We start from the raw sequence: 127,443 nt of genomic DNA on the forward strand, positions 1-127,443 counted from the left end.
ATCCGGGTAAATTAATGACTTTTTTTAATCCCAATGCAGGGCGCGCCTGATGAGTCTTGATACTTAGTGAGGCTTTCTTGGCTTAGAGAGAGAGAGACTGGGCCCTGCCATGGGGATGTAGAATGTCCACCACTGGCTCAGGGCCACCTGACACTCGTCGTTGAAGAAGGGGAGACACTGTCACTGGGACTCGGCCACGATGATTGACTTTCATAGCGAGGCCATGGGTTTGAAAATCCACTGCGCAGCCTTTAATTTTTGCAGTTTGGCAGGGAACGTCAGACATTTACCCAAAATTCAAACGAGAGAGACGGATATTGATGATGGACATAGAGTGCATGTGAATGAATGTACGAGATGTGTACATGTTTGAATATAAGTCCAGTACGTGTCTCCATGTGCCTGTGCATATATGCAATGGGGAGCGGTGTCGCAGTGGTTAGCGCTCTGCACTACTAACCCGGCGACGCGAGTTCGATTCCCGCTCAGGGCCAACACCAGTGACGATAATTATCGGAACCGGCACTGGGCGTCCCCTAGGTCGACTCAGCCTCAAATGAGTACTTGGTGCGATGTGTAAACATCGCCATTGGGGAGACAAAGGCGGCCGGGCGTGTTGCTGGCCACCCACCCCGTCGTGTACCGTGCCGGCCTTCATAAGTGCTCGCAAACAGCACTTGCCCTAAAAAGTATGTTAAGGCTATACGGGAGATCTTTGTTTTTGTGTGTCTCTGTGTGCTTTGTTCAAAGGTGCTGGAGTGTTGATGTCACGCGCAGCCCTGACAACGGAGGGGAAACACAGCAGCTCGGTGATTTTAATCATCAAGGGGAGGGCCAATCTTCATCACCGCATTGGCAGGGTTCACGTTCACTCACACGCGCGCCGTGTGTGACAACATCGCAACAGCTACAACGAACACACACACAGCTAGCCCAGAAATGACGAGGCCCTCATCCATCAGTGGACTGACATTGGGCCGTAATAAAAAAAAAGTATTGTATTTGTCCTGACAAAAAAAACCTTTGCTATGTTTGGTTATACTGTACAGTGTGCTGTATGCTGCAGGAGTGGTTGCTTGCTTTGCCGCTCTGGAAGGTATTTGTCATTTATTTTAATACTTGATTTGCCTCGCGTAAGATTGATTCGGAATACACAGTGGCAGAAGCCAACCTTACTGCCTCGCATGTAACGGATGTGTTTCACGCACTATCCAACCAGACACGCACAGACAGTTTTGAACACAAACAAGTTCAATCTTGATTTGAAGCTTTCGTGACTGCAATGTAACTGCTGCCGCAACCACAACTCAGTTTGTAGACACCAGGTAATTGCATGTCAGGAATCACATCCTTTACAGAGGGGATTAAATCTCTCACATGAGCATATCCACTTCCGTGCCCTCGTCGATGAGGCAGCTTCCTATCTTAAAGTTGCATGCTAATTTCTCACATTAACATCACCAGCCCCGGCCACTTCTTTATAACCCTTGAGCTACACCCATTTCACACATTTTAAAACAGTCTGCCTCAAACAGCAGACCGTGCTTTCCCACCTGATGACGGACGCTTGTGTTGCGCCCGAAACGTCGTGATTTATTTGATTTTATACCTACGTGACTTTACCGAAAGAACCAAAGAGTATACAAACAAGTTCCTTATTAATTAACAGTCAGAGCGCCAGTCATCGAATATGCAACTGACACTGGGGCCAAATTATACTCGACACTCGTTATACACATGAAAACAGCTTGCACTCTGCTTTTTTGGAATTGTTGACGTTACATTGTCTTCTTATTTTAAAGATACAAACATATACCTCCACGTTTAGAGTGGCTGCGTGGCGAGTGTTGGTGATGGCAATGAATCTGAACGCGGCTCGGACCACGATGCTTTTCTAAAAACTTATTTTTGAATTAAGGAGGAGTCCTGCATTGGGATGTTTGTTTGCAATTCCCCCTTTTGGTGTAGTGGTGTCGCTTGCGTAAGGAACACCAGGAGAAAACCCCACCACGTATCAAGCGATAACTCGAAAACTATTCGCCGCAGACAGGCTAGGAGGCCGCTTGCCTGTACCCACCATCTCCTGGCCACCTGACAATCCAGTGGGGGTTGTAGTCTCGCAGAACCCTCATCATCATCATGGCCACCCTCGTTATCTTTCCCAGGAAGGTTCTGCACTGCGGTAGTTTGGCCGGCAGCATTCGTAACAGGAGATTTGTCGGTGCGAGGAAAGCAGAGTCCCTGTTGAGCCTATTGGGGGGGGAGGGGGGTGACGCTCAAATCACACACAGGTAGATTTAAGAATACACTGCTGTACTGCCATCTCTTGGTCATTCACAGCCCCACGTGGTAATCCCAGGCAGCCACCCATCTGAGTACTAACCGGGCAACAAAATGAATTCGCTTCCGAAATCTGTCAAGATCGGGTGACAGCATCGTTGGCAACAGGCAGTGATCCCGGCGAGATCCACCAACCCCCGCCACAACGAGCATCCTGCTTCACCCGTCGCAGCGCTGCACCCGCAGTGTTTCAGTGCCTGCGGCTGTGGGTCCACTCGCCGAGCTACGCAGGGACTGCTCGGAATTTCCCTCACCCCGCAAATGCCAAACGCCTGCGCCACCGCACCGCGCGCATCCTCATGCATCATGCACGAAGTCTCCCTGCAAGTTTCATGAGCCTTACGAGCCGGGGGGTGGGGGGGGGGGTGTTGGCTTGTGTGCGTTTAATGTCTATTGTCGCTCTGCGTGGTTTTAATATTAACAACTGGAAACTGCTACCACTCGTGGTTGGGAGTGGTGGGTAGGTCCTGCAAAAATCACCAGACCAGAGCACCCCCTGCGGATGAACAGGGCTCATTTGTGAATGCCCAGAGTTAGGCGAGGTCAGGTAAGCCAGCTAGTGCAGGTCAAGATCACGTGGGCCATCAGGGCCCACATCTTATCATTGCTTCGTTTCTTCAATCCTGAGCTGTTACGCAGTTGACATTGTCAATGTCTGCGATTACAGTTTCATCACCGCCATCATCATCATCTGGTTTGAGGTTGTTCCCTTGATGCGCAGGATACACATTCTCCAAGGACCACTCTTCACGATCTCATCGCCACCACCACCATCTGACCTTAAGGTCTTTTCCCTTGGTTGGCGACCTCTGGGTGCCACTCCCATGGTTGTCTCGCGTTACCCTGCTCCACCCTGCACACCACGTGTACCGCCCATCACACGAGCTCATGTCTTTTCACATTCGATTCCGGACAACAAAAGTGTCCTACCCTATCGTGCCGCGCACATCCTGGCGTCTTCCGCAAGCGCCTGAACTCAAGCACAATAAACCTATTTTCCAGTTGCGTTGTCAAGATATCTTCAGAGCAGGCATGATACAACAGCTGGTTTATTTTTCCTGAATACGGGCGGTATGTGTAAGATTGTAATTCACAGTAATTCACAACACTTGTGGACGATGGTCCCTCCACGCCGGGCGGGCCACGGGGCCTATTTGACCATCCTTCACCACGCTGGTCATGAAGGGAAGGGGCCAATCATAGACGTGGGAAGTGCAGTACAACAATGGATGCTGCTGCGCTGCAGTAGCCTACAATAACGAGCTGTCAATGAACGGCGCTCAGCAATCCAAGCGCTATCCAGGCTGATCTCTGCTCAGCTTGCGAGATCGGGTACATTCAGGTCGATTGTTATCGTAGGATATTCATAGTGCTCGAGTTATCAGACCTTTCCTTAACGGCAGTCGTTTTAATGCATCTCGCTCAACCCATCCACGGCCCCTGCACAAGTGGCAGCAATCGACCCCGCAAAGGGTTGATATTGGAGAGTATGCAGTACAAGGATACATGAGCGAAGTCGCACAGCGGCTCGGGTGTTTTTTTTGCAGCGATCGAGGCTTGCCCGGTGATTTTGCGACATCGCCATCACGTCGCTCACTCAGCTCGCTCGCTCGCTCACCTGCAGCACGACCGCCGCTGTGGAGGAGGAGGGAAGCTGGCCCCGCCCCTCCACCTGTAGGGACCCACCCCCCGGCCCCATGAATATGTTAATGAGTGGCCTTAAAAGGTTAAATAAAACCTTCAATCTATGTCTCACATAGCTGTCAAATCATACAGTTTAACCCGTATTCTTGTAAGAAGAAATTTAGTTTTTCAGGTCCATACGGCGTACAGCCGTTTCAATAAGCGCAAAAAAATGTGTTTTGTCTATTTGTGTTTCTCCCTTGTGATGGAACTTTGTAGGGTGAATGTGGAGATGTATAAGGGCACGGGGTGACCAATAAGGTCTGAATTGGTCTGTAATAAGGTAGGCACTGAGAAGAGGATGACAGGTATGGTCTCAAAAACTTCTACAATGTAAAAAATATCCGTAATTTTACATTAGAAAATACTGTATTTGCTCACGGAAAATTACTGTAATTAAAATGTATTGGCAACTTTCTGCCAGAAAGTTACTGTAAATTTACGGATTTATTTTGTACAGTGTATGGTACTTGCCGACAAGATAGAAAGTTGAAATTTGGTACAGAAAAAATCAGAAAATCCGAGATTTCTTCATTTGAAGACCCTCAAATCTCTATTTCAAGTGCCCCATAAACATTCAGAAACCGTTCCAAATATAAGATTGCCGGTTTTTTTGGTCTGATAGAACGTTAAACGGTAAATCAAATTAAAGCAAGAACCATTGTTCTATCTTTAAATGTTTTTTCAGATACTTCAGATTCAAGCTGTTTTGAACGCAAAAATCCGCATTTTATGACGTTCAAATCCGAATAATTCGGAAACGGTAAAAGATAGGAGCTTCCCCTCATAGAGTATGTTAATTCATTTTTGTTATTTCTAATTAAAAGAACGGAATCTTTAAATCGAGCGGTTTCCGATGGGTACGCCTGGAAATAAAATAAGTTGAATCAAGCCGTCAACTATTTTTTTTAGGAAATGTACTAATTTTTGGAGTAGTTGTTACTTGTTAGTTGTCTGATCGTAGATGAAAATTGTAAAAAATAATATCAATTTGATGATTATATTAATTGAAAACCTTTGCCTGCCGAAAACACGGCTTTATGAACTAGTACATATACTAATTTCATTTTATATAGCGTCATTCATGCAATTGCATGCCACAACGACGTTTCGGGCAATGGTCCGTCTCCGTATCGCATGAATAGATAGGCCAGAGAGACAGAGCGGATAGTACGAGTTGGAGACTACACTTTAGCCCAAGGAGCCTGATGAGAATGAAAAGTTGAAAGTGTGAATTTCCAGTTGCTTTTCAAGTTGACGGAGGAATAGTTACCCAATATGAGTTGATGAGATGTCAAATCCTTCCATCATGAAGTAGTATCACAAAATAAACTAATTTATAGCAAAGTCAAATGTTAACATGCTTCTTATTACTTAGCGATTACTGAAGGGTGCTACTAACGAGATGCTATTTCGCACCTCCGATTAGCACAGTTGGCTACACATGGTGCGAAAGAAGTTAGAAAATAGTACTTACATTAGCAAACTATTCATATGCCTATTTAAAAACTGGTCGTGAGAAAACATCTTTAACGTGTATTTATCATCAGGCCTCATGGTGTAATCAAATAGTCTCCAACTCTCCCTGGCCTCTCTATTTATGTGCTTTACAGGGCTCGAAACGGGAATAAATTATTGCGGAACTCATCAAGGATTCCAAGCAACCCCCTATTAGATGATGACCGTTCACTCGATCTGAGGGGCTTCGCTCTGTTTGTGGATCTCTGTGCGTGTCTGTAGGTCTCTGAGCATGTTTGAGTGCATCTGTGGGGTTCTGTGGGTCTGTGAGCGTGTATGTGGGTCTGTGAGCGTGTATGTGGGTCTCTGAGTGTATCTGTGGGTCTGTGAGCGTGTATGTGGGTCTGTGAGCGTGTATGTGGGTCTCTGAGTGTATCTGTGGGTCTGTGAGCGTGTATGTGGGTCTGTGAGCGTGTATGTGGGTCTCTAAGTGTGTCTGTGGGTCTGTGAGCGTGTATGTGGGTCTGTGAGCGTGTCTGTGGGTCTCTGAGTGTATCTGTGGGTCTGTGAGCGTGTATGTGGGTCTCTGAGTGTATCTGTGGGTCTGTGAGCGTGTATGTGGGTCTGTGAGCGTGTATGTGGGTCTCTGAGTGTATCTGTGGGTCACTGAGTGTGTCTGTGGGTTTTTGTGGGTCTGTGAGCGTGTATGTGGGTCTGTGAGCGTGTCTGTGGGTCTCTGAGTGTGTCTGTGGGTCTGTGAGCGTGTATGTGGGTCTGTGAGCGTGTATGTGGGTCTCTGAGTGTATCTGTGGGTCTGTGAGCGTGTATGTGGGTCTCTGAGTGTATCTGTGGGTCTCTGAGTGTGTCTGTGGGTTTTTGTGGGTCTGTGAGCGTGTATGTGGGTCTGTGAGCGTGTCTGTGGGTCTCTGAGTGTATCTGTGGGTCTGTGAGCGTGTATGTGGGTCTGTGAGCGTGTATGTGGGTCTCTGAGTGTATCTGTGGGTCTGTGAGCGTGTATGTGGGTCTGTGAGCGTGTATGTGGGTCTCTGAGTGTATCTGTGGGTCTGTAAGCGTGTATGTGGGTCTGTGAGCGTGTATGTGGGTCTCTAAGTGTGTCTGTGGGTCTGTGAGCGTGTATGTGGGTCTGTGAGCGTGTCTGTGGGTCTCTGAGTGTATCTGTGGGTCTGTGAGCGTGTATGTGGGTCTCTGAGTGTATCTGTGGGTCTGTGAGCGTGTATGTGGGTCTGTGAGCGTGTATGTGGGTCTCTGAGTGTATCTGTGGGTCACTGAGTGTGTCTGTGGGTTTTTGTGGGTCTGTGAGCGTGTATGTGGGTCTGTGAGCGTGTCTGTGGGTCTCTGAGTGTGTCTGTGGGTCTGTGAGCGTGTATGTGGGTCTGTGAGCGTGTATGTGGGTCTCTGAGTGTATCTGTGGGTCTGTGAGCGTGTATGTGGGTCTCTGAGTGTATCTGTGGGTCTCTGAGTGTGTCTGTGGGTTTTTGTGGGTCTGTGAGCGTGTATGTGGGTCTGTGAGCGTGTCTGTGGGTCTCTGAGTGTATCTGTGGGTCTGTGAGCGTGTATGTGGGTCTGTGAGCGTGTATGTGGGTCTCTGAGTGTATCTGTGGGTCTGTGAGCGTGTATGTGGGTCTGCGAGCGTGTATGTGGGTCTCTGAGTGTATCTGTGGGTCTGTGAGCGTGTATGTGGGTCTGTGAGCGTGTATGTGGGTCTCTAAGTGTGTCTGTGGGTCTGTGAGCGTGTATGTGGGTCTGTGAGCGTGTCTGTGGGTCTCTGAGTGTATCTGTGGGTCTGTGAGCGTGTATGTGGGTCTGTGAGCGTGTATGTGGGTCTCTGAGTGTATCTGTGGGTCTGTGAGCGTGTATGTGGGTCTCTGAGTGTATCTGTGGGTCTCTGAGTGTGTCTGTGGGTTTTTGTGGGTCTGTGAGCGTGTATGTGGGTCTGTGAGCGTGTCTGTGGGTCTCTGAGTGTGTCTGTGGGTCTGTGAGCGTGTATGTGGGTCTGTGAGCGTGTATGTGGGTCTCTGAGTGTATCTGTGGGTCTGTGAGCGTGTATGTGGGTCTCTGAGTGTATCTGTGGGTCTCTGAGTGTGTCTGTGGGTTTTTGTGGGTCTGTGAGCGTGTATGTGGGTCTGTGAGCGTGTCTGTGGGTCTCTGAGTGTATCTGTGGGTCTGTGAGCGTGTATGTGGGTCTGTGAGCGTGTATGTGGGTCTCTGAGTGTATCTGTGGGTCTGTGAGCGTGTATGTGGGTCTCTGAGTGTATATGTGGGTCTCTGAGTGTGTCTGTGGGTTTTTGTGGGTCTGTGAGCGTGTATGTGGGTCTGTGAGCGTGTCTGTGGGTCTCTGAGTGTGTCTGTGGATTGGTGTGGGTCTGTGGGTTTGTGGGTCTATGAGCGTGTCTGTGGGTCTCTGAGCGTGTTTGTGGGTATCGGTGCGTGTCTGTGGTTGTTCGTCTAGGGGTCTCTTTGTGAGTCAAATAAATAAATAAAAGATGAATCCGTAATTTCTTCCGGCATGCAGTCACCTGGTTCAAATGTTCACTCCCACCACTGCGTTCCAGGGCTTTTTTTTAATCCTAACTCTTTGGTTCTTTCGGTAAAGTCACGTAGGTATAAAAGAAAAATAAATTACATTTCGGGCGCAGCACAAGCATCCGTTGGAGGTCGCTCAGTGTCATTGACGAATGTGTCAACTGTGCTTGTGCACCACTGCCGAGCCAGCATCACCAACACATGTTAACTGCACATCGAGTTGCTGGTGCAGGAAAGCCTTGTGGATTCACGACCCTCTGGGAAAGAGCCTTCCACCAAGCCAGTGGTTCTGAGCCTGAGGCGCACGCACCCCCTGCGGGTGCGAGATGCCCTTTCTGAGAACCAAAGGGGGTGCAGGCTGCAGTAAAGGTTCAGAACCACTGCACTAAGGGGTGGCGATTAATGTGTTTATTCCGACTGAGTATGTTTTTATTATATATCTCTCTCTCTCAAATTTGGATATAACGAGAACTGGGACATAAAAAGCCACATTTATAGTGCACGGGCCAGAGCAGCGCTCGGTTCCAGCCGAGATATCAAACCTTCAGCCGTATCAATTTACAGCATTTTATATTGCTGTGAATTACCTGATAACCCCACTCGTTTGGAATCGCAATCACATAACTCAACTGTTGCTGGCCACAAATGAAGCAGAACCACTTATATTCTTGCGCATGACAATATAATAATGTACATTCATTTGTGAGGCACGTTCCACTAATGTCTCAAGGCGCGGATATTCAGGAGCCAATAAACCAAATGCGAGGTGGTTTGAGCAGTGCGTACAGCTTTGCCAATCCTCCATCGTAGCGGCGCTGTAGTTTATTGTACGGTTCCATAGTTTGGGTTGCATGGCCACAAGTCTGTAATCTTAGATTTAGGATGCGCGCATCTCCTGCCCTTTGATGAGTAACGCCCAGTGTTTTCGAGGAATGCCACAAAGCCAGGTGGTGCGATATTTGGGTCTGGAACGAGCCGTTTATTGCGGACGTCCGCGTCGTTTCACTTTATTGGGAAGCACGTGAGCGATGTCACCTCGGCTGGTCTGGGCTCAATGACTATTAGTAGCCTCAACGTGGTGCAATGTACGAGCCCATCACTGGTTCCATCGTTGAAGACTGAACCGAGCTCCACACACAAGTGCATCACTCGGGGGTCACATAATTTCTAACAGCGACGGCACCATCACGTGTCTCGACCTCATGATGGGTGCCACGGTGGCGAGATGTTATCTCCCTCGCCTTGTACGCAGGAGGTCGTGGGCTCGATCCCGACCCGGACGCTTCTATATTTGGAGCTTGCATGTTCTCCCCGTGGTGGTGTTGATTTTTCTCCAGGTCCTCGGGTTTTTCCCTTCATTCAGAAACGTGCGTTTAGTGTTTGGCTGCTATACATTTCTACGTGATAAGCCACTTTGTTCAGCTATCATGTGGCCAGGTCAGTTCTGAAAAAGAGCTACGTAGCTCAGTGGTAAAATATATTTTTAAAAGTTTAAAACAGGGACTCCTCTACTTACGATGTTCCATGAGTCTGATCGTAAGTCCAACTTTGCCCCTATTGATTCCAAACAAGTTGTACGGCATGGACACTAAACACGGGGAATGGCTTCAAAAGTTGTATAATCTCCTATAGACGCCATTGGTTCATGTTCTGCAGATGTAGATGCCACTGGACCTTCATGTGCCATCTACATGTGTAATGTATCTCTCATAGACACCGTAGTCTTTCTGTATATTTGGAATAAAGTCTACTGACAACTCAACGAGTCACCACGCATGACTATATACACTTGGGTTGACTATTCTGAGACACATAGCTTCGAGTCTCAAGACATCTCGAAGATGGAGACGACCCGTTCCAAGATGGCGACGACGATTTCCCAGCAACGGCCCCAAGGTCCGGTTCGCGCTGGCTCGTATCCCTCGCCCGATCCAGCCACGCCCCTATTCTCGAATTCTCCTCGCCGCCTCTGGCTCCACCCATCTCCGCCCTTTCCTGCCATTGGATCCCGTGCTCCCCCTCACGTGACTGTCAACGCTTGTCCCATCAATCATCATTAGCACGCCCATTAGTAACCATGGTCCCAGGGAACCCGACTGTCCCCACTATTGCTCCGTACTGTCTTTACACATTTATGGACAGGTTTGTATTTCGGGAAGTTCGTAAGTCGAATGTTCGTAAGTAGAGGAGTCCCTGTACTAAGTGGTGAGAGGGGGCAGCCTCGCCATAGCCCAGCAGCGAGTGGCGATGCAGTGCGAGTTTGCAAGACGGCGCTGCCTGAATTATTTAGTTAACGGATCCGTGCCAAGCATAGTGGACAGAGTCCAGGTGGAAGCATGTTGACCTCACATAGTGCAAGCAGACAGCTGTCTCTTGACACAATTTACACTCCGAAAATGCTTAAGCGCTGGTTTCCATAGCAGTAGCAACGAGAGCAAGGAGTCGACACCAAATAGGGTCTTGAATATTCACTCTTTCAGACAAACACAGAATAATTAATGTGGTACTCCATATTTATTTTTATAACATACAAAACATTTTACAATATAATCTTTAATAAATAACATTTTGCAACCTATACAACACGTACAACCGGCAAAAAGGGTTAGTGTTCCATTGTCGGCAGGGTGCAACATTTTTATTCATCGGCCGACGAGTACCCATACATTTGTTCCTTGGTGGCAAATAATTCACACGGCAACTTCCGACTTTGTTTCAACCCCAGCGAGCTTCATCAGCCAGCCACGTCCTCCTCAAACAATGCTTCCCAGGAACAACGAGGGAGCCCAAAATGCATCCAACGCCAACACTGAAGCGTTGGGATTTACAGACGCCTCGGCAACCTCTATCATTGCCCCAAAGCACGTCAGTAGTTGTACTGCCACGTCTTGGGAACCTTCCACTTGGGGACATTGCAGTACCTGCCCGCATTCTTGTGCTGTTTACCAAGCAGCTTCACCCTCACCTCGGCCACAACGAGGTTGTGGTCCGAGCCGATGTCCGCGGACCTGTACGGCCGGACGTTCAGAACGGACGTCGCGTGTTGCTCCCTGGTGATAACAAAATCAACGATCTCCTCTCAGTCTGGTCCTCTGGCGACACCCACGTGAACTTGCGCGAGTTCTTCTGCTGGAACTGCGTGTTGCAGACGACGAGCTTGTTGCCGCTGCAGAACTTGAGCAGACGCATTCCGTTGGCATCCTTGGGCCCCATCCTGTGCAGGCCCAGGGACGTGCCCCCAGTTATCATAGTTGGTGCCCACCTGCGCAGGAGGACGTCGTGCTTGGGCACAGACTCCAAGATCTCCTGCAGCTTGTTGTAGAACCGCTTCCTGGAGTCCTCTTCCGCAGGCTCGCTCGGCGCGTAGGCCTCGATGACCGTCACACGTTGGCACACCTTGAATTTCAACCTCAGCAAGACGATCCGCTCGTCCACCGGCTCGAACTTGCTTACGTGCTTCTCCATCCGATTGCTGACGGCAATGCCGACCCCGAGCTGGAGCCGTCCATCCTTGGACCCGAGTCGGCCAGTTTTGTGTCGCAGACCCCGCAGACCATGACGTTGTAGCGCCTCAACTGGCCGACCAGTGTCGGCCGCCTTCCCTTCCTCGTCGAGCGCTCGCACGTTCCAGTGAGCCGCCCGCGTCCGGGACTTGGCATCGATCTGAGAAACTCCGCCCAAGGACCGTCGGCTCGCGCTGCCCCCGTCGGCGCCTTCGCTGCTGCTGCCGCAGCCTGGCGGCCCGACGGCCCCGGCCGACACGCTTTCCGTGGTCATCGCTTTGCCCGACGCGTCGTCTGCGGCAACCTTGTTTGTCGGAGCGGCATCCGAGCCGGCTTGAGGCAGTCCGGTCGAACGCGAGTCGTGGGGTGACGCTCGGTGGGCCGCGTCGCTGGTGGGAAGCGGGGCGGCGCCATCTCCTGCGTCCGCGTGGTGCGATGCCATTGGCCTTGTTACCCAAACTCTGGCTACTGCCTGGACTTAGCCGATGTGGTCAGGCAATGAACTGTGGGAGATTCACAGGCGGAAAAACAATGGGAAACAATCACACCAGTTAAACTGCTTGTGATTTTATTAAAATAACTGTTGCAACATTTCAACCAAAAATTAAGATAAGTTTTAGCATTTATCTGTTAAAAACAAATCATGATTGATATATTTAAGCATCCAGTCCCCCTTTCTAAACCTAATATCAAATGACTATTTATTGTCATGACCATAAACCATAAAACTCCGGTCTTCCCCACAGCATATTTTGGCTAACCATCGAACAAAGACGGTCGCCGCTTTGCGCACTTTCAGGTGCGCTTCTGCGGCCGTCTGGAATGCTCTTCCCTCCGATATTAGGAATCCACTGGAGCTATGCACTTTTAAATCTAGATTAAAAACTAATTTCTTTAGAAATGCTTTTGTTTCATCTATTGTCCTTCCCCCACACCTTTGATTAGCACAGTTGGCTACATATGGTGCAAAAGAAGTTAAACATACATAGTTACAGATACCTGACAGTGGCACTTATTTGTCGGTTTCCAGTCTCTGATAGAGTTACCCGCGATACGGCTCATCAGGGGGTAAAGCGGCAAATCCCAGTGCAGGTCAACTCCAAATCAACATCAGCACTTCAGGGGTCAGTAAACCATGTGGTGAGGCTGCACCACTTGGTGCAGGCTGCTTGTTGCTGAACCGAGGCCAAACCTTGCCACAGTAACATGGAATTTCCACCACCGAACAAGAACAGGGAGGGGTAGCTGCAACTCAGGAATCGTTTAGCTTCGGAATATTGATGATGAATGCACACAGTGGCACTGGGACCTCAGTTCAAGTAAAGCGGTTTCACGGCCACTGCACAATCACAACGGCCTTCAATTGGGTAAACGGCGTAAGAGTCATCATCGTCGTCCCAGTGGTGCTCAGCACTCCGCAGCGCTCACTCCGACTCGCCCGTACTCACCTTGCCATGTCCACCTGGCTTCAGAGGATCCCCGTCCTCAAGACCCCCCGTCCTCAAGACCCCATGCCAGGTTCAGCCGGTACAAATTCACCAAGCTGGCAAGAAATTAAAAATAATGCAAAAGTTAATCACCTCATGAGGAATAACAACTTTCATCAGACAAATTATATAATGGGGACCTCAGTTGGTTATGAATGCTGTTTTCACAGCAGCTGTTATTCCAGCCACATTCAATTGGGTAAACGGCTTAAGAGATCATCATCGTCCCGACAGTGAGTCTGTGTTGCCTTCTCAACAATCCCAGTGTCCCCACCTCGTGCCTCTGAACAGCGCTCACCGGCTCATGGGAACTCCTTCGCTGTGCGGAGTTCCTTCAAATCCTCCGGTCGCTCTCCTTCATCCTAATGGACAACACAAAATCAATTAACTCATTATAATATTACGCGTAATATTCTCCTACTCCTATGAGCGATATCTCAATCAAGTCTGTAAAGAGAATCATTATGGTTGGTTTTAATGCCACACGAGCAGCATCTCATCACTTCTGCTGTACAAAAAGCTAATTATTTGTTCAGTGCCTTGGGCAAGGCAATATAATAAATTAAAATAAGATGAATAATATCTTCCACATATACCCCAACTGAAACCGTCTGTTAAGGCACATTACAGTTCCAACACCAAGAAGGGTTTTAATACCTCACATTATCCAAACACAGTTGCAGTGATTAGATGACTTGTCACGCGTTTTAGAAACAGGCGACTGGAAGAATCAAAGTACTCTGGCTCCGTACTCTGATACTGTCATCGTGAGCCTCCTCCCGGATCAATTTGCCACCTCACAGATAAATGAAATTCTCTGTACTCATCTCCAGAGAAGAATATGATCACACACAAATTTCCAATCATAAAATGTGGCTATGTGTGCTGATGTATGCTACCACCTCATACGGTAGACTCTCAAATATCCGGGTGCGGATTATTTGATTTGCGGATTAACCGTGCACCTGAGATTTTGAAATAAATGAAATCTATAAACAGTTATGTATTGTTATTCTTGGAAATGTGTATTACAAGTCGCGTGCTTACACCGAATAAATATTTTGCTCCGGTTAATTCGAAATACACGTGATCACCTCTACAGTACAGTAGTTGCAATATCTTTACAACAGTGGGCGGAGTTTGATTGATGTTGATTGGCATAGCTCTGCTATCATCCACTTTGTGGGCCGAGTCTTCTGCGCCGGAGCAATAAAGTGTGTTTTCTTAAGTTAAACATAATTTATACCCCTATATTAATGGTTTTTGGCAGAGATCAACGAAAATGTTATATTTTTGGATGATCCGCAATTTTTTAATTATCCGCGGCCGTCCTCACCGTCATTAGCACAGCTAATCGAGAGGCTACTGTATTTGCAAGAAGTTCTGTATTAGCAAAGTTTGTCTGAGGTATAGCCTGCCTCCACTATGGAAAAGTAGAACTTTCACCACTGGTAAAAGGCCACAGAAATGAGTGTCACTTAATGCTCATGTGGGCAAGGGCAGACATTTAACCGAGTGAAACGATGACAAGATTTTAACGAAACGTCGACACTCGGCCTTGCACACTGTGACCTCAGTTCAAGTAAAGCGGTTTCACGGCCACCAATTGGGTAAACGGCTTAAGAGTCACCATCGTCGTCCCAGTGGTGCTCAGCTTTCCGCAGTGCTCACTCCGACATGCCCGTGCTCACCTTGCAAGGTTTCAGAGGACTGAAGATCACATGCCAGGTTCAGCCGGTACAAATTCACCAAGCTGGCAAGAGATAAAAAAAAAAACGCAAACGTTAATGACTTATTCAGTCATAACATTCAATGAATCAGATACATTCTGTTAAATGGGACCTCAGTTAGTTATGAATGCTGTTTTCACAGCAGCTGTTATTCCAGCTACATTCAATTGGGTAAACGGCTTAGAGATCATCATCGTCCCGACAGCGAGTCTGTGTCACCGTCTCAACAATCCCATCATCCCCGCCTCATGTCTCTGAATGGTGCTCACCGGCTCATGGGAACTCCTCGCTCTGTGTGGAGCTCCTTCAAATCATCTGGTCACTCTCCTACATCCTGATGGGCAATACACAATCAATCAACCCTGTACTCGTCATTATGTTCGATAACCATATTCTCCTACTGATAAATATCGTCATCAAGGTAATCCTTATGGAGGTTGGTTTCGATGACAAATGTGAAAAATTATGGCATGTGTCCCAACCACCTGTTAAGTTTCATATTTTTAATTGTGAAATCTCTGTAAAGTACAAAACGAACCAAGGCAGATTACCCTACATTATCCAAACATATCAGCAAGTACTGGAAGGCCTCCCCCCACTGTCACCATCTATGTAACAATGTTAAACTTATTTCGCACCGTACGTAGCGAACCGTGATAATTGGAGGTGCGTGAAAATCTTTCAGGGTCCAATGCTGCTACCATGCATCTAACTCTTGCACAGGAACTCATCACTAAATGTCCACCCCCTGCATTAGAAATGTGGAACTTCCACCACTGGCATGTGGCAATTAACAACACATGAGAACCACCCAATGGCATTTTGAACAAGGGCATAGAGGTGATGGAAGTGATGACAAAAGGATTTTTGGAAAAACGTCGACACTCGGGCTCGCACACTGGGACCTCAGTTCAAGTAAAGCGGTTTCACGGCCACTTCAACGGCCTTCAATTGGGTAAACGGCTTAAGAGTCATCATCGTCGTCCCAGTGGTGCTCAACGCTCTGCAGTGCTCACTCCAAATCGCCCGTACCTCACATTGCAGCAAGCTCCACCTGGCTTCAGAGGACTCAAGACCACATGCCAGGTTCAGCCGGTACAAATTCACTCAGCTGGCAAGAAATTAAAAATAACGCAAACATTAATAACCTCTTAAGGAATAACATCACTTGGTCATCAGACAAATTCTATAATGAGGAACTCAGTTGGTTATGAATGCTGTTTTCACAGCAGCTGTTATTCCAGCCGCATTCAATTGGGTAAAAGGCTTAGAGATCATCATCGTCCCGACAACGAGTCTGTGTCGCCGGCTCAACAATCCCAGCGTCCCCGCCTCGTGTCTTTGAACGGCACTCACCAGCCCGTGGGAACTCTTCGCTCTGTGTGGAGCCCCTTCAAATCCTCCGGTCCCTCTCCATCCTGAAGACACACGCCCATTAAGAAAATTAATAAAACATTTTCCCTGCAGTCACGAAAGCTTTAAATCGAAATTTTCATGCTCGTATGACCATCATCTTAAAAAAGGGAATTACTATCAAGGTTGGCTTTCATGCCACATGGACCATTATCTGTCACGTGTCCCAAACTAATACCCCACCTCTGTTAAGACACAATACAGTTCAACACCAATACTGGCATATTATCCTACTGATTCACTCCTGCAGTGATTCGATGACTACACAGATGATTTAATCCCGGGTGGCAGGAACCAGGATTTATACCAAGCTATTGTGGCTCTGTGCTCTGACAGGGTTATCATGACGCGTCGACACTTGGGCTCGCACACTGGGACCTCAGTTCATGTAAAGCGGTTTCACGGCCACTTCAACAGCCTTCAATTGGGTAAACGGCTTAAGAGTCATCATCGTCGTCCCAGTGTTGCTCAGCTTTCCGCAGTGCTCACTCCGACACGTCCGTGCTCACCTTGCAAGGTTTCAGAGGACTGAAGATCACATGCCAGGTTCAGCCGGTACAAATTCACCAAGCTGGCAAGAGATAAAAAAAGAATGCAAACGTTAATGACTTATTCAGTAATAACATTCAATTAATCAGATATATTCTGTCATGGGGACCTCAGTTGGTTATGAATGCTGTTTTCACAGCAGCTGTTATTCCAGCCACATTCAATTGGGTAAACGGCTTAAAGATCATCATCGTCCCGACAGCGAGTCTGTGTCCCCGCCTCGTGTGTCTGAACGGTGCTCACCGGCTCATGGGAACTCCTCGCTGTGTGGAGCTCCTTCAAATCATCCGGTCACTCTCCTTCATCCTGTTGGGCAACACACAATCAATCAATCCTGTACTCGTCATTATGTTCGATAACCATATTCTCCTACTGATAAATAGCGTCATCAAGGTAATCATTATGGAGGTTGGTTTCGATGACAAATGTGAAGAATTATGTCATGTGTCCCAACCACCTCTGTTAAGTTTAATATTTTTAATTGTTAAATCACTGGAAAGTTCAACATGAACCAAGGCAGATTACCCTACGTTATCCAAACATATCAGCAAGTGCTGGAAGGCCTCCCCCCACTGTCGCCATCTATGTATGTTAAACTTATTTCGCACCGTACGTAGCCAACCGTGCTAATTGGAGGTGCGTGAAATCTTTCAGGGTCCAATGGTGCCACCATGCATCTAGCTCCTGCATGTGAACTTATCACTAAATGTCCACCTCCCGCATAGAAATGTGGAACTTCCACCACTGGCATGTGGCAATTAACAACACATGAGAACCACCCAATGGTATTTTGAACAAGGGCATAGAGGTGATGGAAGTGATGACAAAAGGATTTTTGGAAAAAACGTCAACACTCAGGCTCGCACACTGGGACCTCAGTTCAAGTAAAGCGGTTTCACGGCCACTTCAACGGCCTTCAATTGGGTAAACGGCTTAAGAGTCATCATCGTCATCCCAGTGGCGCTCAACGCTTTGCAGTGCTCATTCCAAATCGCCCGTACCTCACCTTGCAGCAAGCTCCACCTAGCTTCAGAGGACTCAAGACCCCATGCCAGGTTCAGCCGGTACAAATTCACCAAGCTGGCAAGAGATTAAAATAACGCAAACGTTAATAACCTCTTAAGGAATAACATCACTTGGTCATCAGACAAATTCCATAATGGGGAACTCAGTTGGTTATGAATGCTGTTTTCACAGCAGCTATTTTTCCAGCCGCATTCAATTGGGTAAACGGCTTAGAGATCATCATCGTCCCGACAACGAGTCTGTGTCGCCGGCTCAACAATCCCAGCATCCCCGCCTTGTGTCTTTGAATGGCACTCACCGGCCCATGGGAACTCTTCGCTCTGTGTGGAGCTCCTTAAAATCCTCCGGTCTCTCTCTTTCATCCTGATGACACACGCCCATTAAGAACGTTAATAAAACATTTTCATGCTCGTATGACCATCATCTTAAACAAGGGAATTACTATCAAGGTTGGCTTCCATGCCACATGAACCATTATCTGTCACGTGTCCCAAACTAATACCCCACCTCTGTTAAGACACAATACAGTTCAACAACAATACTGGCATATTATCCTACTGATTCACTCCTGCAGTGATTCGATGACTACACAGATTATTTAATCCCAGGTGGCAGGAACCAGGATTTATACCAAGCTATTGTGGCTCTGTGCTCTGACAGGGTTATCATGACGCGTCGACACTCGGGCTCGCACACTGGGACCTCAGTTCAAGTAAAGCGGTTTCACGGCCACTTCAACGGCCTTCAATTGGGTAAACGGCTTAAGAGTCATCATCGTCATCCCAGTGGCGCTCAACGCTTTGCAGTGCTCACTCCAAATCGCCCGTACCTCACCTTGCAGCAAGCTCCACCTAGCTTCAGAGGACTCAAGACCCCATGCCAGGTTCAGCCGGTACAAATTCATCAAGCTGGCAAGAGATTAAAAAAACGCAAACGTTAATAACCTCTTAAGGAATAACATCACTTGGTCATCAGACAAATTCCATAATGGGGAACTCGGTTGGTTATGAATGCTGTTTTCACAGCAGCTATTTTTCCAGCCGCATTCAATTGGGTAAACGGTTTAGAGATCATCATCGTCCCGACAGCGAGTCTGTGTCACCGTCTCAAAAATCGCAGCGTCCCCGCCTCGTGAATCTGAACAGCAATCACCGGCTCGTGGAAAAACCACCTTTCTCTGTGTGGAGCTCCTTCACATCCTCCAGCCGCTCTCCTTCGTCCTGATGGGCAACACGCAATCAATCGACCATGTACTCATCATTATGTTACATAACACATATTCTTACTGCTAAATAGCGTCATCAAGGTAATCATTATGGAGGTCGGTTTTGATGCCAAATGTGAAGGATTATCTGTCATGCGTCCCAACCACCTCTGGTAAGTTTAATATTTTTAATTGTTAAATCACTGTAAAGTTCAACACGAACAAAGGCAGATTACCCAACGCTATCCAAACATATCAACAAGTGCTGGAAGGCCTCCCAACACTGTCGCCATCTTTGTGTCTATGTAAAAACTTATTTCGCACTGTATGTAGCCAACTGTGCTAATCAGAGGTGCGTGAAAATCTGTCAGGGTTTAATGCTGCTACCATGCATCTAACTCCTGCACGTGAACTCGTAACTTAATGTACACCCCCCCGCATGGAAATGTGGAACTTCCACCACTGGCACACGGCAATTAACAAGAGATGAGAACCACCCAATGCTCTTTTGAACGAGTGCAGAGAGAAGGTGATGGAGGTAATGGAAGTGATGATGAAGGGATTTTAGCAAAACGTTGATACTCGAGTTCGCACACTGGGACCTCAGTTCAAGTAAAGCGGTTTCACGGCCGCTGCAATCACAACGGCCTTCAATTGGGTAAACGGCTTGAGAGTCATCATCGTCATCCCAGGGGTGCTCAGCGCTCCGCAGCGCTCACTCCAAATCGCCCGTGCCTCACCTGGCAAGGTCCACCTGGCTTCAGAGGACTCAAGATCAGGTGCCCAGGTTCAACCGGTACAAATTCACCTACCTGGCAAGAGATAAAAAATAACGCAAAGTCAATAACCTCTCAAGGAATAACATCACTTTTATCATACAAATCCTATAATGGGGAACTCAGTTGGTTATGAATGCTGTTTTCACAGCAGCTGTTATTCCAGCTGCATTCAATTGGGTAAACGGCTTAGAGATCATCATTGTTCCGACAGCGAGTCTGTGTCACCGTCTCAACAATCCCAGCGTCCCCGCCTCGGGTCTAAACGGCACTCACCAGCTCATGGGAACTCTGCGCTCTGTGTGGAGCTCCTTCAAATCCTCCGGTCGCTCTCCTTCATCCTGATGACACATGTCCATTAAGAATGTTAATTAAAAAAAGTATGCCCATTTAAAACTTGCGCGTTCACAGGATTTACACCAACACAGCCACTTCGCACGCCGACTAGCCCTCGGTTGCGTGCTTTACGATTTACCATTAACATGCTAATCTCATTAACATGCTAATTTTCACCTAGCAGCCATTTGATTGGTGGAAAACCAACCACGGTCGGGTTGGCTGTCCACCACTTGCAATTAACATTGGCTGCTGATATTTGGGCTACGCCCATTTCAAACCCTTATAAATAGTTTGACTTTGGAAGCTAACCCCCCTTTTCCTGAAGACGACCGCTCGTGTTGCGATCAAAACGTCGTAGTTTTTGTTTATTTTCTTTTAACCGATCTACGTGACTTCACGGAAAGACCCAAAGAATATGACCATCATCTTAAACAAGGGAATTACTATCAAGGTTGGTTTCCATGCCACATGAACCATTATCCTTCATGTGTCCCAAACTAATACCCCACCCTCTGTTAAGACACAAAACAGTTCAACAACAATACTGGCATATTATCCCGATTCCGTCCTGCAGTGATTCGATGACTAGACAGATGATTTAACCGTGGGTGGCAGGAACCAGGATTTGAACCAAGCTATTCTGCCTCTGTACTCTGACAGGGTTATCATGACACGTCGACACTCGGGCTCGCACACTGGGACCTCAGTTCAATTAAAGCGGTTTCATGGCCACTTCAACGGCCTTCAATTGGGTAAACGGCTTAAGAGTCATCATCGTCGTCCCAGTGGCGCTCAGCCGCTAGGCAGCGCTCACTTCAACTCGCTCATGCCTCACCTTGCAAGCTACACCCGGCTTCAGAGGACTCAAGACCACATGCCAGGTTCAGCCGGTACAAATTCACCCAGCTGGCAAGAGATTAAAAATAACGCAAAAGTTAATGACCTCTTAAAGAAAGCATCACTTTCACACAAATTATATGATGGGGACCTCAGTTGGTTATGAATGCTGTTTTCACAGCAGCTGTTATTCCAGCCGCATTCAATTGGGTAAACGGCTTTACAGATCATCATTGTCCCGACAGCGAGTTTGTGTCACCGTCTCAACAATCCTAGCGTCCCCGCCTCGTGTCCCTGAACGGCACTCACCGGCTCATGGGAACTCCTCTCCCTGTGTAGAGCTCCTTCAAATTATCCAGTCGCTCTCCTTCATACTGATGGGAAACACGCAATCAACCATGTACTCGTCATTATGTTTGTGACTAACATATTTTCCTGCTTGCCTAAGGAACACCTGAGTGAATGTCTGCAAGGGCTGACATTCGCTTCAGTGATGATGAAAATATTTTAACGAAACGTCGACACACAGGCTCGTACAGTGGGACTTCAGTTCAAGTAAAGCGGTTTCACGGCCACTAAAATCACAGCGGCCTTCAATTGGGTAAACGGCTTAGAGATCATCATCGTCCCGACAGCGAGTCTGTGTCATTGTTTCAACGCACCCAGCGTCCCCGCATGGTCTCCGAACGGATTCGAGTAATGCAGACGTCTGTGCAAGCGAGAAGGCAATTCAAAATAAACAAACTAAGTTACTGTGTACGCCAGTGGTTTCCAATATAGAGGTCGCGCACACCTGGGGGTATGAGTGATATATCTGAGGAATACGCGAGATAATGAAAGTTTTGTTAATTGTGAAGTGTTAACTAAACTCCCGAGGTGTCAGTTGACGTAAAATTGAATTTAAAAATTATTTCATTACTTCTAATATCATGCCTATACCATGGTAGGGATACACAGACAATATTTGAAACTGCCGGTGTAGGCTACATGGAAGATCCCTGTGTATTTGTTTTGCAGAACATGTTTGTTTTTTCACGTGCATGCAGGCTAATGTCGATCTGCGAAACCCCTCAGGCTGTGCTGTACCCATCTGCACTCACATTTAGCTTTGCATTCTTCCACTCTGGGCTGCCAAGGCCACGATGATCTTGTGGTGGGCAAAAGGCAAACCCAACACACAACCGTCACAGGCTACATCACAGCAGGCGTATTCAGCAACGCGGAATTCCCTGCAACGAGACATCGTCACACAGTACGCCATCATCACCAGAAACCACAATACCACCGGTTTTCAGATCACTCAACACCGTGGCATCTCAACGCTAGCCAATGATAATTACTGGGGCCAAACTAAATATTCTGCGCCTGTTAGGCCATAGGCAGCCCACAGATCCACAAATACAGCCATTTGTTATGTCAATCCACTCTTGGATGAAGGACTCCCCCAGGCCATGCAGGTGACTAGAATGATGAAGTGTAGACTCAAAGGGCAGTATTAATTTGTTGTGTCCAGCACGGGGTCCTAGCCGGGAGTTGACCCAGCCTATCAACCTGCCATGCGAATGGAAAACTCCCAACACAGTCTTAGGGCTGCAAATGGAGACGGGTACTACTCCAAGTAATTTCAGCTGGGACGGATATAAGACTTTGATATTATTCAACCCAAAAGGCAGCCCCGGTCAAATACTTCGTTTGCTAGTTGTGCAATATTTGTAAAGGACCCTGTACAGGCAGACCTAGTTTAGCACGACCCCATAAAACTCTGATCCTTTCTCACGCTCTTTGTCCTGGAGAACATATTTACCAATTTGTTTTACTCATCATAAAGGTTTTTGGGTGAAATCGCGTAAGTATAAATGTGTCGTAACCCTCCACCACCAGACACATCCATTAAGTTGTCACCTAAACAAACCGTGCCAATTCGTTTACTACTTCAGCCCACCGTTGTTGGAGAGTAAATCCACAACATTTACAATTTGAATACACACTTACGAGAACACACAATGGTATAACCCCCTTTTAGCGCCGATTCGATAGCGCTCCCTTCTCCAGGAACGCATCTTGGAGCTCTAAACGAGGTCTGCCAGCAGTGACGTTTTTGCCGTTGTCTGTGCTAACAGAACTCCCGTGTAAAACAGCCAGGCAACTGGCTGAACGGGATAATTCCGCATAACAAAATAAAATAGGATTTAAACCAGACCATATAACCTCCTATAATCACCCAGAAATGTCTGTCCGTCCCACGCGTGACGTCACTCCACGAGGCTCACCCCCCCCCCCCCCCCCTTATTAACATTCATTAGTGGGTGCATTTTTACACTAACGCAGGTCGAGCTGAAGTAAATAATGTATTACGCAAAGTCGCTTAAAATGACGTTTATTTACAAAGTGACGGTAAAAAATAAATCTACGCAAAAGAGCACCCCCACCCCTTCATTAATATTCATGCCCGCGTGGAAATTTACACTTAACGCAAAAGGTCGCGCACTCCACATGCCGCACCACTCACCTCGTTAATAATCATGAGCGGGTGACGTCACTCCACATGCCGCACCCCTCCCCAATAACCATTAGCGGGTGACGTCACTCCACATGGGGCAACACCCTCCTCATTAATAATCATGAGCTGAACAATTTTTCTATTGAAAATTTCATATTTACTGCAATATACACGCCCCGTCCTTGGACGGCAAAGTATTCTCTGACCGTTCTTTCGGTAAAGTCACGTAGTTAGAAATAAAACAAATGACGTTTCTCTTTGACCTACCTAGAGGAGGATATAGACAAGATCCCGCCAGTATAGCCTTAAGTGTTGTTAGCAAGCACCGAATGAACACCGGCACGGCACACGAGGGGGTGGCGTGGCCAGCACCACGCCCGGCCGCCTTTGTCTCTCCAGCGGCGATGTTTACTACACACCGCACCAGTTACTCATTTGAGGCCGGGTCGACCTAGAGGGGAAGCCCCGGGACCGGTCTAGACAATCGTCACCGATGTTGTCCGTGAGCGGTAATCGAACTCGGGTGGGCCGGGATCGTAGCGCTCACTGCTTACCCCACCGCTCCACCCCCTCGAGGATCTTTACTCATCATACTGGAGGAATGATCCGATTAACTATGAAGCTATTTTTATAATAGCGAGGTTTTTGTTGGGGGGGGGGGTGTGAAACCGCATGGTTGAAGCGTGGCGACGTTACTAACCCACCCCCCCCTCCCATAAGCGAGGCGCTATGTAGGAAGCTCCTCCGTCCACCGGTAGCATTCGAATGGCTTCGAATTTAATAAATCGTCATTTACCGTAACTGCTCAAGGAGCTGCCCCCCGCCCGTTCGGGACGCGACTTCTTCGCCGAGGAGACGCATCGACGGGATCAGCTGCGTGTGCAGGCGGCATAGCAGGAGTGAGAAGGGAGTGGGGGAGAAGGGAGTGGGGGGGGAGACCTCCATCCAGCAGTTGAGTGACCACCGCGCACGAGGAATGCCACGTGCGCCGCTCTGCGGGAGGGTTAATAATGATGATTATTAAACAAGCGACGGCTGTGCGCGAGCGATAGCCGTACTAGCGAAGCGCGCTCCTTCGTTTGTTTGTCGGACGTGATGATAGAGGATTGTTGTCAAAGTAAAACTCTCTGCGTCTGTGTCTCTCTGTGTAAGCGGAGTGCTCGGATAGCGCCAAGCCCCATTGCTCACCGTGCCGCCGCCGCCGGCTCCACCGGAAAAAGAGGGCTCCACCGGAAGTGACGTCAGTTGTGGATATGCTAATTGAGCCCCGGCTCTGGCCACACACAAAGAGGCAGAAAGGGGCTGTCCATAAATGACGTCACGCGATTTTACACCCCCCCCTCTCCTTATCACACGGCGTCACAAAAAGTCAGACCCCCCCCCCTCAAATATGATGTCACAAAGCTCTGCCCACCCACCCCCCCCCAAAAAAAAACATGCTTCAAATCGCTTTAAACTATTGTCATTGTAGTGCGTATTTAATGTGGCGCTGCACTCTGATGTTGTAGGAGAAAACATTTATTAAAAAGTTTATTTAATTAAGGGGAACGTATTGTCTATATTTATTTAAAGTTGCGAATTTTGATGTGACGTCACATTTCTCCCCCCCCCCCCCCTTCGTCACACATCGTCACAAATATCTGACCCCCCCCCAGGTGCGTGACGTCATTTATGGACGGTCCCAAAGACAGAGAGAGACAGAGAGAGACAGACAGAGTGAGAGACAGAGAGAGACATAGAGTGAGAGGCCAGAGAGAGACAGAGGGACACACAGAGGGAGAGAGACACATAGAGACACACAGAGGGAGTGAGACAGAGAGACACAGAGAGAGAGAGACACACAGAGTGAGACACAGAGAGAAAGACACCGATGCTCGTTTCTCAATACGATTTTCCTGGTGAGGGTCGCGGTGGTGGCAGCAGCGTGTTGAGTAGTGGCAGTCCACACCTCGCTTTCCTTGGCGACATACTCCAGCACCACGACACTATACACTACTATATACTACACTATACACACCTATATACTATACACTACTATATACTACACTATAGACAACTACACTATAGACTACTATATACGACACTATACAGTCTGAGAAGTAAAATTCAACATGTTAAAGAAACGCTGCAAATGAACGAGTTACAATGATGCACAAATCAACAGGGCATTGAATACCAAAACCAAATCAAATAACACGAGCATTGAAATTGCCCAAGTAATTAAAACGATCAAAATACCGTATATTGCGGGAGCAACTGATAAACGAGCCAGATGTTTGGAAAAACAAAACATCCGAGTCAGATTTGGCATGGTACATAAAATACAGAAATTAATATCTGGTACAAACGATGTTTTACCGAAGTTATCAACAGAAGGTATCTACAGGATTAAATGCACGTGTGGTAAATGTTATGTTGGGCAAACAGGACGAATGATCAGCACGAGACTAAAAGAATATCAGAGAAATATAAAATGATCCCATATATAACTGTCAGCAGTAGCAGAACACGCGTGCCAACAAGGACACAATTGATTTTGATAATATTGAAGTTTTGTGCAAAACTAGCTACTACTGGCCAAGACTAATTAGAGAATCTATCGAAATTGAAATAAATCAAAATGAATTTCGATTTAAAGCTTTCGTGACTGCAGGGATTCATCTTCTTGGTTCTTTCGGTAAAGTCACATAGAAGGGAAATAATAAAATAATAAAAATACTACTTTTTTTTTACATATTTGTATTTTTTTTATTTCATTTTTTCCCTTCCACGTGACTTTACCGAAAGAACCAAGAAAATCAAAATAACTTTAACCGTTCGGATAGCTACCGCCTTAGTGCTACGTGGAAGCGAATAATCAAATAATACATTATTTAAATCCATGCTTTTCTTCAATAGGGATTACCGTTAGTAGGGCTATTTTAATAAACACAACAGAGAGGAAGGACAAGTTTAAAGGGCTCGCACAATGTGAGTTGCCTCAGTAATCCCCCCCCCCCCACATTGTGCAAGAGCGCAGAAGCGTGGTCAAACACATCTACGCCTCTATATAAGGAACGAAACAGTAAGACTTCTCCAAAAATCTGGCTGTCGTCTGATGAAGCTAGTTGTAATTACTGGCGAAACGTCGTACTCAGATTGTAAATAAATGTTGTGGCTTGGCTCTCCAACACACCGGTGTGTTGTACTAGGGACGAATTGGCCACGTTCTGTTTACGTGACAACCCTTACTAGTTAGCTGTGTGTTTTAACGGCGGACTACTATACACTACTATATTCTACACTATACACAACTATACACTATACACGACTATACTACACTATACACAATTATACGCTTTAACATGTCGGCACGTATACACTACACTACTACACTATACACTACACTAATCGACTATACACTACTGCACTGTAATGCACTATACACTAGTAACACTACTATATACTACCGCATACTACTACACTATTATACATTACTATACAGAACCGGCCCTAGACCTTTGGGGGCCCTAAGCAAAATTTGGTTGGAGGCCCCTTTGATGTATGATTTTTTTCACCCACTAGCTAGCAGTGACTCTAGAGGGCCCTCTGCTGGCCGCGGGGCCCTTTGCAATTGCATGGGTCGCTTAGTGGCTGGGCCGGCTCTGTTACTATACACTACACACTGCTATACATCACTATACACTACTACATTACTATGCACAGACTCTAGCTCTTCCTGGGGAATTCCCACGCCAGCTGAGCGACATCGTCCCGCCAGCGTGTCCTGAGCCGGCCCCGGGGTCTTCGCCCAGAGCCGCTGATGTTAATAAGGAATCCTACTTCCACGTCGGGAGAATACGCTAATTACGAGACGTAATTTGAATACAGTTAATAGCTACTACATATGGAGGTATTCTTATACCAATTCAAAACTGATAATCAATACAGTGGATTCTCGATTATCCGTGTGCGGTTTATCCGATTTGCGGATTAACAGTGCACCTGAGATTGGCATAAATGTAAAACTCGTGGATTTTCCATTAAGCACAAATTAATAATCTAGAAACAGTAATCCATTGTTAATCTTGGAAATGCTTATTACAAGTCACATGCTTCAACCGAACAAATATGTTGCTCCGGTTAATCTTAAATCCACTCAATCACCACTACAGTACAGTAGTTGCAATATCTTTACAACAGTGGGCGGAGTTTGATTGATGTTTATTGGCGTGGCTCTGCTACAGTGAGGGGAAAAAGTATTTGATCCCCTGGTGATTTTGTACGTTTGCCCACTGACAAAGAAATGATCAGTCTATTATTTTAATGGTAGATGTATTTGAACAGTGAGAGACAGAATAACAACAACAAAATCCAGAAAAAGGCATGTCAAAATGTTATCAATTGATTTGCATTTTAATGAGGGGAACAAGTATTTGACCCCTCTGCAAAACATGACTTAGTACTTGGTGGCAAAACCCTTGTTGGCAATCACAGAGGTCAGACGTTTCTTGTAGTTGGCCACCAGGTTTGCACACATCTCAGGAGGGATTTTGTCCCACTCCTCTTTGCAGATCTTCTCCAAGACATTAAGGTTTCGAGGCTGACGTTTGGCAACTCGAACCTTCAGCTCCTTCCACAGATTGTCTATGGGATTAAGGTCTGGACACTGGCTAGGCCACTCCAGGACCTTAATGTGCTTCTTCTTGAGCCACTCCTTTGTTGCCTTGGCCGTGTGTTTTGGGTCATTGTCATGCTGGAATACCCTTCCACGACCCATTTTCAATGCCCTGGCTGAGGGAAGGAGGTTCTCACCCAAGAGTTGACGGTACATGGCCCCGTCCATCGTCCCTTTGATGCGGTGAAGTCCCCTTAGCAGAAAAACACCCCCAAAGCATAATGTTTCCACCTCCATGTTTGACGGTGGGGATGGTGTTCTTGGGGTCATCGGCAGCATTCCTCCTCCACCAAACACGGCGAGTTGAGTTGATGCCAAAGAGCTCTATTTTGGTCTCATCTGACCACAACACTTTCACCCAGTTGTCCTCTGAATCATTGAGATGTCCATTGCCAAACTTCAGACGGGCATGTATATGTGCTTTCTTGAGCAGGGGGACATTGCGGGCGCTGCAGGATTTCAGTCCTTCATGGCGTAGTGTGTTACCAACTGTTTTCTTGGTGACTATGGTCCCAGCTGCCTTGAGATCATTGACAAGATCCTCCCGTGTAGTTCTGGGCTTATTCCTCACCGTTCTCATGATCATTGCAACTCCACGAGGTGAGATCTTGCATGGAGCCCCAGGCCGAGGGAGATAGACAGTTCTTTTGTGTTTCTTCCATTTGCGAATAATCGCACCAACTGTTGTCACCTTCTCACCAAGCTGCTTGGCGATGGTCTTGTAGCCCATTCCAGCCTTGTGTAGGTCTACAATCTTGTCCCTGACATCCTTGGAGAGCTCTTTGGTCTTGGCCATGGTGGAGAGTTTGGAATCTGATTGATTGATTGCTTCTGTGAACAGGTGTCTTTTATATAGGTAACAAGCTGAGATTAGGAGCACTCCGTTTAAGAGTGTGCTCCTAATCTCAGCTCGTTACCTGTATAAAAGACACCTGGTAGCCAGAAATCTTTTTGATTGAGAGGGGGTCAAATACGTATTTCCCTCATTAAAATGCAAATCAATTTATAACATTTTTGACATGCGTTTTTCTGGATTTTTTGTTGTTATTCTGTCTCTCACTGTTCAAATACACCCACCATTAAAATTATAGACTGATAATTTCTTTGTCAGTGGGCTAACGTACAAAATCAGCAGGGGATCAAATACTTTTTTCCCTCACTGTATCATCCAATTAGTGGGCCGAGTGTTCTGCGCGGAAGCAGCAAAGTGTTATTATCACTGAGCAAGCGCATCGATCGTTCTAAATCGCAAAAGTAACAATACAAATCGTTAGGTGTGCTTCATTTTGAGCGATTTCATGATTCTTTCAAACCTGTTCAAGCGAGTGTGTATGTATGGACTGTTGTAATAAAGCAAGATTAATACATTCTTTACTACAAATTGTTGTTTTGTTCAGAGACGAGGCTCTAAAGAAAGCTGTCTCTGGTGTGGACCAATCAGTTTCAAAGACAATGCATACACTGTCAGAGCATGATTCCTTGCAAAAGGTTACAGTTTGGTGTTTTAACATCTTAACACCTGTTTTGTTGCCAGAAAAAAGGGGAAACCTATTTTTATATTTTGACATTGGCAAAGAAGGTCTCATGATGTTTTGTTGATTAACAAACTCACTTTGTTCACTCAAACACAATTTATACCTCGACTTAAAGCTTTTGTGACTGCAGGAATTCATATTCTTTGGGTCTTTCGATAAAGTCACGTCGATAGGTGATTTTCTTTGAACCTATCTACATGACTTGACCGAAAGAACAAAATAATACAATTTGTACCGATATTAGTGGTTTTTGGCATGGAGAGTCGCGGAAAATAGTGACATTCTTGGATTATCCGCGATATTAAATTATCTGTAGTGACATAAATGGTGTCACTACTGTAGTGAGTACCGAGTGAAGAGTGGTACTGTATGCGTGGTGCCGCTCTCTGGCACCAGTGTGAGCATGGCACGGAATGGCTCACTAGAGGGCAGGGTCTGGGTGTCACTGAGGTCGGGTCAGGACATGATATCCTGGGTGAACCCGAGAGGGCACGTGACTGCACGAGGGGGCAAGGGGACCCCCAAATGGGATTGTGAGGGTCACGTGATGTGGACCCCCAGGGTCCCGCCCGAAGGATCTGGAAGGGGGCGTGGGCAGAGCCGGCCACGCCAGAGCGGCTATAAGCCAAATCCCGAGAGGGAGCGCGGCTGTTCTGGTGGGACAACTTTGAGAATGAAGCCGCCATCTACGATGTTCGGTCTCCGCTCGTGGACCAGGCAGCCTGTTAGCTATCCCCTCGAGTGTTAGTTAGTTATGAGCGGTGGTCACCACCCTATGTCGTTATCCTGTTACAGTTAAAAGTTACCTGTTGTGTTAGTTCAAGTGTGCACCTCAATAGAACCCACTAAATATCCACGCCCATATTTGCCGTCATTACCGCGGATAATCGAGAGTCTACTGCATATACAATTTTCATCCGACCCCATGGTGTAAAAGTGCACTCTTCAAACTCTTAACAAATACAACGAGTCCTCGTTTAACGCGATATATGCGCTCCTGAAAAGGCCTTTTTGAAACGAAAACAATGTCCCTATAAATAATGCTGCAAATTTAGGCAAGATACGATGTACGCACACACAGTAAGATGGTGGACAAATAATAGCCGAGGGTAAGCGGCCGGGTTTCTGTATCATTCCGCGAAACTGTATCATACCACTCGGTCACACAGCGCCAACGTCGTCCTTCGTCAACCTCTCAGAAACCACGTGATAACGGTGCACGTTCCGCATTGTGTGAAAAGGGTTCCCGAATGGAAGAACCGCGTTATAGCGAAAACGCGTTGTGTGAACACCGTGCATTAAGCGAGGTATTGCCGTATAGGAATTGGGGTTTATAAGGAAACTGACTATTTTACTTGACATATTTTATCCATGTGTAAGAAAAAAAAATTGAATTTTCCTTCAATTATATCCCAGTTATGCTATCAGTTTATTGTCATGGGACAAAACAATTATGAGAGAAAGCTTCATAGTTCACCCGGTTCCTCCTGCCAGTATAAAATATCTATGGCGAAGTGACCATGACCCAGGCCACTCTTGCAACCTGAGACTATTCTGGTCTCTTGAGTTGAACGCCTGGTTAAACAAATACACTTGACATGACATTCTAATATCCCGTGCAGGAATACAAATCTTAATGTTCGACAATGGCCCACGGAAGTGGATATCACAGAGATACCGCACCTCCGAGAGCAGTTGGCTACATACGGTGCGAAAAAGTTCTACATATCCCTGAAAGTGACCTCTGGTTTATAGAGTAAAGGGGCAGCACTCACCCTGCCCCTTTGCCATATCAGAGCAATGTTCATCGTATGCCAGTCAAACAAACACAATACGGTAGAACCTTGCCCCAACGCGGCTTTATCGAATGCGTGTTTCAGCTATGCCAGTACAATACACGCTTTACCCAATAAGTTATGTTTTCCCGAACATGGGGGTGATGTTTTAGCTGCATGCGGTTTGTATGTTGAACTTCTTTTGTACTGTGCATAGCCAACCGTGCTACTCGGAGGTGCGGAGGAAGGACAACAAACTAAACACAAAATCAGTTATAAATAAATGAGTTATCAAACTAGATTATTTCAAAGTGCAGAGCTCCAGTGGCTTCCTAATATCGTAATGAAGCGCGTTCCATACAGCCGCAGAAGCACATTTGAAAGCTCACGATGCAGGGACCGTCTTTGTGAGATGGTTCCTGCGAGGACGATCGGACTTTGCATGATAGTTTATGCTCTTTGAAGAGATCAGCCAAGTATTGTGGTCCATTTACTAAGATTCTCAGCTGCGCTTCAAAAGGTAGTGTCACGAGAGTGCTGCATCCGTTGGAATGTGGGAATCAATCGATCAAAAACGCTTAATTTACCATGTATGCTTTTGCGTGTGTTTTAAGTATGTTTTCGTGTGATAATGTGAGAAACTCGCACTTGCGCATAACGGCACAACGAAAATGTTCACACGTTGCCGCATGCCATTCAGTCGTCGAGAACGTTAGTCATACGGACGCCTAGATGGCAAATCGTTAACGTTCAAGGAACCGCGACGTGCACAGACAGACAACACCAAGTACGCCAAACTCGGGCAATGATTGGTTCATGAAGATGTGGACGAATGGAGAGCGAGGTTCGGAGATTCAGTGTTAGGGGCGAGCGCTGGACGGGGGTTTTGTGTCGAGGTGAAATTGAAAAATAAAGTGTGTACACACAACACATGGAGAACGACCCAGCATATCCTTTAGTACAAGGGCATACATCATGTAGAATTAATTAAACAAAAGAGGGAGTGATAATTTTGGACCCAGGAACGTAACCGTTTTCCCATAAGGTCTTTTGGTTTTGCCCAACGCATTTTCCAGGAACCTAACCCCTTATATGTGTAGTGACTGGGAATGTCAGTGTGGTGCCGGGCCTGCGAGGCCACGGCGGGATGGACACTGTTGTGTGTACACCCCGAACATGGGGTGTAGTAACAGCCCTAGTGGGGGCTTTGGTGTGCACTGGTTAAGCGCGGTGGCACCACGCACAGCGTGCGGTGCGGGCTCCCGTTGAGAGATCGAGAGTGTGTCAGCCAGCTAGAGTTACGTTGGGGGCATGATATACTCTGGCTGACCTGGGGACATGTGACCGGATGATACTGGAGCGGGACCACCGGTGGAGGGGGCCAATGGGTGGTCACATGGTCCGGGAAGAACTCTCGAGAGCCTTTGGGCAAGGGCGAGAGATCGAGGTGGGCGGGGCGAGAGGCGGAGCCAGCCCGGGCCGATATAAGGCCATGTGAGGGGCTCGGGGTTCTTACTGTTGGGAGAGGCAGGAGATCCACGTCAAGCTTGAGGAAGCCTCCAGCCACGCGGTCCAGGACCCAGCTTGTGGTCCGGACCGGGATAGTTGAACCGTGTATAGTTCCGCCGTAGCGTGGTTAGTTGGTTAGTCACCACGCGAGAGTGTGTTGTGCGAATAGTTAATACACGTGTTGCTCCTAAGACAACGTCTGCGACTCAGTTGGACTCACTACATATGTATTCCTTCCCAGAGATATAAAATTGCACAGATTAAGTGCAGAATATGCAACTGTAGTGTAATGCTGAGTATACTGAACTTGATTCAATCTCCTGGCACAGCAGTTGAATAGGCAAATTTATTTAGACTAGAGCCAGATCGTAGGCGGACAGTGTCCGTGAGAGACAACGTGATTGCATGTCACTGCTAACGTGGCGCTCATCATCATCAGCCAGTCAATTAACTTCTGGCTGAAGGCCTCACGACGCCACCAGCTCTCACGAACCTGGAATGCAACAATCCACCTGCAAACAAGCAGATTTCATTGCTTAATCTCCTCTCGGAAATAAAATAAAATATTATCTCCAGAAAAAATGAAACAACAAGCCAGTACATCCACAGAATATAACATCTTTAATACAAATTAGACATTTTTTAATCCTCAGAAATAGGCTGATACATTAGAGCAAAGTGCAAGTAAGAAATATTTTTCTCATGTTTAAAGTTTCATAAATGAACAGTGAAAACATCCCAGTAAGGTGTTGAGTAATGCAAACCTACCCTTTCATCATCACCGAACCGAACCTACATCAACCGAATGCAATTGAGAAAAGCCGCAAAAGCCGACAGAGTCCACCAAAATACAAACGGCTGGTGTAGCCACACACACAGACCGAGCCGGGCTGTCTTACACAAGTTTGAATCTCTCAAATGAAGAATATTATATAATTGAGTGTCTTTCAGAAGCACCACCGTAGCACGTAAGTGACATCACTTAAGTGTCAGCTAAAGGCATTTCACAACACATTAATGTCACGAGTGTGTGAAGACGGTACTCCTGAAAGTCAATTAAAAGTCATTATTAATAAAGCAATGAACTGTGATATTTAAAAATGTGGCTTCCTTTAAACAAATTTAATTTCATCCATTCCATGGTTTTGCAAACGGTGTTTGTTGCCTACAAGATTACACAAGTGTTCACATCTACGAGAAGTCCCTTTTACTCCCATTTAAATAATGTTCATAATAAAACGTAGCTGTGCCAACGCTGCACGGCAGCAGCCTTGCAACCTTAACTTCACAGAGCAGCGTAGCAGACCGCAGCTTTAATTCTGATACAACAGTAGCTGTCCTATGGAGAAACTGGCCACCACCATTAGGAATTTATATTGCTGGCTCACAGCTGCTAAGTACAGAACGGGTTTAGAGCTTTTGAACGGTTAGTGACCTCGAGTCAGAGGGTGCAAATTCCATTCATAATGACAGGGAACTGGTATCTCTATATGGCCATAGTTATCTGGCAATTGCATCTCCATCAAACAAAATAAATGGGATCAATTATCAAAGCGGCATGGGACGATTCACAATGGATGCAAAAAGTAAACTGGATTAACTGTTGTAGTGCTCTTATATCATGAATTTAACATTGCACCGTGGGTTCTGCTCGTGACGTGAAGGCTGCAAAGACTGCTCCTGCACACAGCCTGGGGTCCCACAAGCGATAGCGACCACGTGTTGACAACTACAGCCTCCGTTACATTCAAGACACTTTGAACGTGTGTGTATATATATAAACCTAACCATCAAGCTGCTGAATTCACAGTGGAAACGTGTACGATTAATTCGATTAAATTCCCCCGCCCCACCCATACAAAGTGTCCTCTGCTGGACGAATTTGAGTATTGCAGCACTCGCGACTTGGAATTTGCAGAACATTGGGAGGTAAGTCGTCTCCACGACTTTGCAGCCGGAATTGTGTTGCAGTGCTGTATACCGTTAAAATAAACAGTTTTATTTATTTATTTTATTTACCAGGTAAGGCCCACTGAGCTGTATAGCCCGAGCTGCAAAAAGTTCTTTATTTTTCAAGTTCTTTATTTGGGAATGTGGCCTCCATAAAGTGATGCTATATTGGACATATAATTGGCTGCGAGTTTTTAAAAAAAATCGCATAAGTCGACAGCCCATCACCCATTATCCCGCTGGGCTGGATAGAACAAGTATCACTGTGGAGAGTCAACCATTTTGCCACCTACAAGAGGCCGCCCCTCAATATGAATGTGACATTTTTCCATGACTGGTTGAGGGTTGCCAAAGGAAATGAGCAACACCCCACACTCATTCTAACAGGGAGAGACTTAGTTCTTCCTACGTTGCGATTTTAAATAGGCATTGGATGTAGCATTTAATTCCTGGTTAAATACATCATTAGAGACCTCTTGGAAGTTTTTAGCCTTGCAATTTGATTTCCTACATTAATAATCCCAAGCACTTTGGGGGGGGGTCACTGTATTAGAAATGACGGAATTGTCGTGCCAATGAGTTTGAAGTCCACCATCTAGAGTCGATACTCATCGCCACAATCCCACCACGACCCTGCAATTTTATTCCTTGAAGTGCAGTGGGGGGGGGGGGGGGGGAAGAGGCTTCAAGATAAAAGTAAACCATTTTTTATTCTATTTACCAGGTAAGGCTCACTAAGCTACATACCTCTTTTTCAGAAGCAACCTGGCCACAAATGATAGCCCAATTGAGTGGCTTATCATTGTGGAAATTTATAGCAGCCAAAAAGAATTATGTTCTGCAAACTCGGTGGACGCTGCAAGTAAAAATGTAAAGATGCAACCTAAAAAGACACTTTCTGTGATAACTAAACACCGAACCTGTCCAATTCGATGTTTTGAAGCCCCTATTTTAACAACCCTAATGGCTGTAATCCTCCCTGTAGCTGGTAGTCCAGATGAGAGAGAACACTGGCATTAGTCTGTTTACAAAAAACATTTTAACTGCCGCACTGCGATGAATTGACAATTGTTCCGGCGAGGAGATGAGAGTAATTTTTTGGGTTGCATCTCCTTTTGAAGAAACGTTTTGCATTTTTAATCATACCGAGACAATAAAGTCATAGAATTCCCTCACCTGCACAATGGAGCCAATAACGAGCCATCTATTGAATGCAACTTTAACGACACGTAGCCCCAGGACCGCATTACACCCACAATGGCAGCATGGCCTGAAAATGAGGTTCACATTGCATTACAAATCAATAAAAAACTCAAAACATCAGCAAGTGCGGAGACCACAACTTATTTCACTAAACGCCTTCACATCTTCGTGAAGAGAATTAAGATAAACACTTGGCATGTACAAGCCTGTGCTTTTCACACATTACGCAAAGCGGGAGGACGGTTTCCAAACCCCATCTTTAAAAACAAACTTGGCAATGACAACTGGTGTAGCCTTGAGTTCGGAAAATATGTAACGTATGTTCATGATGGGCACAATTCCTACACAGCCATGCTGGAATCGTAAGACACTATGATGGACTCATTATGTCACTAATCAGTGGTCAAAACGGAGACTAAAAAAGTGCCGTTATGACACCCATTTGTCATGCAGCCCATGTTCACTGCCGTTTCCTCTAAGAAAACAATGTAGCGTAGGAATAGGAACTCTTCTGGAAAGAGCCCGTGTACGTGTCTGGCGTTGTGAGAAGCACCACTGGCATTCGGCCATATACCCAGCCCATTTTAACCACGGTCTCCAATTAATAAAGTCTTTACGATCTGACGAGTATTCAAATGAACAAAAAGCACCTCACAACAGAGGTACGAGGACACCCCACAAGTTACGCCTTCGTGATTTGATGGCAATAAAAAAATGTGGAGAGATATATAAACCAAACTGTGGCCCGAGTAGGAAATGTGGAAACCGGATTTCAACGTTGTGGGGCTCGGTGTCGCGAAATTAAGACAGGCGGCGTGAATCGGGCATTAATGCCACAGGGCAGCCAGAAGTGATGTTAAGAAGGGGCGCAATTGTTAGCAGACTGCACTATAAACCCAGCGACCCAAGTTCGAATCCTGGCCACAGCAAACAACAGTGGTGAGAGTTATCCGAAATCGATCCTGGCCCCCTTGACTTCTACACAAAGCCGCACCAACCACAAACCCGCACGGAGCAGTGTGGCAAGGTAAAGTCAAGCGACCCCCATAACGCAGGGGCAGGAGTTGTGGAGGGGTGCTCTTCGCGCCGCACAAGGAAGTGGTTGCCCGTTTGAGGATCCACACAGGCCGAGGCCATGTGGTCTGCATCGCACAACGTTTACTCTAAACGAGAAGAGGCAGCAGTACGTTCGGAGTAATCCTGATGCGAGCGATTCTTTCAAAGTTCCTGGATAACTGAGCAGCAAACACGTGCCATCTGCTGCAGCACAAGTGACCGCCACACAGCGCCACGGCCATGATAAGCCCTCACATGACAACTTCTCAATCATGTCACCGTTCAGTGGGGACATATCCCGGTTGTTCATTCATGCCACATGGGACGTTGCATCCATCACACAGGTCTGCCGATGAACGAACCGCGAGTCGTGTTTGCTGACGAAATGGGTTACACTTACACTGAAGTGGCAGGGTAGAGGGGTGTCTATTTACATAAAGTGTATTATAGCAAAAACGATTTGTCAATTGTTAGTGGCAACCAAACAAAAAGTATTAACATGCATCGGATTTGTGAAGTTAAGATTGTGGGAAAAACAGTTTCCAAGTACAGGGCATAGCAATCCATCCAAAATTTTAACCCTCATCCAATGCAGAACCTCAGTCTTGCATCTAACAGAGTCCCTGTGTTCATCACCACCGAGCTCTCGTCTCCGCAAACACAGAACCTTCATTTGTTCCAATAAACTTCGCTCAGCACTGAATCCCCACACCTGAAACAAACCCAATGACTCGTGCAACGCAGAACTTTCCACATCCAATACAGAACCTGAACAAACACACCACACTGAATGCCCATGTCACGACACACACGACCGACTGTTGCCTAATGACGGCGTCTTTGTTTGGTTCGTAAAGAGTTGACGAATTTTTGCCCGATCACAAACGTTAAGAAAACACGCACTATTTAAATTACCACAAAAAATATCATCAACCACTGCCAGCGAGTAGTGGATTCGCTTGCGTTCAAACAAATCGGTCTTTAAACCGAGCATCAAGAGTAAATCTTTATACGGGCAAATAAAAGACCAAGCGGGTTCTCTGCATCAGAGTGTAGGGCCAATTTGTTCTGTTCCTTCCTGTTTGGTGCACGTGGGAGGAACCAGAGTTGCCTTGGGGAAGACCCAAGCGTTCCTGTCGGAAACACTTAACCACTCCCCCCGCACCGCCTTCACAAATCGGTCGACATCCTACTTGGCCTCTCCTCTCATCTCCCGTTCACTTCCCACACCTGGGTCGGCTGAGAGCAACGCGCGCGAGATGGCCTCTATGCGGGTGTATCCTCCATGGTGAGCGCGAGCCGACCACGTCCACCCCAAGTGGACGAGAAGCGCAAGTTGTGCTTATAGGGTGGCGGAGCTTTACCGACGATACCTCCAACAATACAAAAATAACTAAATTGGTAAAGGGTCAGCTTGTAAAAAAAAATTAACAACAACCGATGTCTTAAGTCTACTAATCAGGCTGTGCATACACACAGCATACGCTATAGTGAGTGCTTCAAAAGTCTTGTGGGTCGTGTCCCACAACACACTGCAGTACTGTATGCACATGCTGCATCTTAGCGTGTGTGACAGTGTTCGACATGCATATACATGTGCACGTGTGACCATGGGTTAGCGCAGTGCGCTACATTTCTTGACACCCGGTTCAATTTCTAGCCATGACAGGCAACACGAGCACTGTCCGAATCTGTCCTGCGTCTCTCCTAGGTCGCCTCCGCCTAACGCTCGCTAACAGCACGTACCCAAAGAGTATCATGCGGCGATTGGGGTTAGGGAGCACGCTGCGCAAGAATCCACGCGACACAGGTTCGATTGCTGGCTGTGACGGAGGCAATTGGTGCGACGTCTACCTTGACAAAGGGCCTTCTCAAGGTAGACAAAGAAAAAAGCTCCTGGTGTCATCTGACATCATTAATCAGCTGCACAACGGTCAGCTCAAAAACTTACAAGAAAATAAATATGCAAGAACTTACTTTGTAACTAGGTTTCTGCATTGGAATGTTGGACAAATTCCTTTCGAATGCAGGGGGTGAAACTGGAGAACACATATGCGTGCAAGCGGAGGGCATGGCCGCAATGACATCTGAGCACATTGTAGCCAAGTAGATTGGGACTCTTAACCGCACTGGGATTGCCACACGTTCTCCACCAACTCCTGACCTCAACGCACTGGTTTAGAAGTATGCCACCAACTCAAGTTTTGTTTGTCTTCCAAAGTCAAGTCGCTTACATCAAAGCATCTCCCCCTGTTCCAACGATCGTGATGAAACAGCTGTAGTAGGAACAGAGGCATCAGGTCTGGCTCAACGGCGAACGATCCGAACACCGCACCCACACCCAGTCTCCTAACAAGGCCCTTTGCTTTACTCCTACATAAAGCACACCGAATTAAATTTAAAACACAACACTACGTACTTTATATGATGCCAAAAAAAGTCAAGTCAAAGAGTCCCTGCTCAAATCGAGCATTCGGTAATGGTGTTTCATCTCCGTAAGCGGTCCTGAGCCAGTGTTGAGAATTCCGATCCTATGGCGTGGACCAACTGGTCGCTCCGTTTAGACCACCCCCGTGACCCCCGCGCTGCTGCTGCAGCGGGTGGGAGGCTGCTAGAGCAGAGACGGACGGTGCCCGCGGCTCTCAGGAGGAGGGCGCGTTGGCGTCGGTGCCACGGCGCTTGCGGAGGCAGCGGGGCCGGCAACGCGCGCACAGCACGCACGGCGCCGCCAGCAGCAGGAAGGGAGAGGCGGCGATAAGTAGCACGCCCAGCCCCGCGAAGATGCACACCACCTGGGCAGGCAGAGGGGGGGGGGGCGGTACAGAGACGGAGTGTGGCATTGGTACCACTCCCGACTGAGCCGTTGGCATTGCCTCAAGAGGCCGAGTGGCCATTCACGTCTTCTCGCCGAGCGGTGCGACCCTTTGTGTTGGAGCATGACCTCTGCTCCACACGGGAGGAGGGCAGCACTTTCCAACCTGCTCTGCATATGGGAGCAATGTTTGGTCGCCGGAAACAGTCAGATTGATATTTTAATTCTCACAGCTGAAATCTAGGCAAATAAATTAGGAAAACAAATTAATTGCCATGTTGCTTTGATGCAATAATTTTAATCGTAAGGGTTGAATAAGCAGAATTAATTGGTGGACCAAATGAGAGCTATGCTTGATAACACTATGTAACACAATTTTTGTTCCTGGGTAGTAAGTGTTATTTTGTAATTGCTTATGCCTAAAAAGTATAGAAAATGGATATTATTCCTCCACAAATTTTGCTTTTGTGACCAGGACAGTGATATTTTGAAATGTACTTATTTTCAATGAGAAAACGTTCAAATTTTGTCTTTTCGTTCACATAAAGTCATAAAAAAACATATGAATAAAAATTTACATGTATGTATCCTAAAGTAATACAAAAATGATGACAAAATATTTAAAAGTGAGTAGTTTTTCGAGATTTTAGATTATACTGTAAATCACTTCCACGAATCAGCCCCCAAATGTAGGCTCCCATCATGTTCTCGTTATACTGTCCTTGGTAGCGGCGTTCAAAGTCCAGTACGTATATCCTGGTGGAGGCGCTCGCCTTGATCCTCCGAGTACACTCCCATGTTCTCCTTGAATTTATCAAGGTGTGCATCAAGGATATGGACTTTGAGGGACATCCTACAGCCCATTGTGCCGTAGTTCTTCACCAGAGTCTCAACCAGCTCCACATAGTTTTCGACCTTCTGATTGCCCAGGAAGGCACGAACCACTGCGACAAAGCTGTTCCAAGCCGCTTTCTCCTTACTCGTGAGCTTCTTGGGGAATTCATTGCACTCCAGGATCTTCTTTATCCGTGGCCCGACGAAAACACCGGCTTTGACCTTTGCCTCAGACAGCTTAGGGAAGAAATCTTGAAGTACTTGAAGGCTGCCGACTCCTTACCTACAGCTCTGACAAATTGTTTCATAAGGCCCAATTTGATGTGCAGTGGTTGCATCAGCACCTTCCAGGGGTCCACAAGTGGCGCCCACTTGACGTTGTTCCTCCCCAGAGAACTCGGTCCGCTGTGGCCAGTCCCGCCTGTGGTAGTGCGCGCCTTGGTGTCTAAATCTTTTGTAGTCATTTTTGTATTACTTCAGTATAAATACATGCTAATTAACTGCTGCTGCCACTGCTAATAACACTGTGTAACATTTTTTTTTGTTCCTCGGTAGTAAGTGTTACTTCCTAATTGCTTATGGCTATTTCCCACAAACTTTGCTTTTGTGACCATTTTCAATGAGAAAACGGGTGAATTTGTCTCTTGATTCATGTTATTTTTTTCTGACTTTATGTGAACGAAAAGACACAAATTCGCCCGTTTTCTCATTAAAAATAGGTAAATTTAAAAATATCACTTTCCTGGTCACAAAAGCAAAGTTTGTGGGGAATAATAGCCATTTTCTGTACTTTTGAGGCATAAGCAATTAGCAAATAACACTTAGTACCCAGGAACAAAAAAAAAATTGTTACAGTGTAATAACAATGGGTTCATGATCTCTTGCGAGTGACAAAGACAGCAACAAATACCTGGGTTCGATGCCAGAGCACAGAGGCGCGTGTGTGGCCCAGCTTGTTTCTGCAAGGTCCGCGGTCATAGTGCCTCAACAAGAAGTCTCCCTGCAACAGCAGCATTGGTACCCACACCAGGATTATAGAATTAGCACCAACAGTAACAGCACATCATCAGCATCAACGAGATCAACAACGTCAGAAACCGCAGCAGCACCTGCATCATCTTCAGTAGAATGCGTATCATGAACAGTAGCAACATCAGAAGCAGCAGAGGCAGCATAAGCACCAGTGATAGCAAAAACATATAAAAATGGGACCTTTTTTGCCAGTAACAAAGTATGAAAAAATAAGAATAGTTTTTTACCCTTTCTGGCAATCAAACAGGTGCTAAGATGTTCAAACACCAAATATAAACCTATTGCAAGGAATAATGTCTGCAATCACTACATGTACTTGTGAACATGCAATATTCTTGTTTTTTCATACTTTGATACTGGCAAAAAAGGTCCCATGTTGTAGCTGCTCACCGAGCTCTAAATGCCCCAATGCATTGTCTTTGTGCTGTTCGTCTTTTGGCATTCTCTGGTCTGACATCGGTGAGACTAGGCCCGAAAGAAGGCTTCCTCTGGAAGAGGCCAATCAGTTTCAAAGACAATGCATATATTATCAGAGCATGTTATATTTTCATGTTCACCACAAGTACATGTGGTTAATGCAGACATTATTCCTTGCAAAAAGTTTCTATTTGGTGTTTGAATATCTTAACACAACTCCTGTTTTATTGTCAGAAAGGATAAAACATGTACTTATTTTTTCAAAACAATATTAGTAACAGCCAGAAGAAGCAACAGCAGCAACAGTAAGAAAAGTGGCACCTAAGGGCATGTGAATATGCACACGCATGTGTTTATATGCAAGCATCCCTACGACTGTGTGTGTGTGCATGGCCCTCATTAGCTGCTCGCTAACAGCACTTGTCCCTACAAGTCTGTTATGGAAAAAAGGGCGATCTTTGTTTGTGAATAGTGGGGAGCGGTGACATGGTGGGGGCCCGCGTTCGATTGCCTCTCACGGCCAACGCCAGTGACGATTATCTGAACCGGTCCCGGGCCTACCCTAGGTCGACTCAGCTTCAAATGACTACCTGGTACAGTGCAGTAAGCATCGCCACTCGAAGACACAAAGGCGGTCGGGCGTGGTGATGGCCACCCACCCCCTCGTGTACCGTCCTGGCCTTCATAGGCGCTCTGTAACAGCACTTGCATGAAATGTCTGTCAAGGATGTAAGGGGGATCGTCGTCTTTGTGCGTGCGTGCATGCATGTGAATGTGTGCGTGCGCGCAAGAGAGAACGCATGTCTGCGCGTGCACTCACGTCGAGCGACTGCAGGCAGTACCAGCAGAACGCGTGGCGACACTTGCCGCACATCATCTGGGCACAGCCCTCGTTGCGCTCGATGAGGACCCCGCACGCCGGGCAGCGCTTGATGGGTGCCTCCGACAGCTCCCCCAGCAGAGCGCTTCAACGGAAAATAATTTGTTTGTCGAGTCGCACATTCATTCGTCCGTCATCAACACATTCATTTGATATTTAATACTCCGTGCATTGACCATGATGTCCACGAATTCATTCGTTCAATCACGCGTCCGTCCGTTAAATAATTTATTGATTTATTCATTGTTTATCCGTTGGTGGTATTCATGAAAGTATTCGTTTATAGACTTGTTTATGCATTGTTCATGCATCAATTCATTCAGCTGCATGCTGATTCATTTGTTCGTATATCCGGCACCACGCAGCAACCAGGCAGTACGAGCACAACAAAGACACGCGTTCACCACGAGTTTGTGCAGAACCTACAACCCCCTGCCCCCCCCCCCCCCAACAGTAAAAAGGGAATTAAAATACTTACCACTTAAATTCATGTTAGAATTCCAAACATGCCTGAAATAATGTCGAAATCGCTAATAACTGAATTCTGTTATTCTACCCGTTTATCAGTTTAGCTGTCCAGATCTCTTTATCCGTTCCACCCCTCCCCGCTTCAGCCTCTCTGTGTGATTTGTAACTTTAAGATCGTGCGTCTACACAATCATGCACCAGCAGTCTCCCGCCTGCATGGATGTAACTTCTTTCGCACCATAGGTAGCCAACCGTGCTACGAACGGGAGCTTTTGCTGCTTACATGTAGATTAAACGTCTCATTGTTTAACTACGAAGTCTGTGTCTATGTCCGTGTTGTCCACCCTTCCGAAACGTTATCTACATGTGCCTACGTGTTTGTGCGTTTGTCCGCACTGCGCTACGATCCCGGCGACCAGAGTTCAATTCCCGCTCACGGGCAACACCAGTGACAATTATCTGAACCGGTTCTGGGCCTCCCCTAGGTCGACTTAACCTCAAACAAGTACCTGGTGCGATGTAAACATCTCTATTTAGGGAGACAAAGGCGGCCGGGCATGGTGCAGCCCACAAACCACCTCGTGTGCCGTGCTGGCCTTCATTGGTACTCGCTAAAAGCACTTGCCCCGACATTCCGTTCAGGCGATACGGAGGGTGTTTTGTCTTTGTGTGCGTTCGTCCACGGTGTGCCGTGCCCCCCTCACACCTGGAGTCCCGCGTCGCCCGCGCGGCGGCCGCTCCCACCATGCTGCCCCCTCGTCCCCTGCCCCGCGCTGCCCCCCCGGGGCCCGCCGCCGTGGCGGTGCCGTGGTCCGCACAGGGCCGCCCCCCGCCGTGCCACGCCACCCCGCACGCCGCGCAGAACTCGTGGTGGCACGCGGCGCAGAGTACGCGCGCCGCCGATCCCGGCGAGCAGCCGTCCGGCACGCGGCATGCGGCCTGGCAGCCCGGGGATGGGCAGAACCGCCGCGCGGGGTCCAGGTGAACCTCTGCAGACACGCACAGCAACAACCTCATCCTCCTCCACTTCTACCTCATCCACCTCTTCCTCATCCATCTCCTCATCCTCCACCTCCTCCTCATCCTCCTCCTCCTCATCCACCTCCTCCTCCTCACCCACCTCCTCCTCATCCACCTCCTCCTCCACATCCACCTCCTCCTCCTCCTCATCCACCTCCTCCTCCTCATCCACCTCCTCCTCCTCATCCACCTCCTCCTCCTCATCCACCTCCTCCTCCTCATCCACCTCCTCCTCCTCATCCACCTCCTCCGCATCATCCTCCACCACCTCCTCATCATCCACCTCCTCCTCATCATCCACCTCCTCCTCATCATCCACCTCCTCATCCACCTCCTCATCCACCTCCTCCTCATCCACCTCTTCCTCCTCCTGCTCATCTACCTCCTCCTCCTCATCCATCTCCTCTTCCCCCTCCACCTCTTTCCCCTCCTCCTTTTCATCCACCTTATCCTCATTCCGTGTTGAGCACTCGCTCTACCAGACCGACTGTCACAAGGTGTTATACCACCACATTGAAGATCACAACAACTCGTTCACTCACCGAGCCACCAACTCGCCCCTCGCTCACTCGTCACACCGCAGAGGTCACAATGCATCCGCTCTACCGTTCCACTTTAGAATCCCCTCCCATCATCATATTTGTCCAAGTTCTTAAAACCTTGCTCAATTCAAGAGAAGCGTTAACTCTTGCTTAACACAACTTTGACAGTGCCGTTTCTTGCCGGCTGCATTGGATTTTGAGCCTAGGGGCCTGTGTGCAGCAACCATAATAAAACGACAACTAAATCAACAAATATAACCACAAACAAAGACAATCAACAATAACCTACAACGACAACCAACAACGACAACCAACAACAACCAACAACAACCACAACCAGCAATAACCAACAACAACAACAAGAAACAAATCAACACTGACAAACAACCAATAATAACAACGAAAACAAACCAACAATGACAATCAACAACCAACAACACCAACGAACAAGGACAATCAACAGCTGCCGCCCAGGGATGGGAACACAACATCAGAATATTAATCACGACCATCACAAGTGAGAACAATGGAAAGACAGTGGGAACAATCAGATCACAATGCAAACACTAGCATCACAACGGACAACAAGGCATCACACCACACATGCGTGTCACCTTGCTCAAACTGAAACCTCTTGTACTTGTCTACCATCTCTGTCGAGGTCAGCTTCTCAATCTGCAAAGCAAAACAACAAAATCACCACCAACTCCAGGGTCTTTCTCGCCCGCTTGGCAGCAGACGGCACTCTGCAGCTCATAATAACAAACAGAAAAGCGTTAAGGCATCTGCGGGACGAAATCCAACTTTTGATCCGTGCGAACTGGCGTGTCTGAGGCAGCAGTAATGGCTCCGTTACAGAATCAGAAACACATTCCTGCGGAGGGAGCTGGTAGGGACGTTGGGTTGCTCGGTCAATGGCCAGGGTCAACGGCGGCGTGGTGTATTCCGCAAATATGCCCGACTGTGAGGGCGGGCACAAGCCAGCCCCTCCCCACCCAGCCCCTCCCCACCCAGCCCCTCCCCACCCTCCCCACCCAGCCCCTCCCTCCCCACCCAGCCCCTCCCTGCACGACGGACACAATAATCCCCTGTGGGCTGGTGTAACCAGGAGGTTCCTACCAGTATAAGTATTTATACTGGGAGGAATCCGATGAGCAATAAAAGCTATTTTTCAGATGTCCAGTTGGGGAGGGTAAGAACGGTACAACAATAAACAGTACAGACACACAATAGTAGTCCAAAGTACATGAAAGGTAAACACATCACCCAAACACATACAAATAAAACGAAACCATCCCCATTTTACCAGACAAAGCCCACTGAGGTATTGAACTTATTTTTAAAAAGCAACCTGGCCACAAATGTATGGATCACAGAGTTGCAGCTGAACAAAGCAGCTAGAAAATTACAATTTGGCTTTTGAGTAGAGGTGTACACGAATGATGAAGGATAGCATGAGCAACTTTTCAGTTCCGAATAGAATGTGTCAGGATAGCAGCACTGTAGACGTGAACAAGAAAGAGGAAGTTGTGATGGGTGGGACGTGTGTGCAGGTGACGGAGGTTGGAATTGGAGTGACACCCAGGTGGGCCACCACGGGGAAAACCTAAAACCAATGTGGTGGGGGTAAGAGCGGTAGCGTAGCGGTCAGCGCACTGCGCTACGAACCCGGCGAGCAGAGTTCGATTCCTGCCTCACGACCATCACCCGTGACGATTATCTTAACCGGTCCTGGGCCTACCCAAGGTCGACTCAGCTTCAAATGAGTACCTGGTTTGATGTGTAAACATCGCCACTCGGGAGACAAAGGCGGCCGGGGGTGGTGCTGGCCACCCACCACCCCTCGTGTGCTGTGCCGGCCTTCATAGGTGCTACTTGCTTGCAGCACTTGCCCCAACATTCTGGTAAAAAAAGGCTATACGGGGGATCTTTGTGTGCATCAGGAAATCCACCTCCACATGGCATCAAGCGCCGCGATCGATTAAGGTGTGAGACGAGGCCATGAAGATGATGATGCGATGGCAAAAACCTTTCCCAAACAGTCTAATATGGCTATATAGGGAATCAATCTTTGGCAAGACTAAGAGTGGTCCCTGAGAACACTTGTCAACGGTGTAAGAAGAGGAAGACCTAAAGCACGGATGGCAGGTGACGATACTAAGATCAGGCCGTGGAGATTGAATCCCGATTGCGCAATAGTTGCAGGACGTGGCAGAATGAAGGAAGCATTGAGAATCGTTGCAACATCAACGGCAGTGACCGCGATGACCTCTTGTTGCGATCTTCAAACGTTAGGGTGGGGGGGGGGGAATTATATTTCACCGTCATTGTGCAGCTTAAATCGATCGCGTGGTGCTTTCCAAATCCCCCAACGTGTGTCTGAGCAAGCATCGGAAAGGCAATAGGACTAGAAACTCGATGCGTGATTTGAACCAGGTCCAGGGGTGGACTGGCTTTGGATATTTTTCAGCTCAAATTAGCGTGTTGTGCTAGGGCTGTTCCGAGAAAGAAATTTTCTAAATAATTATTTAACACTGTCTTCAACATTTATCCTAGCACGAGCCATTTCACACGCAAAAAGTCAAATGTAGCAGTAATCGCTAAGCCACCCCTAGCTCAGACTATACCCAAACCTAACGCCCTAACAATAATTGAGGACTTAGTCCAACATGGATTGAATTCTGATGCACCTGCGCTGGTTAGGCATTGCCTCACCAACACCTATTTTACCTGGAATGGCACCTTCTACAAACAGAATGAGGGTACCCCTATGGGCTCCCCTTTGTCACCAGTTATAGCCAACATGTTCATGGAAAAGTTTGAATCAGACGCCATCCAGACATCTACCCTGCGTCCTTCCCTGTGGAAGAGGTATGTGGATGACACTTTCGTCATCTGGCCACATGGCCTCCCAGCATTGAACCACTTCTTGGACCACATCAATTCTAGACACCCATCCATCAGATTCACCATGGAAGTGGAGAAAGACAGTAAACTACCATTCTTGGATATTCTGTTTGAGAGGAGGCCTGACGGATCCTTGGGACATTCTGTCTACAGGAAAGCCACCCACACAGATTCCTACTTGAAACCGGATTCCCACCACCACCCATCTCAAAAGAATTCTCTCATCAAAACGCTATACCACAGAGCCCATGGCATTTCTGACAAACACCACCTGACCGGTGAATTAAGACATGTACATCGGGCCCTCAGGATGAACGGATACTCTGACTGTACTATCTGCCAAGCTGTCTCTCCCACCACACAGAAACAGCCACATGAAACTCCGACCAAAACCATCACGTTACCATACATAGCAGGCGTGACCAAAAAGATCTCCAAAATTCTAAACAAAAATAAGATCCAAGTCCGATTCAGTACAGTGCATAAAATCCGTGATCTGATTCCATCTGTGAAGGATGTCGTTCCTGACTTACAGTATCCTGGAGTCTACAAATTTAGTTGCATTTGTGGTGATTGCTACATTGGAGAAACGAAACGTCATGTTTCTGATCGTGTCCGCGAGCACAAGTCAGATCTGAAACACGGCAGAACTGATTCTTCTGCCGTTGCCGATCATTGCTACAACTCGGTGGGCTCTCATGAAATTGTCTTTTCCGAGACCAAGGTTCTCTGCAAACCTCCCGGCTACCATCAAAGGTTTGTACACGAAGCCATACAAATATACAAACACAGACATAATTTCAACCGTGATGATGGGTACAAACTTAGTAATCATTGGAAAGATGTTATCAACCACGCAAAAAAGACTTAATTACACTTTTTTGGACCATCTTATCTGACAGGCACTATTTTACTTTACTTTACCGAGTGTTAACATCCCCAGTTATTATTTTTTAACAGTACTCTCTTCATTGTTCAGCCAGCATTGGTATAAACATGGGCATTTTCGTTCTTTTGTCTATCATGTGTATCAGGCCTCCCCTCCCCCACTCTGTCCATTGTGTTGGCGTGTGCAGCAGCAACCGCGTCCAAGCCGTCGTCCATTTTTTTTTTGCCCCCCCCCCCCTCCCGATGCGTTGTACTTAGCACTCCGTGCTGTCTTTGAGCCCCGCCCCCCTCCCTCCCGATACGTTCCATTCATTGGCTACCACATTCTGATGAGCTCCCCCCCCCCCTCTCCTCCCCCCTTCAACTTGCTTATAAGGGATTACATCTTGAATCATTGCCTCACTTGATGCAGCTAATTCGGCTGTGACGGTCCCACCTGATGACGGAGACTTGTGTTGCCTCCGAAACGTCGTGATTTTTGTTTTATTTTATTTTCATTAATTTTGATGTTTTACCTACGTGACTTTACCGAAAAAACATAAGAATATGTCGTAGTTGGAGTTAGGGTCAAAGTCAGGTGTCTCCCTTTGCATATGAACAACGGAGCGACACTTAATGTTATTTGCCAAATGGTGGAAATTCCACAATCACACGGCAGATAACTCGCGCAGACGCCCGGGCCGGTGGGGGGGAGCCACATAACACATGGGGGGGGGGGGGGGTAATACGACATACCGCGGTGTAGGACGATGCGACGCCACGTGATACGATATAGAACAATAAAGCATCGGGCAGTGGTTCTTAACCTGGGGTGCATACAACCCCTGGAGATGCCTTTTCTGGGGTGGGGGGGGGGTGTGAGACATGGCCAGATTTTTTTAGAAGGTAAATCATCGAACAAAAATTAAGCATGGCCACGTAAGTACAACTTACTTTGTTTCATCAAACCTATCTATTTATTAAAAGATGCGCACAGTTGACTTCCCGAAACATATTCTTGGTTCTTTCGGTAAAGTCACGTAGAAGGGAAATAATAAAATAATACAAATAAAACAATAACATTCTCACGTTTCAATTGCAACACAAGCAATCATCATCAGGTGTGAAAACCACAATCATCATCATGTGTGAAAATCTGTGGTTTTCACACCTGATGATGATTGCTTGTGTTGCAATCGAAACGTCTTGAGAAATTTATTGTTGAGTTTTTATTATATTATTTACCTTCTACGTGACTTTACCGAAAGAACCCAGAATATGAATCCCTGCAGTCACGAAAGCTTTAAATCGAAATTTTCCCGCAACACTTCACTAAATTACCGACTGTGGAGGGACGGTTGATTGGCGGAGTCACCCCTTGATGCGGATCGGAACAAAAAACCTTCAAAGAGGCAAAATTGAGCTCCACCACAAAAGTGGTAGCGGAGGTTTGGATTGTTGTTGGGAATAGTAGAGGCGAGATGTTAAATACCTCGCCTGGTATACAGGAGGTTGTGGAGTTTGCGTGTTCTCCCCGTTAGAGTATTTGGCTACTATACATTTGCACATAAGCCACTTCGTTGAGCCATCATTTGTGGACAGGTCGCTTCTGAAAAAGAGCTATACAGCTCAGTGGGCCTTACCTACTAATATAAAAATAGCTTAGTTTGATGGGAGTGTTAAGAGTGTCATGGTTAGATCTAGGGTTCACAGTGGTTGCCGGATGGAGAATCTGGTCCCTGGCATAAGAATGTCGAATTTTTACTACCCATTTGAGCACGAAGACAGCAATTTGATTTCTAATTCACTCGTAAATATTAAGTCCATACCCTCACACTAGGATTTATTTAAACATTAATACAAATCGTAAATCTAATACAACCATGGCACTAGCCAAAACACCATCTTTAACACCAACCATAAGCAAACAAATATGAACCCACGACATTTCCACTTGGCCCATTGCATAGCATTAATCGTAATTGTGAGCTTTAATCTAACTCTAACCCTAAACACAAACACAAAGCCATCACTGACACTGCAAATCCTAACACTTAGCCTAAGAGCCACAACCCACCCACCCCACTCTAAACACTGACCACGGCTCAAATTATATCATTCACCCTAAGAGGCAGCCACAATCCACAACAGTAATCCTATCCATTACCATAACACTAATCCCCCAACAGTCATACACACAGGCCTTAGCGCTAATCTACCCATAACCACAACACTGTGTGTGCGTTTGTGTGCATGTATGTGGTAGGAACCTGTTAATTTCCGCTCATGGCTAACATCGGTCGCAAAAAATCAGAAACAGTCCCGGGCCTTCCATAGGCTGACTCAGCCTTAAATCAGTACATGGTGTAGTGTCGGAAAAAAAAGGTGGCTGGGCGTGGTGCGGGCCACACTCCGATTCTTCATTCCGGCCTTGATGTGTGTTTCACTACTTGTCCCAATATAGCCGTTAAATGCTACACATGGGAGATATTTACTTTGTGCAAGTGAGTGTGTGAGCGAGAGACGAGCCTCACCTCAGCCTGGGAGAGAAGGCCTGTGATGGGACACGCGGCATCCGGGCAAGTGATGGGCTCCCCCAAGCCCTTCGAGATCTCCAGCTCCACGTAGCGCCCCATGCACTGGGGATAGCAAGGGTTAGAAGGGGGGCAGAGAAAGGACGAGAGAGTCTTCTCAGTTGACGCGGAGTTTTACCTAGGATTTTCCAATGACCAATTAACCCGTAGTGTGCCCGATATAAACTAAACTTTTTATTTCACCAGGTAAGCTCCACTGAGCAATATAGCCCTTTTTTCAGAAGCAACTTGGCCACAAATGATAGTTCAACGAAGTGGCTTATCATGTGGAAATTTATTGCAGCCAAATACTCTAAACGCATGTTTCTAAATGTGGACAGAAAAACCGGAGGACCTGGAGAAAAATACACGACCACAGGTTTCAGACTGTGTGGCAATGTTGTCAGAAACATGCAAAGAGTAAAATGAACTGTTGTTGTACTCTACTATGCTCCAATGTCTATGCTCTTCACCTTGACAAATCTGCAGTGATCAGTGTGAATTATGGACAAATAGGCCCCACTACCAAAATGGCATGGGAATGTTTTCATCCAGCAGTGGATTGAAAAAGGACTGTCAATGACCTAGGTTTGGTTAACTGTGACAATGATCTTGGACAATAATTTTCTGTGAGGGGGAAACAAATGTTATGAGTTGGGCCCCCTCCATGGGAATGTGGAATTTCCACCACAGGATTGGGACGATAAAGAATACATTAGTGCTACCCATGTGCTCGTTTGAGAAGAGGAGACGCTGCGATTTGAGGATTGGATATTTTGATTGTTTTGACTCCCGGGTTTTTGTAAGCAAGAGGCGATGAGGCGAACAGTATATCCTGTTAGGCACGGCCCAATTTAGCAAACCACCTGGCCACTGCGGCCCGTCCCTGAGAACACTGTCTTCATACTAATTTTAACCCGGGCACCGTGTTCCCGGGTAGGTAAACCTCACAACACACAGGGAGGTGCGAGTTCAATCAAGGTACTGTTCCATGCAGGGCAGGTTTTTGATGAGATGCAAAACCCATTTCGAAATAGTAGGAGACGTAAACTTTAGCGTTAGTGTTAACAGACAGATGTTTACCATTGCAGTCATGCCTCTATTAATGTCCGAGTCATAGAACCCGACACGAACAAAACAACTAGGAAAGACGCTTACGACTTTTGAATATTGGTGCGCTCAAAACAGAGGACAATGTCATGCCAAGATAGGTTATTGGTGCATTGCTTTGATAGCATCGAAGACAACACCAGGGAGATGTTGTGCGCGCAGGATGAGGGAGGGCAGGTTACCGATACAGGCATCGAGTGGCACTCAGGCCAAAGGGAAGACCTAGAGTTGAATTGTGGGGTTGGCACTGCAAAAATGGACCTTGATGGTCTTTGAAGGACATGTCGGCTGTGGAAGGAGGTAAACACCTAAAGCCAAATGGTAATGAGACTCGGGGCAGTTATTTAGAGGTTGGATGTCAACTGGACAGAAGTCAAGCCGAGATATGGTGACAAAGGCAAATAAAAAAACGTCTGCAACTAAAATGTAAAAAAAACAATGGTTGTGTAGAAGCAAATAATGAAAAAAGTACAACTGCAATGTATGGCAATAGAGTAGTAATGATGGCAGTGGCATGCTGATAATGATGATGACAGCAGTGATTGTGGTGGGGATTGCTTAAGCCGCATGGTCGTTACGATGGCAGAGGTGTGATTGATGATCATCATAACGGGGGTGATGGTATTGATGCTGGTGGTGATAATGATTACAAGTTGATGATGATAATGATTACAATGATGATGATATTGCAAGCACTGAATGAACTGGAGTTAGCTGCAAATACATGCCAGGCATATATGGGGTAATGCAGCAATGATCCACATTCTTTTGCATAATGTATTTTGATTTCCTGACCAGACTTTCTTGAATTTTCAATGTGCGTGTCATGTGTATGTGCATCCATTACCTTGCTCCTGTATGCTTTGTCGTGTTACGCAAAATGTGTGCACGCGGTACATGCTGCATATGTAATGTCTGCAAATTATTAAAAATTCGCGACGGGTCACGCACACATGTTGTTCTTTGAGTGAGGAACATTTCAACTGATTCCTAAAAATCGTAAACATTCCTTTTATATAGCTTGGGCTAGAGGGTGAACTTAAAACATCCACCCTATAGTCCAGACATAAAATGGCTCACATCCAACACAGCCAGCCTCTAGCCCAAACCTAGAACCTTACCATCCACCCAAAGTATACATTTACAAATGGAACACACATCCATAACTAGAACAGCAGGCTAATGTTTTGACATATGGCTATTCTCAGAATATGGAGAAATTGGTAAATTTATGGTTGGAGACTGCATCTTGCAAAGCAGTGCACCTTGAAAACAGGGGGATGTTTGATGTTGACATTAATATGATACAACTGACATATATAAACTGTTTTATAAACACACAAAGCAGTGCCAATTTAATTCATCTCAGACGGATAATGGGCCGAGTCGAAAGTGTGTGTACATGAAACATGTGGCTACCTGCCAAACTTGTCAGAACAGTTGTGGGTGCGTCCATTTCTTACTATTATTATTACTTATTGTGAATCAAAACATGTCCAATGCAAAATACCCCATTACCTCATCCATCCGTGGGGCTTGAACAATCTCGCATTCACAAACTGGTGCGACAAGCGTTCCGATGGCCGAGTGTTTCCTCGTATTTAGAGGTCCCTCACGCAGCAACCCCAGTGAGCGTTTAAAGCCAGTTCAGAATGGTCGTTCAGTACCCCAGTGGAGAGAATGGAACGCGAGGATTAAAATAAATGCTGCGGCGGATAAAATCTTGGCCCGAAGAGCAGCACCGGTGGGGCAAGGTGTGCACAGGTCTGCGATAAGATGCAAGACATGTTTCGCATCAGAAATTCCAAATGTCTTTGCTCCAAGGTCAGAGGGCAAAAGCGTCTCCCTGCTCAAACAAGGGGCATTGCGGAGAGCAACTCTGCTTGAGGCCCTCAGCCAGTGTTTGTAATTTCGACATTTCTATGGCTGCAGTCTGCAACGGATGACGACTGCTGCCTTTTAACTAAAGTGGAGCTCATTATTATTTTTTTGATCCAGGCAGATGCCGAGTCGACCCACGACTGAAATTTTAACTTGCACTTTTGCAGGAAGCAGGAATGGAATGAACCTGGTGACCGCAGATGCCACCGAATGGCTTTATAAACTCAACATTTACAGTGAAAAGCACGGTCATTTATTTTTCAAATGCCACAGAAGGAAAATGTGTCTTTAGATAAAAGAGTGACAGACCAGTCTATGATGGTATCTCGAGACAGCAGAGAGTCTGGTCTCTGGATGCAGGTTCAGAAGCGTAATTATTATTAAGACTTTACTGCTGCTGCCACTGCTAATAAGACTGTGTAACATTTTTTTTTGTTCTTGGGTAGCAAGTGTTATTTCCTAATTGCTTATGGCTATTTCCCACAAACTTTGCTTTTGTGACCATTTTCAATGAGAAAACGGGTGAATTTGTCTCTTGATTCATGTTATTTTTTTCTGACTTTATGTGATCGAAAATACACAAATTCGCCCGTTTTCTCATTGAAAATAGGTAAATTTCGAAATATCACTGTCCTGGCCACAAAAGCAAAGTTTGTGGGGAATAATGCACGGCAAGTGAGCTGTGACGTCACATCTGTCATCTGTCATGTCACCCGCGCATGCATAGCGCTACGAACCCGACGATCAGAGTTCGATTTCCGCTCACGGCCACCACCGGTGACGATTATTTGAACCGGTCCTGGGCCTCCCCTAGGTCGACTCAGCCTCAAACGTGGTGTGTGAACATCGCCACTGGGGAGACGTGGTGAATCCAAGTCCCGGGCGAAGCCGGGTAGTAAAGCTAGTTATGAATACGATTATCACCGCAATGACGAAGATGATGAAGATGACGATGTTACCGATAAAGATAATCGTGCCACTGATTGTCATGATGCTGATGATTGTATACGAGGCTGTGACTCTGCTGATGGCGAGCAATGATGAAGACGGTGGTGGCGTCTCACTTGTGTGCAGTAGACACAACGGCACGTCTGTAGAGCTGTGACATCTGCCGGTGCCGTGTCGCCCAGGCACAGCTTGCACACGATGCTCGTGCCCTCGGAGCCCAGCTCTGCATTCCCAACGCCCCCCTCCTCGGTCTCCTTGAGGCCATCCATGGCCTCCTCCAACACCAGGGCTTGGCTCTTTCAGGACTAGACTCCCATATCCCAGAGCCTGACAGCAACAGCACAGAAAAACACATACGAACATTAATGCAACAAAGCCAATGCAAAAGATCTCCCGCACAGCATTTCAGACTTTTGGAGAAAGTCCTATTATTTAGCAGTTATTAAGGCGAGTGCAGGACACGAAGGGGTGGTGTGGTCCGAAACACGCCCGGCCGTCTTTGTCGCCCCAATGCTGACATTTACACAATGTACCAGGTACTCATTTCAGGAAGAGTCGAACTATAAGAGATACAGCAATAGTTATGATATTCAAAACCAAAGTTGGTGGCCAGGAATCGAACCCTAGATTCAGGGTTTGTAGATAAATGTGATAACCACTGAGCCACCACTCGACCCACTGCTAACCAGGTGGCACTTGCTTGGAGCACTGGATTTGCAATAATCAGATTCTGAATTAAAATCCCAGTTGGGGGAAAGACTCAGCCATTCACATGAACTGGGTCAATAACATTATTATCACTTTGTGGTTAGTCCAATAGTGGTTGTAACCAAGCCTATACGCAATAAAACAAAGAAGCAGACAATACACCTTCTCCTTCCCATATCATCCCTCCACACAATAAAATAAAAGTAATTATTTTACATATCCCATCAGCCAGTCTTCTGGAAGTGCACAATTTCAGCAGGCTCAGTTATTCTCACGGCTGCAGCTGTGTTTGGGAGCTATGTGCCACCACTATTGGTTAAAGCCAAAATTAGGCATATTTAGGATTTTTAGCAAATCGTAAACACCCGATTTCTAAAAGGGAGGCACAGAAATAAATGTTTACAATTCTTAAGATTCCACAGAATTACCCAAGCTTTGTAGGCAAAGTAAGGCGCCCTAGACTGTACAGGATGTGGGAGAAACATTTATGGATGGCCTGCACGGCTGCCTTGTTATGTTTAACATTGGCAAACAGTGCAATGGAATCAATAAAGGCCAAGGCAGCTGGGCATATGGTGGTGTTTGATATACACACCAGATGCACATTCAATTCTTCACAGATGTAAGTTTTATTGGCCGAGATATATGAAGATCAAAGCAACATGCGTCCAGCATCTGGAAGAAAGACATTCTAATCCGATAAGCTCAGGCAGGTAAATGTAATTCTTTATTATGACGCAATTTTCAGTCTTTAATTCGATTACTATTATTTAGCACGTACCGATTGACTACTTAAAAAAATAATACAAAAAATAATCGTAATACAATGAAAAATGGGAAATGCCGTCAGCGGCTTAGGTAAACAGTGAGAACAGCTGCAGACAATGCACCCAGATGAAACCACAAAGCTGCAGTCGCAGCACAGGTTTATCTCCATATATATAAAAGACAAAGTTGTGAATATGTGTGTCTGTTAAAAATGTTTAGCGTACTTCCCGACATGCAACAAACTGCTAATTTGCCATGTGGGTACTTTCCAGACTGTACACCATGCAAAAATTAGAAATATACACTTTTTTTTGGGGGGGGGGGGGGGAGCTCAATAATGCATATATTTTTTGCAAGGCAAGTGAGCTGTGACGTCATATCTGTCACGTGACCCGCGCATGTGGAAGCGTAACGCATTGTAGTGTTGTGGTTAGCGCGCTGCTCTACGAACCCGGCGACCCGAGTTCGATTCCCGCTCACGGCCACCACCAGTGACGATTATTTGAACCGGTCCTGGGCATCCCCTAGGTCGACTCAGCCTTAAACGAGTAACTGGTGTGGTGTGTGAACATCGCCACTGGGGAGACAAAGGTGAATCCAAGTCCCGGGCGAAGCCGGGTAGTAAAGCTAGTTTTGAATAAAGCGATCATTCATAGGTGCAATCAAGCCTACGCCAACACGCAAGGACCAGCCGCGGAGAAGTACAGCAAAACAATTCTCAAGACCAAACGACACGCAAAGGCTTTAATCCGGCGGTGGATTTTTTTTGTAAAGGGATGTCCACTTGTGTGATCATTAAATAAATTAGATTAAGCGACTTTGAAAATCACCAACAGTGGCATTACCTAACATTCTACTCAGATCGGGAAAACAGAAGTCGAATGCTATTCTGAACATCTCCACCCTCTACTGCTTACAGGCAAAGCAGATCAAATGGCCTTGCCAAATGCCACGTTTGTCAACAGTCCCTCCAACGCGGCTGTGCTGCCAGCCACGGTGGCTTGGTTGCGAGGCAGGTTCCGTCGGGCCCTTAACAGCACGCTCGTCCTCGGCGCGTCATAAAAAGGTCTGAGAGTGCCGTGGACGCCGACAGCAGCGAGGTGCCGCCGCTGCCCTCGGCGGTGCCAGGTGAACGTACGCAGTTCGACGTATTACTAGGCCAGTCGGATGACTGGTGCCGTTATTGGGTTGCTTCATTCACAATCGGAAGGAAGGTCGCAAGATAAAATCCCAGTCAATGGTCAAATAATCCCATGTATATGTGATCATGTTCATCGTCGTTATACCTCTCGGGTAAAAAAAAAATTGCACTCAGTTGTGATAAGTAAAAAATGTGCGATATTATACACCACAGAAATGTGGAATTTTAGATACTGACTCATCAACAAAGATGAGCATCACCTCTGTCTGTGCTGGGGTCTCTAGAAAATGGTCTGATAAGAGCAGCATCTGAAATGGGGGGTGTCCTCAAACAATAATACTTTAATAGACTGACAGAACAGGCATCGAAGCAACATTACTTTTAAAATAGACTTGGGTTGACACAGCTATTCACCCAACCCTAAACCAAACAGAGCTAACCATTGTGGCAGCCTGTGTATATTTATCATGTCACCAAGCCGACATAACCATGCAATAAGAGACAAAAATAGAAGCGAAAGAGAATCGTGGCACAAACATTAATAACCCTGTAATGCACAACCTCAGAGGACGTAAGACAAGCATCTCCACTACCATTCCGTTTGGTTGGTGACACAACACCAGGCGTCAGTGGATGGGTATGTGGGTAGGTTTACATGGGCGGGTAGGTGGTATACGTGTAACAAAAAATGCTATCAATTGAAATCGATTCTTACTCTCATGACATGCATAGCATCATGCAGGAATTTATTATTTTATATTTGTATAGTTTGTGTTGCACTAGGCTCATGTGAACACTTAAGCACCAGTGTCTTCTTAACAGACCGTGCCCAGGGAGGTGACCACCACTTCCGTACCCGAGGTAGCCGGTACCTATTTTCTGCTCGAGCTTGAGTTGGCGTGTTCTTCAATGGTACCCCAATAAAACGGTTTTCCGTAGGCAATCTGATAATACAGAGCCCGAAACTATAGGTGACAATTTGGGAGGGAGCCTGTCTCATTAGCAGGTGTGTGTGTGTGTGACCTGGAATCATCTTTTGGGCCAGTTCGGTTCAGGGGGAGCTTCAAGCAGATGGTTTCTTGGGGCCCTCATGTGAGGCCACATTCGAGAATCGAGTGGCCATTGGCTGTAGGTATGTTCACTACAGCAGTTAATTCTCGTGAAGAGTATTATCTCCCCCCCCCCACCCCCTTTATTCTTTCAGAATATTTATTCAACCTAAAGATTAATTCAAAAAAATATATATTATATGTAAAAAATAATGTTAATTTCTTTCCCGCTGCTAAAATGGAAGGCTCCCACTTCAAATAATCAGATTTTTTTTTAAAGTATTAATATCTGCAACATTTTCTCCATTAAGTCACATCACGTCCATTCATCATCACCTTCAAATAACTGAACCTGGCCACAAGCTCCCTTTTTTGCAACTCAACAATCGTCTCACTGTGCTACTCGCATGCCAAATTATGTCTCTAACCGGCAACCAGTCCCATCGATGCGTTTCCTGACTTCCTACCCCATCTCCGTACACCGTCGGTGTTACCGAACCAATTGGTACATCTCACAAGAGTCTAAAACATAACATTAACGAGGCTTAGTGCACTGGTTGGCGCGACAATATTTCTGCTTAGGAGGGCCTCCTTGAACTTGATTCTCACTTCCTTTGGCGCACAAAGTTGTTTTGCAGCAAATGCCGAATCTTGCCCAAGTCTACATCATTGATATGCTGCACCCATATGTCCCCTCAAGGTCCCTAAGATTTGGGGATGCCGATATTTTTTGCATTCCCAGGTTGAGGTTTCGGTCTATGGGTGACCGAGCTATTTCCCGTGTAGCCCCCAGGCTATTGAACGGTCTTCCATGGGATATCAGGATCTCGGAGTCTGTGGACGTTTTAAAAATGCGCCTTAAAACCTATTTATACGCTTCTGCTTATGAAACTTTTTGCTAATTTAGGAAATTGATAATATAATTTATTGTATGCTCAGTGTCTGCTGCTGCTGTGTCCTGTACAGCACTTGATATCCTTTAAGAAAGGCGCGATAAATGGAATTATTATCAATGCGTGTACCAGCTGTTACTCATGTTATGGTACTGGGCATGTTAGTCGTTGTCCCTTATGGTCATCATTTTTGGGAAGACTAAAACTCGGAACCAAGACGTAACCTGAAACGCCAAGCACCAGTCCCTTTTAAAGAGAGCCTCTACATAAGATGGTGTTACTGCCAGTCGTTCTGTCTGCTTGGCAAATACATAACTGCAACAACAAAACGTGACATCAAGCGAGCTAAATATTTCTTTGTAAAATAGTGAATGCAAGAAACTGGCAGCATTTTGTCCAGTTGGTTCTAATCCATTCGAGTAATTTGCTAAAGCTGTCAAACTATTTCAACCAATAAAGGGATGAATCTGGGTCTGTTATTGTTGATACAAAAAGACAAGGCCAATCGCTTTGATTCATATATGTGTAGGGGTGTTAGAGAGAGAGCCGTTATGCATGGCAGCTTATGGGAAACAAACACAGTGGGCGGGGCTACGTGAGTGCACGGGGGGGGGGGTGCTCTCAACGACGTCCGCACCAGGCAGCCCGGGGCCCCACCCCTCAGCGGGGGTGGAGTATAAAGGGGGATGTGTCAGAGGGCTCGGGGCAGAATGTTAAAGCTAAACCAGTGAAGACTGAAGATCGTCTAGCTAGAGCCCTGGACTCCCCTGGGACGCCGCCCTTGTCAGGGCCGCGCAGGACCGAGCCAGCGGCGTGGTCCCGAGAACCAGAGATAGTGCTCTGGGACTCCGGGTACCGTAGCCCGACTTACCAGTGTCGGGCCAGACAGCCTCCCCTAGCCCGTTAGTGGAGGACTAGGAGGTAGGTCAGAGATAGCTAGCAGTGTATTCCCAGCTAGCCGGGTGAGGGGGCCGATACCCCCTCTAGTATTGTATGTCCACAGTTGTGACTACTTGTACGGAATAAATACGTGCCTCACCAACGGTGTCCAAGAGTCATCAACGGTACTTCATATGCATCAATTTCGACTCTTGATGGCAATAATAAAATGCCACCGACAGCAATTCCTTCTAAAAGTCGGATGAAGCAACAAAGATTCACTGTGCATAATGTATATCAGGAAAAATCCAAACTTAACACCTCCAAGGCTCATGGTCCCAATGGTATACAAGGCTGCGTGTCAAAAAATGCTGGCTACAGAACTTGCCCCAATTCTTCGTAGGCTATTCAAGCTCTAATTATAGCATTGTACCAACAACTGGCAATGTAGCTCGGGTCCCAAGTCCCGAAAAAAGGATGATCCAACTCATGCGTGTACTTATCATCCTATCGCCTTGACTTAATCCACATTGATTTGGGGGGATTGAATCGTAGATCCTGTAATCTGTGGCGCACCCATGGAGGTTAGACCTATAATCTGCGGGGAGGGGGTGGGAAAATTAGCACCAATGACTTGGTGTGCCAAAGGATTGTGGGAACAATTAGCAATGCGCTTCCGTTAATCCGTGAAAAATTTACGGATTAGGAGGTTGGCCATGCTGGTAACTTAATCCGCGAAAGCTGCCAGCGTAATATGCCGAGGATTACAGGAGGAATTATCCGCTCCCGGAAAGAAATCAAACAATTTTTCCGTGGATCTCTGCTCCCAGAGATTAAGGGGGCAGTCACAAATTGCCAATAATGTGCGAATTACAGGAAATTGCATGCAAAATTATGCCGATTCATTTCAATTCTGCTGTACCATGCAAAGTGAGGGAACCATCAACCATTAACAAACCAGCTCCTCGATAACTTGAGTCATTATTGTTGTCTTGGGTGATCATCCGAGGCTGAAAGTAAAAGACATTTCGCTGCCTAATGCACTGGACACTGCACTATCTAAACTATGAACTATTTTTTTATTTTACCAGGTAAGGCCCACTGAGCAACAGCTTTTTTTCAGAAACGACCTTGCCACAAAAGATAGCCGAATGGAGTGGGTTCTGTGAAAATGTATAGCAGCCAAACACTCGAAATGCTTGTTTTGAAATGTGGAGGGAAAACCCAGAGGACCAGGAGAAACATCCATGCGACCACGGTGAGAACATGCAAACTCCAAAGGGGCCGTCCATAAATGACGTCACGCAATTTTGGACGATTTTTGACCCCCCCCCCCTCGTCACACGGCGTCACAAAAAGTCAGACCCTCCCCTCAAATATGATGTCACAAAGCTCTGCCCCCCCCCCCCAAACCATATTTCCATTTTGAAAATAAAACATGATTCAAATCGCTTTAAACTATTGTCATTGTAGTGCGTATTTAATGTGGAGATGCACTCTGTTGTAGGAGAAAACATTCATTAAAAAGTCTATTTAATTAAGTAGAACGTGTTGTCTATATTCATTTAAAGTTGCGCATTTTGATGTGACGTCACATTTCTCAAACCCCCCCCCCTCGTCACAAATGTCTGACCCCCCCCCCCCCCCAGGTGCGTGACGTAATTTATGGACGGCCCCAAATATACAGGCATCAGGGTAGAGATCAAACCAACGACCTCGTGTATACCAAGCGAGGTAGTTAACATCTCACGACCGTGGCACCCCATAAGCAATCAAACCTGACTTGAAAACAATTGTAGTGAGCCCAACTTAGTCGCAGACATTAACTTGGGAGCAACACTATTTATTAACACAACAACACGAACACAACATAACCTACGCTCGGGTCTCGAATGCCCATCTAGCCCCGCTACGGCAGAACTAGACACGGTTCGCTATCCCGGTCCGGACCACAAGCTGCTGGGTCCCAGACCGCGTGGCTAAAGGCTTCTTCTCCCCGATGTGAATCTTCGAACACCAACACTTGAAGAACCCCGAGCTCCTCACAGAGCTCTCATTATATGCCCCCGGGCTGGGGCTGGCTCCGCCCTTAGCCCCGCCCACTTTCCAGGCTCCTCGGGCCCCTTCTCGAACGTTCCTGAGAGCTCTCCGGGACCACGTGACCGCCCCTCGCCCCTCGGCCACCAGTGGCCCCCTTCCAATATCGTCCGGTCACGTGACAACAAGTCAGCCAGAGTATCATGCCCCAGCGTAACCCTGGCTGGCTAACGCTCGTTCTCGCTCCCTCACTGGGAGCCGGCACCCCACACTACTCGCGGTGCCTCCGCGCTAACCAGCGCTGACCCAACCACCGCTAGTGTTGGTACTGCAGCCCGCAACCCGGGCTGCCCGCAATGACAACATTACCGGCCGTGACTTCGCAAGTCCCGGCTCTACACAGTGACAATTACAATCACTACACAATTATTTATAGGGGTGACATTGTTGATTTAAGTTGGAATAATGGATAAAATATATGACTAAATTGGGGTGACAAAAACCTGGTCATATTAAACTAAGAAAATAGCCCAGTCCATGATAACACGTATGGCTAGCAAATCCACAGTGCCTCCCATTATATTTAACAATGATATTCTAATCCGTAGTGACATCATTAAAACTGGCTTGGTGCAACGATCTCATCTGAGCTGTCATGGAACGGCTGTGTTAATAATATGGATAAGGAGGCATTAAAGAATCCCGGTATTCTGTTCCGCTCCAAATCCTTCAACATTACAATTATTACTCCTGCTAAAATCACAGCACATATTCAGCCAAAGTTGGATCAGTGGTTGCCATATCTGGAGTTGAGAACCCAGTTCCTATCTAGTTGCACTTGATAGAATGAACTATAATGAAGTCAGGGTGATTGATGATTGAGCACTCACTGATTCACTCAAGTTACCCGCTCATCGGCGGTCAGTCACCTACTTATCCCTCGTCGTAATAAAAAAAACTAAACCTATTTTTTTATTTTACCAGGTAAGGCTCAGTGAGCTATAATCGCTCTGTTTCAGAAGCAACCTGGCCACAAATGATAGCTCAACCAAGTGGTTTATCACGTGGAAATTTATAGCAGCCAAATACTCTAAAATACACATTGTTTCTAAATGTGGAAGGAAAAACCGGAGGACCTAGAGAAAAATCCACGGGGAGAACATGCAAACTCTAAATATACAGGCGTCAGGGTTGGGATCGAATCCAGGACCTCCTGTACACCAGGCGAGGTAGTTGAGATCTCGCCACCATGATGCCCACGGTGGCAACATCTATCGCTATCACTAATACTATGGTTACTGTTCTCATGAAGTCCACTCAACGTCTGCACTCATGTGGAGTCTACCAGACTGTTTAATCTCATCTGTACTGTGTTCAACCACCATACCTGCAAGCCACAAGTCTACATTTCGGCTTCTTTCCAGGAATAGCTCCACTTTGGAATTCCCGCCAATCATCGGTTTTCCGAAGCGCTTCCCTGCTTAATTCAAGAAACGCGTTGCACTCTTCATCCGTTACAACTTTGATAGTGCCGTCATGTTGCTGACCGCTTGGCATTTTGGCTCTGTGCTCAGCAACTGGTGTTGCACAAACCCTAGAGATGTTGTTGCTATTTGTGCGGCAAACCGGCAACCAATCGTGTTTGTCATTCGGGTTACTGGAAACGCAAAACGAGAACTTTTAACAAAACTTGCAGGTGAGGTAATTCTAGGTTGAACTTATTTCTTTAGAACTGCTATTTGTATTTCGTTTGTTGTCCCCCCCTCCGCACCTCAGATTAGCATGCTTGGCTGCATAGGGTGCGAAAGAAGTTCAACATAGGTGGCTCTTTGTTAAAACCAGGTGAGAGGCCATTTTGACAAACGCATCAGTTTTGCAAGGTAGACAATGTACAAAACAATAAAAACAAACACTATTAAAAGTACACAAGTCAGAAGTACAATCTAAAACACAAATACAAAAAGCACGCAATTATCATGCAAATATGCACTGCACGGTGAAAGATTAGAAATTTCTGAAATATGAAAATCAAATGTTGATAATCATCAGTGGCTTTAGGAAAACAAATTACAATTTCAAACCCTGTGCCATTACTCTTTACTATCCAGCATTTCAAAGCCACAGCAAAGTCCACCAAGCTATAACATCCACCCGCAGATAAAGTTTTGAGTTGTATTTTAATTTACACAATAGTTTGTGAAGACATTGAACATATATTCTTTGGGTCTTTCGGAAAGAACACGTAGATATAAAAATAATAAAATTATCACGACGTTTCCATCGCAACACAAGCAATCGTCATCAGGTGAAAAAATATAGCGAGAGAGCTACCAAGGCAGGACAAAAATGCAGCTGGAGAGCTGCTGAAACACGAAGTTTTATAGGCTTCGATTTAAAGCTTTCGTGACTGCAGGGATTCATCTTCTTGGTTCTTTCGGTAAAGTCACGTAGAAGGGAAGTAATAAAATAATAAAAATAAAATTTATTTTATTTTATTATGTTTTATTTTTATTATTTTATTACTTCCCTTCTACGTGACTTTACCGAAAGAACCAATAAGATTTTATAGGCTTGAGATGGGCTCAGCCCAAGGGTAAGTGGGCGGGGCTAGAGGTGGAATTTGCATGTAAATGTAAGATTGGTGATGTACCTCCATGACGACGCAGCTGTGGAGGTGGCCATTGTATTGTGAGAGATTAGCTTGTCAATGTAAATGCTGTGCGAGTGAGACATCCAGCTCGTAAAAAAAACGAGGGACAACACCACATTGAGGAAAAGGAGCAACGGTGGCTGTGTTAGTGAGACATTTAGCGTGTATGTAACTCAGAGAGACTGGTAGCATCGGCAGGTAGGGTGGGAACATCACAGCCTCATGATATAAATGCTTACCCCGAGCCCTCATATTCTGATAGTAGGCCTCGGCAAGGTAAGGTAATTTACCCTTTTTACCGGGTAAAATGGTAAAGGGTAAAGATGTCGATATGCCAAGGGGTAAGGTAAAGGGTAGGGTAAAGGTAGCTCGGAAGAATTACCCGGTAGGGTAAAGGTAGCGTGAAGTATTACCCGGTAAATACGGTGCCTTGTTTAACTGATTGTTGTTCACGTTTATGGTGACTTTCAGACCGCAGTCCACTCACTGGCATTAACTGTGTATCTTGTGTTCTCCACAGGGAATGCATTATTTGCTCCACTGCGGATCTCCTGCCACCGTTTTCCCATTCACATGTTTCATTGCTTCTACATACTATTAACATGCCCTCCCGTTGTTAATGCTACCCCCCCCCCCTCCCTTTGGTGCTGCTGATCCTGCATAATGCATGGGCATAATATGACTTTGAAACCCCCCCGCCCACCTCCTACGCATTTCCCATGAATATGCTAAATTCCTCTTGATATGCACATTCTTTTGTTAAGGCTCTCTTCTTCTTCCACCTCCAACTCAGCTTATATATAAGCTCCTAGCTTGGCAGTGTCTCATTCTTCACCTGAAGACGGCTGCTTGCGTTGTAGCCGAAACGTCGTGAGAATTGTTTTATTATGTTTTATTTTTATTATTTTATTACTTCCCTTCTACGTGACTTTACCGAAAGAACCAAGAAGATGAATCCCTGCAGTCACGAAAGCTTTAAATCGAGCATTTACATTGATAAGCTAATCTCTCACAATACAATGGCCACCTCCACAGCTGCGTCGTTATGGAGGTACATCACCAATCTTACATTTACATGCAAATTCCACCTCTAGCCCCGCCCACTTACCCTTGGGCTGAGCCCATCTCAAGCCTATATAACTTCGTGTTTCAGCAGCTCTCCCGCTGCATTTTTGTCCTGCCTTGGTAGCTCTCTCGCTATATTTTTTCACCTGATGACGACTGCTTGTGTTGCGATTGAAACGTCATGATAATTTTACTATTTTTCTATCTACATTGCTTTACCGAAAGACCCAAATAATATGAATTCCTGCAGTCACGAAAGCTTTAAGTCAAGATTGACCATATAACTATACACCTCCCATAGACTTTTACCTTTCGTATTAAACTGAATTTTTACCTCACCATCACAACAGCAACCATGAACAATCCACTGCTGGATGGTTGTCATTTCTCACTATCCAACAATCAGACTATCATAGACACCAATAATACTACTACAGTGTCCATCCTTAATCAACCAATACCTCCAGTTAGAGACTCCCATCCATCTCCCATTGCAGCGTAGAGATTGAGAGCCACCCTCAGTAATGTCCCGGCACAAGCAACACCTTGACAGTTGTGTCTGCGTGCATGTACGTTGCATTCGTTCGCACAAGCGCCTCTGGAAACGCCCAACTCAAACAAGACACGTAACGAACGAACTCGTTATGCCCAGTTCATTACAGGATGGTTCCACAAATTAGGCAACCTCGGTCAAGATTTCAAAATCATCCAAAATATAAGCAATGCATCAGCCTTGAAGGTAATTATATATGTCTAGTTTCAGAAAGCGCGGCTTTTTTATTGGACACGTCGGCTTGACGCGTACAGGAAACCGAATGCGCCATTGGCCATTGCCATTCCAGCGTAAATGAAAACGTCCGGTTGTCCAAGTCGGGCACCATGGCATTTTTATGAGCATTTCTCCCTTTATCAACAAGAGTGCACGGGCATTTTTTTTATCGAACTTACAGTTACACTTGGGTAACATACTGACAACCCAAGTTAGCCACTTAATGAGTATAGTACGATTAAAAGTGTACTAAATGTCAATACGAGATCATACAAATGTCCTAAACAATAACTGTACAAGGATATGAATCTTAATATCAATAATGGTCTCAATTTTTGCTAGTGCCAGAGCTCTCAGCTCGCAGTCAGAAAGCTGCGAATTAAAATCCCAGTTGGAGTTCAAATCTCAGCTCATCCCCATAAATTTGCCAGGGTCAATAAAGTAGCACAATTGGTGGGATGTCAACAATACTCGTCGTATGGAGAAAAATGCTCACGCTACTGAAACGTGGAATGTCCACCACTGGCTCAAAGCTGCCAATGAAGATGCGTAACATCGTAGGCTAATTTGAACAGGGAGACACTTTGACCTGCATCAAATAAAAAGTTAATTATATTCTAGCATGCAAATTAACCTGCACGCTACATACTCTCTCTCTACTCATTCTCAAATTGTTGTTCATAATTGCATTTGCCTGACCGCCTTCCCCACTGCTCAATAAGTGTATATGCTACACCGCCCTACAATTATACCAGAATTAAAGTTACACGGAACGTTATGACTTAGTCTACCAATTCATTAAGCACACAAACGCAATGGCAAGCCACGCAATTAGAGTCACAGGGTCTCCCTACTCAATGTTTATAACCAATTTTCAAAGTGGGGCCCACTTTCGCCGATAAGACATCAGTGTGAGGGCCGCCACACATTTGAAACCATTAGGGTTTGAGAGCATGATGGGGCGTTTCACATTTGTGTATTGTCAGGTGTCACACATTGGGGGCCGCACTAAAGGCCACCAGTGGCCCACGAGCCTTGTAATGAAGAACACTGCCCTATTTAAATGAGCAAGAGGTGGCGCTCATCTTATTTGGCAGCCGTAGCAAAGGTGCAGTCCCCACAATGACTTTCTCATGCCACTGCTGTCAGAAGGGCCTCCCCCATTAGAGGGATCTATAGAAAGCTCTCCTCTAGAGGGTATGTTGGCCTACTTGTCCACTTGCCAGATACCTTGGGTGAAGAAGTACCCACAACTTGCTCCCAAAACACACAACCTGCAGATTGACTAACTGTGGTTCGTGGATTTGTACTCCTGGATGGACAGAAACGGTGGGATATTAAAAACACTTGCCCATTGTTTCAACTACCGTGATGGGAGATGGAACCGGAAACCTCTGGATTTCAGGTCTGGTGTCCTCTATTATACCATAGTAGCATTCCTTCGGCAGCCACGAACTGGCGGTAAAATTCCATATTTCCATGGTAGGGGTTAGTAAATTATAAATTAAATGAACAGTATGCATTAAAATTCCCACATGGCAACGATGCCACTGCTGTCATGCGGTGCTGTGGTCAAGGCGCTCGATTCAATGGGAAGGTCAGAAGATAAATTCGCGCTCAGGGGTCCACTCCAAACATCATCCCTGTGCAGTCGATAAAATGAGTATCACTTTGTTGCTCTGTAGGAAAACGTCGGTCATGCTTTGAACAGAGCAGTCCTCTCGAAACAAGAAGGCAGAATATATTTATACTGGCTTAGGGCTCACCGTTGCTCATGCGAGCAGGGCATAACTTTTAAATTTAATTAAAATACAGGTTTTGAATGTTGCCGTTGATCAGTCATCAATGCGGCTGCAAATTGACGTGTTAAGCCGCGTTAGTGCCCCCGTTTGATATCTGAACTGCTCAGCCTATATACAATACGAGCTTTACTACCAGGCTTCACCCAGGACTTGGATTCACCACGTCCGGTCGCCTTTGTCTCTCCAGTGGCGATGTGCAAACACCACACCAGTTACTCGTTTGAGGCTGAGTCGACCTAGGGGAGGCCCAAGACCGGTTCAAATAATCGTCACCGGTGGTGGCAGTGAGCGGGAATCGAACTCGGGTCGCCGGGTTCGTAGCGCAGCGCACGAATCGCTACGCAGTCGCTCCCCCCCCCCACACACAGGATAAAGACAAAGATACCCCGTGTAGCCTGTGAGACTGTTGGGGGCAAGTGCTGTTAGCGAGCACCTATGAAGGCCGACACGGCACGACAGGGGTTGCAGAACCTTGGGCTACATGAATCTTAGCCAAACCTTATGGGTGGCTTAAGGTTTGTTTTTCCAAGCCTCAGACATGAAAAATGACACATTCTAAGGCTGCCAGGCTGGTTCTGTCTCTAAAAAAATCCACTGAACCATCATAACCCCCAATCATCAGACCCAGTGACGGAAAACACCACAGAACAACTTGTATGTTGAACGTCTTTCGCACAGTACTTAGCCATGAGTCACCTCAACCAATGAGGCAACGCTCCTTCACGTTCTGTAGAGGGGTTGTCACAAGTCAATCAACCGTTATATTTACAACCTTATTCCTCAATACTGGGCTTTGCTGCATAAAGCAAAACATTATAACATTATATTTTGTGTGCAGTCAATCGTAACTAGGCTGAGACCAATAATTCACAACACTTGAAGACCCTGTTAGAATAACAAATGGCCAAAACCCGCACTCCAACCCAGGATCTTGGCATTGCCAATTCAGTGTCTTTGCCATTAAGCCAAATAATACCACTTGGCTGACTTTCAGCTGGCATTTCCAATGATTCTTTACCTGTATAAGCATATACAACTCTTGTTCATCTTATTGTCTTACTGTAGTTGAGTCACAGAATAAACCCACATGCCGCGTTTCTGGTTTTGCAACATTTTTCTTCCCATAATCTCTCGAATATTCAGCTAAATCTCTCACTTGAGAAAGAATTTTGGTCTAAAATTAACTCACCTACTTATAAGTTAGGTCATTGAATTAATACGCAAGTCCTCCCACCTACCACACACTGAATAAGTTCACTAACACATTACCCTTTCACAATGATAAAAGATGATACACCAACCTTGTCAATTATTTCACGTGAATTGATGTACAGAATATAAAGTCTGTCAATTATTAGTAAAAACACACATAATCGGAGGGACACACATTCCCATCATCATTACCTAAATTAATCCCAGGTTTGATTAAATGCATACCATACTCGCTGTTTTTTTTTTGTTAAAGTCACGTAGGTTAAAAAAGAAAACAAATAAATTAAATCACGACGTTTCGGAGGCAACACAGCAAAATTACTGATACAGCAATTTTGCTTCTAGATTTGAAGGTTTCGTAACTGCAAGGATTCATATTCTTAGGTTTTTTCGGTAAAGTCACGTAGGTGACTTTACCGAAAAAACCTAAGAATAGTAATTTTGCTGTGACGGTTCCATTATGGATAATATTGGTCGCGAAAGCATACTACTCTACGTGTTAAACTAAAATCCGTTTGTTTTTTAAACAGCTGTCCACAAGGGAGCAGCCAAAGAGCCACTGCATGCAGTTCGGAGCCATAGTTTGCCAACCCCTGGGCTACACGAAACGTATCCAAATCTTATGGGTGGCTTAAGGTTTGGTTTTCCAAGCCTCAGACATGAACAATGACACATTCTCAGGCTGCCAGGCTGGTTCTGTCACTAAACAAATCCATTGAACCATCATAACCCCCAAATCACTGACCCAGTGACAGAAATCCCCTGTTTGCCTCCTCCCCCACACAGCCAGCAGTGGACTTTGAGATTCCGCCATTTGAGCTTGTGAATTTTCCTACACGTGTAGCCAGGTACCACCCTGTTGCTGAAGAAACACAGCTGGATGAGATTCTGTTAATGATTGTGTGGTTAAGGTTTCACAAAACGTCAACAGTCACACCACAATTACTGTACAGGCGGCAAGACTCGCAACAGTACAACACCCTAAGCTTAACGACAATATAAAATCAACAAAAATAAATCCAACTAATTTGGTAATTGTAACATATGCAATCAAAAGTCAAAAGTGTACCCCGAGCACTGTTGTGGCGTTCATCTCTGTTTGCAACCTAATAGTCAGGGGAAATTCCACATTCCTGTGACGTGGGCTAGTATCTCAACTGGCACTCGGTTCATCAACCCCCATGAGATAATGGGCGAAGCCGACGCCGACCGAGCGTTGTCACAGCAAACCTATGGTTTAAAAAGAAATAAAACTGGACAATTTTTCTAAAAGAATTGTTTGCTGGAACGCCAGACTCGCAATCAGCAGACTGCAGGTTAACATCCCGGTTGAAGATAAACACAGCCCATAAGCTCCCCCCACCCAAGAATGGATGGTTCGGCCCTTCCTGAAGAATGTAGAGTTTTCACCACTCAATACGGAGATAAGCTCATAAAGATCTGCTCAAAAGTAACTCCTCAAATGAGTTGAGCACACTTGACCAGAAAAACCTTGCATTAAAGACTCGATGCGTAGACAATACAAATTCAGGACAGGTTTCCAACAGGCTCAGCGATTCATGACTGTGCTTATTGCCACTACAGGTCCTGAGCCGATGACATGAATTTCATATTATTCTGGAGTGGATGACCCTAACCTTAACAATCCCTATTGCTTACTTCAATGCTTTCCCTCCACAATGCAGTGGTATAGTAATGACCACAACAGCAACAGCTGTATTGTACAACAGCATATTCACGTTGAATATTGTGGGAATTATTAAAATTACATGTGAACAATGATATTTACAAACCCAACACACACTCACACGCATAGGGCACATGATTTGGAGGCAAGGGTTAGTGGATCATGTAGAGGTGTATAGTGTAAAAACCCGTAAAAGCAGTAAGATAGCCAGGATATAGCAGTACACCAAGTAGGCTTCTAACCCATCTGTGTCGTATCTTCTCTCATGCATACGTTTTCGCCAGGTACTCGGGTTTCCTCACACAAAGCACTCCTTAAAAATGAATTGGCCAGACATCTGAATGTGGCAGGGGGCACTCCTGAAAACGAGTCCGAGACCTTGAAAAGGCGTCGTGTAAAAACATAAACATTCGTGCAATGGGAAATCCCCTTTAGCATGAACTGATGAGGAAGAAGCTCACCATGGATCCTATCGTCCGTGTTTATCTTCGCATTTACTCAGCATAATCAATACCATCGTCGTCATCATCAATATCACCGCAACCATCACCGCTGATGAACATTACCGCAATCAACATCGCCACCGTTTTTACCCCGACAAAGTGGAACACAGAAAGAGAGTCATTCTCACACAATTAATCGCTCAACAATAACAGTATCATCATCGCCAGTCCATGACCAACAACAACCGCCATTCGCCACTAAGTGGTGGTGACATTACCACGGCGCTTGTGCCAGGCTATGTGCACGTTAAGGCCGCGTGAAGGATCGAACGCCCGCTGGCAGGTCACGGAACAGACCCAGCAGGTGCCATGGGTCGACTGACTGAGATGACTGGGCGATGCACCACCTGTGACCCCTACTGTGCTGTGTTTTATCCACCCGGCGCTCTGCTCGTTGTTGTGAGCATCGCTCCTCTGCTCTCCGTTTTTGCTGGGAAGGGCGATTGCCTCCAACTGCCCAGTAGCGTCATAAAAAAACATCACCAGACGAGCAGGTGGGAAAAGGCGTGATCCGCCTGTATGTTCCTACACCTCGTCTTATATCGGCTAGAGTATTTACCTTGTCGCAGATAACCAGACAACAGGATCTGCCAAAGCCCCTGGCGATTCCCTCGTGTCTTTGCCGAGGCACGGATAATAGCGAGGATTCGCCAAACACAATTCTGATCACAACCTCTCTTAATCTCTGCGATGGCTCTGATAAATTGGCAATATGGAGGAGCGCACACAGATGCAAGATGCAATGCTCACATAAGGTGCGTCGATAATAGTGCATAAAGGAGACGCGTTTCACTCCAAACGACGTTCAAGTCGAACCTCGGTTGTAATCATCTGTGACATTACAGCATTGTCGTGTTGCGTCCGACGCTACGCAGTCAACGGCATGTGCTACACGACATGTACACAAACATTGTTTTATAGATTCCATCATAAATAAAGTAAATGCCGACTAGAGCAGTCGCCACAGACACGCATACACAATGCATGGGTCTTGTGACACACTGGACACTCTTGCAAACGAGGTTGCCATACCGTGTCAACCCATACGGTTTACCCCGTATTCTTGTACAGGGAAATTGAGTTATCACCATACGGCGTACAGCCGTTTCGATACGGGCAAATGTTTGTTTGGTCTATTTGTGTTTCTCCCCTGTGATTGGACCTGGTAGGATGAATGTTGAGATGTCTAAGGGGCACTGGGTGATCAATAAGGCCTGAATTGGTCTGTAATATCAAGGGATTGTGGTAAAATCTTCGAACTTAAAAAATAATGCGTATTGCTGCAAACCAGTCGAGGCAAAGGCACCAGTGAAATGCCCAAGGGTTCAATGCTGGACCCGACACTCAAAATAGCAATTGCCAGGCGCTACTACAACCAAGGTAACCCAGTAAATTATAACACTGTACAATTAACCAAATTATATTACATTGCATTATACCCGACATGATTAAACATTCAACAGCATTATTAAATCACTGGCATTATTAACAACGCATATTTGGTCTGTAATATCGCCGTATATGCTAAATTCCTCTTGATATGCACATTCTTTTTGTTAAGGCGCTCTTCTCCCACCCCCAACCCAGCTTATATGTAAGCTCCTAGCTTGGATTGTCTCATTCTTCACCTGAGGACGGCTGCTTGCGTTGTGGCCGAAACGTCGTGAGAATTGTTTCATTTTATTATGTTTTATTTTTATTATTTTATTACTTCCCTTCTACGTGACTTTACCGAAAAACCAAGAAGATGAATCCCTGCAGTCACGAAAGCTTTAAATCGAAATTTAACAACGCATACTTGTATTATATAATGCACGCTTATCTCTACATGAATAACATTAGATAACAATGTCATTGGATGTCGGCATTATTCAAGATTAATATAGACAGTACATAAAACACGCTCCATTGCTAAAGAATAACAGTAAGTGAATCAAGCACGTGCCATAAAAATCATTCAACGCATTACAATATAATTATTGACATTATAACAATGCCACCACCGCAATATTGTCCGTCAATGTTACCTGGGCGGGTCCCGAAGGCGGGCCTACGTCTCGCCGCGCACGGCCCTGCGGGACGAGGGGCGCCTCCCCGGGCAGGGCAACTAGCCGAGGTGCGGTATCCGGGCGGCTCCCCCGGCGCAAACACCACCCACCAACCCCAAGAACGCCGTACGCGAATCCCAGCGGATTCTAGCAGACGCCGCCAGACCCCAGAGCAACCGCGACGACACCCGCGCGGGGTAACGGGAGCGCAGAGGAGGTGTGGAGGAAGCCTCGGGGAGCCGAGGGAGCGGTGAGGCGGAGCCGCGAGTTGATCGCAAGAGCCCGGACGGAGTCCCCCCGTCACCCCCCGGGGGAAGACGGCTCTGATTGGTTGGCGCGGAGCACGTGGCCTGCTCGTCACGTAGCCTTGCCTTTAAACAAATTAATCTGAACACAACGACCCCTCGACTAACGAACGGGTTAGGTTCCAGAGTATAGTTAGTTTCCAGATGACATAACCTAACGAATTAGGTTCCAGAGGGCAGTTAGGTCCCAGAGGACATAACATAACGAGTTAGGTTGCAGAGGGCAGTTAGGTCCCAGAGGACATAACATAACAAGTTAGGTTCCAGAGGACAGTTAGGTTCCAGAGGACAGTGAGGTTACAGAGTATAGAATCTAGCGAGTTACGTTCCAGAGGACATAACCTAATGAGTTAGGTTCCAGAGGGCAGTTAGGTTCCAGATGACATAACATAACGAGTTAGGTTCCAGAGGACAGTTAGGTCCCAGAGGACATAACATAACGAGTTAGGTTGCAGAGTACAGTTAGGTTACAGAGGACATAGCCTAACAAGTTAGGATCTGTTCGCCTTTTAGCATTTTCTGGTCTGACACTGGTGAGACTAGGCCCTAAAGAAGGCTGTCTCTGATGTTGGCCAATCAGTTTCAAAAACAATGCCATATATTATCAGAACACGTGTGTTTTGCATGTTCACAACAGGTGCTTACGACTCTCAGTCCGAACAATCAATTGGATATGCAGACACGTTTGTTCGTACATCTGAAAGTTCGTAAACCGAATGTTCGTCGGTAGACGAGTTCCCATATTTATACTGGAGGAGAAATCCGATAAGCTATAAAGCTCTTGTGCACAGGTATCTAAGGAGTTTTCACATATGTCCAAATAGAAAAATGACCCTGCTCACAGCCAACATTGGTCCTGACCACGGCGTGAGATCATTTAGATTATTTTGCTGCGATACATTTCCACATGATAACCCCCTTTGTTGATCTATCATTTGTGGGCCACGTCGTTTCTGAAAAATAAATGAATACCTCAGTGGACTTTACCTGGCAAGTTAAATAATTGAGTTTTATTTGCATATATATTTTAAGTGATTTGTTTAGGGGCCATCCATAAATGACGTCACGCGATTTTGGACGATTTTTGACCCCCCCCCCTCGTCACACGGCGTCGCAAAAAGTCAGACCCCCCCCTCTAATATGACGTCACAAAGCCCCCCCCCCCAAACCATATTTCCATTTTGAAAATCAAACATGCTTCAAATCGCTTTAAACTATTGTCATTGTAGTGCGTATTTAATGTGGCGCTGCACTCTGTCGTAGGAGAAAACATTTATAAAAAAAAAAGTCTATTTAATTAAGGAGAACGTGTTGTCTATATTTATTTAAAGTTGCGCATTTGATGTGCCGTCACATTTCTCAACCCCCCCCCCCCTCGTCACAAATCCCCCCCCCTCCAGGTGCGTGACGTCATTTATGGACGGCCCCTTACCTTTCCTAAACGTTGTACTCCTATCGTGTTTTTGTATTAGTTGTTGTAACGTTCTGACCCGCCCCTACTGGACATGTGAAAAAGAGCTTTATATCTCATCGGATTCCTCCAGTATGAATGAACATTCTGATTCCGATATATAAACTAAACTAAAACTATATATAAAACATGTATTTTACCAGGGAAGGCACACTTTTCCGAAGCCACCTGGCCACAAATGATAGCTCAACGAAGTGGCTTATGGGGTGGAAATGTAAAATGCAGCCAAATACACTAAACGCGAGATGTTGATTCTAATTGTGGAGGCAAAAACTGGAGCACCCGGAGAAAAATCCACGCGACCACGGGGAAAGTGAAACATGCAAACTCCAAATATACAGCAGGCGTCAGGATCGGAATCAAACTCACGACCTCCTGTATACTAGGCGAGGTAGTTAACATATCACCAACGTGGCACCCCTAGTATATACTAGGCGACGTTTCAGGCAATGACCCTTCTTCATAGCACCTATATTTAGAGGCCAGCAAAGAGACAGAGTGGATGAGAAAGAGTTGGAGACGACACTTATTTAAACCATAAGGCCTGATGAGAAGTAAATGTTTAGTGTGTTTCCTGATTACCAGTTTTAAAATCGGTGTATGGAGTTACCTATTAAGTCTCTGTTGAGTAGCAGACACACGTTTCAAAAAGCAAAACGTATAAATAATAAATAAAATCAGCTTTAATTTGTATTAAAAGCCAGCATAATTATAAAATGTTGCTGGCAAATTGCATTATGGGTGGACCTGTGGTTTATTTTATTTTTGTATCCAGGAAATCCACACCGAGCCATATGACTCTTTTTCAAGAGGGCCCTGCATTGTATTTAATCTTAAGATTTTTTTTGTCAATTACTGAGCATTTTTATAGAAGTGAGAGAATAAAGCGGAGCACCCGGAAAAAAAACCACGCAACACACGAGGTTGGGGGAGGGGGCAACACTACCAGGGGGTCAGCAACATGCAGCTCGGGAGCCGCATGCGGCTCTTTAATGAACTGCGGAAATATGAAAATATGGCTCCTCTTGTTACGTTGTTTAACGAGCCGTGCCCACGCTGACCATGGAAGTCCACTTCACCATGGAAGTTCAGTTTAGCATGGGCCAGAGGGTCGGATCCCTGCGGTTCGTAGAGACTGCTCCGTAACTCTTTATTTATTCAGGATCGTCTCCTACTCACGGAGATTGTGGCTCTTGAAATATTGGGTTTTCTTTTCACCGAATTCGAAAAAAATGCCTGAAATGGTTCTCCTCTTAATGGTAGGTTTTTACCCTTTTAACTGGTACAAAACTGACACCTTTATTCAAGGCATCATGTTTGCAATGACCACAACACAAGTAGTCAATAAAGCAAACAAAAAGAAGCAACTCTGATAAGGATAATAATATGCACTGTCCTTGAAGTTGATTGGCCCACACCCGAGACGGCTTTCTTTAGAGCCTAGTCCCCATTGGTGTAGGGCCAGATGACACCAGAAGGCGTACAGTTGTACGCCTACAGTTGTACGCCTTCTGGTGTCATCTGGCCCTACACCAATGGGGACTAGGCTCTAAAGAAAGCCGTCTCGGGTGTGGGCCAATCAACTTCAAGGACAGTGCATATTATTATCCTTATCAGAGTTGCTTCTTTTTGTTTGCTTTATTGTGCTGCGCCCTCCGCTAAACCGCTTTCCTACCCGTCCTTACCCCGAACTAATCCTCTCCCACGGATCCTACTCTCCGCTCTGAGGTGTTGTAAGGCACGCAACACGATACCGTCTGTAGTCCCTGGTGACCCTGCGGCGCTCAGATCGTCCTGCAGACAATCTAGCGGCTCGCCCGATGACTCCTTCGTCGCCGACTCCGTGTCCAAACTCCAGAAGAAGAGACTTCCCTACTGCCCCTGCGTTTTCTTTTCAACTATTCACATCAAAGGCTAGGCGCCCCCGTCCCGACCGCCTTGGTCTCTCGACCAATCCTGAGCCTAGGATTTCCCGCTCTTTTGCGATCCCGCCGGCCTTTGAACTTTCGACCAATCAGTCGTCCCGGGTCCTGATCCCAGCTATCTGCCTTGCTGACCCGTGTTTGTGTTTGTATGCGTTTCTAACTGCGGGGCTCTCTGAGCTCGCCGTGGTCGTGCGATCTCAAATCCGCCCACGGCGCCGCAGTGTTACTTGGCCTGGGAAGGGTCCTGTCCAATTCCCTGGCCCTGAGAAACCGTGGGGTAACCCCCCTAGGGGGCCCTCGGGTGAAAACTCAGGGTAGGTGACCCGACCACGAGGCCCTACGTGGGTGCGGGTGCGTGTTTATGTGGGGGGGTAATGGGGGGCAGTGCGGCGGTGGAAGCCGGGCGGCTCCCTGGCTCGGCCGAGCGGCCCCGTCGCTGTGGCACCACATAGCCCCCCGGGGTGCCAGTCCCCGTCCCGGGTTGACTGGAGCACCTCGCCTGGGTTGCCCCCACGAGGTATCGCCGCGGGGTCCGCGGGATTCGCCCGGCCCTTGTGGCTGGCCTCGGGGGTGGCGGCTCCGTCTCCTGGGGCTCCGGCGGTGGTCTCCTCCTCCATTCCAACGGCTCCCCTCGGTCTCTGGCACCTGCGGGCTGGGGAACAAACTCAGAGGCGGTGGGGTTTAAGGGTCGCCGTCCTCGTCGCCCCCGGCCCCGCCCGGGGCCCCTCGGAGCCCGGGGCTCCGTGGGGCCCATATACTGCGCGAGGCCCCCGGGCACGGGGGGTGGGGGGACCCCGGGGTTTCGGGGTACTTGGACGGCGGGGCTCCCCCCCTCGGGGGCTGCTCGCCACGGCTTCAGTCGGCGGATGTTGACCACCATCTCCCGGCCCCTCTCTCCTCCCTGAATCAGCACCGTCCATGGTGAGATCTGCCGTCTCACAATTCAGGGTCCTCGCCAGTAGGTGGTCAGCTTCCCCACCTGTCCGGCACCGACGCGGGGAGTGTACAGCCACACCTCGGAGCCCGCAGTGTAGAAGGGGGGCTCCATACGGGGTCGGGCGCCCTGCTCTTGCCGCTGGTGCGCGGCCTCTCCGTGCGGGTAGGCTCGGCCCCTGGCCCCTCGCAGGGTCTCCAGCAAGTGCTCCACGGGGTGGCTCCCTTCCTCCCGTTGCGGCGGAGGGACACCGAACAGCAGATCTGCGGGCAGGCGAGACTCGCGACCAAACATCATTAGGATCGGGGTCTGTCCTGTAGATGTGTGAACGGCGGTGGTGTAGGCGAACAGGGCATAGGGGAGGTGTTCGTCCCAGTCCTGTTGATTCGCGGCTGCCATGCGTTTAAGCTTCCCGGCCAGAGTCTGGTTCATCCTCTCTACCATCCCGTTCGCCTGGGGGTGATATGCCGTGGTTCGGTCCTTCTGGATCCCGAACTCTCGGCACAGCGCCTGGAATAGTTCGGCCTCAAATTCACTACCCTGGTCGGTAATGACTCGTTCGGGGATCCCGCACTTAAGTACGTAGTTTTCCACGAAGGCCCGGGCCACTACGAGGGCTGTTTTATCCGGGATAGCCACCGCCACGGGGTAGCGGGTGAAGTACTCCACCGCTACAAGAATATATCGGTTGCCCCGGTGGGATCGTGGAAAGGGCCCCTGCAGGTCGATTCCGACCAACTGATTCGTCCGACTGACTCGGAACGGCCTCAGGGGTACCTGGTACCTCGCCGGCTTTTGCCCACACTGCTGACAGGCCCGGCAGCCCTGCACCCAGGCGGCCACATCTTGTGCCAATTTAGGCCAGAGATACTGGCGACGCAGAGTCTCCCAGGTGCGCCGTTCCCCATCATGGCCCCCGAGCGGGTGGTCGTGTACCAGTCGTAGTAGTTGGGGTCGCACATGGGCGGGAACGCAGATGCACCCAGGCTGCCCAGCGTCGGCCAGTTCCCTCACCACCCCGTTTTCCACACACAACCGGGCATACAAACCGCTCCAGGGCCCTGGTAGTGCATCCTCCTTCTCACGCAGTGTCGCCTCCACCGCCGCCAGATCCGGATCTCGCTGCTGGGTCTGTCTCAGCTGCTCGTCGTTCAGGCCCGGGAAGGCGCAGCCGACGTCCTCCTGGATCCGTCCGATCGGGTCCCGAGCTGCGGGTCCCGCGCTTGCCGGGCGGTCGACGGGATCCTCGGTGCCACCTGCGAGGGTCTCTGTGGCGCACACTGCACTCTCTCTCGCTGGGGGGGGGTCAGTGGCCGCGGCCTCTCGGGGGTCCGTTGCCTGCCGGCAGCGTCCCCCCGTGAAACACGGGCAGGCCTCCTCCGCCCTCGTCTCGGCGAACACCGTGGGTCGCCTCGACAAGGCGTCCGCGTTTGCATGCGTCCGGCCAGCCCGATACTCGATTTGCAGGTTGTACTCCTGCAACTGCGCCAACCACCGGGCCATCTGCCCCCGCGGCTCCTTGAATGTAAGAAGGAACTGCAGAGCATAATGGTCAGTGCGTACGCGACATCTCCTGCCGTACAAATACGGCCGGAACTGTTTGCATGCGAAAATTACGGCGTACAACTCTTGGCGGGTCACGCAATAGTTCAGCTCGGCCCCACTCAAGGTCCGGCTGGCGTACGCGATGACTCGTTCCGTCCCATCCTGTACTTGTGACAACACCGCGCCCAGCCCGCTGCTGCAGGCGTCGGTGTCCAAAATAAAATCGGTGGTAAAATCGGGGAAAGCGAGGGTGGGGGCGTGGGTGAGGTGATCTTTGAGAGTGGTGAAGGCCGTCTGGCAGGCCCCCGTCCACTGGTAGGGGTGCTTAGGGGAGGTGAGTTGGGTGAGAGGGCGTGCAATCTCACTGAATCCCTTTACAAATCGACGATAATAGGTGGCGAGCCCCAAAAATGATCTGATCTCCGTCAGATTCCTTGGCCGTGGCCACTCCACTACGGCGCGTACCTTCTCCGGATCGGTGTGCACGCCTGCCTCGCTGACGCGATGCCCGAGGTACCCCACCTCGCGTTGTGCGATGTAACACTTACGTGGCTTGAGCTTGAGATGAGCCGCTCGCAGTCGCTGGAACACCTCTCGAAGCCTGGACCAATGCTCAGACAAAGATCTACTGAACACTATCACATCGTCCAAGTAAATCAGGCACTGTTCCCACTGCAAGCCCCGCATCACCAACTCCATCAACCGCTGGAACGTCGCGGGCGCGTTAGTGAGTCCGAACGGCAACACTTGAAACTCAAACAGGCCCATCGGGGTGGTGAATGCTGTTTTTGGCCGATCCTCCTCCGTCATCTCCACCTGCCAGTACCCGGACGCGAGATCGAGGGTGGAAAAATATCGCGCTCCGGCGAGGCTGTCGAAGGTGTCGTCGATGCGGGGTATGGGGAAGGCATCGCCGAGCGTGACTGCATTTAGTTTACGGTAATCGACGCAGAACCGGGTTGACCCATCCTTTTTCGTTACTAGTACCACTGGGGCTGACCAGGGGCTCGCCGAGGGCTGAATTATGTTATCGCGAAGCATGTCCCCAACTGCCTCTTTGATTTGGGCGCGTTCGGGTGCGCCCACTCGGTACGCAGGGAGTTTGATTGGTCGGGCTGCACCGGTGTCAATTTGGTGCTTAACAAGATCGGTCCGACCCACGTCCGAGTTGTGTTCACTGAATACGTCGGCATACTCCCGCAGTAACTCGCGCAGCCGATCGGCCTCTCCCTTAGGTAAATCCGCCCATGGTACATGTAACGCGTCGAGCAGGGGAACGACCTCGGCTCGGGGAGTCGGGCCGACTCGCCAGGCCAGGTCCTGGTCACCCTCAGGACGCCCGGGGTCCTCAGCCCAGAGTGCGAACACCGAGTCGTTAGAGTGGCGTGCGTGCAGGGGGTGTACGGTGGCTATCGGGGTGCGCCGCCGCAGTATCGCTGGGGTACTGTGGGGGTTAAACACACGTATAAACAGCCGGCCCCCATCTGCGTTTACCAGTGTGGCTGACCCTACCACCCCGTATCGCGATGCCAACTCCGGGTGAGGAGTCAGCATTACCTCGCCCGATGGTCGGTGGGTTGGGTCGGTGGAGAGGGTTGCCACTGGCACCAGCATCTCGGCGAGAGGCCCGATGGTGACGGCCGACACCAGCGTAGCGGCCACGGGTGTGAAGCGTGGGCGATTCGGCTCCTGTCCTAGGAACGGAATCCGCTCCCCGCTGCCCTCCACCGTAGCGCATCGTTGCCGGGGCTGTACGTTAAGTCCCAACTTTTCCAGGAGGTCCGTTCCTGCAATGCACTCGTGGCACAACACACTCGAAACGTAGAATTCCTGTGTGCACACCTGGTTTCCTAGACGGACCTCGAGGGAGACCTTCCCCAGCAACCCCATCCCGGCTCCGCTTGCCGTGTGCAGCGCGCGATCCGGGGCCTGCAGGCAGCCCACGTCCACCCCGAGCATGCTGCAGTGCGCGGCGCTCATGAGAGAGGCCACAGCGCCCGTGTCCAGCAGGATCCGGGTGCGCTGCCCGTTCACCTGGCCTTCCACCAGCGACGTGGCTCCCGTTATCCCTGCCACCAGCTCCCGCAGCCAATCGCCCGAGGTCCCGGCGCCCTTGGGTGTTGTTGTTGTAACCTGTTTATGGATCACTCGCTCGCCATTATTCTCATTACCGTCTATTTGTATCGGGACCGCGTCGATTGCACCCCTAGTTGGTCCGCTCACTAGGAGGCGTTGGAGTTTAACCCCCGCGCCTGCCTAGCTCGGGTGATTTCAGGACAGTCTCTCACTAGATGCCCTCGGCGATCGCACATATAACATGCCCGGGGAGGGGGGGTGGCTCCGTAGTGGGCCCCCTGCCCACTCCCTCCCCCCCCATTACGCCGCTGTCCACCCTCCGCCTCTAGTCGGGCTACCCTCCCAGATAACCCTCCCACCGTGGCGCGTAGGTCCCCCATTTCGGATCGGATGGTCTCAACGGAGGATTGCAGTTTGGCCATATTTTTATTCGTTTCCTCACCTACTTGGTTTACCTTGTTGTCTATCTGGGTTACCTGGCCGGAGACATCCTTTATACCCGTTTGTATACCGGCAACCCATCCCGGGGTTGTCTCGCGGGACACTGGAGGCTCTCTTTCCCGGCCCCTTACCGTCCTCGCGAGCTCCTGTTCCTCCTCCTCGTCTTCCGAGAGCAGGCTCGCAATGGCGCGCTCTCGTCCCAGCCCCCGGAGCTGCGCGCGTTCGCTGTGAATTCTTTCACACTTACGTGCGCGCTCGACAAGGGTGTTAAAGGGAAGACGTGGGCAGCTCATGTCTGGCTGCCACCACGCCGTGCGAGACAGGTACCGCTGGATTTTCTCGGCAGCCAGTTCCTCAATAACCTCAGTTGCGTACCCCGGGCGTGCGATCTTTGTTAACTCGCGCACATCCTCGGCGTAATCACGGAGATCTTCGCCAGGTTGGCGACGGCGCGCCTCTAAGGCCGATTTTGCTTCCTCCTCGTCACGCGTGCCAAAACGCTGATCGAGTCGGCGCATCAGCTCCTCTAGCTGTGTCTGTGCGCTCGCGGGTAACGCTTCTACAAAATCGGCTGCCCGCCCATCAAGATTCATATTAAGTTGACGTACTGCCTGCACGTCCGTCCATCCATTAATTTCCTTAGCCCCTAAGAGATTGCGGGCGAATGCCTTCCACGAAGGGGCCCCCCTGCCGGTAAATATTAGTCTTATTTTAGCGTGAGGTAACGCGGGGGTCCGTACCGCTTCTGACACCAATTTGTGGGGGTCGCTAGCCCCCGAGATCCCTCCCTCGATAATACTAACGGCCGGACTAACATCATCAATCGCCCCCCCGCTGCTAAGCGAACCGCCGCTAGGCTCCTCACCCATGGTGTGGGAGCCGTCACCCGAGGATTCCCCTCCACCGCGGGTCCGCGTAGCAGGCATGGTTAACCACGTACGCGCGCACCCACACACAGCTCTGCACGGCACTCACCCAACACTGACCACTCACGTTAGGATCGCGCACCTGTGTTACACACGTCGTGAACGTGCGCGCACACACATACAGCTCCACACGCGAGACCCACTCTTGCGCCGCTCTGCGCCGCACTGGCCGCTCACGTTACGATCGCGCACCTGGGGTACGCCGATTACGCACGCCGAGAGCTTACGCAAGTAACGAGCACACACAAGCGGGGCACACGCCGACACAACGACTCAAGCCGCCGCCGTGCGCGCGAGACAAATACCGTACAAGGACGATTCTCCTCTCACACGGCTGCGTAGTCACGCCAACACACAAAAGTGCTCTCCCCGGGCGTTAACGCACACACCTCCGTACCCGCACAATCGTACAGAGACCACGGCCTTTATGCATACAACGACCACACACCCGCGAATGCAGTGCACGCTAATACCACGTTCAAAAACACCCAACAAAACGGTTCCGTTACTACGCTCGAGATTTTATTAGCCCTTGTTAACCCACCGAGCCACCCGTGTGTGTGTGCGGGCCTGCAAGGCGCTCCTAACCCACTCTATGCTGCGCCCTCCGCTAAACCGCTTTCCTACCCGTCCTTACCCCGAACTAATCCTCTCCCACGGATCCTACTCTCCGCTCTGAGGTGTTGTAAGGCGCGCAACACGATACCGTCTGTAGTCCCTGGTGACCCTGCGGCGCTCAGATCGTCCTGCAGACAATCTAGCGGCTCGCCCGATGACTCCTTCGTCGCCGACTCCGTGTCCAAACTCCAGAAGAAGAGACTTCCCTACTGCCCCTGCGTTTTCTTTTAAACTATTCACATCAAAGGCTAGGCGCCCCCGTCCCGACCGCCTTGGTCTCTCGACCAATCCTGAGCCTAGGATTTCCCGCTCTTTTGCGATCCCGCCGGCCTTTGAACTTTCGACCAATCAGTCGTCCCGGGTCCTGATCCCAGCTATCTGCCTTGCTGACCCGTGTTTGTGTTTGTATGCGTTTCTAACTGCGGGGCTCTCTGAGCTCGCCGTGGTCGTGCGATCTCAAATCCGCCCACGGCGCCGCAGTGTTACTTGGCCTGGGAAGGGTCCTGTCCAATTCCCTGGCCCTGAGAAACCGTGGGGTAACCCCCCTAGGGGGCCCTCGGGTGAAAACTCAGGGTAGGTGACCCGACCACGAGGCCCTACGTGGGTGCGGGTGCGTGTTTATGTGGGGGGGGTGATGGGGGGCAGTGCGGCGGTGGAAGCCGGGCGGCTCCCTGGCTCGGCCGAGCGGCCCCGTCGCTGTGGCACCACAATTGACTACTTGTGTTATGGTCATTGCAAACATGATGCCTTGAATAAAGGTGTCAGTTTTGTACCAGTTAAAAGGGTAAAAACCTACCATTATATTTTGCCACTGGTAAAAGAGATCTCATAATGGTTCTCCTCTTGTTGTTTTGGTTGCAGAGCCCTGCTCGATACAGACGGAAACAGATGGCGGTTTTGCAACTTGCTGTTACTGCCTTCTGGCGAGCCAGGGGTGTGGCACCGCGATGTCCACGGGAAGGGAGTTTCATATCTGTGTGTGCGTGTGAACCACCAACCCTCTCTGATGCCTCCGCAGTGCTGGGTCACAGGCAGCGAACAGCCACCACTGCCCGGCTGCAGTGAGGTCAATGAAACTGTAATTAGCATAATCCACTTATTGATGCATTCCTGGGCCCAATTATCATTGCAATAGGATTAGAGGGGTTCTCAGGAAATGGACCACCACCAGCACCGGGAGCAACATCACCATCAACACCGATAACACTGCCACCACTAGCATCAGTACCACTTGCACCAGCACCAACACAAATGCCACAATTCTGGCTAATCGTCTGATGAGGCTGGTTGTAATCACCAACGAATTGTAAATATCGTGGGTTTACTCTCCCAACACACCGGTGTGCTGAAGTCGTAACTCACTGCAATGTTTTTTTTCACGTGACGAAACCTTACTAATTGGCTTTGCCGGGTGGTGGCGGGTTTAACGACACATTGTGGACCACCATCACTGCTACAGTACTGCCACTTTAACAGTACTGCCACGGGTACCGCCATCACCACAACCATCGCCACACCTGGATAAATCTCACAATGCGCGCTTTGCGAAACCAAAAACAATACAAGTCTCACTTCTGAGAATTTGCAACAACACCACGAGAAATGTGCCTCCGGGCTTTGGAGACCACCTGGAGAATATTCCAAGCACGTGTTGACAATGATGGTGAACAAGTGGAGACTCTTTGCAGCTATTAACATACATTTGTTATCACGGCACAGCGTGTTATCCGTTCTTTTCCATTAAAGACGATAGTCCCATATAAGTGTTAACCAATTTTTTTTTAAAGCACCCTGTAACATGGGAATGGCCGACGAAGATCCAGAGGAAAGGGGCTCTGGGCACGAACACAGGACCCGTTTGTGAGCAGCTCAATCAGTCGTTCATAGCAACAGTCGCGGCCGGTAGGAGGCCCCTCTGTGGAAATGTCAGGGTGGTCGGGTTTCACGCCAGGGAGGATGAAAAGAGCCTCCGGTGTTTTTGGCCCCATTTCCATTTTCGCTGCGTTTGCATCAATGCCCTGCATTAAGACTTGCCTCGTGCATGCATACACACCGCGCGCACGCTACATACACAGACTAGTACAGACACATACATACACGCACAGACACATAGACGAGTACAGACACATACATACACGCAAAGACACATAGACACACAGACGAGTAGACACACAGACACATACACACAGATTAATACAGACACACAAACACAGACACCGCACGCACACGACATACACACAGACAGGCACAGACATATACACAAATACATGCACAGAGACAGAAATACAGACACACATACACATAGACACACAAACAAGTACAGACACATACAAAAAAAGACAGATCCCCCGTGTAGCCTTAACAGACTGTTGGGTCAAGTGCTGTTAGCAAGTAGAACCTATAATGGGCAAGGATTGCCCGTTACACACACACGGATTGCCCAGTTACACACACACACAACACAAGGATGACCCAGTTACACACACACCCACACAAACATAAGGATTGCCCAGTTATACACACAAACAAGAATTGCCCAGTTACACACACAAAACAAGAATAACCCAGTTACACACACACACCAAGAATTGGCCAGTTAAATACACACACAACAAGAATTGCCCAGTTACACACGAGACAAATATCCCAGGCCAAAAGTTCCAAGGTCGTAGGGTTCTAAGTACCACTGTGCTCCACACACAAAGACAAACACACACACAGAGTGCACATTCATTAAGTTACCAAGTTCCCTGTTGGCACAGGCAGATAAACAACCACGTCTTCTTCTACTTCTAATGTATGACGAGTATGTGTAAACACTGTATACATCCAGTTTTACGTTTGTGAGCCATGTGATAGCTGTGGGAGTATTGTGATGAATACCGTCAAGTGCACCGAAAGAGCGGGCATAGAATCCGGCTGTTCAACCACTGTTAATTATACATAAATATTGCCTTTATTGCTTTTAAGAATTGCATGTTACATACAAATGAAGAAACAAACATCGGTACACGCACACACACGTAGGCAGCACTTCGTAAGAAGTCAAAAGTGATCGCCCTATGAATAGGCTGTCCCCCCAGCATGGGAATGTGGAATTCCCACCACTGGTTTGTGGCCACCAAGGGAGAGGAGCACCACCAGCCACTGCTCGTTTGAGCGGGGAGATACCGCGACACCACAGGTAATGTAGTCGCACGGCGAGCGTGTCGCAGCACTCATCTTGGAAGGTCGCGAGATCACATCCCGGTTGAGGTTCAGTGCAGTCCATCTTCCCACCTTGATCGATACAATTAGCACTTTGTCAATAATGCACAGTGCGTTGTCTTGTTTAGAAAGTGGTCCTTGCTATAGCACTGTTCACGATTGGCTCAGGGCCAATCATGAACAGTGAAACACTTTGACGTGACTTATGATGCCCACATATTACCTATACAGTACAACATTGTTTACATGTAAACTACGTACATATACAGGGTGAACCATTTATAGACACCTCAATGATACCTAATGACACCTCTTCCTTTTCAATAGCTGATTGAATTTTGTGAATGTACCGGCTCCATGCCTGAAAGAGGAACAAAGGAAAGTGGTAGCACGGAGGCGTTGTTCAATTCCCACCACGGCCGCCACGCAACCATTTCTCTCCGCACGGTCAAAAGTTCGACCTCGAGTTCGAGTCGCCGCGATGCTGACGTGCCCCACCAACCCCGGCACTGTAAGCGACCGACGGGTTCAGTTGTCAGGTTCAAGCAAGGTCGTGAGAAGCCAACGAGGTTCTGGGTAATGAGAGAATCATCCACAGCAGACGAGTCTCCGGTCGTGACGATGACAACCACGGACACTGGGACAGGAGCAGCTCAGTGTGTCCAAACACTCGCCACCAACCACCACACCAAGAAAACTAATATACGAGGTTAAATAATAAAAGAACAACCCTCTTCACTGGTTAAATGAAAAGCACGAAACGGAAATAATGACCACATTTTTGTGCTGTGGAGAAAGTCCTGATAAAATGCCCCCAAATGAACGCGTATTTTAGATTTTTTATTTTAAGGCCACAGTGTTTTTGACGAGGGTATTTGGATGGTTTGTGATCTGTGCACCACTGCCTCCGCAGTTTCTCACAATTGTTGGCTTCATTTTTTTTTACGAGAGATAGAAAGCGTCGTTTCCTGACGGGCATTCGTTCATTCAATCACCAGCAAAGACCGAGTACCCAACGGCCCTGCGTCATCGGCATTCAGTATGGCTCTATGACAGCGCTTCCCACCGTCCTCCTCGCTCATCTGCTCGCCCTCACGTCAGCATCATCTCTGCAGCAGCGGGTTCTTCTGGCCAGCCAGGCTGGGCAGCAGGGGCAGGGTGGCCTTACTGGGCGCCTGGGATGGCGAGGAGGCGGCAGCTGCAGACTTGCTTTGCGTGCGACGCACAAACGACGGCACCTGCGCCACACGTCAAGCGACACACGCGTTCGCGCTCGGCGTCACGTCCGGGCATCTCTCCCCCAAGCAAGCCCACAACCTACATCACCTGCCGTGTGTGTGGTGGATGCTCATCCCAAGCGCCTATCCGGGCCCCAGGCTGCTTAGCCTTCCCGAGATCTGACGAGACCGTGTGCATTGCGGGTGCTTCGGTGCACCGCGTAATGAAGCTCGTGGATTTTCTGGCCGCCATGGTAGCAACATCACGCGCTGTGCTGTGTGACGCATAAGAAACTTCACGTGTACCCGCTATTATTTACACTATGTGCATTGCGATGTCATGAAATGCCACGTGCACTGCTATGTACTGGGTACATGGCGTGCTTCTGTGCTACGTCACATGTACCACTACGTACAATATTCTGGATTGCCGTAAAATGTAACGTGTCCTACTATGTAACGTGTATGCTCTATTGCATACACGTTACATAGTAGGACACGTTATTGCCATGTACCATGCACTCAATGTGTACCGCAATGTGCACCGCTATGTGTCATGTATGCTATATTTATCACTATGCGCCGTGTGCGCTATGTGTGCTGCAATGCACCGTGTACACTTGGTGGACTGCAGTGTGCTCCCTGTTCTACGTACGGCCGGGGGAGACGAGGGGTCCAGGTGTCGCCCCAGGAAGGAAAGAAGTCGCCTCCACATGAGACCGCTCCCCAGCAGCATGAGCCCCGTGACCAGCCAGAACACACGTGGGTCCTCAAAGCACCAAGACGAACACAAAAAAAGACAAAGATCCCCCATATAGCCATAACCGAATCTCGGGTCAAGCGCTGTTAGCGAGCACCTATGAAGGTCGGCACGGCACACGAGAGGGTGGCCAGCACCACGCACGGCCACCTTTGTTTTCCGAGTAACGATGTTTACACATGGTAACAGGTACTCATTGAGGCTGAGTCGACCTAGGAGAGACCCTGGACTGGTTCAGATAATCGTTATTGGTGTTGGCAGTTGGAGCAAGTGGCATTAGTGAGCACCTATTAAGGTGAGTGCAGTGCACGAGGTGGTGTGACCAGCCCTATGGCTGATCATCATCGCCTTCCCAGTGCTGGTGCTGAAACACCACACCAGGTACTAATTTGTAGCCGAATAAAATGAGAGGGGCCCATGAGGTGCATGGAGATCACTTGCCACTGGTTTTGCCCGTGGCTGGGAATAAAGCCCCGGTCACTGAGATCATAGAACAGTGCACTAACCAGTACGTCACGGCTCCACCCACGCATAACAACACCACCAACAGCTGACATTCGTCGCTAAGTGGCGGTGATGTCACCAAAGCGCTTGTGCTGGGCTCCACGCACTTTGAGGCCACGTGAAGAGTCAAAGGCTCGCAGGCAGAAGGTCAGGTGACATTATTTTTAGGAGGGTTGTGCTTTGTTCTCCATGTGGGAGGAAATCACAGTGCCTGGAGGAAACCCATAGGAGGGGGACAGGAAACTCAAGCGCCACTCACAGAAATCTGCCTGTGGTTCTGCTTTCTACAGGTCAGTGGGTGTCATCACACCCATTGCCATCATGACTCCCATCCCTGCGTGATCCACCAACCCTGCGACCAATTTGCCGCAGGAGCAGGCGATGGCAGTCGGTGTGCGTACCTCCTCGAGCGACGAGTTGAGATTCATGCCAAAGGCAACGCCAATCAGCCCGAACAGTGACAGGGAGAAGGTGCCCATGGTGAGCTGCAGATTGAGCCGCATCATCACGTTACGGTGGCTGCGCACACACACACACAAAGACAAAGATTCCCCGTGTAAGCGCAAAATACTATTCGGGCAAGTGCTGTTAGCGAGCACCTATGAAGGCCTGCACGGCACACGAGGGGGTGGGTGGCCAGCACCGCACCCGGCTGTCTTTGTCTGGCTAGTGGCGATGTTTCCACACCACACGGGGTACTCATTTGAGGCCGAGTCAAACTAGGGGAGGACAGGTTCAAATAACCGTCAATGTTGTTGGCCGTGAGTGGGAATCAAACGCGGGTCGCAGGGTACGCAGCGCAGCGTGATAACCGTGAAACAACTGCGCACACACACACATACACACGCACCTATTTTGCGGATGGCCGCTTGGTAAAATTAGCGCATGCTGACTTGACAAGTAACGTCATATGTCACATGTTCAGGCGTTGTGACGTCATCACGTGGTATCGTGATGCGTGTACCTCTCGTCTCTCGGTTCTGCATAGCTCTCTCATTTAGCTCCCTTGCATCACACTCACCTCTCTAACTTGTCTACCACTCTCTCATTTCTCTTGTTCGACTCCCTTACATCTCTCTAATCTGTATCTCGTTATGACTCGATGATCGATCTCGGGTGGCCCTAGCAAAGTGGGTAACTTGTTATCTTATTTTATATTTATAGAGTGCTTTAGCTTAAGTCGCTTTACATAGCTTATAAGCGGTACAAAAATTTAGTGATTTATATGGCATGGGGTCAGGAAAGGGCTATAGGGGAGAGACGGGAAGGAGTGGAGGGGCGAGGAAGGGAATGGGCAACGAAGAAGAGGTGATGCTTTAAGATAGGAAAGAAAGGAGGTTAAGGAGGGAGACTGCTAAATGTACAGGGGCCTCAGTTAGGCCGCCAGTCAAAGAAGTCTGCTTGAGCAGGCTGCATGACCGTGCCGGTGAGCGGAGCAATGCACCTGTCGAGGTTGAGGAAGATGACGCTCTCCGAGTCGTCGATGAGCCCCTTGAGCTCGCGCACGGCATTGAAGAGTGCGTCGGCCTCATGCAGGAACACCTCGAGCAGCAGCTCCATCTCGTCCGCGTGGTCCATGCCCACGCTGCTCGCCTCGCTGCTCACCATACGCATACACAACTGCAATTCCCCGCTAAGTGATGGTGACGTCACCATGGTGCTTATGCCAGGCTATGTGGATTTTAATCCCACTTGAAGCGTCAAACACCCACTGGCAGGAGTTCACGGGGCAGACCCAGGTGCCATGGGTCGGCTGACTGAGATGACTCGCCGATGCACCACCTATGCCCCCTACTGTGCCAATTTGCTATGTTTTAGCCACCCGGCGCTCCGCTCGTTGTTGCGTCACTCCTCTGCCCTCCGTTGTTGCTGGAGGGCGACTGCCTCCAACTGCCCAATAGTGTCCTTCACGAGCCTCCTCCAGAGGCCCATCTTGACAGCAATGGTACCAGTCATCGGCAAGTCCACTCAGCTCCACATCCTCTTCTACTACATCACTTCATCTCTTCTCTAGACCGTGCCCCACGCCCGTTTAGCCCCTTCTATTTGGCCGAACAAAAGCTGTTTAGGCATATGGTGCCCGGGCATGCAGGCTACATTACCCAGCCAACACAGCCTTGCCTGCCAGGAAAGCTCAAGGATCTGTGAGCTCACAAAATCCAGCCTGGTTAAACCCAGGATGGATCGTAGGCAGGCCAGCCTAAATATTTCTAACTGGCTAAAAAGTTATCTTTGGGGAGTCCACGTTTCGCAAGCATAGAGAAGGGAGGGCATGACCGTGGCCGAGAAGACCCGAAGCTTCGTGTGGAGTGACAGACCAGGTAGCTTTCACACAGCGTTATGCAGCCAATGAAAGGATAATGCCGCTCGACTTCCCCCTTTGTGTTAGACTAAATAAACGTGTTGCCTCCAACGTGACGCCTGGGTCTCCATTTATACCCACCACACATGCACACAAACGCCTGCCCAGGTACGCAGGTGGTGCGGTGCGAGAGTGGTGGAGCCAGGTGGAGGTGGGTGGAAGTGGGTGGAGACAGGTGGAGGAGGGTGGAGCCGGGTGGAGGTGGGCGGAGGAGGGTGGAGGCGGGTGGAGGTGGTTGGAGGTAAGGAGGCGAGTGCCGGGCTGTGTGGAGGAGCCCCGTGTGCTCTGCGAGCCGCACTACGCTCGTGGGTTGCTCCACTTGCTGAGGCACAGCTCCTCCATGAGCTCCTCGTCGTCCAGGATCTTCAGCAGAACGTCCTTGAGCACACGCACGTCCGTCTCCAGCTCCGACAGGCTGCACACATGCAGGCACACGCACGGTTGCACACAGTCGCAACACATGTGACGCATGCAAACACGGACACTGGGCGCCGCGGTGGTGAGATGTTAACTGCCTCGCCTGGTATAAAATACAGGAGGTCGTGGGTTCGATCCTGACCCTAATATTATTTTGAGTTTGCATCGTCACCCCGTGGTCGCCTGGATTTTTCTCCGCGTCCTCTGGTTTTTCCCTCCACATTTAGAATCAACGTGCGTTTAGAGTATTTGGCTGCAATACATTTCTACGTAACAAGCCACTTAGTTGAGCTATAATTTGTGGCCAGGTAGCTTCTGAAAAAGAGCTATACAGCTCAGTTGGCCTGACCTGGTAAAATAATAATAGTTTACAGTTTTTTTATTTATAGCTTTACACAGAGAGAGAGCCCATGGATAGGGAGAAACACGATACATGCACACAGAGAGAGAGAACACAGTCAGCTCACTAACAACGACAGACGCGCGATTCACACGCACGCAATGACTGAACAAGACCCTACCACCAAGTGTACAGAGACAATGACCAGGGCGGTGAGGAGCAGTGAGGGACGATGGGGCAGCAGGGGTTGGCGAGGCGTGGTGAGCGAAGACGCTGCGCCGCTGGAGCCACTACTCACCTCTTGCTGCTCTGAAGGAGGAGGTGGAGTTTCCCGCGGTCGATGGACAGGAGTTTGGGGTCAACGAGGGCATCCAGGATGGCCATGATGGCCGACTCCAGGTCGCCGAGGCGGCTCTGCAGCTCGCTCAGCTGCGCCGGACGACGACGACGACAACGACGACGTGCGGATACACGCGCGCGTGCGCACATACAAAGACAAAGGTCCCCAGGGTAGCCGATACAGGTTGGACTCGAAGTGTGGCGAGCTACCCACTGCGTTACCACTGCACCCCGTGACAAAAACATAAGGGAGCGAAGATATTCGGCAGGTCGAAAGCAATGCCGCTGCGCACGATCGTGTGGTTGCGATCTACCGCCCGTTGCTGTTGTCCGACGTTTCACTCCACGTGCTGGGGGCTACTTCAGCAACTGAAGCTCCCGGCACGTGGAGTGAAGGGTCGGGCAACATGCCGAACAACACGCGGCAAATACACTCCAGATGGGAGAAAAATATTCACAGATTGATATTCATTTCTGGGGGAACAGATATTTGAAGGAAACACACATGCACATACTCATTGATGCCACTCCAGAAGCCCCTGGTCTGACCTGGTGTCCCCTCGTCTGACCTGGTGCCCCCCCGTCTCATGCAGTGCCCCCCCCCCCCGTCTCACCCGGTGCCCCCCCCCGTCTCATCCGATGCCCCCCCCCCCGTCTCACCCGGTGCCCCCCCCCGTCTCATCCGATGCCCCCCCCCCCGTCTCACCTGGTGCCCCCCCCCCCATCTCACCCGATGCCCCCCACCCCATGTCACCTGGCGCCCCTCTTTTCTCAGCTGGTGCACCCCCCCCCCCCCAAATCCCCTCGTCTCACCTGGTGCCCCCCCTCGTCTCACCTGGTGCCCCCCCCCCAAAACCCCCCGTCTCACCTGGTGCCCCCCCTCGTCTCACCTGGTGCCCCCCCCCTCGTCTCACCTGGTGCCCCCCCCCCCCAAAACCCCCCGTCTCACCTAGTGCCCCCCCTCGTCTCACCTGGTGCCCCCCCCCCCAAACCCCCCGTCTCACCTGGTGCCCCCCCCCCCCAAAACCCCCCATCTCACCTGGTGCCCCCCCCGTCTCACCTGGTGCTGCAGGATGGCCTCGAGGGCCCAGAACTCGAAGGGCAGCGAGTAGGAGGCGAGCTGCCCCTCTCCCGCCAGCTGGGGGCCCAGCTCCGCCTGCAGCCACGACTCGAGGCTCGGGTGACGGTAGTCGAGCACCAGCAGGCTGTCGGTGCTCACCACGGCCTTCAGCTGCTGCTCGCTCCGCACGGCACGGGAGGGGCGCAGTCAGCCGGGCAGTCGGGCAAAGCGCGGGCCGAGTCGCCAATGCTAGCGGTCAGGCAGTCAAGCAAGTGGGCAGACGTTTCATGCAAAACCATCAGGCGATCATCGCTCAGTGTGCCCATGAAGACAAAGATCCCCCATACAGCCTTGACAGACTGTTGGGGCAAGTGCTGTTCGTGAGTAGCATCGATGAAGGCCGGAGCGGCGCACGAAGGGGTGTGTGGCCGGCACCACACCCGACCGCTTTTGTCCCCCAAGTGGCGATGTTTGCATGCTACACTAGATACTAATTTGAGGATGAGTCGACCTAGGAGAGGCCCAGGGCCGGTTCAGATCATCGTCACAGGTGATGGCCGTGAGCAGGAATCAAACCTGGGTCACCGAGTTCGTAGCGCAGCGCGCTAAATGCGCGCGCACACACACACACACGTGCACGAACACACAAAGATCCCCCGTATAGCCTTAACAGACTGTAGGGGCAAGTTCTCTAAGTGAGCACCAATAAAGGCTGGCACGGCACACGGCACACGGCCGCCTTTGTCTCCCTAGCGGCGATGTTTACACATCGCACCAGGTACTCATTTGAGGTTGAGTCGACCTAGGCGAGGCCCAGGACCGGTTCAAATAATCGTCACTGGTGTTGGTCATGAGCGGGAATCGAACCCGGGTCGCCAGGTTCGTAGCGCAACGCGCTAACCACTTCACTACCGCACGTGCACACATGCGCACACATGCGCACACACCCTCGCGCACACCTCCATGTGCAGGATAATGCGGTTGTTGCGGGTGAAGATGCCAACGGGAGGCTGAAAGCGCAGGTCTCGCGCCTGGAGGCCCAGCTCCGTGTAGAGCTCCGTCTTGCGGCGCTCTGCATGCGCCCATGGGGGGCCACGGGGCGATGGGGGCGCCACAACCACACATGAGCACAGCCACGCGCTACACTTCTACAACCTGGAGTAATTGGGAACTTTGGTTAAAGCGTGGGGTGCAGACGACAGGTGAGTGGCTGTTTGCAGCGGTCCCCACCGAAACAACACACCAGGCCGGTCTTGTCGAACTTCATCTGTGGAGACAGATGCCAGCATTAGGACACATGCAGCAGCACGAGGCTCCAAAGCCGGCACAGGATAAAAAAAATGCAGCCAAACACTCTGCCCCATCCCAGGGGCGCCATGGTGACGAGCTGTTATCACCCTCGCCTGGTATACAGGTCGTGGGTTCCATCCTGACCCTGACGCTTGTGTAGTTGCAATTTGCATGTTCTCCCCGTGGTTGCGTGGATGTTTCTCCGCGTCCTCCGGTTTTTCCCTCCACATTTTTATAATCAACATCACGCGTTTAGAGTATTTGGCTGCTATAAATTTCCATATGATGAGCCGCTTCATTGAGCTATCATTTGTGGCCATGCCGCTTCTGAAAAAAACTATATAGCTAAGTGGGCCTTATCTGGTAAAATACAAATTGTTCAATAATAGTGATCCCGCACGTCCTATTGATGTTTACCACTTAGTTGTGGGAAGTCAGCTGTGGCCATCCAGTGGATGGACTGGTTCCTGCCAAAACAATGTGGCATTTCCACAGCTGGCTTAGGGCCACCAACGGAGGAGTGACCCCCCCATTGCTTATCCGAGCAAGAAGACACCGTGATTTGAGCCGGTTAATTCGAAAGGCTAGAAGCAGCTGCAGGTACGATGGGGATTTGTGCCCTGCCCTCTGCTACCCACGACGTAGCCCGCAGCAGCTCACAGCACCTGTTTTATGCACGGCGGGCACCTATCCAAGCACTACCCAGGCCGCTTAGTTTCCTAGATTTGACGAGATGGGGCGGATTCTGGGCAATTTGCTCGTAGGCACTAAAGTATGGGAGATTAAAAAAAAAATCAAATCACTCACCACGCTAAACACAGGGATGACACTGGCAAGGGCTGCCTGTGAGGGATCAGAAGAGAAGTGTCTACCTGTGAAGACATGAGTGAGAGGGGGCATCGCTTACAAACTCACAGCTCAACGCAAGCACGACAACTCTCGACAGCCAGAGCACTCGGGGGCTGAGTGGACCGGTGGTCACGGCGTTCCACCACTGAGCCACTTGGCATGGACGCGACAGCTCGATTCCAGCTACAGCTGTCAGATAATTTCTGTCACCTGACAAACCAGCTGGGTCGCGCTGTGGATGGAAAGGCTGACCCACAAAAGGAATATCACAGGTTCAAATCCAGGTCTGAGCCCTGTGTTATCCCACTGCTGAATGACAGTCTTCCCCATTCTGTTTATACCGTGGCAATTATTGCACCATACTTCACCATGCTGGTCAGTGCTGGTCAGTGCGGGTTAGTGAAGGGCGGAGGGCGAGGCCTGGACTGGTTCGAATTTAACTCAGAATGGATGAAAGCTGTGGATGGAAATTTTAAAACTTTAAAAGCAGCCAGGCCAAAATTACAAATACATGGGAATGGCAGTTAGTGATGTCAAGGCGGGTACTGAAGGAACAGCGTCAGCTCATGCAGCTGATTTTCGAGTTCATTAACTGGTGAAGCACCAAGCAGGTTGAGTGAAACGTCACCGTACGTCGTTACATTCAGTCATAAAAAGTCTTGAGCCATTGGTGAGAAGCTTATAAGTCAGAATTTGATTAATATATTGGCCATGTATAAATACTATCTTTGTAAACGTGACGATCTGGTCCAGTGGTGGCAGATGAATGACAAGAATTTTTGGCACTAAACCACCACGTGGACTGAACAAAGAACAAAAATGTACGATTATTGTACAGGGTGACCCAAAAAAAACGGGCCCCGTGTACACTTTATGTGATATCTCCTTTATTTATTCACCGATTGCCCTTATTTTACAGGACATGGCAGAATCAACGACCGTGAGTACACCAAGACCCCAGTGGGAGCTGGGACAAAGAATACACTGTGTTAAATTTTACTACAAGACAGGCTCGTTCAAGAAAACCCAGGACAGTTTCATGCGTCAGTTCGAATGTGAAAAGGCTCCATCCAAAAGCAGATTTCAGAACTGGGTGGCCCACTTCGAGAAGTATGGGACCGTGGAGAACCTCAACGCTGCCAGTGAGAACCGTCCAAGCCACTCGGGACGTCCCAAGAAGCGAACAGCCGAGCTGGTCGAAAGTGTGAGAGAGTCTCTCCAGCAGAGTCCGAAACGCTCTGTGCGTAAGCGAAGTCAGTCCCTCGGTATGTCCCGTGAGACTGAACCATCACGGAACTCAAGGAAACCATTAGGGAGGAGATGAGAGCCATTACCAATTCAGTCTGTAAGAACGTCATGGACAACTTCGTGCTGCGCCTCAAGAAATGCACGGAGCTAAATGGAGGCCATCTAGAACACATGCTGTAGAACGGAGAAAAAAAGGCCAAAGACCCTAGTGTTTTGATTTGATGTTTCGAATATAATAAACTAGTTATGACCAAAGTTTCATTTCGTTCGGACAAAACACTAAGAAACGGGGCCTAATTAGATTTGGGGCCCGTTTTTTTGGGTCACCCTGTATTAACTCCAACCCATACGGCTTCGAGTACACTCCACCACTGTTGCTCCAAGTGATATTGCAGTACGCATTCCAACATTTGGTGTCCTCATTCACGCACTCACCCATGCCCACTGCGCTGTCGCCCCACAGCGGCGGCGACGTTAGCAGCAGCCGGGGTCTCCACCGGCTGCCGGGCCGGGGGGGGGGCGGTGGCGGTGGTGCTGGGCGGAGACCCCCCCGCGCCCACACGCAGGGGGGGCACACGGAGCAGGCGGTACGAAGCGGAGTCGTGGAGGGCCCGGCTCGGGTCACCACGGCCCCCCACACGAGAGTGACGACCACTCTTCTTGACGGGAGCTGGTGACACGGCCACATCGCGGCGGAATTCTGGCCGGTCGCTCTCAACTCTGGCCGTCAATGTCCGTGCTGCTCCTGCTGCTGACGGTGGTGATGCTGATTATCTCACTTGAACAAGTTCATGTGGATGCTGTTGATGGCAATGTTTATGAAATGGCTTCAATAAGTTGATGACATTAATGCTGCTGATGGTGAGGACGCTGATTCAGATATTTATGCTTATGTTGATGCAATGTTTATGAGTTTGTATGTTGAACTTATTTTGCACCGTACGTAGCCAACCGTGCTAATCGGAGGTGCAGGGGGAAGGACAACAAACTTAACACAAAAAGCAGTCCTAAAGAAATTAGTTTTCAATGTATTTGTAATCCAACTGATGAAATCATTATCAGTTTGATTGCATCAGTGATTTCACCACTAAAAGTGCCTGATGCTGATGCTTCTTATTCTTGCCAAACTATTCGATTATTTGTATAACCACACGGCTCTTACCGGGTTAAATAAACGTCGTGCAATTTTTCTATCTGGACATCGAAGTTCACACCGTCATTGCGTATTGCACCTTTGCAGCTCTTGTTAAACGCATTACGGTTTATCCCGTATTCTTGTATCAGAGAAATTGAGTATTGCAGGGTCCATATGGCGTACAGCCGTTTCAATACGGGCAAAAACAAATTCTAGTTGTTTGTATTTCTCCCTTTTGATGGGGTGAACGTTCAGATTTATAAGGGGCACTGGGTGACCAAAGAGGTTTGAATTGGTGTGTAATAAGGTAGGCACTGATATGGGGTTGACAGGTATGGTATTATGTTTCACACTAGATCATGTGCAGCAGCCGTGCCGGGTCAATGGGTTCATCAGTCCGTCTAGCGTCTTCCACCAATTTCCCTTTCGAGTTAAGATGACGCCCCCCTCCAGCTTCACGGCGTCATTGCCAACAATATGACGGCTCTCGCCGAATCGAAGGCTGCAGCGGTGCAATCTGTGGAGACCCGGCGCATGGCAACAGCAGTCATGGGTCACGGTGACGATCACTCACGATGATGTTGGTGGTGGTCATCTGTTCCGCCCCTGCAAGTGAGATGCACCATCACTGGATATATATCCCTGCGGTCTCTATGCAATAACACTGTAGCCGTAGCACTATCGTTGCAGGATTAATGATTATAATTATTAGTACGCCACTACCAGCGGCCACGCACTTGAAAGTTCTTCGACTGCACTTGTCGGCCTGGCTGCGTTAGCTGCCTAACGCGTCGAAGGCAAGCGCGCACACGTCTAATTCCAGCATGCGATATCCACACACGTGTCTATGTACAGCACATGTGTTGGAGAGAAAATCCACAACATTGTTAAATCCACGACGTGTTAAGCAAACACACACATCTCAGCACTGCCGACTCGAGCCGCGTTCAAGGCTCGGTCTGGTTCGTCTGTCACGGGGGCGAGTCAGACGATAACTCTGTCCGGTGTGTGTGTAGTTTATAACTTCCCTGCTATCGGCTGAGTTAATTAAGCGACAATTTGGCTGCTGCAGGAGTCGTCCTCGCATTTGACCCACGAGCACCTCGAGCCGCGCGGAACCACGTGCGGGCTAACCGGGAGTCGATTCGCGATTATGAACTCAACGGGCGAATGGAATCGATTTCATTCACAAAACAACTTGGGAATCGCTAATAGAATACTCGCCTCGCGCGATCGCGTGCTTGGAATCGATTCCTCACGAAGCGGAAGCGTGGGCGCGCGAGGCGACGGCGTGACCCAAACAAATGGCGGTGGGTGGGGGGTGATTATTTATTCTCGAACAATTTTTTTTTATCGACAAGAGACATTTGTTATTATTTATTCTTGTAAAAAGAAGAGAGACAAAAGTATCCCTTCAAAAGTGATTATAAACTGGTTATATATATTTTTTTAAATTGTGAAAACACAAAAAAATCCGCGGGTCAGAGGTCAAACGCCCGCGTGTGGAGGGGTGAAGTGGGGGGAGGTAGAGGGGGGGGAGGTGGAGGGGGGGGGTGGAGGGGGGGTGGAGGGGGGGAGGTGGAGGGGGAGAGGTGGAGGGGGGGTGGAGGGGGGGGAGGTGGAGGGGGGGAGTGGAGGGTATGTGACGTCACGCGCCACGTGAAAGCCACGTGTTTTGTTTTGAAGGGGCCGCCCATGCATTCCGTCGTACGCGGAGCGCACGGCGGTGATCCAGTCCCCGACAGAGCCTCCCACGCCTCCCCGAGCCTCGCGATCCATTCCCCGGCAGAGCTTCTCACGCCGCCACGAGCAGCGAGCCGCCCCATCGCGTGTCCGTGACACGGCCGCTTGGATGCAGTGGAGGCACCTGGCGACCGCTCTCCTGCTGTGCTCCCTCTACGTGGCCTCGATCCTCACGAACAAGGTTTGGAACGCCGCCCGGGTCGGGGTTGTTTGTCGTTCATCATATAGGTTGGGTTTTTTGGGGGGTTTAGATCGCGTAAACTATCTAAAAGTGTCGTTAAACCCTCCACCACCCTCAACAGACCATTAGTAAGGGGTTCACAGCACACCGGTATGTTTGAAAGAAAATCCACAACATTTACAATCATTTATAATCTGATTCAAGAGCCGAATGGCTCACAGGGCTATACCTAATAAATGAACTTGAGCACGACGTTTCGCCAGTAATTACAACCGGCATCATCAGGCGGACAGCCAGATTTGTGGAGAATTCCTCCTGTTTTGTTCTTTAAATAGAGGGATAGATGTGTGCAAGGTGGGGGGGGGGGGGCGTAAATGCATATACATTTCAATGGGTATCCATTGCCGGTTGGGTTATACGTATGTTAATCAACGTACATTATATGCATGCACTTGTATGCGTACAGGTAATCCCCGTTGACATATGGTGACCTGTATAGGCATACCTGTTAAACAAAAAATTGTCTTTGTCGGGTGGTGGCGGGTTTAACGACACACTTACGCGATCTAACCCCAAAAAAGCCCCTATATTATGGATGATATTGGTCGCGAAAGCCTACACGTGTTTAAATAGTTTGTTGTTGATGTTATAGGCGCCTGCGAGGTCTCCGTGTGCTCCGTGTTCGACGGCAGATGGCAGTGCAGAACATAAACTCACCACTCCTGGCTGTCTTGCATGCTTCCAATAAGGTCTGAATTGGTCTGTAATGAGGTAGGCACTGATAAGGGGTTGACAGCTATGGGTGAAGCAACCCCCTCCCCCTGCTGAATCTGGCTCCTGACAACATCCTAACTTCCCTACATCGTGTTCAATTCAAGAGTATGTGGGGGCTTGCGAGCCAACTTGCTTTACTGTAATATCCTGATCACCTTGATTCATGCTGGCTGGGCAGCCTCCACATTGCTGGTTTGCAGCTCGGGCACCTCCATAGGGATAAGCATAGTAGTTAGTCTTCGAAATGGTCAGTACCGAGCGAGTTTTGCATTGTTTTAAATTTCGACTGCGGCTACGGCCAACCAGATAAGTGATCACCAGTACAGTGTTTTCCACTGGAAATTGTACAACACATGAACTAACACACAGTGATTGACTGAGCCGGTTTATTACCGGAAAGTGAGATCATCTACGTTGCCAAAGGTACAAATCGCACACATTACACATTCAAATGCCCGATGCCAATAATGCACGACACAGGCCACACTGTTCACTTTGCATGCAATTTTTGTTGCCCCAAAAAGATGATGGGCTCCATAGGTCTCCACAACTGGCATTTTAATTGGCAGATCTATGATCGTGATGGTCATAATCGTGATGGTGATGATCGTGATGGTCATAATCGTGATGATGATCATGATGATCGTGATGGTGATGATCGTGATGGTCATAATCGTGATGATGATCATGATGATCGTGATGGTCATAATCGTGATGGTGATGATCGTGATGGTCATAATCGTAGGTCAAATGCTGTAAAAATGCAACACCCAGTCTAACGTAGTGCTGTGTTCTGTTTGCAGTATGTCCTCTCCGTCTTGAAGTTCACCTACCCAACGCTCTTCCAAGGGTGAGTGAAGGAAGCTGCCAAGTTGGCAGCATTTTTGCTGCCAAGTTGGCAGCATTTTGGCAACGGGTCCTAACCTCAGCTTACCTCAGAAGAGTTGAGGATGATAGACATTGCACGTGCAGAAGTTATTAGCAACCTGTACGTTTCGAATGAAACGTGACAACACGGCATTGTAGACAATGATAAAGAGACAGTTGGGATGGCTGGGGTGGCACGTGTGCAGGATGTAGCAGGGTGGCAGGTCACACAGCCAGGCATTGGAGTGGAACCCAGAATATCGTGACTAAGGTGAAAACCTAGAGCCAGCTGGTGGTGATGAGACTAGAATGGTTATTGAAGGACTTTAACGACTTTCACGATGGAAAAAATAAGCCAAATGCTGGGATGAGACCAAAAGAGAGTGGTGCTTTTGAAGGCTGTGATGGGTGTAGCAAGGGCAAGACCTAAAGCCTAATTATGCGATACAACTGTCACAATGGTCCTTCGAGGATATGTCACCTGCACATGATCTGCCTCGCCTGGTATGGAGAAGGTTGTGAGTTTGATCCTGACCCTGATGCCTTTATATTTGGAGTTTGCACATTATCCCCGTGGTCACGTGGATTTTTCTACGTGTCCTTCGGTTTTTCCCTCCACATTTATAAACATGCGTTTAAAGTATTTGGTATAAATTTCCATGTTTGCGGCCAGGTTGCTGCTGAAACAGGGTTGTATATCTCACTGGGCCTCACCTGGTAAAATAAAAATATTTTTTTTGTTAGCATATCTTGTAAAAGGGATGGTAGAAATGAGACTTAACAAAAACACATAGTCATGTTTAGATATTGACTCTATAGCGGATGTGGCATCTGTCAAAGAAGGTTAAGTAGCATTACGGTCATGACCTCTTGACCTTGACAAAGAGCCACAGTGAATGATGTGTCCCGTGCCTTTCGTGCAGGTGGCAGACGCTGATCGGGGGGCTGCTGCTGCATGTGGGCTGGCGGCTGGGCTGCTTGGAGCTATCTACTCTATCGGGGTGAGCCGATGTGGCTTCCACCATTCACCAGAGTAGACCGTCGAGTTGGAGGCCTCATCTCTCACCTAAATGTATAAAATACAAATGAAAATCTGTTTCTATATTTGAAGCTTTCGTGACTGCAAGGATTCATACTCTTAGTTTTTTCGGTAAAGTCACGTGGGTAAAATATGAAATTAAAATTAATTTTTATTTCAAACTAAGAGTATAAAATCTATTTGACAACTATTCTTGTAGTGGCTTCGTGTCTATCTGCCCAAACGAGCGTTGGGGTAGCTCTCAGCTCTGTCGAGGGCCTGATGCCAGCGGTGAAATATTCCACAAAATAGCCCTTATATTATCAATCCCACAAGAATTGTGATTCTTGGCTGATTCGACCACCAACCAGGATTCGAATTCACGACCTAATAGCGAGTCGAGTACTCTGGCCACTGCTCCACGAGGCCGGAGAATGGTGATGTTCCAACAGTGGATAATAATAGTAATTGTCGCTGTCTGCTGTAATAAGTACTTGTGGTGGTTGTTTGTGAAGGACCGTGGTGGTGTCATGGTTTCCTGGAGCCCTCCTCTACGTGGCTGTGATTTACGCCGGGTCCCGAGCGCTGTCACTGCTGGTGAGAGACGAGACCACACGCATAACAGCAGACAAAACAAAGACAAAGAACCCCCGTATTGACTTAACATACAAGTGCTGTTAGCGAGTTCCTATGAAGGCCAGGACGGCACACGAGAGGGGGTGGGTGGCCAGTACCATGCCTGGCCACCTTTGTCTCCCCAGTGGCGAAGTTTACTACACACCGCACCAGGTACTCATTTGAGGCTGAGTCGACCTAGGGAAGGCCCATGACCGGTTCAGATAATCGTCATCGGTGTTGGCCATGAGCAGGAATTGAACTCGGGCCGCTGAGTTCATAGCGCAGCGCTAACTGCTACACCACCACTCACTACCAATAACACGCACAGCAGTGGACACACAACGCTCCATGTATGTACTGCAATACGCAAACAACAACAGCCGCCGTTCACCACAAAATCATGGTGATGCCAACACAGCACCTGTGCTAGGCTAGGTGCATTTTAAGGACATGTGTAGAAGGCTATATTGTTGGCAGGTCATGGGACAGACCCAGGTGTTTTGGGTTAACTCGCTGAGGTGACTGGCAGGTGTTACCACCAGCGCTCCCCACCGTGCCAACACAACAGCGGGTACACAAACACACTCCATACGTACGGGGTGTCCGAAAATGAATATATCGAAAAGAACGTTGAATAGTTTTATTGTTTTTCGAGATGCTGACATGATTTATTCGTTTTAGAGTTTTGTAGTATTGATTAGATATTCTAGAATTATTAATAAACTTCTACATGCGGTCCATAATTCACTATAATCAATCTAATTTGGCGTTCAAACTCTGAGAAACATTTTCCAACACAGCTGTAGGGATGGCTGATGCCACAGTAGCATCAGCAATACGATGTTTAAGTTATTCAAGGTCCCTTGGTTTGCTAGCGTAGACTTTACTTTTTGACAAACCCCAGAGATAAATAGCTAATGGTGTTAAGTCGGGTGAACTGGCGGTTTCTCTTGAAGCAGAAAGTAGCAATCAATATTCACAATAAGCTAAAACGTATAAGTCTAATGCATATATTCATATCAAATTTACGCCAGTATCTCGAATAGCAATACAACTATTCAACTTTATTTTTGGTTTATTCTTTTTTGGACACCCTGTATAAACTGCAGTGCACATAAGCGCACACGATACATGCACTCAAACACTTGATGTGCAACAATTCGTGGATTAAAATGCATCATCACACATTCAGTGCGAGTTGATTAATCTGTAAGAATTAATTGTTTTATATGTACATACAATACCTGCAAAGCACATTAAATGCTGACGTCAACATTCAGGCTAATGGCTCCGAAAAGACCTCACAGTTGGCAGATGGAAGAGACGAGACGCAGTGCATGCCAGACCAAAAATGAGAAATGCCACTAACATTATTCATACATCTTTTGGGCGGGGAGGAAAATAAACAGCGTTTACAAGTTTCCCTGTGTGTCCCGTGCTACTCGAGAACGAACGTGTTCGGATCGAGACTTGAGTGATGCGTTTCTTCCCCCCCCCCCCCCACGTGCCACCGTTTCCCAGCCGGTGCCCACCTTCCTGCTGCTACAGAACGCGTCGGAGGTGGTGCTGTGCCTGTGCTCCGCCGTGCTGTGCAGAGAGGTGAGCGCCTGCGCAGCCGCTCCCTCCACGTCAAATGGAACGCGACCCTGCGGTCATCGTGTGCGCGCGCCGTGTGTCACCGCGCACTGTGGTCTTGTTATTCGACCTTTGAGTAAATCGGTGAACTCAGAAATGTGTACCACGTATGTTTTTATGTTGAACTTCTTTTGCACCGTACTTACCTAATCGTGCTAATTGGAGGTGCGGGGGAAGGTCAACAAACTAAGCACGAAAAAGCAGTTCTAAAGAAATTAGTTTTAATTCTAGATGATGATGATTTGAAAGTGCATAGGCTCCAGTGGCTTCCTAATATCGTAAGGAAGAGAATTCCAGACGGCTGTAGAAGCGCAACTGAAAGCGCGCGATGCAGTGACCGTCTTTGGTGGGCTGCGAGGACTGCAGTGGTGAGAAACCCTACCCTAAAGGGCCCAGTGCAAGAGTGTTGAGCCAGCACATTTTGAGCTTCTGGGTTCAATCCCTGGGCTTGGCTGTCCCTTTCAGGGATTTTATTTTTCATTATGAGTGGCTCTAGGTTCACCTGCTGTAAAAACGAAAGGACTAATATCACCATATCTATTTTTTTCACGGAATGTATAAAGCGCCCGGAGCAAGGCGCTTCATGTGCCTTATTTTAATACGTGCCGTATTTGAATTCTCTCATTGTCTTCACAGAAAATCCCTCTAGTTAGACTAACGAGGTGAGTGGACAAGGTTTGATGCGGGTGGCTTTGTGTGTTTTGGATGAAACAAAAATTCTTTACCATACTTGGACGACTCATTCGATGCGATTTTCATCATAAACTGGGTTCTTCACTGCATTAATAGATCACTATCGGCAACCTTGATTTATCCACTGCTGGATGAAGGCATCCCCACGCTGTCACCATTCATTCAGTCCTGTGATGCCACAATCCGTCTCCTGCTTCAAGTGCTTTCCTGTGTGTGCGTCCATGTACACGTGTGTGCGTGCATGTACACGTGTGTGTGTTCGCGTGCGTGCATTTGTGCGGTAATGCAACGGTTAGCGCGCTGCGCTACGAACCCGGCGACCCGAGTTTGATTCCCGTTGACGGCCAACACCAGTGACGAATATCTGAACCTGTCAGGGGCCTCCCCTAAGTCGACTCAGCCTCAAATGAGTTCCTAGTGCAGTGTGTAAAATCATCGCCAATAGGGAGACAAAGGCGGTTGGACGTGGTGCTAGCCACCCAACCCCTCGTGTACCATGCCGGCCTTCATAGGTGCTCGCCAACAGCACTTGCTCCAATAGTCTGTTTAGGCTATACGGGGGATCTTTGTCTTTGATGTGTGCTGCTCAGGGGACACTGACCCTTTATTGCATTTTTATTAAATTGGGTAGAACGGTGGTGCAACCCGGCAAGCTGACTGCAGCTTCCAGCCACAGATGACGTCAGTGGTGAGTCACATCTGATCTCGCCCTGGCCCCTTCTAAGTTCATTAAGGCTTAATTCAGCACCTGATGTCATGTATAAGCATCAACACTGGGAAGAAATAGGCAAGCAGGGCTGGTTCTGCAAGAACCACCTCATTTACCAAGCAGGCCTTCACAGCAGTTGCCCCAACAGTCCATACGCCTCTACAGGGACCTGCGTGTGCGGGTTTGTGTTTGCAGCCTGCTGTTGATAACCCTGTCCTCAGGAGGTCTGCTGTTCTGCGATGTGCAGGTACGTACATCACTGCCACACTTGCACAGAGCTGCACTTACACCGCTGCTGCACTCCCACACAACGCCGCTGCGCACCCACACCGCGGCACTGCATCCACATGCAGTACTGCACACCCAGCCAGTGCTGCACCCGTACTCACAACCATCAACATTGTCGAGCAGCTTAATGTGACTGACCTAGGGGGCCACTGACTATGCTGCTTACCTCCTGTCTGTGCCCTCACTGCACGAGCGCCTCTGAGATTCGGTGTTCAAAGCACTCTGCTCACTGGGCAGCCCTGAGGTCGGTCAGAGAAATCCCACATGCCTGTGGCGGGGGCCATTCGTTGCACGATTATCGGTCATCACTTCCCAAGAAGTAGTGCTCGTTTTTACTCACCCCGGAGGGATCATGATGATGGTGGTGGTTAATGATGAGCTGTTTACCCTTTCGATTTACAGTTGAGCTCTCACTACCCAGATGGCAAGATGTTAACTACCTTGCCTGGTATGCAGAAGGGTCGTGCGTTCAATCCAGACCCTGACGCCTACTGCGTATTTTGAGTTTGTGTGTCTCTCTCCCCGTGGTTCTGTGAATTTCTCTCCGGGTCCTCTGGTTTTTCCCTCCACATTTACAAAAATGCATTTTAGAGTATATTTGGTTGCTTTAAATTTTCACATGATAAGCCACTTCGTTGAGCTATCATTTATGGCCAGGTCGCTTCTGAAAAAGAACTTTATAACTCCGTGGGCCTTATCTGGCAAAATATAAATAGTTAGTTAGCTTTACTTCTACATCATCACCACGAACATCTGGGTCTGTGCCCTGTTGTCCTTCTGCCAGCGAGACTTCACCCCCCCCCTACCCGTGTCGCCGTGCCATTGCAGTTTGACCCCGGCGGCTACGTGTGGGCATTGCTGCACTTCGTATGCGCCGGTGAGCACCTCCACCCGACCCATGCCTCTTCTTCAAACGCGAGCACTGCACTTGCAACCCGGTCGAGAGGTCACCACCGCCAGGCCTGGCTCTCCGACGTTCCAGGACCTCGGCGGTGGCGGCCCCCGAAATCCTGGCTCTGTTTGAATTTGGGTTTTGCACCCCCACCCCCGCATTGTGTGTTCCGGACAGGGATCTACAAAGCCTTCTCCTATGAGCACAGCAAGAGCCAGTCACTGAGGTACGACGGATGCGGTGGCCTCGTAGCGTGGTCTGCATGGGCACCGGTTCAAGGAATGCAATGGGGCCCACCCATCCCATTTCTCCTCCGCTTCGTAGCCCGCGCCCTGGGGGGGGGGGCCCTCTGGCCCAAGGAGCTCCAGTGCAGTTTCACCGCCTGCGCTCTCGGTAGCTACGCCACTGGATGAATGGAATCGCAGCCAAACTTGAGTTGGTGTGAACGTGGCCAACAATTGTACGGGGCAGAGACCCGTCCCGGCGGTGCGGTGGTCAGGGCCTGCAGCCTCGAGTCAGTATTATTGAGATTTCAAGTCTCAGTAAGAGGGCCAACTCCGCCCGTCATTCCTTGAGGTTTGGTAAAAATTAGTACCACGGCGTGGGACGTTAACAGTGGTTATCCTTTTTATTTTGACTTAAAACTTTCGTGACTGCAGGAATTCATATTCTTTGGTTCTTTCGGTAAAGTCACGTAGGTAGAAAAATAATGCTAAAAATAAAGTGAATAAAAATAATAAAAATTAAGTTAAAAAACAAACACTAATGTAGACTGTAGCCTGGTTCTAAATCCGAGTGAGTCTACTGGCAGTCTATAATGTAGACTGTAGCAATGGTTTAATGCTTTCGTGACTGCAGGGATTCACGTTCTTGGTTCTTTCTGTAAATATGTAGAATATGTAGCAATGGTATTAAGCTGAGTGAGTGTACTGGCAGTTTATAATGTAGACTGTAGCCTGGTTCTTAACCTCGGTGAGCATACTGGCAGTCTATAATGTAGACTGTAGCCTGGTTTTTAAGCTGGTGAGCGTATTGGCAGTCTATATTGTAGACTTTAGTAATGGTTATTAAACTGAGTGAGCGTACTGGCAGTCTATAATGTAATGTACATTATATAATGTAATTGGCATTGATGTAATAGGCTGCAATCTGCTAATGAGAATTTATTTAAAACCGGTCTTGAGTTTGTTTAGATAAACACTTTTGTCATTTCGGTCAATTAAATATTGTTTAATTTCTGAGATAAACAAGTATCCTTGCGCATTTTAGGAAAAGGAGAGTGTGTTGGTAAAAGTGTGCGCACGTGAATACGCGCACGTCAACGTATGTTTGTGTGGGGAGCGGTCGTGCAGCGGTCGTGCAGCGGTTAGCACGTTGCGTTACGAACCCGGCGACCCGAGTTGGATTTCCACTCACGGCCAACACCAGTGACGATTATCTAAACTGGTTATGGGCCTCCCCAAGGTCGACTCGGCCTCAAATTAGTACCTGGTGTGGTGTCTAAACATTACGACTGGGGAGACAAAGGCGGACAGGTTCGTGGTGTTGGCCAACCACCCCCTCGTGTGCCATGGCCAGCCTTCACAGTCTGTTACAGGCTATACGGGGGATCTTTGTGTATGTATGTGTATGCGTGTATACACATTTATGTGTGTGTGTGTGTGTGATTGCAGTGAGCTGGATCAGCAGTATTTAAACTACATTGTCAGGTACGATCTCCAACTGGATAATTTGCAATGCACGTATCTTAAAGACACCAACTAATACTATAGTGATGTATCGATTATTAATTAACATCAGTTATTACCACTCTTGTTGCATGCATCAAATGACGTGTGTGAGAATCAATGGTTTTTTATTTGTGTGCTGTAATGGGCTCACGTGGCCGCTTAACTTCGCACGAAAGATGCAGTAAATTGTGACCCTGAATGGTGACAATTTATTGCATCGTGGGGGGGAATTGGCAAGGAGCATATCTTTCGGTCCCGCTCGTATTTACACCAGTGCAAGAACCACCGTTTGCCACCAAGTGACGGTGACATCACCACGGCACCCCCGTGCCAGGCGAGGTGTACTTTGAGCCCCCGCGTGAAGTGTCGAAGGCCCCGCTGGCATGAGTTCACAAGACAAAGCCCATGTGTCAGGTGTTGACCGACCGCACGACTGGCAATTTTCAAACGTCTGCCATGGGTGACGCTGTGATTAAACTCGCAATCAGGTCGCGGGTTAAAATATGGGTCAGCGGTCGTCTTTGTCCCCTCATCCCTCTTTCTGTGGATGACGGGATGGGCACGGCTTGTCGTTGGTGTACCGTACATGGAAATGAACACGGCGAGTTCTCTCGCGGCGGTGATTTTGAGAATATCGCCACGCAAGTGTATGGCGGTCGCTTGATTAGACGAATGGAGGTCAACTGCGTTCAAGCAGTTGACCTTATTTTGAGCGAGTGGCGGTGGCCGTGACGGACGTGGCACTAACGAGCGCTCTTCCGTGTGTGGTTCTGTTAGCGTTGTGGCTTTGCTGCCGTCGTCGCATCCGCTTGGTGAGTGTGAGGAGCGCAGTCGAGTCGGTGCCCCTGTAACACGCGTGAAGCACGTGTGACACACGCATGACGCACGTGTTCCGCAAACACTTGACATTTCGATTTAAAGCTTTCGTGACTGCAGGGATTCATCTTCTTGGTTCTTTCGGTAAAGTCACGAAGAAGGGAAATAATAAAATAATAAAAATAAAACATAATAAAATTATTCTCACGACGTTTCGGCCACAACGCAAGCAGCCGTCCTCAGGTGAAGACCAGGTCTGTCGGGGAGAGAGCGTCTGAATGAAACACCACCACGCTTGGAGCGTATATTTAAGCTTAGAGTCGCGGCATCTCTTCAGAAAGGTGAGAGACTCGATTAGCTGAGCCTTCTTATTCCGTAGTTTGTTGAATGCTCTTAAAGTTTTGTGGAATCCCACCCCGTAGTGGCGGTTAAATTTCGATTTAAAGCTTTCATGACTGCAGGGATTAATCTTCTTGGTTCTTTCGGTAAAGTCACACACTTGACATGTGATGCACACGATGGGTGACCCACACCTTACTTACAAATCGATGCGCGCATCCCATGGCTCACACATGACTCCCGTGGCACGCGACAAATCAGTGGTGCACCACAGACATGCGACAATCGTGTCACGCGTATCCCTCTGCTCCAGGTGACCTGCTCGGAGTGGCCGAGTTTCCATTCCTCTACTTCTACCGCTTCCACACGGGATGCCTGGCCAGGTAATGCTCGTCTGCTCGCTGTGACGTCTCCTCCCATCGCCACCATGGCAGTGGTCACGCTGTAGTCCTGCAGCATTCAACAAAACACTTGAAGGTGATGTTGTGCTGGCCGTGGTGCGCGAAGCACCAATAATGAGCCAACTCGCATTCGTCGCCTGTTTTATACATATTTTATTTTATCTTATTTCTTGAGCAATGTTAGGTGGTGGCAGATGAGGGAGGCCCTCATCCAGCAGTGATTTGGCCAAGGCAGATGGTGAGAGAGAGCCAAGGAACCAGCAAAGTCGTGTGAGGGAAGGGGAAGACGGGGGAAGAGGAGCGCGCGGCTGGAATGGAGGCACCCGCCCGTCGCGCCACACTCCTGGTTGGAGGTCCCAGATTAACGGCCGATTCTAAAGCCGCTCTGATGATTGCGGGGGAGATGATCACCTGTTTACAGCGCTGAGCCAGTGAACAGTCAACATTACTATGGCAGGGAGCAGTGCCTCTATGTAAACCACAGTTGGCTTCCCACTTTGGTTTTATTCCGTCCATCGACCCTGCAGGGGTGAAAGGTCGCAACGACCCTCAACCGGAATTTTAACTGGAGCTGTCCAATCGCAAATCGCATACTTTGCTGACGGCACCATCACCAAAACTCAACCACCACTAATAATATTACTACTCGAGACAAATACAAAAAGATCCCCTATATAGCCTTAACATATTGTTAGGGCAAGTGCTCTTGGTGAGCAATTATGAAAGCTAGCACGGCACTTGAGGGAGTGGTGGCAGATTGGGGAGGCCCTCATCCAGCAGTGAATTGGCCAAGGCGGATGGTGAGAGAGAGAGCAGCGTTATTAGCGAGTGTGTTATCAGTCCGCAAGTACATTAACCGAAGAGTGGTCATTCCGATGAAGATTGATTGTTGTCCTCCGGGCACTGACGCGTGTATGCAGCAGTTAACTACTGATGTTTCTTGTCCTGTACCTGTGTTTCACTGCTGTAGATTGCACCAATTTCTAGCGGTAAATTCTGTATACCTGTACTAGTATATGTGGGCTTGTAGCACTATAGTAGAGACTGGCCCCTGCCCTAATAATGTTGAATTTCCTACATTTGACCTATGTTTTAAGTTAACGTGGAATAGCTGCTACTGGCTGCGTGCTGCCAGTGAAAAGTAGTACTGTCCCAAGCTCGTTGGAGCAAGCGAGGCACTCGGACAAGGACTTTGAACCCTGACCATGACCCTGACCCCATCACCCCCAGTGGGATCCTAGGCTTCCTGTTTGTGGTGACGGGAGACCGCTTGAAGGCATGCATCTCTTCCGCCGACTTCTCCATGTGGCTGCTCGCGGGGAAGGTACGCTCGTTGCGAGACGCCGGGGAGCGGCGTCCCCTCACAGCGCACACAGCGCGTGACCCTTAACCGGCCGTGCGCGTGACCCTTAACCGGCCGTGCGCGTGAATCCTACGGGTGTCAGCTCCGGGTCCGGATATTGAGGGTCAACGTGTGTCTTCGCTTCCTCTGGGCACGAGCTCTCGTGCGTTGTTCCCTGTGCTGAACCCCGTGCCACCGTTATCTCCGTCTCCCTCTTGCGCTTCGGTTTCGCCGTGAAACTTGGCGGGGGAGCGGGGTTCCCTGCCAGCCTCGCGCGGCTCATCATCATAGTCATCATCTTCCCCCCGTCTGACAATCCAGCATTGCCCCCTTGTCGGCATCCCATTATTTATGACTCTACTTTGTCCGTCCGCTGATACCCAGCATGCATGCGGGCCCCGTTACCCAGAATGCTTTGCGTATCGCGGTTTCCCACAATGCATGGCACTTGGTAACCCTCCAGCGTCCTTGGCGTGCCCCATTACCCAGAGGGAATGCGTGGTACGGCTCTTTGAAATACGATACTGTCATTTCCTGTGAATGCACACCCAGTATTGTCAGATCTTGTAAGCGAAGCAAAGTTGAGCCTGGATAGTGCTTGGATGGGTGACAATGGACGCTTGGCTGCCACAGTCGACCGCGGAGTGGTGGTCAGCAGAGGGCAGTGCAGAAATATCCGAAGTAATTCAATGCTGCCACGTTAGTGCGCCCCACCCCGAACAACCTGCACTGTTCGGCGTGGTGAAGTATGGTCAATAGACCATGGCGTGAGGAGGCCGGCACCCAGCAGTGGATTGACAAAATTGGCTGCACATGTGCGGGTGCAGGAGATATCTGCTCTGTGACCATCTTTTCCCACCCCCCCGCCCTGTGTTCCAGATGTACGCGTGTGCCCTATCCATCGTCCTGTTTGAAAGCACGCTGACTACGTGGATGGGAATCTGGTAAACGCAACACCTTCAGTATCTATGCAGCAGAGCCTCAACATTGGCCTTTGAACAAATTGCCACATGCAAGAATATAATCATAGGTAAACAAGTGGGTGGGAGCGTAGCAGCCATGATCCTGACTTAAAGTTCGCTTGAAATTTTGTGCAATAAAGGCTCAATGGGTGATGATAGAGCTTGCAGTCTTGACCCAGTCCGTTAGGGATGCTTCGTCAGTCCAGGTTTTTAGGGCTCGTCTGAAAGCACATTTACTTTCTCTTGCGTATCCGTCTGTGTCGGGTTGTTTTCCCTCTTAATTTTAATGTTAAGGGTTTAAATTTTTAATTACTGGGATTGTGTTGTAAAACGCCGTGTGGCCTTGCGTGAATAGCACTAGATAAAAAGTTTTACATACTTACACATAAAAGAGGTTATACCCCAGCTATGTCACTGGAGGGGGCGCTATGGCCATGTGCTTGAACATCACAACATCGCAATAAAGCAAACTGCTCATCAACGACACCTCCAACTGGTTGGTGTTGAGGGTGACTTTCAAATTACTTTGCTGGGCCACGCACTGATGTACGCCGCAGTCACTTCTGTCACTGCACGAGGCCCTTGAAATGGCATAAATGGCCGATTGCACAAATTTTTTTTATTTAAACACAGCAATTACTGGCAGGTCGAAAATATCCCCCCTCTCAAGATGCTCGCAGTGATGGGTGAATGTTGTCAGCTGGCCCTGTCATGAGGTGGGCGCACACCTGGTGTGGGCACGGGCCCTGTGAAATTGAATCCTGGGCCCCCCCGGGTCCCCACGTCTGCCACACAGCGATGCAGTCAGGCGTCGGCTTGGCCTCATCTCAACGTTAACCCACAGCCATCGCGAGGATCTCGAGGCCCACTGGGAATCTCGGGCGTCCTTCGTCACAAGGCCGTGTCCGGCCCACGTGCCGTAGATTCCCCAGCTCTGCCCTAAAGTCGCCACGTGTTCTTCCCCCCAGCCTCCTGCTCGGCCTGGTCAGCGAGGTTCTGCTCACGCTGGGCGACAAGTGGCAGGAGGGCGGTAGCGACAGCCTTGGGGTCAGCTCCTCCCTCCAGCAGAAGGCGTCGCTCGCCACCAGCGGCATCGGAAGCCAAGGAACCAGCAAAGTCGTGTGAGGGGGAGACGGGGGAAGAGGAGCGCGCGGCTGGAATGGAGGCACCCGCCCGTCACTCCGCACTCCTGGTTGGAGGTCCCAGATTAACGGCCGATTCTAAAGCCGCTCAGATGATTGCGGGGGAGATGATCACCTGTTTACAGCGCTGAGCCAGTGAACAGTCGACATTACTATGGCAGGAAGCAGTGCATCTATGTAAACCACAGTTGGCTTCCCACTTTGGTTTTATTCCGTCCATCGACCCTGCAGGGGTGAAAGGTCGCAACGACCCTCAACCGGAATTTGAACTGGAGCTGCCCAATCGCAAACCGCATGCTCTGCTGACGGCACCACCACCACCAAAACTTAACCATGAATAATAATAGTACTACTAGAGACAAATACAAAAAGACAAAGATCCCCTGCATAGCCTTAACATATTGTTAGGGTAAGTGCTGTTAGTGAGCACCTATGAAAGCTAGCACGGCACGTGAGGGAGTGGTGCGGCTAGTACCACGCCCGGCCGCCTTTTTCTCCCCAGTGGCAATGTTTACACATCACACCAGGCACTCATTTGAGCCCAAGTCGACAGGGGGGGAGGCCCAGGGCTGGTTTCAGATAATCGTCACTGGTGTTAGCCATGAGCGGGAATCTAACTCGGGTTGTCTACATCTGCATAATGAAGTGTGTATTGGTGAAGCGAGTGGTGAAATATCGGCGTGGTTTTTACACCTTGGTGTAATGAGCCACACAGGTTATCAGCTTGGCACCGGGCCGTGGAGTTCCCGCACGTGCTGGATGTACAAACTATTTTTTTCTACAGTATATACTGTACGCGTATAGCGTTTTAACTTTTTTTATACTCTATGTAGCCATGGTCTGTTGGTATCTCTGAAAGTATATTTTGGAAAAGTCGTGAAAATAATAATTTGATAAAACAGTATTTTTGATGATGGGGGACGGGGGGGAGAATGAGATGCGGTCGCGGTGTGAGGTCGTTGTAACGCGGGCGGGGCACCAATCGTGGTTTGGGATTTAACACGATCTTGGCATGCGGCATTTTCCACTCTAATACGATTACTTCATTACTTCTTGACTTAAAACTTTTGTGACTGCAGGAATACATATTCTATGGGTCTTTCGGTAAAGCCACGTAGATAGAAAAATAATAAAAATTTCACGACGTTTCGATCGCAACACAAGCATTCGTCTTCAGGTGAGAGAGAAAGCTGCTGAGACGAGGTCTTATATAGGCCTGAGATGGGTGCATCAACGTAGGTGGGTGGAGCTAGAGATGGTCCAACCACAGAGGCTGGGGCAGTGGCCTTTGTATTGAGAGATTAGCCTGTAGGGCACCACCAAAGCTGTGGAGGTGGCCATTGTCTTATGTGTAGCCCAAGGGTAAGTGGGAGGGGCTAGAGATGGTATTTGCATGTAAATGTAGATCGGAGGGCGCCCTGAGGCTGTGGAGGTGGCCATTGTATTGCGAGAGATTAGCATGTCATTGTAAGAGAACCACTGCAACGGTGGATATGCTAGTGAGACATTCAGCCTGTCAATGCAAAGACATCCAACCTGGCAATGCAACTCAGAGAGTCGGAAATAACTGCTAACATCGGCAGGTAGGATGGAAACATCATAGCCAGTTATGACTTAAACTGGTTAATAACGTCCTTCCCGTGATTTCTCAGTTTGTACCCATCTCGGTTCAAATTGTGTGTTTATATATCTGAATGGCTTCATGAACTAATCTTTGTTGATAGCCAGTAGGTTTGCAAAGTACCTTCGTCTTGGAAAAATCTACTGGCTATCAACAAAGATTTGTTCATGAAGCCATCCAGATATATAGTTTAAGTCATGGCTATGATGTTTCCGTCTTACTTTCCGATGTTCGCTGTTATTTCCGACTGAGTTGCATTGCCAGGTTGGATGTCTTTGCATTGACAGGCTGAATGTCTCACTAGCATATCCACCGTTGCAGTGGTTCTCTTACATTGACATGCTAATCTATCACAATACAATGGCCACCTCCACAGCCTCAGGGCGCCCTCCGTTCTTACATTTACATGCAAATACCATCTCTAGCCCCACCCCCTTACACTTGGGCTACACACAATACAATGGCCACCTCCACAGCTTACAGGCTAATCTCTCACGATACAAAGGCCACTGCCCCAGCCTCTGTGGTCGGACCATCTCGAGCTCCACCCACCTACCTTGATGCACCCATCTCAGGCCTATATAGAACCTTGTCTCAGCAGCTTTCTTTCTCTCACCTGAAGACGATTGCTTGTGTTGCGATCGAAACGTACGTGGCTTTACCGAAAGACCCATAGAATATACTTCATTACTATAGATAGATAGATAGATCGTTTATTGTCATTGTCACCAGTACAACGAAATTTAAAATGCTCACCAGTCAGGGCATCATTCATAAATTTAAATTAAATAAAACAAGAAAATAAAAATAAAATTAAATGAAAGATAATCAATTTATACTATATATAAAAACAGCCCAAGTATACCCACATACCCACATAAGGTTACATTTTGTCATTGCACATCTCTATTTCACAGTCAATTGAAAATACTATTACTTAATAATTAATTCGCATTATTGAGTGTGGTGATCGCTGTAGGACAAAAGCTCTGTTTGAATCTGTTTGTCCTTGTTTTGACTGATCTGAATCGTCTGCCTGATGGCAACAGCTCAAACAGTGAGTGTCCAGGGTGAGAAGAGTCCTTTATAATGTTCTGTGCTTTTTTGATGCAACGTGAACTGTGTAGTTCTTCCAGTGTGGGGAGATGGCAGCCGGCGATCTTTTGGGCTGTGTTGATGACCCTCTGGAGCGCTTTCCTCTGAGCCACTGTGCAGCTGGTGTACCATACACAGATGCAGTATGTGAGAATGCTCTCGATGGAGGCTCGGTAGAAGGACACCAGCAGTTTCTGTGATGTTATTATTCCTGAGGATTCTCAGGAAGTAAAGTCTCTGCTGGGCCTTTTTCAGAAGCTCAGTGCTGTTGGCGCTCCAGGTCAGGCCCTCCCCAATGTGGACTCCCAGGAAGCAGAAGTCTGCCACCCTCTCCACACAGTCCCCGCTGATGATTAGTGGTGGAGTGTCCGTTTTCTTTCTCCTGTAGTCTATTATGAGCTCCTTGGTCTTTGCGGTGTTAAGGAGCAGGTTGTTGCCCCTGCAGTATGCTGTCAGCCGCTCCACCTCGTCCCTGTAGGCAGACTCATCCCCCCCAGAGATGAGCCCCACCACTGTGGTGTCATCAGCAAACTTCACAATGGTGTTGCTATGGTGGACGGCGGCACAGTCATGTGTGTAGAGGGAGTAGAGCAGGGGGCTCAGTACACAGCCCTGGGGGGAGCCGGTACTGAGGCTCAGGGCTGTGGATGTATGACGGCCCACTCTGACCCTCTGTCTGCGGCCCGAGAGGAAACTATGTATCCACATGCAGGTGGAATGTGGAATCCCCAGGTCGCCCAGTTTTTCCACCAGTTTGTGTGGGAGGATGGTGTTGAACGCAGAACTGTAATCCACGAAGAGCATCCGCACATAGCTCCCCTGCTGCTCCAGGTGTGACAGTGCAGCATGTAGTGCTGTGGCCACAGCGTCCTCCGTGGATCGGTTCGCTCTGTAGGCAAACTGGTGGGGGTCAAGGTTTCGGGGCAAGCTTCCTATGATGTGACTCCGGACCAGTTTTTCAAAGCACTTCATCACCACTGGCGTGAGTGCTACTGGCCGGTAGTCGTTGTAGCTGGAAATGTGGGTTTTTTTGGGCAGGGGGACTATGGTGGAGGACTTTAGGCAGGGTGGTACAGTGGACTGTTCCAGAGACAGGTTGAAAATCCTTGTGAAGACTCCAGCCAGCTCGTCAGCACAGTCCCTCAGCACACGTCCCGGGACGCCATCAGGTCCCGCAGCCTTCCTCGGGTTGACGGCCCGCAGCGTGCGCCTCACCTCATGCTCCTCTACTGTGAGGTTTAAGCTGCTGTGGACCGTGAGGTTTGGTGATGCTGTCCCTTGTGGTGTCACCTCAAAGCGGGCAAAGAAGAGGTTCAACTCCTCTGCCAGAGCGGTGTCACCATCAGCAGCTCCCCGGTTGGCCCTGTAGTTGGTGAGGTGCTGGACTCCCTGCCACACCTGCCTGCTGTCGTTACTGTCCAGGCGTTCCTCAATCCTCCTGTAGTCTGCTTTGGCCTCGCGGATGCCTCTCTTCAGGTTAGCTCGGGCTGTGCTGTAGAGAGCTTTGTCTCCGGAGTTGAAGGCGATGTTCCTCTCCTTCAGCAGTTGCTGGACCTCCCGGGTCATCCAGGGCTTCTGGTTGGGGTAAACCCGAACGCGTTTGTCCACAGTGACAGTGTCTATGCAGTTTTTAATGTAGCACAATACACTATATGTGAACACCTCCAGGTCCTGATGTTCGAAGACCCCCCAGTTGGTCCTATCAAAGCAGTCCTGCAGCTGCTGGGTGGCACCCTCAGGCCAGATGGCGACAGTTTTTGTGATGGTAGGAGCCGTTTTCTTGATGGGGGCGTATGCAGGTGTAGGGGTGTTAGAGAGAGCCCGTTATGCATGGCAGCCTATGGTAAACAAACACAGTGGGCGGGGCTACGTGAGTGCACGGGCAGGTGCCCTCTACGACGTCCGCGCCAGGCACCCTGGGGGGCCGATTCGGACGTTACGATCCCCCGGGGCCCCACCCCTCAGGGAGGGGGGAGTATAAAAGGGGAATGTATCGGGGGGCTCGGGAGTGAGGTGTTAGCTAAGAAGAGAAGACGGAAGACGCCTTAGATAGAGCCCTGGTCTCCCCCTGGTACGCCGTCCTTATCAGGACCGCGCAGGCTCGAGCCAGTGGCGTGGTACCAGAGCCAGAGCCAGTGCTGGTCTGGACTCTGGGTACCGGGCCCGACTGACCAGTGTCGGGCCAAGATAGCCTCCCCTAGCCCACGAGTGGAGGACTCTGAGGCAGGCTAGGGTTAGCTAGGAGGTGTGTCCTCAGATAGACGGGTGAGGGGGCCGATACCCCCTCAAGTGTGTATGTCACAACGTATGGTGTTAAATAAACCAGTGTGCCTCCAACTATCCGGTGTGAACGAGTCGTGAGCGTTACTACACAGGGATCAAAAGCAGGGACAAATGGTCAGACTGGCCCAGGTGTGGTAGTGGTCTAGCCCTGTAGCCTAGTTTGATGTTGGTGTAGACCTTGTCCAGAATCTTAGTTCCCCTAGTAGCACACTTAACATGTTGGTGGAATTTAGGGAGTGCTGCCTTTAAGTCTGCATGGTTGAAATCCCCTGCTATAATCAGCACAGCGTCAGGATACTTGCTCTGCTGAATGCTAATGCTGCCATGTAAAAGTCCAATAGCTGAGTTAGCATTAGCATCCGGTGGGATGTAAACAGCAGTTATCATGACCACAGTAAACTCTCTTGGGAGGTAAATCGGCCTGCATTTAACAGTCACATACTCCAGATCTGGGGAGCAGTGGCTGTCTACAGTCACAGTGTTAGTACACCAGCTCTTATTCACGTACACACAGAGCCCCCCTCCTCTGCTCTTACCGGAGTCTACTGTTCTGTCCTGGCGTTGTGCTGTGTAGCCTGCGAGCTCAATAGCAGAGTCCGGGATGGATGAATGAAGCCAGGTTTCTGTGAAAAGCAGAATGCAGCTGTCCTTCACTACATTGTTCGCTGTAGTCTAGCCTCAATTCATCCATTTTGTTCGCGATGGATCTGGCGTTCGTGAGAAATAGGCTGGGTAGCGGTGGTTTGAGTGGCTGCCTCCGTAGCCTGGCTAGCGCACCGGCCCTGCAGCCTCGCCTCTGTCTTCTCTCTCTACGCCGCCTTCGCCTCCTCCCCGCCGGGATGATAATCCACGGAGAGCCGGGCCTCCTCGCTAACTCCACTGGAATCTTGTGAAGACGGAGAAACTCGCTTGTAACACTCCGATCGTAACATAGTCCGATCTTAAGGAGATCGTGCCGGCTAAAGGTGTTACTCGCCCGACAAAATGAACACAAAACAAGACATAACGCGAACATAAACAACCATACAAGGCACCGACCGGGTAGACACTGAGCTGCTGCAACTGTGTGCGCCGCCATGATACTACCTAATGCATTTCCCTCTTTGGGGATAATTTCACCTCGGACAACTGCGCTGTGGCTCCTACGCCTGGCGGCCGTGCCGCGTCGTCTGTGTGCATTGGCTGTTGCTGTCCTCGTTAACGCAGCTGCCAACGTCACCATCTCCTTTGTGCTTCGAATACTTGTTCAGTTTTCCTTGACAGTAAAATCATCAAACTAATCAACTTGTACATTATAAGTGATGATAAGTGATTTTTCCCATGAAAGTGTAAATATGGGATTGTCCGGTTACCTGCCTTTACTTGTACTGTGACACTTATCCTGAACTGTGTGGCCGTGTTGTACGCTGGATAACGGTGGAATAACTCTCACTGGCAATAAAACTGTTCTTGTGTACGTGCAGGAGTCGACGTGTTCGTGACTTGGTTCCATTTCTGGACATCGCGCACAACACCAATGGAAAGTTACGTTTAAAAATTAGGCCTTTTCTCTAGTTCACATGTTCACCGATTCACTCGCTAGCTCATGCACACCGAATCCCTGGAGTGTACCCACTCGCTCAGTCTCACACACCTGGGCACTTATCAACTCGCGCGCATGCACACGCACGCTTCCAAAACGAGACCGTTGCTTGAAACATTTACCAACTATTCAATGTGTCTCTAATCGAGTGAGCATTGTTTGGTGCTCATCTCTGAGTGAAAGCGAGCCAATGGTGGAATTTCCACATACGGGTTGTCGTGTATAGCCCTTGAAATGGGTTAAAACTTTTCTAATTGGTACCGCCCATGGTGGCAAGGCCTAACAATTATATTCTTTAAACATCCGATTCTCTAGACTACAAATATGCATAATGATAGCAAGGTCACCATGGGAGTGTTTTGTGAGATAAGTAATTTAACGAAGGTAAAGACAGAAAATATCACTTCAGAAACAAATTTGATATATAGCATCTATGGAACATGAAAACAAATATTCGTTGTGTGAGTATATGAAGGAGTGTGTACACCACGCGTTCTGCCCGTTGGTGGACACTGGTAACATATAAAAGCAGATACCGCTATTTCAGTGCACACAAACGACAGGAGGAACAAGAACAATGGGCTTGCGTAATGTTCGTTGATTATCATGTACATAACCCAACCGGTAATGGATATCCATTGTAATCCATATGCATCCATTAATCCCCCCCTCATCACACAAGGGCTCAAGTGACGTCATCACATCTACTCTCGAAGGAACGAAACAAGTATGGCTGCCGCCTGATTACTGGCGAAACGTCGTACTCAGATTGTAAATGTTGTGGATTTGCTCTCTAACACACCGGTGTGCTGTACTAGTCATGAATTGGCATGTTTTGTTTATGTTACAAACCTTACTAACTGGCTGTGTCGGGTGGTGGTGGGTTTAACGACACATGTTTACGCGATCTAACCCAAAAAAACTATTTTATGGCCTGGTAGCATTGCCGCCCAAGGCGGGTACCGACCTGACCCGCTTGGCTCCTGGGCTACTCTCGTATTTCAAACGGAGCAGTGCCTGCAAAATCACTGTCCACGTGGTCCAATGGTAGGAGCCGTTTGCTGTATTTTACGGAGTACAAATCTAGAATTAATTTACGGAGTACTGCTTGACTTGCAGGCCACTTGTGAGCGATTCCTAAAATTTAAAATAATTGTCCAAAGTATGACCCCATCCCATCAATACACACCAAGTTTCTGTAATCTGATCCCACATTGGAAATTCAGGACGGCAACAACTAATGGGGCATTGCGGTCCCTTTCTTTGGTAATTAAATACGCATTGTCTTTGAAACTGATTTGCCTGCACCAGAGCCAGCCTCCTCTATGGCTTTGTTATTAAGGAGGCTTTCTTTTTCATATATTGTCAAAGCACCTTTGCATCTTTTATCACAAGCACGTGTGCTAATTGCAGACGTAATGCCTTGCCATATGTGTATATTTGGTGTGCAGCCGGTCTGCCCTGTGCCCTCTCCTCCCGTGATCGCACCCAGGTGACAAGCCGGCTAAACAGACAACAACAATGATGTAGTGACTGTACTTGTCACTGTGTGGTGCCGGGACTTGCGAAGTCACGGCCGGTGATGTCATTGCGGGCAGCCCGGGTTGCGGGCTGCAGTACCAACACTAGCGGTGGTTGGGTGAGCGCGAAGGCATCACGAGCAGTGTGCGGTGCCGGCTCCCAGTCGGGGAGCGAGAGCGAGCATCAGCCAGCCAGGGTTACTCTGGGGCATGATATTCTGGTTAACCTGTTGTCATGTGACCGGACGATACTGGAGGGGGGCCACCGGTGAACGGGGGCCGAGGGGCGGTCACGTGGTCCCGGAGAGCTCTCGGGAACGTTCGAGAAGGGGCCCGAAGAGCCTGGAAGGTGGGCGGGGCTAAGGGCGGAGCCAGCCCCAGCCCGGGAGCATATAACGAGAGATCCGTGAGGAGCTCGGGGTTCTTCAAGTGTTGGTGTTCGAAGATCTACATCGGGGAGAAGAAGCCTCTAGCCACGCGGTCTGGGACCCAGCAGCTTGTGGTCCGGACCGGGATAGCGAACCGTGTCTAGTTCTGCCATAGCGTGGCTAGATGGGCATTCGAGACCCGAGCGTAGGTTATGTTGTGTTCGTGTTGTTCTGTTAATAAATAGTGTTGCTCCTAAGTTAATGTCTGCGACTCAGTTGGACTCACGATAATAATACAATTTGGAGACGATGATTAGTAGACACTCTGCATTGTGTTCTGTCCTCCCGACAATCGGGCGACCCCACAACAGATGGGCCACCAGAGGTTTGTGAAATGGCAACGCTTTGTTTCAAAGTGTTATTCCGAGGAGCAATATGTGTCACTGCAATCATGACCAGACACGCCATTATTACCCTCCACGTCACACAATACCTCAGGCTCAGTCCCTCAGCGCAGAGTCCACCCCAAATCACAATTATGATGACACACACATTTCACATGACTTTACCGAAAATTAATGCAGTCACGAAAGCTTTAAGTCAAGATTTGCTTTGGCCTCTTTAAACCACACCACACCTCCCGAAGGCGAGAAACCCCCTTGCAAGCCACGCCTAGCACCGACGTGGCAGATGATGATGCCGAATGCATCACCTAAGCCCCATCCATCACCTCTCGTCCAGGGGCACACGTGGGAACAGAAGTCAGACTTTTTTTTTTCCCCAACAGCGTTCGAGTGATTTTATCAGTCGAGCAAATGGGATCGATAATCGTTATAGAGTAATCAATTAATCAGATAACCCAGCTCAATCTGAGAAGAGTATGACAGCACGGTGCTTGTGACATGTTGCAACTCCATAATAGACATCACTCTGGGCGCGCGTGCGTGTGTGTGGGAGTGTGGGTAGCTTGGTAATTTCACGCATCATTAGTCGTCGAGTGCTCTCTGCACCAGCGATCACGGACGCTGTCTGCATGATAACGCGGTAGGCAGGCCACGGGGTACACATTCGCTCCGACACTGTCTTTCACTCAAAGCTGGAAATACACGAACGTCCACGTAACAACATTGGTGGACCTAAGCTAAACAATGTTTTTTCTTTTACCATGGAAGCCCCACTGAGCTAGAAGCGACCTGGCCACAATTGATAGCTCAAGGAAGTGTTTTTTCACGTGGAAATGAATAGCAAACCAAATTCTCTCAATACTCTAGCAAGCAAATACCCGCAGGGACTGATCCTGCCGTGGAATGACCACTGGCGGCTCAGAGTTGCCGATGGACGATGAGCATTGCCCCATCGCGTGTGTGAGCAGGGACACTCTAAATTGTGACGTCTCAGAAATTCCAAAAGGAGCTCCAGAGTCGCGCAAGATACTCGGGAATAAGGAAGGGAAGCATTGCAGAGGTCTCGAATCAACTTGACAGGAAGGCATTGCAAAAGTGATGACTAAGAGAACGTCGTGCTGCGATGTTGTGACGGAGACTGACATTGGGGTGTTACCCACGACGATGGGCCATACTGCACTGTTTGTAAGATTGGAAGTTGGTTGACTTCACGCATTCTCGTACCGTGCATTCTTATTAATAACACCCAGGACCGTTTCAGATCATAGTCGCTGGTGTTGGTGGCTGTTGAACGGAAACCAGGGTCGGTTCTCTGGGTTCTTAGCGCAGTGCGCCAACCACTGCCACACTGCTCCCCTAATGAACAGGCAGACGCACAATCACGCACACTTCATTTTCAGACGAATGGATTCAAGGAAGCAATGCTAGAACAAAACATATTTACTCGAGACAACGGTGATCCAGCATCACTCGACAACTTCATGCATGGGAACGGGAGGTGCCGGTGAGATTTTAGAGATTGCATAGAGTGAGACGATACAGCAGGGGCGTTCGGGCACCGTTAACAACCGCTGGGGTCAAACTCGCATGAATGAGGTAGGAATGGATTCATAACGGTTCCACAATTCACACCGATCTACGACCAGATCACCGGTTGGCTACGGACGGTGCGAAATAAGTTCAACGTACATCTCCGATGCTAAGCAGGGTCGAGCGTGGATAGTGCTCGGCGGATAGGCGCCACCATGCGGAATAGGTATTATAGGCTGCGGGGTTGCATTGTGGACAGCAGAACCCAGTGCAGCGACATATATTGTTGTACGGTAGTTTTATGCTGCACACCATTAACCCGCATAGACCAGCGTGTTGGTGTATGGTCAGATAACCGCCACGACCCGCACGGTGTAGGGAGGCCCTCATCCAGCGGAGGATTGGCAAAAGGGCCGCTTGTTTGTATTGGCAGCCCTCCGCTAGCAGTGGAAATTCCACATTTTTAAGATGAAGAGTCTCTCCATAGGTAAACCACTGCTGACTTCTCACAGTGTGTTACTTATTTTATTCATCCGAGGAGGGTGGGGGAGGGGGGTGATGGAATGGGCCGACCCCCCGGCTGGGGTTTGAACTCGCAAGCTGATTGTGAGCACAGAGGCTCCTGCGTGGATGACTTCTCACAGAGTCGTTACCATGGAGACAATGGGAGCACTGCGAACAAATACGTATGGCTTGAAGCTAGCTCCTAAGATAGCTGTGGAATTTCCACATTCTTATAGCAGGGTCCAGTATCTAAGATACTTAAACAAAACATCAAGTACTACTTATCACGCAATGGTGAAGCATCACCATGATGTACCCCTTTTATCAGCCCCACGGGGATGATATGATGATGATGATGATGCTGATGGCGACTATGATAACAATTACGATGGTAATTATCATGATGATGGTGAAGATTATGACAATGGTAATGATGGGATGAGTTAACCTTGGTCGGAATATGAGCTAATCTTCTGGGCAGAGGTGGCCATTATATAGCAGAATGGCAGGTAGATTGCTGACTTCATATTTATAGAAAGAACCAAAGAATACGAAGAATATTCATCTTTATAGATTTATCGCATCATCTTCTTGTATGCATAGGTTTTCAACACATACACACTCTGCTGTGCTCTCGTATGAAAAAAGCAAATACATCTCTAATTAAGCATTGGCCAAACAGCTCAATGGCAAATCCTTGATAAAAGCATTGAGAGACGCATCACTCTCCGATTTGTTTTTGTTGCGGGGAATGCCATCGAGCATTTTTGCTCTGCGTGCTGGGATCTTTTTCAGAATGTGGTCTCCGCACAACACGTGGTACATCCCGGGGACACGTCGG

At 48.5% G+C, this 127,443-nt stretch overlaps 4 protein-coding genes across 17 annotated transcripts; 1 reads left to right on the plus strand and 3 right to left on the minus strand.

Moving 5' to 3' along the window:
- Positions 1–10,520: 10,520 nt before the first annotated feature.
- Positions 10,521–24,640, minus strand: LOC144717775 (uncharacterized). 11 transcript variants are annotated; one of them, XM_078593418.1, is made up of 20 exons: positions 24,578–24,630; positions 24,186–24,382; positions 21,990–22,036; positions 21,199–21,263; positions 20,888–20,958; positions 19,990–20,054; positions 19,678–19,749; positions 18,905–18,953; positions 18,568–18,641; positions 18,032–18,096; positions 17,714–17,787; positions 16,951–17,013; positions 16,668–16,729; positions 16,102–16,163; positions 15,778–15,856; positions 15,015–15,079; positions 14,707–14,768; positions 13,314–13,377; positions 12,977–13,071; positions 10,521–12,031 (listed from the first exon to the last, which is right to left on the minus strand). In XM_078593418.1, exon 20 carries the CDS (start codon positions 11,968–11,970, stop codon positions 11,050–11,052), a length of 921 nt encoding a protein of 306 aa, XP_078449544.1. In that variant the 5' UTR covers positions 11,971–12,031; positions 12,977–13,071; positions 13,314–13,377; positions 14,707–14,768; positions 15,015–15,079; positions 15,778–15,856; positions 16,102–16,163; positions 16,668–16,729; positions 16,951–17,013; positions 17,714–17,787; positions 18,032–18,096; positions 18,568–18,641; positions 18,905–18,953; positions 19,678–19,749; positions 19,990–20,054; positions 20,888–20,958; positions 21,199–21,263; positions 21,990–22,036; positions 24,186–24,382; positions 24,578–24,630; the 3' UTR covers positions 10,521–11,049. The 11 variants fall into 11 exon arrangements, with proteins under 11 accessions (XP_078449544.1, XP_078449538.1, XP_078449539.1 ...); XM_078593412.1 differs by having other exon boundaries at positions 21,990–22,118; XM_078593413.1 differs by having other exon boundaries at positions 21,990–22,118; positions 24,186–24,262; positions 24,578–24,604.
- Positions 24,641–33,463: 8,823 nt separating this feature from the next.
- LOC144717776 (putative E3 ubiquitin-protein ligase RNF144A) lies at positions 33,464–74,892 on the minus strand. Of its 2 annotated transcripts, none has more exons than XM_078593425.1 (8): positions 74,556–74,892; positions 55,482–55,670; positions 51,388–51,492; positions 45,694–45,754; positions 44,224–44,506; positions 42,990–43,134; positions 41,631–41,720; positions 33,464–39,866 (listed from the first exon to the last, which is right to left on the minus strand). In XM_078593425.1, the coding sequence occupies exons 2-8, from the start codon at positions 55,632–55,634 to the stop codon at positions 39,717–39,719; spliced, it is 987 nt and encodes a 328-aa protein (XP_078449551.1). In that variant the 5' UTR covers positions 55,635–55,670; positions 74,556–74,892; the 3' UTR covers positions 33,464–39,716. The 2 variants fall into 2 exon arrangements, with proteins under 2 accessions (XP_078449551.1, XP_078449550.1); XM_078593424.1 differs by having other exon boundaries at positions 55,482–55,692.
- A 12,858-nt stretch (positions 74,893–87,750) lies between these two features.
- On the minus strand, positions 87,751–100,689 carry LOC144717777 (magnesium transporter MRS2 homolog, mitochondrial-like). 3 transcript variants are annotated; one of them, XM_078593429.1, is made up of 12 exons: positions 100,120–100,689; positions 98,846–99,161; positions 97,121–97,185; positions 96,254–96,290; positions 95,983–96,095; positions 95,024–95,197; positions 93,923–94,053; positions 93,166–93,282; positions 91,950–92,102; positions 90,907–91,024; positions 89,897–90,010; positions 87,751–89,262 (listed from the first exon to the last, which is right to left on the minus strand). In XM_078593429.1, exons 2-12 carry the CDS (start codon positions 99,096–99,098, stop codon positions 89,128–89,130), a joined length of 1,410 nt encoding a protein of 469 aa, XP_078449555.1. In that variant the 5' UTR covers positions 99,099–99,161; positions 100,120–100,689; the 3' UTR covers positions 87,751–89,127. The 3 variants fall into 3 exon arrangements, with proteins under 3 accessions (XP_078449555.1, XP_078449554.1, XP_078449552.1); XM_078593428.1 differs by having other exon boundaries at positions 98,846–99,210; XM_078593426.1 differs by having other exon boundaries at positions 98,846–100,689.
- Positions 100,690–100,799: 110 nt separating this feature from the next.
- Positions 100,800–116,770, plus strand: SLC35D4 (solute carrier family 35 member D4). The gene is made up of 16 exons (XM_078593430.1): positions 100,800–100,855; positions 101,232–101,469; positions 103,047–103,093; positions 104,034–104,111; positions 104,644–104,725; positions 106,268–106,345; positions 107,018–107,043; positions 107,979–108,030; positions 108,900–108,948; positions 109,141–109,189; positions 110,637–110,672; positions 111,471–111,505; positions 112,162–112,231; positions 113,480–113,573; positions 114,471–114,535; positions 115,522–116,770. Exons 2-16 carry the CDS (start codon positions 101,398–101,400, stop codon positions 115,676–115,678), a joined length of 990 nt encoding a protein of 329 aa, XP_078449556.1. The 5' UTR covers positions 100,800–100,855; positions 101,232–101,397; the 3' UTR covers positions 115,679–116,770.
- The last annotated feature ends 10,673 nt before the right edge of the window (positions 116,771–127,443 follow it).

The sequence above is a fragment of the Lampetra planeri genome, chromosome 4 (genome assembly GCF_965212315.1).
Source record: "Lampetra planeri chromosome 4, kcLamPlan1.2.h2, whole genome shotgun sequence".
Lineage (NCBI taxonomy): Eukaryota > Metazoa > Chordata > Hyperoartia > Petromyzontiformes > Petromyzontidae > Lampetra > Lampetra planeri.

Coding starts and splice junctions, on each gene's coding strand:
- LOC144717775 (XM_078593415.1), bottom strand. CDS start 11,970: ATGGCATCGCACCACGCGGACGCAGGAGATGGCGCCGCCCCGCTTCCC.
- LOC144717776 (XM_078593425.1), bottom strand. CDS start 55,634: ATGGATGGCCTCAAGGAGACCGAGGAGGGGGGCGTTGGGAATGCAGAG. Junction 51,493..55,481: donor GTTGTGTCTACTGCACACAA/GTGAGACGCCAC, acceptor TGCTATCCCCAG/TGCATGGGGCGCTACGTGGA. Junction 44,507..45,693: donor GAGGTTTCAGTTTGAGCAAG/GTGACACGCATG, acceptor GCGTGTCTGCAG/AGGTTCACCTGGACCCCGCG.
- LOC144717777 (XM_078593429.1), bottom strand. CDS start 99,098: ATGTGGCCGTGTCACCAGCTCCCGTCAAGAAGAGTGGTCGTCACTCTC. Junction 97,186..98,845: donor CGACAGCGCAGTGGGCATGG/GTGAGTGCGTGA, acceptor ATGTCTTCACAG/GTAGACACTTCTCTTCTGAT. Junction 96,096..96,253: donor CGGCCTGGTGTGTTGTTTCG/GTGGGGACCGCT, acceptor GGGCGCATGCAG/AGCGCCGCAAGACGGAGCTC.
- SLC35D4 (XM_078593430.1), top strand. CDS start 101,398: ATGCAGTGGAGGCACCTGGCGACCGCTCTCCTGCTGTGCTCCCTCTAC. Junction 104,112..104,643: donor GAGCTATCTACTCTATCGGG/GTGAGCCGATGT, acceptor TTGTTTGTGAAG/GACCGTGGTGGTGTCATGGT. Junction 110,673..111,470: donor TATTTAAACTACATTGTCAG/GTACGATCTCCA, acceptor TGGTTCTGTTAG/CGTTGTGGCTTTGCTGCCGT.